Here is a 144,179-nt window from a genome sequence, read left to right on the forward strand (position 1 = left end):
GCCAGGGTGGTGTCAGCTGGTAACCTGCTCAGTCACGTAGGTCACACAATCCTGGGCATGAATACTGTGCAGCTCTATATGAAGGTGCCAGGGAGCAGGACACCAGGTATAGATCGACGCAGTGACCACAAATGTCTGTGCAGTCTTTTGTCTCACTCTGTCTTACTCTGAGTAATCGTGCTTTTTCATAGGTCACCAAGAAAACAACAATTTCTGCTCCGTCAATATTAATATTGGTCCTGGGGACTGTGAGTGGTTTGCTGTGCCTGAGCCATACTGGGGCGTCATCAATGAATTCTGTGAAAAGTACGTCGACAGAAAAGATCATTTGAAGTCTGTTAGGTGAAGCTCAAAGTAGTTCATTGTATCTGATGATATATTTCTTCATTTTACCTCCTTTTACAGGAACAACATTAACTACCTGATGGGCTCCTGGTGGCCCAACCTGGAGGACTTGTACGAGACCAATGTGCCTGTTTACCGCTTCATCCAGCGTCCCGGGGACTTGGTGTGGCTTAATACAGGCACAATTCATTGGGTTCAGGCCATCGGCTGGTGCAACAACATCGCGTGGAATGTCGGACCCCTTACAGGTTAGGAAAGGAAAGCTCCTTCTCCATCGGGGCCAGCTGTATGACTGAATCATGCACAGATGAACATAAATATGTGCTTTTGTCTTCAGCCCATCAGTACAAGCTGGCGGTGGAGCGCTACGAGTGGAACAAACTGCAGAGCGTCAAATCCATCGTTCCCATGATCCACCTCTCATGGAACATGGCCAGGAACATTAAAGTCTCAGACCACAAGCTTTATGAGATGATCAAGTAAATGCCTGTAGATTCGTCATCTCATTCTTGGTTTTGTGTGCATGTTACCTTGATCTTACCTCAGGTGTGTTTCTATTTCTTAGGTATTGTTTGTTGCGCACTCTGAAGCAGTGTCAGATGCAGAGGGAGCTGCTGCTGGCTGCCGGGAAGGAACTGGTGTGGCATGGGAGGACCCAGAACGAGCCGGCACACTACTGCAGCATCTGTGAAGTAAGCGCAGCCCTGCTCATTTGTATTTTCCTTCCTGCTGCAGGCATGCCATTTGATCGTCACTTTTCCCACTTTGGTAACGCTTGTGCACCTGCTATTTTGCACCTAGGTGGAAGTGTTTGACCTGCTGTTTGTAACCAGCGAGAGCAACAGCAGGAAAACATACGTGGTGCACTGCCAGGACTGTGCCCGTAGGGGGAGCGCTAACCTGGACAACTTTGTGGTGCTGGAGCAGTACAAGATAGAGGACCTCATGCAGGTTTATGACCAGTTCACACTTGTAAGTATCGGGCACAAATCCACCAGGGCGGGCCACAGAGAACCATGAAATGCTTCAGTGTGTGCTTCTTTGTCCCCACAGGCGAGTCCCCTGCCTTCCTCCTCTTGATGGTGATATTCTCTCGTTCTGAGGACTTTTAGAACCATAAATCAGAAACTCTCCGGAAACCTTGTTTTTTCTTTTCTCTCTCTCTCTCTATCTCTCTCTCTCTCTCTCTCTCTCTCCCTTTTTTTAAAGTTTGTTTCTTCTGATATTCAGGAATTAAACCGGCAGTCACCCAACTGCACCCTGTAGCTAATCCCATAAGGCAGCTGCCTGAAAGCTGTGTGTCTATGCAACCTGCCCAGAGTGGTGTGCCTGCACCCCCCCCCCCCCGCCCAAACAAGTGGACTAGAGGGGGCGAACGGTAGCTCCACCTGTCATCACGACCAGACTGTTCTACTGCTGGCTCAGCTGGACTTCACCCCAAAAAACACACAAAATCACAAAAGGAGAGGGAAAAAAAAGTCAAATTTTGTACATATTAAGTTTAAACTGGCAACATCATCACGCAAAGACTACTGACTCGATAGTTTTCCTTTTCCCCGCCATTTTTGTCTTCTGTTTGTGAGTTCACAAGAGCTTTGTTCCCTCCTTCCCCTCGATGACACAAGTACATTAGCATAGCGGGTCTTTTGTATGTTAGACACCTCCTCGGTCAGGAACATGAGTTAAAAACTGTTTTGTAATGCGAAACGTTGAGTGACAGATTCTTTGAGACATTTCCCTTTGTTTGTTTGTTTTGGATTTTTTGTAATCACATAAGTTTTTTTGGTTATGCTTGCAAGTATGATGAGACTTTGGTTCCTTTGGGTTGAGGGAGAGGAAATGAGTTGTAGGCCATGTCACAAAGAAAAAGGGTTGCACATAGTTGAAAGAGTGAACTTTAATTTGTGATGTTTTCTTTTTTTATTTGGTTGTAAATTACACTATTTATAAATGCCTATTTATTGCCTGAAAAATATTTGTTGATGGAATGCTGTACTTTTTTCCAGAGTACCTGCCATTAAATTTGAAGGAGCCTTGTGATTTTTAAAGCACGGCCCCTCATAACGTTTTCTATATGAATAAAACTGCTTAGTAAGCATTGTACAGAGACCTTACATTGAAATGGGTTTATTGTTTGAAGGATGTTTTATGCGTCAATAAACAAAACCGGTCTTTATTTACATCTGCAGCTGCGTTGTGTCTGTGCAAACAGTGCTGTCTGCTTGTTGGGTGGAAAGTTATCGGCGGTGCACAAAGTGAAAATATTCCATACATGCCAGAATTATCAGTATCATCATCCAGCAATATAAAATTAAATGCATTTAAATGTTTGAAGTTTATGTAACACAAGACGAGTGCAGAGCCTGCAATACAAAGGATGTAGATAAGATACAAAAATGTATTATTTTAAAAAAAATTTAAAGACTGTTTACTGAAAGGCTTCCATGTGGATGGGTGGAATGCTAATTTATCATTGCATCCAGAAAATGCAACATTCATTCACTTGTTCTGTACCGTTATTCTAAGATTAAATTTATTTTTCACCTCAAATTTCTACACACAATACTCCGTAACAACAAACTAAAAAAGGTTGGCTTTAAATTCTTTCAAATTTAGCCATCGTCCTGTCCTTATCAGTGCTGCTGGAACCCATCCCAGCTACCATAGGGCAAGAGGCTGTGCCAGTCTGACAGAGCGCTAACACAGTGAGACAGACAACCATTTGCACTCGTGGTCAATTCATGCACGTTCTTGGGAGGAAGCTGGAATACCGCAAACCACTGCACCACAGTGCTGCTCCAATTTATTAAATGTAAGATGCAAAAATTATAACATGTGCGCAAGAATCCAAGCCTTTCCCCAATACTTTGTTGAAGCACCTTTGGCAGCAATTACAGTCTCAAGTCTTTTGAGTATGATGCTACAATCTTGGCACATATATTTTTGGGCACTTTCTCCCATTCTTCTTTGATGGGGAGCTTCAGTGCACACCCATTTTCAAATCCCTCTCCAGAGATGGTCAGTCAGGTTCATCATCATCACCCATGGATTGGAGAAGAGCATGCTAAACGTCCCGTGGTGAATTTGGCTTTCAGGCTAACACATACTCTACAGCTCTTCAGCTTTCAGATGTATTTTATGTTTGATTTGCTATTTTCTCAAATTAGATGTGTTACCATAGCCAGCTTTGCATTGTACAAATGATGGAAATGCAGAGATCACAAGTTGCCACATGTGAGACTGCTTTCAGCTAGCCGCTGTCACAGCTGCCCTGAGTGTTTGTCATGGCAGGACTGTCATTACATGCCCTTGGGCTCATTGTTCCTCTAACCCAGATGTGCTCTGGTATGGAAACTTTGGTATGAATCGGTATTCAGTAGCACTGATGTAATTTAGTCGGCACCCAGCCTGTATTTTGTAGCAGGTGTAAAGTTGAAGATTTAACACTGGAGTCTCTGTGTGGATCGACTTCTTTTTGCAGACAGCCTCAAGTGAAACCTAAAGGAACTGCAGTTGTTATCAATCCTTCATTTTCCAGCTCTGGAAGTTGCCCTTTGGGTTTCATAGCCCGCTCCAGTAGACTAACATGGGTTCAAAGGAGGTCTATTATGCTCAGTCCAAAGTTAGAATTTTACAGGGCAAAATAACCCTTTAGTTAATCTTATACTGGCATTATAGTTTAACGGGCAGTTTTACTTAGAAAGCTTCCTAACTGAGTGAAGTGACCTGGACGTATCTGCACAGCAGCTTCAAAAAGACTGTGTTAAATTCTTTTACTAATGAAAGGTGTTTCAGTGCTTCCTCTATTACCTCCTTTATCAGATGATACTTGAGCATCCTTTCTAAAGAGAAAAGGAGATAATATCATCACACAGTTTAAAGCCACACACCATCTGACTGTCCAAAAACGTAAGTAACTCGACAACTAATGCTAGATAGACTGGTTCTTAAACACACCGTTTCTGCTCTACTTGAGGACTTTATAATAAAAAACGTCTCATTCATACAAGTGCTTTTTAAAAAAAATACATGTTGCTTTTGTGATTAACATTTTGCTTTAACCTTGGTTTTACCCCGCCCTGCCCACGTTTATTTAGCCTGCATAACAGAGAGCAGGGTATAGACATGAGGTGATGCGTCTAATATGCTATAATCTTTGGGATGTTGTAGTTTTAACTTCACCTTAACCTTAACTTCATCTGTCAGATTTAAGGATACTCATGGAAGGGTCGTTGGATTGTCCTCATGAATACTTCTTTTACATGCTTCCTTTTTCACTACAACAAGAAAAAGACTGAATATATTTTAGGCCGAATGTCTATATCAGCTACAAGCATTTATCTCATGCTACAGCCTCACAGTTCATCTCCTGTCTGAAACAAGCCATTTTGGATCTTCTCCCTTTCTTCTGATTGGCTTCTCCTCACAAGCAAAAACTAAACTAACATAACAATAAAGAGGAAATATACTTTGTACTTTTAGTCTTTAGTTATCGAAACTTGCCTGATGAGGCTTTGACAGACGTATTTATTGAGACTGTAAGTCAGCTGCTTTTCAGCTGTGTTTTTATTGTAATACCTGTAATGATTTTCCTAAATCTTGCCTCTGACATGTGTATTCCATACAGTAATAATTAATAAAGACTAAAACTAAACTAAGACTAAACCTTTTCAAAAAAACCAAACAAATCTGAAATGTGCAGACTCACTCTGGAAGCTAACTGAAACTAAACTGAATTAAAAGTAAAAAGTCAGAATTTAGAATAAAAATAAAAACTAATTAGAAAGTGTCAAACTATCATAACTCTGAAACAGCAGATGGGTGTAGATGTGGCCCTGAGAGGTCAAATAAGCTGCAACTTAAGAAAACGGGCTACAAAAAAACAAAACACAATGTAAAAAGAAAAAAACACAGATGAAGTGTTTCTTTGTGACAGTAAGACCAGCTGCACAAGTTACACGCTTACAGTAAAGAGCTAATGGCAAACATGCAACTACAGTATTGCATGAATTGTGATATAAACACACATTACCTGCATCCTTTTCTCCCTCACAACGCTAAAGAATCCTCCAGTTCTTTTAACTGTGTCTCCTTCACATGTTTTCATTTCTTTTGGTCACTTCTGCACTTTGTGCTTCTGCAGCATTTTTTTATTTGGGATTTCCTAAGTTGCATTGTACCTGACCCCTCAGGGCCACCATAATATTGACATCACACAGACTAAAACATAGAAGAAAAAAAGTGTCTTGAAACACTTTTGGGTTTTTGGCTCATAGTGATAACTTCTGTACACGCTGACCTAATTATTTGACACTATGGCCACATTTCGTGTGAACAACTAACAGACTGAAAAAACATTTTTATTTTTTGTTTATTATATATTTTATCCTACTAGAATGACAAATGTTCTTTTTTACGAACACAAAAGCTGACAATTATAAGACGGCTCGGTGTGTTCAGAGACAAACATATTCAGATTGGTGGGGCCTGACTGATGCAACAGTACAGATCAGCCTCCCACTACCAAAACTACAGGTGGCTGAAAACAGTTTGATAAGGTGCCAAACAGCAGTTGAGACAGCTGTCCTGTGTTTGTGGCTGTTTGGCCCATGCTCTGTGGGTGGTCATTTCCACCTTCACTGGAGCAAAGCAGGAAGTGAGGCAGTGTGACGGCCATCGCCTGTGTCTTTGAAATGAACAGTTTTTGGCTCTATCTCTGCCTGCACTTTTCGTTTGTTCACTCACCTTGCTGTTCCTTCTACTAATACGATCAATTTAAATACTGTACACTTCCCTTTAAAAGAGAATCCTTTAAAAAGGCTAAAGTCATGCTTGGCCTGCTACTCTCGCTCATTTCTTTTTGTAGCTGATGCACACATCAGAGGGAAAATAGATGAGCCTGTTTTTACAGGTGAATGCATAGGTTCTTATACAAAATGATGTATTTTAGTTGAAGCTCCTCATAGCACACATAAAGAAAAAGAAATCTGGAAATACCCCGGCTCTAGTTACCATTTTGGATTTTGTGATTTCTGCCAGCTCAGTGCATTTCTTCCTGTTAAACCCTAACTTCATATTAAAGATCCTTTAATAATACTACCTGCCTTCAGTCCTGCAGCGTCAGCAACTGGGTCCACGCTTGGCTGCTATTTGTCCATTCAGTTGGTTTTTCTACAGCAGGCTGCCAGTAAAAGTTTAACTTTGCCAAGTGGATCAGTAAGAGAGCAATTAAAATAGTTTTGCTCACAGGGCTTCAGTTTTCTTTAAATTATTTCACAGAGTTGTTGAGCTGTGCGGTATACTGCTTAGGGTAGCGCTTAAAATATTACATTCAGAATCACTGAAATATGCGTGCGTGTGTGAAAGCAGCTCCCCAAAAAGAAATAAAATATGAAACAGGCCACCTAATTTCTTGTTTGTTTTCTGGTGTAACCTGTTTGCTTGAACACAGCTGAGGTCTCCTTCAGTGCACGCTGGTTTTGTGCACAGAATTCACGAGGGAGCCTGTTATCCCTGTAAACCGTACCCTGAATTTGCACCATATTCAGTCCAGTGCAAGTGTGCCACAGTCAGACCGTGTGGCATAACAAAGTCATGATGCCTCATTAAATGTCCCCATGGTGCATCCAGTTTCAGTGTGGAACTGTTTCTTTATAAAATCTGGATGAAGTCTATAAGTACAGAAGTGGAAACAAAATAATGACCCAGAACAAAGCAGCTGAGAGAAATCAAAAGCTTTTCTGATGCTTCTGCCTACAATCAATATAAAGTTCTGTCTTTATCCTCTCCTCACTAGGTTGTCACATTTGGTAATTAAACAGTGTGGTTTTTTTAGAGGTGCTGTGCAAAACCTACTTTACAGCTTCCCCCTAAGAGAAGAACAGATGACTCCGTGATTTACAACTGAGGAAAAGAGGAACTTTGATAATTGTCGGTTTGTAAAAGAGGAACAGAAAGTGCCTTCCACCTCCGGGCTAATAATGGTTCAGAAATGATACAACCAGCTAAATAAATAATGAAATGACTGACTGGCTCCATTTGATTAAACTGTTTCTACATTTATGATCAGTTTAACAGCCTTGATTTAATCTGACTCTATGTAATGACAGCCCAAACCTCTAGTAAAAGAAAGAATAAAGATATCTGTTATATTCACAGTGTTTTAAAATGACACATGATAGCAATATAACTCCAGACTCAGTTATATTAATGTCTCAACATAAACCAAGTCACTGGCCTCCCATCTGGGATTAGAGTTTGAGATAGCTCAGTGAACGCTCCTTTTTCACCTACTTTTAGAACTCCCATGTGGGAAAGCTCATAACAGAAAAAGGGTTAAATAAATGTGCTCTGTGGCTAAAACAAAAAAACCCAGTCATACCCCTAACCTTAGATAAGTTGAGGTTGACTTGGACACAAGATCTGGCTACTTTGCTTTTATATATAGGAAGTTTACCAAAATACAACCTTATTGTAAAGTGCATTTATAAATCTGTCTGCAGTTATTTCGATTACACTCAGTCTGACCCTGACCACTATTGTGTGGAGACTGGTTGCCTCCCACCAGTCGACCTGTGCAATTAACTTGTCATGGAAAGTAGTTTCCCATTCTCAACCTCTGGGTGACCAATTTATTGCAATCACCGAGCAGCCACCATTTTTTCGTTGTCACACAGAGGTTGGTGCCTTATTTTGAGTCTACTGTGACTGAGCCATGAGTGCCGTAATTGGCTAGTGACCGGTCCAGTACCCAGCCTCTGATCATAGGTTCCAGCCCTCCTTCAACCCATCTTGATAAACAGCTGGAAATGGATTGATGTTTCCACTGCAGCTGGATGGATTGAAATGGATACATTTTCCAAAACTTGTTTGACTCTCTTTCTTTTCCATCTCATTAGAAGGAAATTGTTGAGAGAAATGGACAGATAATTTGCTGTGCACATCCATTTCCTGTTACGTTTGCAACGTGAACCAGCAGTATGTCTGCAAATGTCTTTTTTTTCAAACTACAAAGGTTATTTTTAAACAGATGTGACAGTACCCTGCAGTCCACCATTCTTTGTGGGCCTCACAAGCTGGATCAATCCAAATATTGATAGTATTGATACCAACCTCGGTATTGGTGTATCAATGGAAGCACGATTGGATCTACGCTTTAGTTTGTTTCTCTCCTCTAAGTTCAGAACGTAGCTGCTGTTCATCAGAAAATAGACACGTCTGTGCAAACACCACTCTTCTCATGCTGGAACTCTTTGCTCTGTCCTCTCCTCCCTGCAGTCACGTGACTCAGCGGCACTGAGCAGAGCCAGGCAGACTGACGTGAGTAAGAAAGAGGAACATGGTGTAGAGGTGCTTTGTGGCTGTAAATGAAAACATTGTAATCAGTGATGTGTGTTTGAAAGAAACTCAGTACTGCACCAGCTCATGTAAAGACAAGAAAGAGCACAAAAGAGAAAAACCTTGAACATGAACTGTGAAAAATGTCTGAACACATGATTGTCAAGTCTGTTTTATTTATGTGACACATTTAAGACAGAACTGATGCAAAGTGCTTTTGAGCACATTTACATTCCAGGTTTCCAAAAAACCCGGAATGTAAATGTACATGAAATACTGAAAGTTTTTTTTTTACTGTGTTACCTGGTTACTGTGGAAAGTAAAACTCTGTGATTTAGTGGTCTTTAAAATGTATTCAGCATGTGTAATTGATGGTGATTAATCTCATAAATCATGACACACTGCTCTCCGCTGCATATGCTTCCTTTATAAGTTAAAAGCATCAATATTGGCATTGGTATTGGCAATAACGGCCCTCTATGTACTTGGTATCATATCAATATCACAATTTGCAGTATTGCACAGTAAAGTGCATAAACCTGGCAACTGACCTCATCATTCTCTCACGTCATTCTTTATAGTGCTGGTTTAGTTCATTTTTTAAGGTATTCATTTGTGCACTGCTGTCTTCAGGTCCAGCTACAGGGCATTTTAATCAGGTCTGGGTTTTGACTTGGCCATTGCAACACCTCGATTCTTTTCTTGTAAAGTCATTATGTTGTAAATTTGCTGCTGTGATTGGAATCACTGTCCTGTTGCACGATCCAAATTTCAGGGCGAACACTTCAAAAGCTTGATCCAGTTGTTTTTTTGCAGTGGAGTCATCTCTCCACATTGGTAGCGTGCTTTGTCCAGATCGTTGCCTGTTAAACATACCTTAAAGTAAAAACAGAGGTTGTTAATAACCAGCAAAGAATGGCTGTCATGACAGAGCTCGTTGCTACATTTGAAGTGTTACCAAGTTTTGTAGAATTCCTACTGTATAGCTTTTTATTTATTTTTCAGCTTAAAATATCACCTGCTTTAACTTAAAGTAGTTGTACGGTGATATTAGTTTTTACCACTAGATAGCAGTAGAAGCTTTGGTCTCTTATTCAACCCCCAAAAATAACAAATACCCTGGATTTTCTGGATTTGATCCACATAGAAGCTTCAACAAATTAAAATAAAATGTTAAAGTTGGCTAGCTACTATTGTAATTTTTCAAGGAAAAGAATGCAGCAGGAGCTATTTACCACCAAAACTCCAGCGACCTCAGTACTGAATGTGTAAACTGCTGCTAGTATAGGACAAAACAAAACAAAATCCATCCATCAATCCATTACAGCTTACAAAAACAACATTTTTTTTCTTTACCTAAAAAATTAATCACAGAGAGGAATTTATGCCAAAACAGAAAGCCTACTTTGACTAATTTGTAACACAGCAGTCAGGTCAATCATTCCTTTTCACTTTAAAGGTCCTCTTTAATTGTGTTGCAGTTGGTTCACACATCATGTTATGACAGTGTTATCTCTGCTAAGCTGCAGCAGGAGTGTCAAACAAAAAGTATGGCTTTGGCACTAAAAAAGAACCTGTGAGGAAAAGAAACCTTAATCAGAGCTACTCATTTAATAACAAATATCATACTTGTTCTGTGGTTTCACCAAAATGTAATTTGCACTGAGGATCATCACTGGAAATCATTGGATCTCAACTAGATTTGATAAAGTTTGGCGCATTTGAATAATTTGGCAGCACATATATGACTATGAAATGGCTTGACGCTAAGTTTCAAGTCAATGTTGAAGAGGCGTTTTTCACAGAAGTTTTTCTGGCATGTGACACTGGGAGTTGGACAGGTGTAATGAATAGTTGGCTGAATGGCTGCATTCAACTTAGTTGCTTTAATTTCAGGCTCCTGAAACTGTACATGCTGTTTCACTGACACGCTGTGATTAATCACTGGGACATTTGAATAGTTTGGGAGCAGTGTCGATGTTGTTAAAACTTATTTTCTATAGTCAGAAATTCATGACTTGTGAAAAAAAGCCACTATATTATCTTTCTGTCTTTTATCTCGCCAGTCCTTTTTAAATGGTAAATGGCCTGTATTTGTATAGCACTTCACTTTGTCCCTATGGACCCCAAAGCACTTTACACTACATTCAGTCATCCACCCATTCACACACTGGTGATGGCAAGCTACATCGTAGCCACAGCTGCCCTGGGGCGCACTGACAGAGGCGAGGCTGCCGGACACTGGCGCCAATGGGCCCTCTGACCACCACCAGTAGGCAAAGGGGGAAGTGTCTTGCCCGAGGACACAACAACCAGGACTGTCGGAGCCGGGGCTCGAACCGGCAACCTTCCGATTACAAGGCGAACTGCCAACTCTTGAGCTACGATCGCTCTTTTTTATCAGTAAAAAGAAATATCCTGGTAGTGTGAGTATAGCATCAGTTCATGCAGGCAATACACTCAAGCTCAACCAGCAATCTTGACAAATTGGCAAATCTCAAATAGGGTACAGTATTTAAAAGCTGCTTCAGCCTGCCCACTATCGCTGCTTATCGGCAACCCGCATTGCAATCCACCTCCACTCAAGCTCCTCCTTTTCATGCTGTTTCTGTTCTATTTGTTGCCATATCTTCTTTTCTGTGCTAGAGGTTACACCTACTCTCTCCGCCTTTAGGCTTTTCATATTTCCACATGGAAGGCAGGGAGGTCCCGGCACAGAGGTAAAGTTCTGCAAGTGGAATAAGAATCCTATTTTGCCTAAAGTAGTCCTGACAGAACTGAGGTTTTGATATGTCATCTTTACACTTATCAAACACTTATCAAACTAAACAGATCACCCGCTGCACGGCAAGGCTGACACAGACAGACAGACACAACTTACACGCCCGCAGCTGTCGTTGGACTTTAGGGAATAAACCAGACCAGCTGGAGACAACCTACACCTGCTGTTTTACTTTTTTATTTGTAAAGCTTTTTATAACTACTCTACAAAGTACAAAAAGTGAGGCTAAGAGAAATGTATTATTATTTATCTATGTGCGAAAAGTGCTTTCCATTAAAGCTATTAATGTGTTACGCCCATCATTCAACTCAGCAGGAGGAAAGTGCTTTGTCCTAACTTCAAATCAGACATATTTCTTCGCTTTCTTCAACACCTGATGGCTGGATTCAGTTTATTCTTGGCAAAAGCTGTCACTGCTGTTACTTTGTATTCAGATCATTCCGGTTACAGCTTATTTTGTCCATTAGTTTTTCAGTTAGTCCAACAGAAGTTTAATACATTTTGTACTACATGGACCCATCAACACACACTGGTGCCCTCCACTGCAGTATTTGGGTGACCATTCTGACAAAATGGGCATTCAGTTTATTATGGATCATTGTAAGTGACCCTATCCTGCTGGTTAAAAGCTCATTAAAATGCTGTTTTAGAAAGATTTCAAATATAAAAACAAAAAACAAAAAACAAGGGAAGTTGCAAAGTGCTGAGAGATGGACTAATGCAATGTTGAAAATTTGTTGATTTGAACAACAACGACAGCAGAATGCATTAACATCCCGCTGTGATACTGCCATAGCGTTGGTTGGTTTGTTTGGCCTCTGAGTGGGCACCACTTTCCTTTTTGTCTTGGCTTAAGGGTAAAAAGGATCGAAGTATTCAAAAATCTGGCGAAGGCAGGTGCTCACTGAATTACTCTGACAACCTTTTACATGAACAGTCGGTGTGAAACATATGAATACAAGGCTTATAATAACACTAAAATTAGACTTTTTGGTCCTTTATGGTGCCTGAATCTTTAAACAATATATTCCTTACCTAAATCTTTGAAAATCTTTAGAAAGCATGTGATGGGGGACATTCATTGTGCTCACTGGATGACAATCATTGTGCTACTGTAATAAAATGAGTCATAAGTGCGAGTTCATTCATCTGTAACAAGGTCTGTAGGCACTGTGCTTGACAGTTACTTCATTATCACAACCACAGGTGGCTGTGTTGAACCGATGGACTGACAACCGCTTCAACCAAAACACTTTTAATTTATTCATGATCCCTTTTAAATTTTACGTTTAAAAAAACCCTGTACTGGCAGGCTATGTTTTTTCTCCACTCTTCACTTACCTTCAGAGTGAGGATGGGGTGGAGGCTGACATTTTAGAAAATATCAAAGATGGAAGCTGAAGTCTGGTTTTGTAGAGATTTCTGTTTTTGGTCTGTCAGGTATAAAAGGCAGTTATACACATTTATAAGTGCAGTTATGAACTTTATAATTACAATTATGAGGTTCAGTAACAAAGTGGATTCGTGGGTGTGTGCACACACATATTATGGATGGACAAGCTCGTGCACAGCATGCACCACGGGCAATGGCTGAGCACAAGATCAGTAGCGGCTGGGGTCTATCACACCATGGTCCCAGGTGCTGGCTGTGCAAAGATGCCCCTGAGACAATCCAGCACATAACAGCAGGGTGCAGGAAGAGAGAGGCAGGGGATGAGTGGAATGCCATAACCAAGTGGCTCGCATATTATACAGGAACATCTGTGCTGACTAAAGCCTGGAAGTCCAGAGGTCAAAACTGAAAAAAACGCCTCCTTGGGTGGTTGAGAATGACCAAACTAAGATCCTGTGGGACTTCCAGATACAGACAGACAAACTAGTGATGGCTAACCAACCAGACATAGTAGGGATGGATGAGCAGAGAAGGAATGCCGTAGTGAGACATATAGCTGTACCAAGTGATAGCAACATCAGAAAGAAGGTACATAAGATGTGGAGGGGTAAGAAAACAGTGTTCCCTATGCTAATCGAAGGACTGGGGCAGTGACCGCAAACTGGGCGAGTTGCTCCAGCAGATCCCAGGAACGGCATCTGAGATCTCCATCCAGAAGAGTGTAGTCCTAGGAAATATTGTGCAGGACCCTCAAGCTCCCAGGCCTCTGGTAGAGTACCGAAGCTTGAAGGATAAAGACTGCCCACAGGGCAAGTAGGGATGTTTTAACAGTAACATCAGTAAAAGACAGCTACTATGGAAGCTGACAATCCAGATCCTACAGTAGAGTGGAAACAATAGTGAGTAGAATGGAAATAATGAGCCATCCCTGGTAGTCCAGTAGCCACTGATAATGACAGATGACCTACTACTATTACTACTACTACTACTACTACTACTACAGCTACTGAGCTGAGGATAAAGAGTGTGACCAGGCTGAAGGCAGTCACGCAACAGCTCTCCTGGCTCTTCCATCGGATGAGATGCTTGCAGATGTGAACAGTGCTCTATTCACCATCCCTGCTACCAGTATCACTGAAACCAATGTCAAAGTAATCCTAAAGCACTTGACTATAAAATCAAGGATGCTTGTAGAGGAAGCCCCCTGTGGAAAAGAAGGTTAGAAGCCAAAGTCAGGGAAGACCAGAAGGATGTTAGTCAGTTAACTAAGATGCTACTGAGATAGAAACAAGGGTTCACAGCTCTGATCACTTGGCTCAAGAGATATGGAGTGGAATGACCATCAGACACCTCCTGTATATGGATGACATCAAGCTGTCAGTGTGTCAAAATGCTTGTAAAATGTATGTCATCACAGATCTCAGCATCATGGTGAGTGATAGCTAAGCTGTACTTGAAATGAAACCTCAATGTTTGCTGCCTAAAATGAACCAAACAGCGAGCAAAAAGAAAAGCAAGTGAAAGACTGATATCTACAGAGCTTGATGAATTAAAAAAAAAAAAAAGATTTATGGTCTTTTCTAGTGTGCAGACCTACATGTCATTTCAGGAATGCTTATATGGTTTGTTTTGAATAGCATAAATGAAGTACACTACCCTAGATTTTGCTAGCTCACCCACATTTAAAGTTTACAAGTTTGTTGTGTTTTTACTGGTGAGAGTTGCACCACACGGTTTGCAGTGCTAGTTGCCCCCCACTGAAAGAAATGTTCTTTGCTGTACTGTTTTTAACAGTCAGATTGGTCTAACCTTACTGTACTAGTAGTTTACATTTCATTGGATCACTTACAAAGTCGTACTGCCTTTCTACACAACTTAATTATTTCTGATTGGATCTCATATCTCCAGGACACATTTTTATTCTTTAATGAAAGTATCAGTCCATTTCATCATAGTTTTAGTTTTTGTGCATTAGTTTTTGTTTTTAAAATATAATGATTGTCTTGTTTTTGTCAGGAAAAAAAGGTTGTTGATAAAAACTAAGCAAAAATTATTGGTCAAAGAAATGAACATGGGAATAACTGGTAGGAGGCAGGTTGAAGATATGCAGCAGCTACTGTCAGGGTAAATCATATGAGCATCCTATATGAACAACAAAATCAGCTGTGCCATTAGCCGATGTTGTCTCGCAGTGAGATCAAAGGTCCTCTCTAAAGATGAACTTTTTTCTTATTAAAATTTCCTCCAAATCACACAAACTCCACTGCCTTCATTTAAAAATCAAGCTCTGTGATGTTAACAATATTTTTCATTTCAAAGAAAATGTAACTTTTGGAAACAAGATGGCTCTCACTCCAGGGAAAGTTCTGCTTCCAGTGAATCGCAGTTGTAGGTTTCAAGTATCCACACCACTTCAGCTCAGAGTGAAGATGAAACATCAAGATAAAGTAACAGGTTTTTGAACTGAGAGGATTTGAAAGCAGTCTTGCTGAGCAGCAGAGAAAGCCTAACACTTCGCATCAGTCTGATCAACCGATGACCCAACTTGCCATTAAAATCATTAAAACTGTGATCAGAGCCAGTTTAACACAAAGCCAGCAGATGTCACTATAGTTGTGAAAAAAATGGACACTAACTTAAGGGTGTGGAAAGCACCACACACACTCACACACATTACTAAACAGGATCAAAGCTGTTCCTAAATCCTTAAGGTGTATTCCAGATGCGTTAGTCACTCATGTGAGTCAACTTGTATTTGTTCCGTTTACTCCTAAACAGAGTGAGTCACACCAAAGTTGGCAAAGAAAACACATGCAAGTATTTTAGAACAGGAAATGGATGTACAGAAGGGCAGAAATTATATTTCTTGGACTGTGTGCATCAAGTACTTTCAGCAGCCAAGAGGAAATCATAGTCATTTGTGGAAGTGCTGGGTTTGTGAGGAATGTGTCTGTAAGAAGCACGGACTGCCGTTAATGCAGAGAGCAAAACATCTGAAGTCTGACAAGGCTGAGATGAGAACATAAAATAGCTTTCTGGTAGAGAATGCCACGAAAAGATAGTTTTCTTCTTCTTGTTCAAGAATGATTTATTGAAATATAGCAAAGGTTCCAGCTTGCATCCAGCTGCTTCAGTTAAACTTTGGTATGAAACTGGGATCAGAATAAATTGCAGTAATGCATTAGCTTTTATCAATGAAGAAAAGGGCTGAATGTAGCTGAAACATAGCACAAAGTAACAGTAATCAGTCTTTATAATAAGTATTATTCTTAATATTAATTATTAGGCATCGTTATGCACCATCATCAGCTTAGTCTGAAATGAGGTGTTAAAACATGTGATTTCCACACAGTTAACAATCTTATAATATTGTATAAAACACACAGACAATATCCATAAATCCATGCATGAAAACGTATCCATGTGAGCTTAATATCCATCAAATATAATCTTGAAAAGGAATTCCCATATCATGGGAATCCCAGTAATTTCTGTCTCTATTACTCTCTTTTCTAAAGGAGGTATCCACACCTGGTAACTAAATGGAACAGACACCATGAATCTAGCAAGTAAGAAAGAAAAATAGGTCTTATCATCTACATCACTATAGAAAAAGTCTTAATAAAATAGTGTTAAAAAAACAAAGAAGAAGAAAAGAATTCACTTGTTAATATCAATGGATAATAACATAGAAATAAAAGGCAGGATAAAAATCTGGAAAGGATTCAGCTTTAAAAGCATAGGTAAATGTGCTGGGTAGTATGTTTGTATGTAATATGTAATATGTGTGTAGCATTTCCGTTATTTCACTCCAAGTAAATTCACAGAAAGACTTTTGAAAAGATAGACGTAGAAGCACCGCGACGACCATCCACAGCTCTTATACAGGGAAGACTGGGCATTTTCTATTGCTTTTTATTGCTTTTATTTACTCAAAGGCACGCTAAAATACATAGGACATACCATCCACAAAATTTATTTGAATAAAAGAAGTATTTTTCATTAAAATAATGTTGTAGTAGTTAATAATTATACAAGAATGTTATGCTATTTGTACAGCTGTTTCGTACAGAAAGTAACCGCACTCTTGGTTGGTTATTCACTGTCGTTTTTGAACTCTTCCTCGTCTCGGCTGTTTCACACGTACACTCTGTATTGAGAACTGCGAGGTGCTCGGCATCAGCCCTGTTCGGTTTCTTTATATACAGACAGGCGGAGGCGGAGGGTCGGTGTGGTGCGGTCCAGTGACTCAGCCGAGAGTCAGAGCCGCCGCGGTGGGTCGCGTGCGTCTCCTGGGGCGCGAGGAAACCGCAAAGTACAGGGCTGGGACGAACAAACAGCCGCAAACTTCAAGCGACCTCACAAGGCAACAGAACCGCAAACTCTCCTGATAATGCAAACACAAGATAGTGACAGGAAAAACGCTTAAAACGAGGCGCAGGGTGACTGGCAACAGGCCAACAAACTGTAAGTCATCCATTCACAAGCCTTCTTTATTTGGGTGGGAAAAGTCCCTACACCTCCGGCAGCCATAACTCATGACTCATTTCCTATGGAAGTTGTTAGTTAGCTGTTTATGTAGTCAATGTGATAAAGACAAAAGTGGAAGAGTTAAATCTTATGATTAAAGTACAAAAAATGGGAAGGAAAAAAATAACACTTGCAGCAAAAGCAGCTGTTCCCTGCAGTGAAAAACCTGTGTCAAGCCAGCCTCCACTTTGTTTTGCGCTCCTATGTATTACGGCAAGAGACGCAGAAACCTAAAAAAAAAAAAAAAAGCTCTCGAAATCTGATTTCAAAATAAAAGCATTTGAAACCTTATTTCAAAATAATAGCCAACTTCGAGTGAATTTAGTTTTCACATTAACAGACACGTTAAGAACATAATAATAAATATCATTTAGTCTTGTTTCCACACTCTAATGTTAGATCCAACTGATTAGACCCTTGTACCCTGTCACTATCAAGGCCATCTTCTTGTGCATTTCAAAGTAAAAGCCCTCTGACTTTTCATTTTTGAACTACTCTTTCAATGACTTCAGAATTTTCTTCGAAGGACAATTCATGTTTCCACAGGATAATTGGAGTTTATATCGACAGTATACACCTTCACAGGGATGCCATGTCAATATCAAGACAGTCTGCCATTTAAAGATGCTGACTTATTGCAGAGTATTGGTGAACAAGATGAGGCCTGTTGTTTGTATTCCTAGAGTATTTAATTTATTTAATAAAATATCAGATTTGGTATTCCTATATCAATATAATATTGCCACGCAACATGCCATGAAACTATGGTGTATCATTTTTTCCCCCAACCCCTAAAATCTAAGATGAATGAAATCAAAGGCTCTCAGTAAACAGGTGGACTGGATGTACACACATATCACACTCCTCCTGTATCACTGGAGGGGACGCAGGAAGCTCAGCTGCTTTGCCTGCCAAGTGTGCAGACCGTTCAGCGTTGAGCAAGCTCACCATTATGTTTTCAGAAAGTATCCATTTTCCCACATGTGCCAAAGCAACAACAAGGTCTCCATGTGGTAGAAGTCCCCCAGATTCCGCTGGTAAGAGCTGGAGTATTTTGGAGCTGAGTCACAGGATGCATCGGGTTAACTTGATGAGCTTCTTGTGATTTTGTGCACACACACATACATAGTGAATTAAATGTGCATGCATAGTAAAAGTACTCATTACAATGACTCACCACCTTGCAAAGTGTTTTGATGCGAGAACAGCACTGTAGGTCCAGGTGGTGAAAGAAAAACTTCTGCATAGCCGGAGGATGTTCTGTGTAACAAGCACAAATAGAATCCAGCTATTTTAGCCAACAGAGCAATGTTTCTGTTGGTTTAGAAGAAAAATTGTCATACTTATCATCTAGTAATCTGTTATCCCACAAAGTTTTTTTTTCTTTTACTTAGGTCAACTTTATAGACAAAGACAGCTAAGTCTGAGATGGTTTGGACATGTGCAGAACAAGGAGCCTAGAGCTGCCAGGCAAGAGCAGTTGTAAATGGACTGGTGTACTCTTGTACTTTAACTGAGCACTCAAAGTGCTTTTCACTACAAGTCACATTCACCCATACACATACAGCTATATTTCTTGCCTTTAAACACTTTCTAACTACTACGCACATGCTCACACTCCAATGGATGCATTAGGGGCAATTTGTGCTTCAGGATTTTGCCCAAGGACAGTCTGACATGCAGACTGGAGGATGGACCTTCCAATAAGTAGACCACCCGCCTGAGCCACCGATGTGCGCAATACAGTAAGACAAGGAGAATTCACTGATGTAGTGACAGACGACATGCATAACAGATGGTCTGACAGAAGAAGATAGGATGGGATGGAGGCAGACGATCTGCTGTGGAGCAGTTGAAAGAAGAAAAAAAAAAGTCAAGGTAACTTTAGTTTACATAGCACACACCTAAATGTGGAATTTCTAATTAATTTGATCAGTAATAGATCATTACTATAAGTTATTCTCCTATTCTGGCTCCTACATGTGCTGCATAGATCTTTCTAAGAAATGTCTCACAATACTCATATTTTAATCCAAATTTTCCTGAAACTCTCCAAATGGTATGGACATCCACTTTGCAGATGCTGGAATACAACAGATCCACCTTCTTTGTATTTAAAAAATTGTGTTGTTCTGCAGATTTTCAATCAATAGGATCTTAAAATCAATAGGTTTTAGAAAAACCCTTTACAACACAACCTAACAGTTTAAAAATCTGTACTTAAAATAACTGTTCCAATCACCCTGTGGCTTTCACTGGGACTGGGCACTGGGAATAGCCAGTAAGGATTCTGGGTTTTGGCTTGCTCCTTATTCCTTAAGTTGGAAAGTGGTAGAGAGCAAGTTTGCAGCAGGGTTCCTTGCAGAGACTGAGGAAGTTAAGTAACTGGAAAAACTTCACAGAAACACAACTCAGCCTGAACTAGTCACCACTTTGATAGCTATAACAATCTGGCAGAAAGCAGGCGATGAGCTGTCCTTTGATGTGCAGGAGGTTGATGAGTGGATGAGAAGCAGGTGTGTCTGCCAGAATCCAGCCAGGTCTGTTTCGAGGACCTTCAGAGGGTCCTGACAGGCTGGTACGCCCTCACATCCCGGTGGGAGAACAAGTAGCGAGAGAGAAAGGGAGAGAAAGACAAGAGGAAGAAAGAAGGTAGGGGACACTGGAATGTGAGGAATCATAACCCATACAATTTGAAATGGTCAGGAAATGTTACATTGAGCACCATGATAAGATGACAGTCTTACTTAAAAAACTGCAGGGATTACATATATTTTAGGCCATTTTGGTCTTTAGTTTCACCTTGGTTCCCTTAACAAGAGTCCACTGGTATTTTTTTTTACAGGTCTTCTTTGGTTCTCGGTTTGAGTTCAGAGTCACTACCTCTAACCTCCTGGGTTTCGCTTTGATAATGTTGGACGCCTCTAGCTATGTCTTAGCCATTTGTTAGCTAAAACCTTCACTGAGATACACAAACACTTCAAAATTTTACATCTATATTTATGGATTTCTGAGATTGCTCAAGGACAGATTGATGGATGGATGGATAAGATGACTGCTACTGCAAAATCCAAAATCATTTCTGGTTTTCAGTACTATTTCCTGCCGCTCTGTATTCTGCAGAATGTATCACACTTTTTTAAAAAGGTATTTGCAGTTGTACTTTTTATTAACTTCCAGCACCTTTACGCTGTGCAGAGGTATAAACACAGTTTGACCATCTTGATATATTTGTTATGAAAGCAGTCCTGTGTTTTCACTTCCAGAAGCTCATCACCAGGAACTGCAAAGATAGTTCTTAGATTTGTCATCCAGCGATGTGGCAGACAATATATTATGCTGTCACTCATCAAGCTACTGCAAAAGTACACGGCACATTTTTGTGGAATGCTTTTTCCTGTTGTAAATTATTAACCATTATAACATGAATCAGTGGGTGTTGACCTCGGGACTGATTCATACTTTTAAAATGTGCAGGGGGAAAATATTTATCTGTTCATTCAGTAACACTGCTGGTTGGAGGTGATTTTCTCATTAAACTGTGTTAGCTGCACAGGCTAATCTCAATATTAATTCATTAATAGGTTGATTTTAGGATTTAAATGGAGAGCAATTACATAACTAAAACTGGCATTCTTGAATAGTAATTAATCAATTAGCCTTAATATTAATGCCAGTAAATTGTCGTGGGTTTGATGCATGACATGAAAAACCTGATTTGTTTTCACAGCAGTTTGACTTTGTGTCAATACTGCCTGTCCATAAATAAATGTGAATGAACTGATATTTCAGCTATGTCAAAAGGAATTACAAGAATATGCACTGTCCATTTAATCTCAGCTGTGGCGAATATAACTGGATCTATAATAAAAATCATTTGTGTGTGCACAGTTAGTGTTTGAATTGAATACCAGCACTCAATGCTACTTATCTGAATTGAAACCTGTATTTTTTTCACCTGCTAATATTGATACTATTTACTTATTATTTGCACTATATGTTGCCGATATTTGAGTTTGATCCTTTGCTGTGATGAACCTCAGTAGAATGGAAGGAGCCACATGGTGGCAGTGTCCACAAATGCTGTCAGCTTGTCTCCAGTGTTCACATGAAAACAACTCTTGCTTGTGGCTTCCCTGTTTACAAGGTGATTGCACCTCCAGCTAACAAGCCATATCCGCTGTGACAAAATTTAAAACAGGAGCGATCTCTGCAAAATACAGATGGCAACCCAACTGGCACCTGGCCAGTTTTCCAGAAATCTTGAAATTCCTTCCGCTGTTATGCTTGAGTCACCATGACTCTTCTGACAATCATCAATCAGCAGAGAGGTCACTTGAACAGCTATTTAATGGTTCACATTGCTAATTTGAAACAGTGGTTAAATCCTCCCACAGCGGTGGCTTTTAGTCATTTTTTATCGCATTTTGTTGCCAAGAATATCTGGAACATTAAACAAAATAAACTGAGGGAAAGATCAGCAGCCTGAATATGAGTGATAACGGCGATGAGTAATGATGACTTGATTGTAAAGCAGATGCAATAATAAAATGTATAAAAAAATATTTTGTTAACGGCAGGAAGAAAAGCATCAGTGTTCTGTTTGTTTAAATCATAAAGCAACGCTCTTGTAGACAGGTGCTCCGCTACCTGGGCAGCAAGGGAAACTCCACAGTTCCAACGGATGGGAATAAGAGACTCCTCTTTATCTGCTATGTTGACATAACTTAATCCAGTTCTTCTGTCTTGTCAAAATTCTGGCACTGCTTCAAACAGAACGGCTTTTTTTTTAATTTAGAGAGAAGTCATTGTGTTTTTTTTAGAGTATGACAAATACGTGTGTATGTGAAATAGTCCACATGCTTGTGTGTAACAACCAGAAACAGGAGAAACAGCTGAAGTTGGGATTGAGTTACTTCCTGTAAAAACAGACCACAATGTTTGGTCATCTGAAGTGCCTCCAAAAGTCATCAGATTATCTGGCTTTGCCAGATAGTACGGTGCTTTCCACCTACTAATGCAGTATAAGTCACTGGCCCTTGACTAACCAGAAGAACTACAGCGATGCCTCTGTGCCGCCTGCAGGCTCCACATGACAGATGTTGTTTAGAAGTTGGCCAGCCGGCTCCCAGCTATGACCTGCTGTTGTCCTGGTGCAGAATGACGCAGGTATTGCACAACATTTTCCTTGGTTATGACTGTGTGACATCACCAGTTCCTATTAATCCTCACTTTCCCAGTTGCCCTGACGCGTGACACGCACTCAAACGATTGCACTGTTATGTGTAAACACCACAAACAACTCAAAGAGCGCATGCATACACACACAGACCTTCGCTGCCTCAGGTCCTGCTGTATCTACAGAGGCACCTGTCGTACATGACGTCACGTGTGAGTCAGGTGAATGCATCCATGCATGCATATGGGTGTGAGTACAGGCTCCTACTGGCTGTGGGATGTTTGCATAATCAGCACAGCAGCACACCTTGGTCACAAGGTAAACTTTCCACTGTGTCAGAAAAAAAGACACTTTTTCACACTTGAGTAGTCCGGGAATGGCCTACTTTCAGAGAAAGGAGGTAAAAAGGAGGTAAAAGGTCACAAAGAGAGCTGGGAGGGTCTGACTGTACATGCTCTTTGCATATGCAGTGAGTAAAGGACTTATTGTTACTTTAAGAAAACTTTAAGAGTACTTTTTCACTGTATTACAGCAGTAGTTCTTAAACTGGGACTCTCCAGCTGGAGTATCATAGGGCGAAAGGCAGGGAGACTGATCCATTGCTTGGCTAATATAGAGGGACAGGCAAATATTCACACTCACATTTACACCTATGGCCAATTTAGCAAACTAACATTCATGTCTTTGGATCATTGGAAGCCAGAGTACCTGGACAGACATGCAAACTCCATACATAAAGACACTAGCCAGCTGGTGGATTTTCTCACTTTGATGCAGTGCTAACCACTGCACCAGTGTGCTGGGAACCATTTATATCAATAGACCAGTAATATTGTGTCCATAATTCTTTCCACCGTATATTTGGACCAATGCTCTGACATGGTTGTGATGCATTACAGTAAGCTGGGATCATGAAATCACTGCCTTCTCTTAGGATGTAGCAAACTGATCCCACTACTTAGCTTGGCTTATTAGCTGGCTAATATTTGAGTGAGTCCCATTCGATACTAAGCCTAAAACCAGATAAATCCATCATTTCATGTTGAAAATCTACAAGTTAGTTGTTTGTAATAAAAATTTCCTCAAGGAAACACATTTATTTGCTTTCTTGCTGAGATTTAGATGAAGTCTATAGAAACATGTAGTTAGCATAGCTTTTGTCTATGGAACCAACTTACCTAGTGACTGCTAGCATAGGCTCCAGCACCCCAAAGACCCTGAACTGAAGAAAATAGATGGAAAGAACTTTAATTATGTACTAATTGACACAAGTAAAGTAAACTTATCAACTGTTTTCTCTCTGTTTTTAGTACTTGTCCTAAGCTACAAATCTTAATAGTTGGTTGCAGCCATACTTTAAGGCCAGAAACATAAAGTGGAACATTTCATGCTTGGTTAGGATCCTATTACTTCCCATCACCTTTTCATACCCACGATTAACCTTCAAAGTAATTAAATTTAAAATAATTTCAATATGAACGAATTAACTATAAAGCCAAAAGTCTGTATTAGGAGGAACACAGAGGTGGTGATTGCATAAAACATTTGCAGTTCACCTCCCATGAAATCGTGTTAATTTTTGAATTTTTTTTTGTGTGTGTTCATTTCCAGTTGCTGTTTAGCTAGAATTATGCAACAAAACTACTTGGTTAGATTTAGAAAAATCTCATCTCCTCTCAGGATATTATGGGTAATTTTGTGAGAAGCCAAGGTAGCAGAGTTACACGCAAAGTATTTTATACCTGCGCTGCCTTGACACACTGGCTATGTGATTACTGAATACTGCCAACTAATTGTCCTGCTTGAAAATAGCAACTACATTTAAATCTGATGTGAGGAAGTCTGGAACATGCATCCATATATGACAAGTTTTGAGTAAGACCTGTCTGACAAGTGCCATAACCAACACCTTCGGATGCCTTGTGTACAACTGGAAGATGTCAGCATTTTTGGCCAAATGAGCGTTTGATGTTCTGAGATAAAGAATGGGATGTTTCACAGTGTTAACCACATGATAGAAGGCAAACTTTACCCACCAACAACAAACTCCCCTCTGCTTGCCACAATGAGCAGTCCATTGCAAGTGCCACGTCAACACGGTGTCATGGTGTCTATTTTAGACTGTAGGAGGACTTGTGAAAGGGTAGCCAGCACATTAAAATGTAACGCCAAGTGGTCCTGCCCAGGAATCAGTTTGTGGCAGCTAAATATCAAACTACAGGCACACAATACAAATTGCTTTAAGGATTTTTCTTTGAACGTCAAAAAAATCATAGAACAGTGACGTATTGGCCGGGCATGTTAATGTTGAAATGATTCCTGGATGCCGCACCAGCTGTGATCTGGACTCTTTTTAGCTAGTATTTATAGTGAGTCAAGTAAAGTAAACTTGAGACAGGAAATAGAAATCAACACACTTTACATGAATACACATCATTTCCTTTGCAAATACTGCAAATCATGCTTTTTTCTATTTCTGTATGTAGACTTACTTGGGTTTGACTTTGGCTTTACTTTCTTGAGCTGTAAATGAATGTTCAATTAGAAAATAAAAACAAAGAATAAATAAGTATATTTATAAATAAATAATAAACTCAAGGAACTTTTTTTTTAACCGACTATTTAAAAAAGAATTACTGAAGCTCTAATAAGGTGATTTTTTTAGTGCTAGCTGCAAAATGAGCATGAAGTTTAAAATTAAACTATTCTGTTTGCCAAATGCTAATTTTCTCAATGAGAATTTTTAAAAACTTTGGATGCCAGCTATCGTGTTACCCTGTGAGTGGGACTGTTGGGTGGTGCTTTCGCAAAACATTGCTAATGTTCTGACAGAAATTGCTGGCTCTGACCTTAATGTGCTAAAATGAAACTGAAGGGATGATTTATTTCTAATATCCTGAAGTCAAGGATATACACTTTAAATTCTAATGATGGCAAATGAGAGCTCTTGTCAAACCCCTTTTCATAAAGCCTCTTTTAACTTAATGGTCATTTCATGCAAAGTGATATCATCCTAAGGAGATTTTTTTTGGTTTTACTTGAAGAGGTTTTGATAAATCCACCTTTGTAAGTTCTGCTGCTTTCTCAATGGGATTTTGCTTGTTGTATTGAAAAGACCTGAAAAGTATTTACTCTTAAAAAGTATCAACACCGAAGAAATGCTGACTCAGCTGTTTTCAGTGTCTAGTGCTGTCACATGATGTCGAATAACCTGGATATTCCTCTTGAACATAGCTTGGCCATCATCTTTGATATCTATCCTTGACTTTCTAGCAAGGGGAAGTTTGTGTACAAGAAATATGATAATTTTTTCAATTAGAAATAAATGGCATAAGCAAAACATTTGTGGAAAAGAAGACTACGAAATGAATGAAAAGCTTTCTTCAGAGTGAGAATTGAATATATGACTTTTATCTCGGAATTTGTTTTCCCAATTGCAGTAATATGAAAGGACTCTGACAGGAGCACTACCATCTATGAAAACTGTTCCTATATCTATGTATGTATGCGTGTGCCATGTGTGGTGCACTTTTTTGCCATTGTAGCACATCTGCGTCTGATTGTGGCAATAGTAGTCTAATGTTTCAACCATGTTTGCTGGGTGTGGTTTTCAGACAGTGTGCTGAGGCTCAATGGTGTCCTTTGAGACAAGTAAAAGTGTCTCTAAAAATTCAAAAACGTTCTGTATGAACTTTCAACCAACTATATCAATACTTTGTACGAACTCCTTTCTTCTAAAATAAGTAAATAAATAAATTCTTAAAAAATTGTAGTCAAAGGTAAGACCAGTCTATGAATGCACTTGCTGGTGGTAATCAAAAAACTATCATTTATAACAGTAAGGAGGCTAAAAAGGGGGGAAATGGACCACTTTTCGACCACAACTACCCATCACTAGCGACCAAACGAAAAGAGCAAATGTGTTGCGAAAGGTACTTGTCTTTTGGCTTTGCCTTCATTAGACACATCACCAGTCCTCAATCTGAGGGCGTCATCTGTCGGGAGAAGCTGACTAACATGGTGCCACAAGCTAAGGAGGAACTAGAAAACCAAATGTCTTTTCTTAAAGAAACTTTGCCTATTTCGAAAGAGCACTGGATCTAAACCAGAGCCAGCAAGACCATGTTGGCCAAAGTGCCACGTTTCATGCTAGATGAGTGGTGATGCTAGCTTAAAAACATATTCCAGTTGTCATGCTTGGGCTTGGTGACCCCTTCAGTTCAGTTCAGTTCAGTTCAGTTCAGTTCAGTTCAGTTCATTTTTATTTCAAACATGTGCCTTCACAATCATTTCCAAATATCATTTCATTATTTGTTTGAAAAGGAGTAGGCAGAAGTAATTACTTATTTGTCCCTACCCCCTCAAGTTTTACCTCTCATTCTTTTAATTTTCTTTTAGTCTTAAATTAAACAAACAACATATGAAACAAAAGTACAGCAAAACAAAACAAAACATACATAAATAAAAAAAAAGAAATTAGCAAGCCCCACCACAGTATAGTTTCTTTTATATGAAAAATACAGAATGTGTATATTTGCATATTCATAAGTTATGGAAAAACAAACAAACCAAAAAAAACAACAACCAAGAACCACAATACCATTACCAGCCACATTACCGTCCTGGGTTAACCCCTTGAAAAAACACTGACAATGAAGCTACTCTGTGCAGATAAAAAACCAGGTATGGCATGAAATGCTCTTTCCTTTGATGTCATTTGCCACAAAAAAGTCAAAACTACTGGTCTAGTGGATCATATATTTAAATGGTGTAAATAACAAAATAAAATTCTAGGCAATGACAGTCTTACAATCTTAGAAAATAAAACCTAAACTGTTCAGTTGAGACAGTAACATGAAATTGAATTCCCCTTATCCTGTTGATAATAATCCTCCACACTCCAGCAGTTAATTGTTTTAATAAGAGTTGAACTGCAGTTGACTTGCCCAGGAGACCCTAATGGTGGACCTGTTGTTAGCCTGGACGATGCAACAGAGGCCCATCTGTTCTGCTCCTGAATGATCATAAGGCCAGGCTGAAGCATCTAAATATAGAAGGGCCAAATTAAATTCAAATGACTCAGATGCTTGATGACTGAGACGAGTGACTTATTCCTCCTCAGTGCCCTGCTTCAGTCAGTCGGTGCACTGCCTGCCTTTGAGCAAACATGCAAGCCCGGAGTCACTTATTCCACTCCGGGTCACCTCTCAAACCTTCAAGTGTTAGAGGAAGGAGGTTGGTGGTATGGGATGGTGGGGGTTGTGGGGGAGTGAAAGGAAGACGGGTGGAGGGAGGGACGACAGAAAGACTAAATCAGTTGGCCGAGGAGAGGAAGCTCTGTCATATCCAGGAGGAAGTGTGAGTCAGTCGTTGTACATTCTTCAAGGCTGATTCAGCGCTGTACAGGAAGTGGGAAATGCTTACTGCTGGGCTTTAACACCAGGAGGGAAAGAACCTCGTCTGGAGCGGTGTAACTGTAAAAATCGTCCCCAGTAAAAAAAATTTTAAAAAAAGGAAAAAAATTGAGAACACACACGCGTAATATTTTGTGCACGGAAATGACTGACTCATTGCTTACAAGTTCGAAGGAGGTGGCTGCCACTCAAAATAGATTTAACACAGACAACAGAAAGGAGAAGAAAGACTGTATCAACAGGGAGAGCGGCAAAGAGCTGTCAGAGAAGAGGAGGGCAAAGGGTAGCGCTCTGGGTCTTCCTCTTTTTCTTTGCTCCCCAGAAATCTCCCCTTCCCTCTCCCTCTCCCATCACTTCTCAGATTTCACAGTTCCCGCTATAGCAATTTAACTCCTTCTGTTCCAGTAAAAAATAAGCCTTCAGTTTCAGCTACATCCAAGTGCTGTAAGTCACTCAGAAGGAGGAAGTGAATGTCTGGCACAGAGAAAGGCTGAAAGCTTGCTTAATTGTGTCACTAATACGTCAGTCTACGTTTGTTCCAATCGAGTTTGAACTTTGGTGTCACTCAGCTGAGGTTTTCCAGGTTGTGACCTATATTTCAGTTCAAAGCCAAGGTTGATGACATCATGGTGGCCATGTGGGTGGCGGTGGTGGTGAAGGGGAAAGAGGTAGTTGTTTATAGGATGTCTTCCCCCATTTATACACCCATGGACAGTCTGTCCCACCCAGACTCTCATGGTCACTGCCCCCGTCCTCGTGATAAAACGCTAGCTTATCACCAGTTTCCATTCAGCTTCTTAGTCCTTATGTAACGTCAACCCAGGGAGGAAGTGCTGTCCGCTGTGAATGAAGAATGTATCTGTGTGTGTGTTTGTGCTGAAAGAGCAAGACGACGCGTGGAGTGGAACGAGTTTCCACATGACAGAAAAAGCCTCCAAACATGTATGACAGTGGAAAAAGTGTGCTCAGCTGATTAGTACACACACACACACACACACACACACACACACACACACACACACACACACACACACACACACACACACACACAGCTCAAATGGTTCCCAAACTCTCTCACACTTCTTACAAACACATACACACACACACATTACCCTCACACTGTGTCTCTGTCTCACACAAAACCATGTTGTATTGTACGGGTTGTTGCTAGGAGACAAATTCCAAACCTCTTGAAACAGAGGGACTTACTCCTCATTTCTAAGCCGGTATGTCGGGAGAGAAAAGGGAGAGTGAAGGAAAGGGGCAAAGAGGGATGGGGATGAGGAATGGGGGCTCTAAGAGACAAGAAAGCAAGTCTCCCACGCACAAAAGCTTTCGCTCTCAGCAGGAAGAAGTCCACAGACTCATCAGTCTCTTGCTTTGACATCAACTCTGCTTCTCAAAAGATCCTACAGGGAATGGCGATACGCATCCACAGTATCGTTGGTGCAAAATGGCTCTGCAGTACTCTTCTTCACCTTTTCAAAATGAAACTATTTCTAAGGAGGAACATGAGAGTGACAGCTGCGGCCAAAAAGACTTTTAGGATTCATAGAAGAAAATGTAATTGGGGTCTGTTGTATTTTGGAATCCATGTCTCAGGATAGAACTCAAACCTAAACCATTGTATTAAATCCCACCATCCGTTTGAAATGGCTATAGCTTTACTAAGGTTCATATACTAGTTGAGAGGAAAAAGCCATAATTTCAAAACTGTATAAATGCCAGATATTCATTCATGTTCCTGGGTGAAACTTTTTTTTTTTGCTTAGCTTAAAATACAAGCATAAATACAAGAATATTTTTAAAGAATGTTATTTTAAGAAATAAAATCAATATGTGGAGCATCCTCATTCTCATATTTTCTGAAGCAGATTGTGTGGGGTGTGAATAGTGGACCCAAATGCAGACACAATGGAACCTGGAACGTAACTTGAATTAACAAAAGGCGAGCAGTTTAATAAAGCTGATGAAAATGCACAAACAAAGGACAAGGCAAACTGATGCAAAACTAAACATTAACCTAAACTGGGTAAACTAAAATAGAACATGAAAAACCCTGACATGGACATGAACAAACCTGGAAACATGGCATTAAACAATAAATGACCAGACAATGAATAAAGGAAGACAGAGAACTTAAATACACAGAAGGGTTATGAGGGAAGTGAGAACACAAGGGGAACACAGCTAACACAAATGAACATGATGCCAAAGGCATAGCTGGACTGGCCATCGATGGTGATTTTTCATTTTTATGGGCCGATGATTTTTTTTTATTTCTATTTTTTTTTGTAACGGCATAAACAATGAAAGGTGGTGGATTGGCCAGATGCTGGTCGATGTGTAAAAATAACTCAGTTATTTGGTGGTGGCCTTGGCGGAGCTTCCACAGAGGCCAGCAGGTGGATGAGGGAAAGGGGAGGCAGGAGGAGGAGAGACCCGAGGCGGCTGCCGGTCCGAGTGTCAGGTGAACTGAACTTCAGGAAAGAAGCTATGACCTGCAGTCTGTCTGGGTCAGATATAAACCAAGTTTAGGTGTAGTTTATTTTCGTTGTGCCTACTTTTTACAGTCAGTTACAATAACTCGTACTGCATACTAGCTAGCATGACGGAGTTTCTATACAGCTGGGTGGGTGCTATGATGTTACTGATAGTAACTTTATTTTATTCATAAGGTTAGTTAGTAGAGTTGCCAACCGTCCCGTAAAAAATGGAATTGTCCCGTATTCAGAGAAAATATTACGCGTTTCGTATTGAGCTGAAAAGGAACACAGCTTGTCCCGTACTTCAGCTAGAATGGAAAAAGACACAAAGCTGGAGTTATTCTGTGTTTATGCCGCACAGCTGCTGCTTCTTCTGTCATTCTGTCCCCCTCCCTCTCCTGTTGATACTTCAATCATGAAACTGATCAATGATCAGCTGATCGGCTTTTCTGACGCAAGTCCGTCTCTCTTGTTTGTTTATCGCCCACTTTGCGCCAGAAAGAGGAAACCAGCGGATGTCGTGCTAAACAACAGCAGCACATTTAAGCTTGATCAGCTGTTGTTAGAATTTATTTAATATTTATTTCTAGTATCAGCTGATGTTTGCTGGAGCCACAGTTGTAAAAGCTGCTGGTCATGATATTGGTTTGGATATGTGGTGAGAGGGAAACATGAAGATGAAACCAGGAGATGTCCTTACTGAATCATCAGAGCTGAACAGGTGATGGAGAAACAGGTTTACCTTTTAGGTGACATGAATGAGTTGAAGGTAAGTTATAAACTGTTTCTGAGAGACAAATAACACCAGGATCCTTTTCTAAGTAGCGGACAGCTGGTAACTGTGCTGGGGCGGGTCTAGCAAGGTTTTGCCAGGGGGCAAGGTAGGGCATTAACAGGGAAAGGGGGGCACAAAGAAAATCTTTTCTTTGTTCTTCTCATTTAAAATGGCTAGTTTTTATTAAATAATTATCTGAATCTTACAACCAAATTTTTTATCTGACGTAAAATGTATAGAAATCATACATATATACCAACAAGACAGTGTACATCAGTGTCACAACAGCGTTTGTTTTCATTCAAAGGCTTTATGGCTTTTCCTATAATACCTGGTGGGCCGGTCTTTAGTCAAAATGCCCGGGCCGATTTTTTGTCCCAGTCCAGCCCTGGCCACAGGGCAAGTAAAACCAAACACACTGAACAAGGAAACACGAGACTATCAAAATAAAACAGGAAACAATGAGAAGAAGACTGTGGCAATACGACATGGAAAACGCAGACATGAAACACACAACAGACTGGGGAGACTGAATGATACGCAAGGGGAGGAACATGGAAACAGATAAGGGGAACAAGGCACAGACATAACTAAAAATCATACATAGAGGACAAGAGACTCACACAGGAAACAGAAAACGACACATAAACAAGGGAGCATGGATATTTTTCTTCATGCAGACACGATGATCCAATCAAACATAACTATGCAAACAGTAAATTATGCTATTTTAATGTGTCAGGGAGAAATCCCTCTTCCACTTAGAGCTACTTGTCCAGCTATGCTGCAAAGCAGCAGCACAAAATGTTGTCATATTTAAAAAAGAAAAAGTAAATATTCCATTACCACAAATTCTGTATGAAACAGTTTGCTTTGACTGACTTTTCCTGCTTTCCTGCAGTGTCATCCCCAGTAGGATTATTATAGGTAAATAAAACTAAAGTAAAAACTAAAACTAGATTCTAAAAAACATTTTAGTTAAAATAAAAACAAAAACGACACTTCTAAGAAAAAAAAAAAACAACCTAAAGCTAACTGAAAAGATTTTGTGAACTTGTAAAACTAAGATAAATGTTAAAAATTAAATAAAAAATAGAGGCAATATTTTTAGTTTTAGTATTTATTAGTTTGACTTGAAACACTGATTGACATGTTTATTGAGACTCTGAGTTGTTGCTTTCCAAAAGTTCAGTTTTTTTAATACTTGTACTGATTTTTCCCAAATTTTGCAAAAGAGTAACACTAACACTGAAACTTATAAAACTAAACTAAAACTAAACGTAAAACTAAATCTACCAAAACTAACCAAAATTAAAATGAATTGAAATCTAAAAGTCAAAATGAAATTAGAATAAAAAACAATTAGAAAACACAATTGAATAAGAATGACAGTGATAGATTTCCTGAACCTTTCTGCCACCTATGGGCAATTTAGAGTTTCCAATTAACCTATACCCACTAACTGCATGTCTTTGGACTGTAAGAGGAAGCCAGATACGGGGAAAACATGCAAACTTCACACAGAAAGACCCCAGCCTGATGGTGGAATTGAATTCAGGACCTTCTTGCTGTGAGGCAACAGTGCTAACTACCGTGTTGCCCATAATAATAGTAATGATAATAAAAAAACATAATGTACAGACTTATGCTAATAATTATTAATCACTTATTTGGGGATGTGTTGTGCTTGGACATCAGAGTTTACATTAGTGAATCAGTCATTTGTACCTGATATTTATTATTTTTATTTGAGATCTTTCACCAAATTCTTAGCTTAAGAATATAATTAGTATCACCATGAGCTGAGTGTGAATTTAAGATAAGTGGTAATTCATCTTTTTTCCAACAGATGTTTTATTTGTTACCAGTGGATCAAAAAAGGCAGTGAGATTCATCCTCTGGGGAACAGGAAAATCACAATTTTGGTCAACTCCATCCCAGAGATATGAAGATATTTCCCATGTATCTTCAAACATTCTTCTGCTGGTGTGTCTAGAGTAGGTAGGTGAGTCAAAATAGGAGCCTTTGGGCCTTAACGTGACCAACAAATGGTCCACCCTTGTTAACTGGAAGGTTCTGCAAAAGGTGAAAATGGCAGAGTTTGTGCATAGTTTAATTTTTTTTGCAAGTGCATTTACTGCAAGTCATCCAGAATGACTAATGCCATGGGACTGATTTATTCTTAATAATTTGAGTTTCATCCCAACCCTAGTCTGAATAATTGTCAGTTTTTTATCCTTCTCACTAACAAAGACGCTTCCATGGACTGCCACTCCACTTTGAAGAGAGGAGAGGTACTGAATGCAAAAGAGCCAAACCCTGTGTTTCTTTAATTTATGACAGGCACAAAGTAATGCCAATACACCGAACACGTGTTGAAATATTTAGTCTGGACCAGAAAGCTAAATGACCAAGATATATACTGAGCTTAAAACAGCATCCAAAACTGCTAAAAACAGACAACTTTCTTCAGTTATAAGAAACAGCTAAATGCTATTCAGTGAAGGCAGCAGTGATAATGATTCATAAGTATATTATTTGAGACTGTTTGTTGTACATATGGCATTGCAACACAGTCTCAAAGCAGTTCTTGAATTATTCATGAAACTGAATCTGTTGATTCATGTTTGTTTTTGATTCACATTTCCACCTGGTTTCTCTTGTTATCTGTTTGTGTCCATGCACTCAAACCAGGGTGTTTTTCCAGCTTTAACGAATAAAAAAAAATCAGGATTTACAGGTTGGCAAGGTGGCGCAAACTTTCACACAATGATCTGCAGTTGTTCAAATCCCACCTACCTATGATCTAGTGATTTTTCTTTCTTTGACTCCTGATATGTGTGTGTTTAGCTATTTTTGTTGCCATTCTTTGTTTGGTTAGGTTAGAAGTCTCGACAACATAGTGCATGCACAAAAAAATTTCCATTTGCAATGCAACAGATTTAAAGTCACGTGGACTGTAACGAAAACAAAACAAGACAGGACAGTCTATGTCTGTGTGGAAACAGATTTTTGCATTTTTTGTTACTATTTCACATAGATCACATTAGATCAGGTGGGCACTGACTGAAAGCTGTATATTTCGATTAAAAGTAGGTAAGGGTCAACAGTCTGAGTTCTCTCTTTTGATTATTAACATTTCTTATTTTTGATATTTAACCCTTCAGAAAGATTCTCCCGACACCTCCAGTGATAAGTCTAGGCCTGCAAACTGCTAGGATGACTAAAAGTATGCAGTGTAAAAGCTTCTAAAGTATTAACTGGAATGCAATTAAGGAGTTAAAAAAAGGATAGTAAACAACAGCACCTTGAACCCTCTCAGCACTAAAATCTGTTACTATGTGTCAATCATAGTGGCTGTCCATACTTATAATGTCATTACCTGAACAACAACTTCTGCATGTCAGCATGCACACACATACACACAATGAGAGAGAAAGACACCTTCAACGACCTGTCATGTGCTCTTCATTTCTATCGTACCATTTCAGCTGCTCTGCTATATACTCACTCCCCCTTTAGTGTTTGCATATTCTTAGCTGCCTGATCTTTACTTGTCTCTCGTGCTGTGAAAAGCAGACCTTTAGCCAAAAGATTGATCGTTGGAGAATTCACACCCTTATTTGACAATGCTGTCCCCTTGCTGTCAGGTCTCCCTCTGACACTAGCTGATCCTCTAGCCCATAACGTCACATACTGTGATGGTGCGAGGTCAGCTGCCTGCCTGTCCATCTGTCTGACACGACAGGGAGTGTGCCGCATGATTTGCAAGGTCAGGGTTTCCCGCAAGATGAAAACTAACCAGAATGCTATCACACATTTCCTTAGGGATTTGATGCGAGAGATATAAAGGCTTCTGACAGAATGTTATTCACTGACTCTCCACCTGTGACTTGTCGCACCCACAAACACCTAAAGGTCACCTACTGTGGCTACTGTGTTTGCCGTTGTGTCACCTGCATGATGAAGACTGATCAAGGGACTCCAATCTTTAGGAAGACTTCAGTGAACCACAGCTAATGCAATAACTAAACACATGACTGACTTAGCCTCAGTTTCCTATTCTTGCCCTGTAGTGGCATTAGCCTTTACCTGTGGTATCCAGCTACTGTAGCCCATCTGCTTCAAAGTTCAGTGTGTTGTGCATTCAGAGATGGCCTTCTGCGTACCTTGCTTGTAACAAATAATTTGAGTTACTGTTGCCTTCCTATCAGCTCAAAGGAGTCTGGCCATTCTTCTCTGACCGCTGCCATCAACAAGGGATTTTTAGCCAGAAAACTGCCACTCACTGCATATTTTCTCTTTTTCCAATGGCTCTTTGTATAGTAGTAACCAGCTATGAGGTCACAGAGGTCTGAACCACAGACAAGATAGTAAAATGACATGACTACATGTGTGATGCTCTAGGAGGCTTTTACTTTGAAAAGACTAAACAGGAATTCTATGAATTTATGCCCCTCCCTGCAGTAACTCTAACTGAGTTGTCTTTAGGGGATTAGGTTGACACATGAGTCATGAGAAATGATGATTGGTTGGTTTGAGGCACGACGTGTGAATCAGAGGTACAGTAGAACCAGAGCCGCGAGTAAGTAACTTTTTCCCTGGTGCTATTTTAATTTCAAGTGAAGAAAAATTCTATATTCTGTTGTTTTATATACAATACACACTCATTCCACATTTCTATATACACAGTTGCCCCTGGAAGAGGGAAACTGTGCAATATAAAGTCCTATAAAGTTTCCAGATTTTCTGTCTTTGGTTCTGTTGAGGCTTTTTCTCTTCAAAAGTGTGGCGTTTTCTATGAAATATGATATACAACCCCAATTCTGAAAAAGCTGGAACACAGTGCAAAATGTAAATAAAATCAGAATGCAACAATATGCAAATCTTAGAAATCCATATTTTATTCACAATGCAACACAGAAAACATACCAAATCTTTAAACAGAGAAAATGAAAATGTACCATTTTAAACTATTTTAAGAAAAAAGTAAAGCAATAAATTACAGTTACAGCTCATGAAAGTACATAGAAGTGGGTTTAAATTTGATGCTTTTTAAGTCACCTTATTTTAGAAGCACTGTTGTTGTTGTTCATGTTACGGCAAACGTTCAAGTCCTCCATGATTCAGTTCAGGTCATGCTCATGTTTCATGTTAATGTGTTTTCCCACAGTTTCCCGCATGCTCCTGCTCTGAATCATGTTCATGTCTTTTTCATAGTAATCATAATCTAGTTTTTCCCAGTTTAGGTTTTAGTTTTAGTTTTTGCCATTCATTTTGGCCTTTTTTTTTGTATTCATGTTTTTCGGCACAAACAAACGACTCACTTTTTGTTTAAACGTAGTTCCTTCTTCTCTTGTGTTCTGCATTTGGGTCCTCCTTCTCACTCCCACAGTCTGCGGAAGACTGTGACACCTGTTTCAAAACTGCAACTAAATTAAATTTTCAACCATTCCAAGAGTCACAATCAAAAGTTGGAGTTTTACTGTGCAAACTGTGATAAGAGTATAAAAATCAGCCTCATTTGTCTTCCTCGTTGATCAAAAGCACATTTAGGCTCAGTTCGGAAGATACCATCATCGTGCAGTACTAGCAGAACAATCTGAAATTATTAATGTAGTGTATTCATTGAGTAATTTTTTTTACTTCATTTCTGGAGGATCCCATAATGTACAGGAGAGATGACAGCCCTGAAATCCTATATGTTGCTGACTGACTACAGTATGTTTCTATTTTATAATTGCTTTGTAAAACTGCAAGTGATGTGGATATTTTTATACACACTGCAAAGTAGTAATAATGTCACAAGGATTTCCAGATTCTTTTCTCTAGCATTCACATTGGCACACAAATCAGAGTGGAGGATTCTTCACATAACTTTCCAGCTGTATGCCCTTTCAAAAATATGTAGTCAGAACAGAAGAAAACATCATTCATCAAGCTTCTTGATGGTCTTTAATCTAAAGAAGTGCAAACATAAGAAGATCTTCTATTAGGGATAACAAGACAGCAGCAATACAACAGCTACTTGTATGATTTTGTGTGCAGATTTTTTGTGTGTGAAGATGCGGCTGTGTACTGTGTCCTGTGTCTCCCAAGTCTGCTGAGATGCTTTCACGCCAGACTGAGTGGTAGGATTCACATCAGCCTGACTCACCAAGTTTGATATTTGATAACAGAGCGGTGAACATGTAGTTGTTTGCCTTACTCACCCACCTTTTGAATTTCTGGTGAGCTGTGGTCAAACCAAAGTAGCGAATGGCACAATATGTAAAGCCTACATTACGCTGCTGTAATTACTGGTCTCTTCAGCCCATGACCTGGACTATCATGTTGCAAGTGATGGTTAGTCACAGGTTTGGTTAAGGTTTTACGTAAATGTCATGATTCAGTGTGCGTCATTAAGAATCACAATCAAAGACACTGACCTGTTGTAGTGGTTGTCTAAGTGTATGTAAGATAGGTATTTAGATGCAGATGTGGCAGACCATGAGTTATTTTCATATTTGACTTTAAGCCTCCATTTTTGTCTGTACATCAAGCTATTTTCTTGTCACATTTGTTATTTTTTTTGTGGTGTTCAGGATTATATCACATAAACTGTTACCTTTACTGAACTCATCCATATGACTCCAAGGCTGCCAATTACTATAACCCTCTCAGAAAGCACATGTTATTTGAAATTCATGTTATTTATATACAATTCATTTGCACAAATGATGGTGAAAAGCATACTCTGTTTCATCATCTTTTTGGTTCCAATGGGAACCATAAATTACAAAATGAATACACGCGTCTTCCATATGACTGAATCTAATGATCGGGATCATGAACTCATCAGAAAGGTGTTTAATTGGGTCACAGATCAAGTGTCCTGATACCTAGCTTCACTTTTTCAGAGGTGGCAGTCCATCATTTATGTGTATTTTGGTGTATTTTTCCCTTTTGTTGTTAATCGACCGTCGACTGAAACAAGCAGAGAAATTTCTTTTTTTGAATAGCTGTAAAGGATAATGAGATTCCTGTCCTTGTACACATGCCTTTTCTGTGTTTGCAAATTCTTTTATAATAACCTCTTTCACAGACGCATGTTTTATGAATCATTTTAGAAATACGTGCGCTCTGTTGAAAAATTTGTTGCTTGTTTTAGGGAAAAACAGAGATAAATTGCTCCAATTAATTATTTACTAATTATTTGGTGGCTGGAAAAGACCCTTGAATACTGGGTGAGGACCTCTGTGAGAGCTCAGTGTATGACCACTGCAGCTATATGTTAAGCAGTGTTGGGCAAGTTACTTTGAAAAAGTAATTAATTATAGTTACTAGTTACTTCTTCAAAAAAGTAACTGAGTTAGTAACTGAGTTACAATATTCTAAAAGTAATTAATTACTTGAAAAGTAACTATTGCGTTACTTTAAAAAAACGTTTAACCGTCTGGGGTCCAGGGTATAATTGGCCATTTTTAACTATTGATTTTCCCTCCACATTTTACCTTTAAAAACTATTTACTTTGCCTTGTTTGGTATCATCCTTTTCAGCACAACCTCACGTGTCTGAATTTACAGTTATGTTTTCATTTTGACATACTGTATTAACACAATTGATCTAAAATCAGACAAAAAACATAAAATCAGAGTAGAAAAAGTTATATTTTTTACTGTAACAACCACAAACATGTTTAATGAATCATATTTCATAACTTTAAATGCAAATATAAATTGTCAAATTTTAAAATCCTATGCACAAGTTTTGCAAGCAACAAAGTTATTTGCATCCATTTACCTTTTACCTTGATTTTTTAAATAACCATTTCAAACTATTTACAGAACAATCAGCTGTTCTGCATTCAATAAGATGCCACACAAATTATTTGTGCCACTCCAAAAAAATTATTTCTGTCCACTATAAAGGAGAACATCACAGCCTGATACCTGCAGGTCTGACAGCAGCAGGTGTATCACTCCTGTTTCTACCTGGAGACAGCAGTCACCTTATTGTTCTGACACACAACACAAAACTATCCACAACACTTCACACTAACTACACAAGACAACACATTAACTACACACTCCAAACACGCTAAACGTCACAAATCTCTCACATCTCAAAACTCGCTCTCCCTCTTTTTCTGCTCTCTCTCTCTCTCTCTCTCTCTCGCCGTCACTCCTATAACTTCCCCTGTTTTTTTTTTGTTTGTTTGTTTTGCTCATAAGCAGAGTGCTTGCTAGCGCTGTCCTTAGACAGTAAACGTGACGAAACTATTGAGGAAAAAACGCCGCGTATATATTGTTTATCATGACTCTGGTTTTACGTGGCCTATCAGCACAATTTATAAACTGGTATATGTCACCTTGTTGCTTTGTCTTTAAGTGGTCGTGTGATTGGCTTACCACGACTACTTTATTCTTCCTCAGTCAAACAGCAGCACTCATGCGATTGTTTTGCCCCCTTAGCTCCAGGTGTTGTGCTAGAAAGTGATCGTGATTACCGTCTGCGGGAGCGCGCAGCTGCTTAAAGCTGTAGCGTCCAGATTACTTACAGCTACTTCCGTGCAACTGATACAAGATGCGGTAAGCTGAACACAGCTTCAACCGTCTGTTTGTTGAAAAATAGTAACGGACCGCGTTTCCTTGTTAGTAACTGTAACGGCGTTGTAACGATAGGAATAGTAATTAGTTAGATTACTCGTTACTGAAAAAAGTAACGCCATTAGTAACGCCGATACTTGTAACGCCGTTATTCCCATCACTGATGTTAAGGAGCCAGTTTAGGGTCTTCTGACTCTGAATCTGAATCTGATTAACTAGCAACTTTAACTGGCAATGAGGACATAGCCACTTACTTTATGTGGTCATTTTGCGTGTTTCTTCATTAAGGCATTCATTTCTTCATTCTTCATTAAGGCTGTCATTTAATATTTTACTTAAGTCAGGAAAGCTTGAGTAAAAGTCCAGAAGCTCTGTGTCTGTGCTACCTATGGATGCTCAAATGGAATGCAAAGTGTTAATTTTTCTAAATGTTTTTCTGTATTTTTATTGAATATCTTTATAAAACCAATTGGATAATGCAATATAAGCAATTTTACAGACCCTCTACCAGACATACTAAGAAGTAACTCTGTTCTATTGAGAGGTGGTGAACTGAAATGTCTCCTGATACTGTAACATTTACAAAAATTCAGCTCTGTCGTGGTTTTGAGTTTTTGTCTGGACTTGAAAGGAGGAAATAATAGTGTCTGGTTGCTGAATGCTATTTTCTAGGTTACCATGAGTTTTGTGATTGAGTCTCAGTCATTTGTTTGTGTTCTTTATTCCTAGTTTCTCTGTTCTCTCTGTTTCATTTCTTTGTCTCATCAGTCTGTCTTGTCCCCATGTCTGTTTCTCCCTAGTGTCAAGCCTGTGTGTTTTAGTCTTTGTCTCCGCAGTTATCTTACTTCCTGTTTTACTTTGATAGTTTCCTGCCTCGTGTGTAACATATTCACTTTTGCTTCCTTTATCTCATTTGCCTAGATTAGTGTCATCTGTGTTTCCACCTGTGGACCGTTCTCTCATTACCCCTTGTGTGTATTTATCTCCTCAGTTTCGCTCTGTTCCCTGTTGCCTTCCCCCCGTGGTTTAGTCCTCCTCCCTTGCAGTCTGTGTTTCTCACTGTGTCAAAGGTTTGATTTTCCTAGTTTTGTCATTCATGTTATTTTGCATTTCATTTTAGCTTTATTAAACCAGCTTTCAGTTTAATCCTCGTGTTTGCGCGTCCTGCATTTGGGTCTGCCAGCCACTGTGACACAGTTCAAGTGGAGTGTTGATTTATTATAGACAGTAAAACGGGAAAGGAAATTTAGGTTTTTTAATCTTTTAACCTTGCTTATAATTACATTACAATAAAATAAAGAGAGCCCGAATAAGACTCTGTGGCACTGGAAATGACTTTGCTGGAATGCATGTTCGAAGGAAATTGACCTCTTAAATATACGAGAAGTGTTTCTAGAATTACCTCTGTCTCCAAAGTTCAGTGCAGGGACAGCGCTTTTCCAGGGATGTGCATGAGGTTATGAGTTTATATCTCAAACTGTCACCTCTATCTGACAAAAATCCACTTATAGAACAATTTGCTTTAGTTCTTCTTCTGCTTCCTCTTATCTTTCCAGTTTCCTGGATCATAGCCATTCACCTTGATCACAAATAACAAAATAAACTTTTGAATGTGAAACCCATTTCCAGCTACTAGCTGCCAATTCCCGGGTAAGCTCTATTCCACGAGCTTCTGAATTTCTGTCATCAGTCTTTCTGGAAAAATAAATAAATCATGTACTGTACATATTCACATCCACTAAAAGGCTTTCTCTCTAAGGTAATGAAACCTTTGTCATCTTAAATAAAACAATATCTTTGTGAGTAGAAAAAAGAAAAAAACAAGACCTCCTTTAAGAACTTAGTTCATTTCAGCTTGAATTCATTTATATTCTTTAAACTCATAACCGGATAATCTCTGCTAAGAGTGTCCAGAAACCTGTTTTCCCAATTAGTCTGAATTAACTACAGACTCTTCTTTGTCAAACCTCAAAATCGACTCTGTGAATGTCTGTGGCTTATAGAAAATGATGCTTGGTTACTAAACAATATAAGATCATTTTTCAAACACATACAGTGAGTTTCGTGACGTAGTGCTCAGAAAGGCTCTGTTCCATTTGCATTGTTAAACCTGTCAGTGGCATTTTGAATGAAGTTTTCTCACTTCTGGAACAGAATCCAGAAGTTTTATTTTCACTTCACCTCTCTTTAGGGCACTGTTTTTTTTTAATTGAAGTGAAACTCACATGCACAATGTCAACAGGTGTTTCATTCATTGTACATAACAAAGAACCAAAGTGTGTCACTGTGACACGGTGTCCATTCAACAAAACAACAGTACGGGAAGGTCAGGTAGTAAGATGGGTTACCACACGTTAGATATAAACTTTTTGTTAGTGAAGATCCCATAACTGTTACACAATAACCATTAAGGAGTACTATTCGGATCCATTTTTGTAATAAGAAGCTCCTTTGAAACCCTAAAATGAACTTGGACTGTTCTTCATAACATATGTTATTACTATCTATCGGCTGCAGGGACATTTGTAAGTGATAACGTCTGTCCATAACTGACTGACTTTCCTGATACAAACCAACCAATCGAGACTCTTCTTATTGACTGTTGTTTTATCTAGAATGCTGCAGCAATGAGTCCTAAAACCCAGAAATGATGTAGCATTTTGCACCACCAGTTCACTTGTCTCAGTGTTTCTTTTTTTGAATGGGTGTTCATTAGATGTCTGCAATAAGGTCTGTGATTAGCACAAGTTTTAAGCATGTTTGCTTTCTTTTCTACAGCGTATAAAAATATCGATAAATACTTCACTTCTAAATTTTGATGTTTTTCCATGTCTCAGACAAGGCATTTGCTAAAAACCATGGTCCAAAGTTTTGTGGTGGTGACGCTAAAGAACTATGACCATGGTGTTGTTTGTTTATGGCACAACATTAATTTAGCTTTGGCAGTTGCATTTACACTTCAGAATTCAAAAATACATCAGTTTCTAAAGATTAACATATATGCTGTAGACTTATTTTTTGCAGACTTAATGAAAAAAGCATTTTTTAAATATCACATCAGGTTTTTGTTGAGGGATCTCAGGGCAATGCTAACTTGTGAGTTGGCCAAAAATATGTCATCCCTACAGCACTCTATTAGGGCCGTACCCTTCAAAACACTAAGAATACACATACTCCCTTACTTTGGTGTTTTTTCACTTCAGTTCATATCAGTTCAATTCAATTCAGTTTTATTTATATGGCGGCAAATCACAACAACTTGAGTAACCTCAAGAGGTTTTATATTGTCAGGTATTGAACCCACAATAAAAAGATGATTTTGCATCTAAACATATTGAACCATTGCTGCGGACTTGTAAAGAATTAAAATATTTCTTTATTTCTTGGAAGGTACAGAAAAATCATGGAACACTATCTGTAGGGTCTGTCCATCCCTTGTTTTGCAAGAAAGGGGCTTGCAAAAGGTGTCACAGGGCGAGGGGTGGGGTTCACTCTGGGCAGGTCGCTGGTCTGTCATAGTTATCACTATTAAAAAGCCTGAACATGAAACCCAGCGGCACCAATTTAATGACTGTTATTCAAGAGAAAAGCCAGTTAACTGTATCTTACGAAACCATAAACATCTTGTGACCACTGTAAACCGCGTCATGTAAATCCCCCTCTGAAGGCTTACTGATGGGGAAAGCCCTACTGTAGAGGTCACTGAGAAGGGCTCGGATGACTTATTACAGCAGTGACGCAAACAAGAGAGGGAGTGTACATTTAGCTCTGGGACGACATGGGCCGATTACATCAAAGATGCCACCTTCAGATAACAGCACCTTCACCTTTTACCCTGTCCTCCTTGAAAGTGTTTTAATGTGCGATGGAGGACGACAGATGGCCTCATCTCTCTTTCATTTTCCCACAGATTTTTTTCCCCTCCCCTTATCGCCATCATCATCAGTCATTTTTTCTCAGCATTCTGTTGTTTTGCATTCTGACTGTCCTCACACCACGCACGTCATCGACAGCTTATCAAAGCAACAATAAACCGCCCACGCACCCCTCCCATTACAGGCCATTAGCAACCACTTGCATTGTTGGGATTCTCATAGTGGGTCCCGATGGAGTCGCTCGGCTCGCTGTCACAAAAACAGAGTTGGTAAAGTTGAACTTGAGGGCTTGAGTAGCGAGAGACTGACAAGACCTGTATTGATGATGGAAATGAGACGAGTGATTCAGTGTGGGGGATGTAAATGCAAATCCATTATAATTACACCCGAAGGGGTTCCAGGTGTTATGTTTTTTTTGTCCTATAAGGCCACATTTATGAGGTCATATCTTTTGCATTAGCACGCTTGTTTCATCAACTGTCAGCTCGGCTTCTATTTCATAACAATCACTGTCTGAAAAATGTAATTTTCCACACGAATATATAATCACCATTTTCTCAACTCCTTTGTTTACTTGCACAGACTTTATGCAAATCTTTTCAAGCTGACACATGAATGGCACCGATTCACTTCTTTAAACCATTACCACTGAAAGGCTTTTACATAAAGAGTTCCTTCACGTTTTCCATTTTAACACAATGCTGACATGCCCGCCTGTGTGTACACTGAAAAATCTATTGTACAGCATGTACAGTCAGATCAGTAGAATGCCTTTCAAACAGTCTTTTGAGCACAGAATTTGCTCATTGTTGTTTCCCCAAAAGATGCGAGCGCTGCTTTCATGTAAAATCATAAATGGTGGGAGCGTTATTTACAAGCAGCAAATAAATCTTTGTGTCCTGTTGCACGGGGACAGGGTTTTGATTAGTGAAATATGCCAGACTCAGCTGGAGAGGTTCTTATCCTGTATTATGTATTGCAGCTCATGTGTTAGTTTGGTATAAATGAAACAGCATCACTCAGCTACCCCTTTTTTTAAAACTTGCAGTGATAGGAGGATCTAGTGTAGGTAATTCTACACTCAACAAATAATTTTGTCTGTAGAATTTATGAATTTAATATTTATTGATTTGTTCGAATGACAGCTGAAAACTCAGTTTATAAAGATAGAAAACACGCACACATACACAGAGAGGAAGGAGGCACATACGCTCATGGTCACTGTCAGTGCAGCTCATATAGAATATCCCTCACCAAAGCCCAGAGTCATATTCGATTAGCAAAAAAACAAACAAAATTGATAAATGACCGAATCATTTATATGATTTATATGATATGAGTGAGGCTAATCATTTCAGCCTCACTCATATCAGCTCTACTTGAACCTTGGAGCTGTGGATTTTACCCACAAAAAAAGTAAGGCACAAAACCTTCACTCTATATTTGTCTTTGATTTGATTATAAAAGAAATAACACTGTTATTCAAAAGACCCGCTGTTGCGAGGGAGCTTTGCCTCGGTTTCTTTTCTTAGCTGCGGAGACTTATTATATTTTCAACTGTATTGCCGGAGCGTTGCTGGAGGGCTGCAACAGGACAAAGATGCTGCTGCCGAATCCCTGCTGAACACACACATTAAAAGTAGAATCGTGCCCCCATCCCTTTTTTTTCGGTTTCTTGTAAGGCTCGGTGCCGTAACATGTGTTTTCAAAGCCGGCTGCCTGCTGCTTTATTCATGTAGGTATCAGTCTCGTTAGTGTGTGTGGAAAGGAGAAGTTGCCAGCAGAATTTGTCTGACAGACCCGAGCAAATTACAGTTTGACTGCATTTCTTCTGGTTTTGTTTTTTTCAAATTAAAACTGTTTGTGAAGTAAAAACATACTTTGGGATGTAGAAGTTGCTTTTGGGGTTTGCAGACTTTCACAGGTAGGGATGTCTTCTGAAAGCATTGTGTGAAGTTTTGGTATAATCCCAGGTGTGTGTGCGGGTGTGTGCTTTTTTTGTACTGTGTGTGTGTGTTGGCTGCAGGGGAGACAGTGCTGCCCCACTAATAAGGAGCCGGTCTGACAGCAGCCTGACAAGCTCCTGACAGACAACAGCCCAGCTTTGTGCTGAGTTACTAGAATATTCCTGGCATCTCTTGCTTGGGGTTAACTCCTGGGACACAAAAGCAACACTGAATCAATTTAGATTTAGTAGATTTGGAGATTTCTTTCTTTCTTCAAATGTGATTTTCAGCTTGACAAACGACAGTCACTCAGCAGTATTAATGTGAAATATTTTCTCTTTATTGAATTGTCAGGGTCAGGCATTTGAGCCACATTGACAGAACAGATGAATGCTTACCTTTTCGAGCGCCCGAGGGATTATATAAGAGCTGCTTATATTGCTTGCCAGAAACCCAGCAGACAATGTAGCTGTAGAATTGAACCACACAGAAATCTACATTGTATGCCAGGTTCAGGACGAAAGCAAAGGTCTCTCCGAGGGCTTTTCAAATACACGTTGCCGCTTTTCCTTTGGAAAAATATACTCCTTTAAATTTCTCTCACAGAACTTTAATATTTACAACCAAGGACATTTGATATTAAGAGAATCTTGCAGAGGCACAAGGAGAGAAGGCAAAATGAGTGAGAATTTAAAGAAGAATGACAGAGGAGGAAGGAGTGAAGAAAAAACAACAACACAAAAAAGCCTTGACAAGGGGCCCTTGTGGAGTTGTGACACAGAGAACATCCTGTCTGTGGGGTCACAGGATGGAGCCCCCCTGACATCGCAGCCAATGCGGGGACTGGAATGTGTCACTTAACCAATAGGAAGAGGAACGAGCAAGCTTGACTGGGAAGTAGGCAGAACTGTCAGAGACCCAGTAGCCAGATGTAGCTGCTGATTGCTACACAGGATCTACACTGCCTACTGAGCAACTGACAGCAGCTAGAGAGGTGTGAACTGCGAAGGCTGGCCGGTTTGGTCGTGCCTGGGTGGGGAGACTCTGGACCCCATCTGAAGAAAGAGTGAAGAGAAACAGAAAATAGGTCCGTTATGAACACATACAGATATCAGGGACAGACAAATTATGTAAAACAACAAAAGGAAAATAAGAAAGAAGGAGAAGGTGTGAGTGCAAGATGCAAATATGTAGAGGCAAAGGAAAGAGCACGGGGGGCAGCAAACTGCAGAGACGAGATCAAGCGGGAGAAAATGAGGAGCCCGAGGGAGGGGAAGGATATAGGAGATTATCTGCTGACGAACATCTCCAAGCATGGCATTATCAGTTGCAGATTCCTGTCATTCTTTCCCATTAGCCCTGAGGCATGACAGACAGAGGCCACCGCCATGCCGACCCAACGCTGAGCCCTACGCATAAAGAGAGCGCTAACTCAATCTTCATAAAACTGCAACCTAGATACATGTGATTGGAGGAGAAGGATAACCTGGAAGGAGACAGCAGGGCCGATCTTTCTCCCTTTATTTTGCTCTGCATACCTGAGGCCTCATGACTATATTGATCAAACATTCTCTGACCAGCTGATGGTCACTTGACTCCACTTTCTTTTTATTAAGGGAAATGTGCTGGCTTCTCTCTGCTCTGCCCCTCTTTCCTCCTCCTTCCTCGCATTCCAGCGTTCTGTCACCGTAAATGCTCTTTCTGTCATATGCGTCTTTACATTTCCCCCGTCTTACTTTTCCTTGTTTCAGCACCTCATTTTTTTTTTACCATGCCAACTATGTCATATCGTTTGTCTCATCTTACCGTATAAGAGAAATTTCTCTGACAGCTCCCCAACTGAACTTACCTGTGAACCTAAAGTTTAAAGTGCTAATACTGTTTGGGCTCCCTGCACTGAGGGATTTGAGGTAGGGAGAAGGGGAAGTGGCCTCGGGCTCTGTTCTTTTGCTGGATGACAATAGTGGCAAAGAAGCTGAGAGAGGAGGGGACAATGGCGAAGACAGTGTTTGATGCAGATTTTTTTTTAAAGAATGAATTTCTTACCTCTTGTGGGAATGGCTCGTGGTCATTTATCTGGGACAATCCATGCAAAATCAGCCAACCTGGGAAAAAAAAGGAAAGTGATACTTTAGACTTCAGATGCTAATTTTAAGATGTAAAAAAAACCAACAAATATAACAAAAGATGTTGTTTAGCATAAAATAAGGACAGGTGTGTGTTAAAGCTGTGCTAGTGCAGTGTCAGCAGGTCCAGAATGGTGAGGCTCAGTAAGTTCACTGGACTAAGAGGCAAAGTGATAAGGTCTATGTGTTATCGCTTCCCTTTTTTTCCACACTTTGGTGATGCTGCCACTGCCGCTAGGCAGAGAGGTCAAATGTACATAAGTCAATCAGCTTTTTCAATTTTTCCATCGAAAGCAACACATTGAGTTGGTGCGATATGGACATGCTTAGGAGGACAGAGGGTGAAGGCACACAGAGACAACAGAGGAAGTGAAACACCATCTCAGATAAGCCAGATTAACCGGGGTTTTCATCGAAGCGACACCAGCTCTCGGTTTTTAAACACACGTCTTGTGCATACTCAGATGCTATGGCGTTTGAGGAGCTAGACTGAAATAAAAGCAGCTGGACAATCTGGTGCCTAATACTAGCCAGCAAATCCAGGAAAGCGAGCATGCGTCTGTAGTTCTTCCTCTAGAGAGGAGTGAAATGAGCAGTGATGCGGAGCGCTACAAAACTGCAAGAAAAAGTGGGGAAACGCAAGCAACCCAAGCGACAAGGGCGATCTGGACTAGAGGAAGAGGGGGTGAGCGCTAGGAGGCCTGGGGATGGGTGAGGTGGTTCGAGGAGGGGCGAGGCCAGGCGTGCCATTCCATTCCTGCCTGCGCTGGCCTATTCTATTCCTAGAGTGTGGTATATGGCAGTTGATGTGGCTTTCGTCTTAGCTGCCTTGAAGATGACTGGGCCTTTACCACATCCACATTCACACACAGACACACACACATGCTCGAAACACATTCACAAAGTGGCAAATGTGTTCACATATACACCATGTAGTACACACAGATGTATACACACACACACACACACACACACACACACACACACACACACACACACACACACACACACACACACACAAAGAGGAACTGAATCATTACCCTGCTTTAGCCTCAAAGTAGGGGGTGACCACTGTACAAGTATGTGTGTGTATTTTGTGCAAGCACGAGAGTTGCAGTTCTACAGTGAGCGACACTGGTTCACTGGTAGTGTGCATGTGCTCGTGCTGTTGCTCAAGTATGTGTGGGCATGTGTGTGTGGGTGGGTGTGTAGGATGTGTGAGCTGGGTGTGGATGCATTCCCTCCCTCGCTCTCTCTCTTGCTCTTTCTGCGCGTGTGTGCGTGTGCAATACGTCCAGCACTCCATCTTTAAAGTCCCCTACTGTTCCAGCGCTGGGTTTATTATCTACAGTTGCTCTTCCAACAAAAACAAAAAAACAAATCCAGAAAAAAAACCAGCCTGGAACTGTATCAGTTTATTTTTGAATACTAAGATTTGGATAGAAAAATTGATGGTAGAGAAAATTGGACTTTAGAAGCGCAAGCACATATTTTACTTTTTCTCACTGAAGGCTATCAGCTGTCAGTGCAAGAAGAGAATTGGTGGACACTGTCTTCTTGCAGGAACTTTTGCACAGACTAAAATTCAAGAGTTTAGATTAAAATTTTAAAAAAGCAAAAAAACAAACAAAAACAGTCCACTTAATCTTTTAACGTCCACCAGGTCACCCGCAAACCATTGAGCATTAAGGGTTCTAGGCTGCTTTTAGTTGCACAGCAAATGCACACGATTTCAGAAACTAGTTTTTGTTAAGTTTTTGTTTTTCAAAAGTCTCCTACATGGATTTCAGCCCTCTACTCCATCTGTTATTATTCCATCTGCGTATGCCAAAATAGGTGAAAATCCATCATTCGAACTTAAGTGTAACTCTACCCCGAACAGACTGCTGACAACCTGGTGAGTGTGAAGAAGTTCATACTTAGCTTGTTCCCATACAGCCTCGGCAATTTCGTTGGGTTCACAAAGTGAACATTGCACCAATCACTTTGCTTTCACTTACACAAAGAGATGCTTAGACTACAAGATGAGACGAGCCTGAAATGCAGTGCTCACCAACTGCTTGCCACCAATTAAGCAGCCGTTCCATGAGGCCTGCTGCCAATCAGATATTAGTTCTCAGCTCCCCAGGTTCCAATAGACCCCAGCCTGAGAGTCTAATTGGTTATGATGGGGGAGTGAGAGCTTCCAACCAAAGAGAGGAAGCCAGTAGCTCAGATTCGGTGGCGACAGAGGTTATGGAAGCTCTGTCTTTGCTGCTACCTCTGTTCACCATCCAAAGTCATTCCCTGTTCCAGAATATTCTCCTGCTATCCTGTATCCACGCTGCTAAAGTCACTTTCCCCGCCACCCTTTCCTTTCCCTCCCTCTCACTTTCTATCCTTATTATAAATTGTAAAGATAAAACAGGCCTTTACTTGTAAAGCTATCCCAAATGGTTCCTTTGAGTGCTGCTAGGTGGCTGTCGGTCGAGTTACACACTGAATCCAGACCTTTAGACTGAACAGCCAAAGAACCTCTCCAGAGGGAGCCCCAGCCTCAAATATACAGCTTGTACCCCAAACCCAGGCTCAACCCCCCGGCCTACAGAGAGGGATGTCTGCAAGCTCTTCGAGGGGGCTGGACTGATGGGAAAGACCTGGCGAGATGACCAAGGAAAGCTAACTACCTCCTCGAGCTGCTTTATGAAGGTTTGGCAAATGTGCAGGGAGCACAGAAAGAAGGGAGCCGAAAGGAAAGGAAAGGAAGGGAAAAGGAAAAAAGTATAGAGAAGGAATGGAATGGATGAAAGGTGTCCCATTGTCCAAAATCAGTGTGAGGGTACTTTGCTTTGTCGGGTCACAGGGTTTAAGCAGGACCAGCGCTGAACCCTGGCAAACATAGCCATAAATCTGCTTCATTAGTGCCAATATAAGGCAAAGCAGAGGCTATAATGTAATAATGTAAGCTCTGTCTGCAAAAGGCACAACCCGGCTACTGATACCTTCACTACCTCCACCCTGAATACTAACGCACGTCTTGACAAATAGCCCAAAGAGACTGAAGGTAGATAAGTCAGTCGTGGAAAGTTTGATTTTTAGCAGATAATCAGAAAGTCTGGATGTTGTTGTTGGGAAAACTGTTGAGCCCACTGTGTGTCTTCTTTTAATCAAGAGTTTCACTCTTACTTTAATAATCCTGCTGATACACAGGGATTTCATTCTGCTCTCTTGAGTGTTGTATGCAGCTTGTCTAATAGCAACATGACCACAGTTCCTTCTTGACGTCGTCCTACTGAAGCCACTTTGAATAATCAGCCAAGCTGAGTCATTGTGCTAACTGATTACCTTTGGAAAACAAAAGGAACACCTTAAAAACGCAGCTCTGCGGGCCTTGCCCATTGATCCTGGTTTTCCATGACGTGCATCCGTCTCTACAGCCTCTTTCTCGCACGCGCACGCACGCATGCACGCACGCACACACACTCACATTGCAACTTATTGGAATTCAGTGAGGCCCAGGTAGGGGAAGCTTTGCCCATATATGTGCAAAGGAGGAAACAGGCCAGGTGTGTGTGGTTAGTACACGTTGGAACGTTCTTGAACACACACACACACACACAAAAGAAATGCACACAAGACGTATGCAAACACACAAAATCTCTAACGGGCTTTTTCTGTTGTGCATGCACACACAGTGCTTTGAGCCCTGCGACATCTAAGTTATCTAGCTAAGCTCTTAACGCTACAATCTGCCTGTGAATGACAGACTTGTGTAAGTGAGCTGTTGATGTATAAACAAAGACAAGTCATGCGAAAAGGAAAGTAGGGAAAAGAAAAAGGAGAAATGAGTCAAGTCATAGTTAAGATTGCTCTTGCGCCGCTTAACCCAGTTTCAGTTACATAACTCCTGTCAGCGTTGGAATAACTACGGTATGTCACAACGCCTCACTTCCCGACACCAGCCTCTATGAATGCAGTTCAAAGTAAAGCAGGTGACTTAAGTCCTAAGTTCCTCCAGCCATCTGCCACCTGTCATTATGCGGTCCACGTTTTCCCCCTCCACTCAACGTCACGAGCACATTGTTCATGACATTAAGTGTAGCCGTTATATCCTTTTGCTGTCAAACTGAGTGTGGTGGAATAAACAGAAAAACTGCTTTTATCACTACCATGTAGATATGTGACCATTCCACAGCAGTTTGTCAGGATGACACCTTTCTAATTAACCTAACCTGCTTGCTTGAGCTCCTTTTGAGTACATTAAAAACAAAATTCTTCCATTTAAAACTCACAAAGAATAAATATTTGGTATTAAAAAAATTCCTGCATGTTTATCTTTGACCATAAACCTTTATTTGTATATATTTTATTTCCACTAGTTAATAACCAAATAAAAGTAATATAAAAATAAACTAATTGGTATTAGCTCTGCATCTCTACATTATGTCAAATGTAGTTATGTCATTGAACAAAAAAAGTAACACATGTCAATATATTCATTTTTTATGGGTTAAATCTGCTCAGCCAGTCATGGCCTTTTAAAAAGATTTAAATCTATTTAAAAATTGAAAGTTTAACCATTCTGTTGAATAGTTCAGTTTAGTTAGATTGACTGAGCTTTATAATGCTGTATCACTGCCAAGGTTGAAATTAGGTTCAGTTTGACTAAAAAGTGAAAGGTTTGTAGATGACTCGCTGACACCTTGCTGTTTTTTCAAGCCACTTTTATTTGGTTGTTAAATGGTTGTAATCCAATAGCCCCTAAAATGTCTACTCATGCCAGTAATACAGTCAGCAAATAAATGTATGATGCAGATGTAGATTTCTCACCTTTTTTGTAACCAAATCTCAATGTTGCTTTGACATCTGGAAAATTATCTTAATCAACGTCTAAATAATCATAATAATAATCATAAAACTTAAGAAACTGCTACAACATGCCCTGGATTTGTATACGTGACAAAAAAAAAAGTGCTCTCCTTTTCTTATTATCCAAAAACCAAGTCATTTACGTTTGCCTATAGAAGCTGCAGAAAGGTGGCTGGCCTGAGATGGTTAGCTGCTTATTGCCAAGTAGCACAGAGCAGGGTTCACCGTGTAGGCAGGGTGATAAGACAAAAGGGCAGATTCCATGCTAATCTGGACTTGGGAATTTAATCTTCCTCATCAAGATACCTGCGATGCATCTCGCCGCCAATCTCTTTTCTATCGTGCACTCGCGCCGGAAACGCTGCCCCGATAAGTGCCGACAGATCCTCGCGCACCAACGTGACAATTCCTTATCACCACTCCTCACTCGTTTTCTCTCCGTCTCGCTATCACACCTCCTGATAAACCATAAACTAAAGTGGGGACAGGAGGAGTGTAGGAACTGCAGTAAGCTCAAGGAGTGGCCATTATTGTGTCGCAGTAAAACAAAGGGTGTGCATGTCCGTCTGTAGGGTTGGCTGTTGGCAGGCACCGGCATGGTAAGGTGGTTATGGTCCACACACATACACACACACACACACAGAGGTCACCCTGATAAATTATTTTCCTGTTTGTTTCCTGAGAACGGCCTCTTACATTATCTCATCATCTTGATGAGATCGACAGATTGATAGCATGACTTCCTTTTTTGTTGAAATTCTTTAAGCGGAAATCTAAAAGTGTAGACAGTCACAAAATAAACCTTCGTCCCCGAAAGTGAGTCATGAGGGAGCATTATTACGTGTTAATGCTGGAAACTTTCCCTCTTATTACATGACAAGTAAGAGTAATGATAGCTGGAAGGAGCATTATGTTAGTCAGAAAGAGTGGGAGACAATTTGAAGAACAACAGCTGGGCAGAGAGCCACAACTCTTTAAAAAAAAAAGAAGATGAAGAAAAGAAGAAAAAAAGCCCACTGCTTCAAGACACACACCCCTCTGTTCAGATTGTGACTAAGCCCGCTTAGGCAAACACATGTCACCCACAACCACTAGCACTGATTCACACGACTCCTTAAAACACTCTCTCTGTGTCTCGCACAGACCAATACATATACACACATGCGGCGGCAGCGCTTTAAGAGGTGGTAACCAGGAGGGACAGCGGCGACAGCGTAGGGGAGAATGACTCCAGAGTGCCGGCTCTGCAGTCATCAGACGTCACTCCTTTGCAGCCAATCATGTCAGCTGCCTGCCATGTCCATTCATAAAGAAGCCACATGCTCGCTGTCCATGCTGCATGATATTTTATCCACACCCCACCTCCCGCTCCACCACCAACGCCACTGCTTCCACCTCCACCCCACCCCAGTCGCTCAGTTCATTCATGCCTTCTGCTGCAGAGCAAAAGGACTGTGCTATCTGTGTCAGTTGAGGGGGGGGCACACACACACAGCGTGACTGAAACAGAGAGGAAGTGGTGCTTCTGTATTTAAAAATGGCCTATTGACCACAAAGACCTATTTTAATCACAAGACTTCATATCAGCGTTGCCTTCAACAGACTATGTCTGGTATATTACCGCAGCACTGATGATAGCGCACACCATACATTGTGCTTCCCATCTAATCCTGGCTGTGCGACTGTAAGTCAGCCTCAGAGCAGAGTCAAACAAATCGACTGTGTGACAGTGAATCAGCTCCTCTGTAACGCGATCGCAGCGCTGGGGACGCTCACGCCGCCGCTAGTGACCATTCAAACTCGGAGCAATTCGAGACAAGCTGAAGGTGACCAATCACCAGCTTCAAAACAAAACAAAATTGAACAGAAAGAAAAATCAGAGCACAACTTCACTACTTCAGGCTGTGTGAGAGTTTGCCGACAGCCTACAGACTGCTCTTCCTCTCCGCCTATTAAGGATCTGGGAGCAGTTTCTCAACCTTAACTTGTAACATATGATATCCATCAACAGCAGCAGCAGCTCCTCTACTTTCTGGGAATCTTTTCCCTTTCTTTTCTTTTTTCTTTCTTTTTTCACTTACCCGTCTGGGTGAGAGTAGTGTTTCCTCCCAGCGCTGAGTTTGGAATGAGGGAACCCCCCCACATACGCACACCCCTTCCCTCAACCTCCACTCGAATTTCTTCTTCTCTGGTGTCTTTTCTTTAAGTTTTTCCCAGTGTTTCTGGGCGTCCTCTTGCTCTGTCTCTGCTTCAAAGAGGGATTCCGGGTTCCCTTTCACTTTGACTTTGCTTGGTCCAACAGAGAGTGAAAGAGAGAGAGAGGGAGGGAGAGACAATGTTGGGTAACGGTGTCTCACCCACGTCACTGCCCAGGACCGTGAGGGCAAGTCACATAAAGCTCGCCATAGCTCAGCTTCTGAGAGATTTCATCCTTACATGTCTCCTCATCTGTTTCCCTGTCTTTTTAGCCTCCTCCCGTTGCATTCTTCTGAGTGTAATCAGTAACAGGCTTAAAGTGACAGCAGCAGCACTGAAAAACCGGCTCTCTCACTCACACACAGAAGCACACACTTTCACGTACGCACAAAAAGACACACACACACACACACACACACACACACACACACACACACACACACACACACACACACACACACACACACACACTCACAGACAGTTTGTGAGGCTCCCTCTGGGCTAAAGGTGCTTTCCCAGAGCTCTGGAGACACTACAGCCGTTAAACTCCCTCTAAGCCCCGCCAAAGTTGCACTATCACATGTTTCACAGCAGTCTATCTCTCTCTCTCTCTCTCTCTCTCTCTCTCTCTCTCTCTCTCTCTCTCTCTCTCACCTCCTTCCTTTTCTCTTACCCTTCACCCTCCCCTTCTCTCCCTCAACCCCTTGACTGACACTGTCGGACATACTCGCTCACACACACTCACAGGACTGCTGCTTCTCCCTCTCTTATACATAGCGTTTAGAGGGGGCTGAGCCTAAAGCAGTGTCCTGTTACAGCTCTCAATTGAGGTTAGGGAGAGGACATCCATTCAGAAAAAAGAGAGGAGGGAAGAAGGAGGGGGAGAGGGAGGAGGAAAAAAACTTAAGGGTAGCCTCTCTGTCTCTCTCTCTCTCTCGCTCTCTCTCTCTCTCTCTCTGTGTATGTGTGTGTGTGGTGGGGTCTTCAAAAGCAGGAAACTCCCCCGCTAGAGAGTTGAGACTTCTATAAAAAAAAAAAAAGGAAAAAAAGGACTGCTTCTCATATAGTGCTTTGTTACTCGAGCACTTTATACTACATGTATCAGTCAGTCATTCATACAAGCGCTTTTTACAATGCCAAAGTGCTCTCTATCTAACTTTCACACTGGAGGCCATTCAGGTGATCGAACCTCCCGCTCTACCTCCCGAGCCATAGCCACCCTGAAATGAATATGAAATAAGGCAACACACACAAAAACAACAGCTACAGTCTTTGTGACTTCCAGCCTACATTCTCCACCCATAAGGACATACACCCACATAAACAAATGCTATATATGTGCATCGTATCTCGACTGCTTCATAGATTTCATGCGCCACATTTGAAGATGGAACTAACAGATGGGCTGCTGATTGAGACCACAAAGAGAAAGTACCAGAGTTTACAGAACCGGACGGACTCATAAACAAGCGAGTAACCACATGTTGACCACAGCTACTAAGAAGAAAGTACCCAAGTTCACAGGTTAAAAAAAAAAAGAAAAAGAAAAAGAAAACGGGGCAGGAATGGATGATGACAGTTCCTGGGGAGACTGTGATATATTGATTTACAGGAGTCTTTGGCACCTTTTGTTCCCCTGATCTGAAACTTTTGACCTGAAGCTGCCCTCGACCTCAGTCAACCCCCCTTGGTTTCTACCTCCCTCCTTGGAGCTCGCTTTCTCACCTACATCCTGCTATTTTACCCCAACTTCTGCCAACCACACCTATGAACCATCGCCACCCTGCCCCACCCTCAGCTTCCATCCTCCTCCTCCCTGCTCGTGTGTATGGGGTAAGAGTGGGCTGAATGGGAGTCTCGAACTGAAGGAATCACATAGTTGGTTTGTTACTCACACAGGAGGCCATGTGACTCACCAAAGGCCATGCTGCACCCATGCTACGCTCCCGTTACACATATTGTGGTACGGAAACACGCACACACGTTTTAGTGGAGCCGGATAAATGCCTTTGTCAGACCTCATTCATAACTATTTAAATAACCTCTGTGAGTCACATAACAAGTAGGGTTAAGTAATATTTGACCTATATACACACATTTTGGCATTAAAGCCCTTAAATGCAATCTCAGGGCAACTTGCAACCTATTGTTTTTTTGTATGTACAAGAACGCCACTGATTACCTGACCTGACTGTCCTGAGGAGGTAAAGCTCTATCACGTTATAAAAGAAGCTTAGGAAAGTTTCTCACCTCAGTGATGACGTGAGTGGGATCCCAGCTTCCTGTGAGCTGCGACAGCATCAGTTGGCTCTCCTATTTGGGACACAATTTAACCTAGTATGAGGGGTTGTTTGTGTATGTCTTGTTGTTTCGGTGCGTTCTCTTGTACACACGTGTACACTGTATAATTTCATGCTACCTGCCCAGGGACTGTTGACGCAAGTCAGCATTAGTGCTTAAAAGATTTGGTTGTATATTTTTTTTAGAACAATGTCCATTAACACACTGAGATTCAGTCAAATAAAAAGGAAGTTTTAAAGGGCTTATAAATAAAGCCTTCATGAGAAATATTATATAAGATTTACAAACTACATTTCCATCCAGTGTCTTTGGACCTCATGAGCTAACATCAAAGACATCATCGCATATAGCTCTGCTTGTCGCGCAGAGAGAGTGAGTGGGTGAAGGCTGAATAACAGCTCTCTCCGTGTGTGAATGGGTATCTGTATGCGCTTCGCTGTGTTCAACGGGTGCCGCTGAGCCTCGGCATCAGGCTGCACTCAAGCCAGGGATGACTCAGGGTGAGAGCGGCTAAATGACTCCAGACCTGCCGACAAACTGCGGCATGAATGTGCACGGGTCGAGTCACTGGGGGGATTTAAATGGGAGCTCTGTGCGCTTGCCTGGTTTGTTTTTGTTTCGTTCTGTTTGAAATAGCTTTGTTAATTTTCTCTCGTGTATTCCTGTGTGGAGCTATTTCGGGTCGACCATTTGATATGGTGTGCACTGTTACCTGCCAAAAGCAGCGATCTGACAGATTATTCCTGATCTTGTTATTCAGATGCTCTGCAAGCCAGTGACAATGAGTCATTGATTTCTTTTTTTCCCTTTCTTTTTTCCCTAACAAGTGGGTAATTTATAGTTAAAATGAAAAGAGTTCAACGGTCTGTCTTTAGCAAATGATGAATCTGCAATTATTGATCCTAAAAACAATTTATAATAACACAAAACCAAAAAGGAGTCAGATAAACATGAGACTGAACATATTTTCTTCTAAATGATCTAATCAGAAAATATGAAGAAAACTGTTCTGTTTTGCGGTTAATTCACGTGTGAAAGACAGCAAATTAATTAGCGTGTGTGCTGATGAAATTCACATGATGTGAGTCTCAGTTTGACATTAAAGGGTTTCTCCTAAAGAGCAAAGTTTCTCAGTAACTAAGAGGTTTGCCATTTTAGAATGTGACTCAGTCTATTGTGGGCACAAAGTGAGCACCGCCTGCTCGCTTTCTCTGGGTGGATATAAGGGCGGAGATGTGTTTCAACACACATGCACAGCACAGGCGGGGGTCTTTCCTTCATGTAGTTACAGACACACACGTACCCCCCCCCACCCCCCCACCCCCCACCCCACGCGCACACACACACACACAATGGAGATTGCAGTGGAAAGGAAACTGGGGATTCCTAAGATTCCTGTGGACAAAAAGGTGTGAACTCAGGCGGCTGAGCAGCCTGGGAATTCTGCTGGGTTGACTTGAGAAGCAGTTAAATGGCTGACCAGAGTTAGTGGTGACACACAGACAGAGATAAAGAAGAGCTGGAGAGATAGAGCGAAGGAATTCAAACAGCAGGAGAGAGACGAGAATGTGGAGAGAATGCAAGAGAAAATATTGAAATGGTAAAATGGGTCAGCGGGGCTGTGTCTTTACAAGTAACTATACCAGTGCTTAATGATTTACATGAAAAACTAACGCTGTTCTTCTGCAGTCAGATGTGAAACAGAGTAGTCAGAGAATAATGGCACAAGCAACATACAGAATTTTGCCTATTTCAAGAAAATCAAACTGTGTGTGTTTGTGTTTTCAATGGTTTTAAATACTTTCTTATCCACCTTGTCTTAGCTGCAGTAGCGTTTTATTCATCCTACCCAAGTAAACAGGGTCAGAGAGATAGCAGTGATAGAGGTTGCGTGGGGGAGACACAAAGACCATCAGTGAGAAGACCTACAGTAAGTTTCCACGGTGCTGCTCAGAGTAGTTTTAAGACATGACAGTTCAAAAAAAAGTTCACTTGTGGAAGATTTTCTTTCAGCTGGGTTGGAGTGAATAAACAGATTGGCTGTCCATAAAAAAAAAAAAAAAACGCTTAAAAAGAAAAAGTGAGCAGCAAATAAAAGCAAACAAACCCAAACAAAACAGCTAGAAACTGTGTTTCACAGAAGTAGGGAAAAGGTCAGCAAGACAAATAGAACGTGCAGCTAGATATTTCCACAGACGTGTCAGAACATCTAGAGAATGTCTCCAATGCCCCAAATTCTTGTGAGCACTGAAAGTTCTTTCTCAAGTGACATTCCACATAGCCAGAGAAAGTTTGAATTATAAAAGCACAAACTCTCTCTCTCTCTCTCTCTCTCTCTCTCACACACACACGCACACGCTCACACACTATGTCACAGATGCACCTGTCTGTGCCAAGACAGAAACTCCCAGCCGTTGATAGACAAGAACAGACGTAACAGTGACGTCATCTCATTCACTAACCCGGCACACAAAGACACACCTCTGAAGAAACGCACGCTTGCAACCAACCAAGGACAGGAGATGGAAATATGGCAATCAGACTCCCTCCCCCACCAGCCTAGTGTAGCTGTGTGTGTGTTCTGCACTGACTATATTAGGCCCGTCAGTTTCTAGCATGGGGAGACGGCAAACACGCAGATACAACTGTGATGTCACGGTCACGCTGGAGAGGCATGACTCTACATCTTATCTCTCATCACGCTGCTTGTTCTGCATTGCTCTCCACTGCCCTGCAGTGACGCGCGTGTCTGTTTGTGTAAGCGTGCATGTGTCTGTGCGTGTGTGTGTGTGTGTGTGCACACTTATTACCCTGTGATAACCCTGGGCGTTAGTGACACGCAGGGATATCACAGCAACTCTAGTGTCACACGAGCACCTCTGAGCTCAGGTGAAACACGCGGAGCAAACATTTTGACAATACTTGAAGTTTCCATTACTAGTGCAAGTCTCTGTAATTGCATCATACACGCATGCTTCTATTGTGACACAATGCATAACTATTAGGTTGAGCTATATAAAGTAATAGCTGCCATAACGATAGTGTTAGTAACATAGTATTAAAAACATAATTTTTGCTTATTTTTTTTAAAACTTTAGATGATACTTTTTAAACATTTTATTTCCAAAGCAAATTCAGTTTTGAGCTCGTTGTATTTTACTTTGCATGTTTTACATTAGTTCAGCCTGACAACCCCCCCACCAAAAGAAAGTCTATTTAAATTATGTTTATTTACATGCACTGCTCACATAAATGTACTCCATTAATAGCTCAGTGCTCATTTTTGACAGTTAAGACAACTCGAAAAAGAAAACACAGCAATGTTACGTTTTATTAAGTCAAAGATACTCATTTTAAGCTCCGCAGTCCATAGCAGGCCCACCAGAGATGGTTCCACCTCTGTTTAATATTATACACACTCTTTCAAATACAACATTTGGAAGTACATGGAGCTAAAATCTAGTTGTGCCTATTGCACAGAATTAAATAATATTTACCTGTCTTATAGGCTTGTCCCTATTCTTGTATAAATTATTGTGGTTAATAGGTCAATTCATATGAAAACAAACAATCGTGCCCTCTGATGAATGAAGGCTGAGTATTTCTGCTTTGATTAAATGCAGTAATAACAGTTGCACTGACTGCAGTTTTCATGCTCTTGTAGTAAAATGCATAACGTGCCTGTGACAGCATGATCTGATTAGTGCAGAAATGCATTACTTACATATGCATGAATGTATGCCCGCCAGCATTGTGGTCCCTTTAACAGAACCCACCAATGCATAGCACTGACTCCCTCACTTACACTGCAAGACTTTCTCTCTCTATTCCACAACCGCACAGCGAGGCTATACGAAGGCTGGGACGGTGCTGCAGGCTGGCCCACTCCCAGGATATAAGAGCAGTGAGCTCTGCCAAGGCGGTGAGGGGTCACACTGTGGAGAATGTGCGCATGTGTGCGTGTCAGAGGATGGCTATGTCACACATGAGCTCCCTCGCTTGGCGGGTGGCTGTCTGAACAGTGACACCAACAGCGGACGCCCACATCTTGACGCTACAGTGCAGATAAAGCTCTTGTGAAACATTCCACCCCCCACTCCCACTGCTCCTACCAGCATTTCCTGCTCTCACTTCCGTGTCCTTCCCTCCCATTCCTCGCCTGCCTTCCTTTTTCGCCCGTCCACATCCCTCCAGCACTTCCCACCGCCTCATCGACTGCTGCTCCACACCCCTGGGCTGGTCCCATAGCTGGCCCACTTACTGGTCCTACACCCCAGACTGGTGGACTCCCTCTTGGCTTCCTGGAGAACCACCTTCTATTATCAGAACAACCGGCCCAGCCCAGAAACACCGCTGCTGAGTTCACTGGGACATTGTGGCCCTGAGAGTGGTGTCATGAAATCTCCTAAAATGGAACTACAACAATTTCAGGTGTGTTTTCTGATTAAGGTTGAGAAGGAGAGTTAATTTGATTTTAATCTTATCAATTACTGATGTCAAGTATGTATGTCAGTATGTATGTCAGTATGTGAAGCTAGCAATGACTCTTGCTTCAGCCTTTCTTAATAAACATAATATTGAGATGCAAGTTTCACATTTAGAAAGACAGTTTACAGAATAGTAGGGTGACAAACCTATTTCTTTTTATTCATTTCAGTTTTGTTCTTATAGCAAAACAACAGTCATCTCAAGGTGTTTCACACGGTACCGTAAAGACTCTACAATATTTATTGGAGAGAACTCCCCTATGTGCAAGCATTTGGCAACAGTGGGGCAGAATAACTGCCTTTTGACAGGATGAGACGCAGCTAGGCTGAGGGACACTCAGCCATCTGCTGTGACTGGGTTTTGGGGTGAAGGGAAAAAGATGACAGAAAATGAAAAATTCAGAGACAACTAACAAGTCCCCTTAAAGGTGAGTCATTAGTTCATTGACACAAAAGCATGATTTTGAAACTTTAAAAAAAAATTATGTATCTGATGAAGCATGAATACCAAACACTACTCTACATCTAGAAATATTTCCCACCCTATACAAGAATTTGTTCCATCAGATACAATATTTATTCTCATTCTTAGAGATATTGAGGATGACTGCAGTTTTCAGCTACCTGTATTAGGCTACTTAACCCCTAAAAAAGCATGAAGAATCTCCTCTAAGCTATTTTTTTTTACCACAGTATTTACAGGCTAATCATGCTCCTGTACACGTGAAGAAGATTTACACATCAAATCTCGCATTTTCCTTTAAACAGCAGCTCTACTTGCAGGATGAACGGAGAGCATTCATGAATGATTCTGCAGTGAGTAAATAACTTGTGATCTGCAATGCAGGCTACACTCCTGTGAGCTTCACACTAGAAAGTTTATTAACCTGGCAAAAAGCACCAGAGACAAACGCTTCTGACTAATGGACTATGCATATGCATAGTGTGGAATGGGAGTGTGTCATTCACAGAAGATTAAATGGACATGCAGCATGGAGCTCTGTTTTCTCAGCAGACAGAGTGAGAAAGAGCAAGTGGTTCCAGCAGATGGGGCTGGGCCTGATACCGCCATCTGTCTCAGAAGTGCAAGAAAATGCATAAGCAGGCTGAGACTGTGGTATTCAGAGCTGTTCTGTGGAAATACACGAAGGTCTAAAAGGTCTAAAAATACAGAAGTGGTCTGCAGAGCCACTCTTTGATCTAAGTTTAACATTAGAAATTCACATCAGTAAAATTAAGAACCAACAAAGATGCATGCAACATCTTTGTGTCCCCTGCCTTCTCCTGTAGCTCCTGACCATGTTTTGAGGAGCTGTCAGCCCCACTGAAATTGTAATTTACTCCATCTTCTCAATACCTTCAGAGCCTTCTCCCACCACTGCCTTCTGTCCTATGTGTAATCCCAGCAGTTACTTCTCCCGGGACTTGTAGACTCCTCGTAATAAACTTAACAGTTTCTTCAAAACGCTGGCAGGGAGAGGACTCTTGCCCGTGTGTTTCTTCCCTCAGCGCTCTCTTGTCTAGGGGCTCAGCAGCAGGCTGACTCACAGCCCCAGCCCACTCTTACCTCCCACTCTTCCCTCCCACTCAGCCCCAGCCGTACCCCAGCGTGGGAGGCAGTGCAGCCCAGGACCAGAGCCTCCGGCTGGGCACACACGCACACAAACACACACACATAGCCACCATGGGCCCACGGCTCTGGAGCTTTGGCTTTCATTCCCCATCACCCACACAGAAACAAAAACATGCACACACACAAAACCCACATGCAGTACCTACAGTGATTTTTCGATCACTTCTTTAATGATGTCATGTGCCTCACATCTGAAGAGAGCAAAGGCAGGGGAAACACGTGGGAGTGTGTGGGCCGTGCATGCTGCATGTGTGTGTTTGAATCTTTTGCCAGTTTTATATCAAATACACTACATTTAAAAAAATGTTGACATCTACTGTTGCCTACTGTACGTAAAGAGCTTTTAACACAGCTGAGCTCAGTAGGTTGTAGTTATTTATAAATTGCAGCTACAGGGGAGGATTTGGATTGTGAGAGTGATGAGGTCTCCTTAGATATAGTAGATGGATTGGGAAAGGTAAGATTTCAAGAGAAAAGACTGATGCAACATTTTGATCTAAAGCTCGCAACGATGCGTGCAGTGCAAGGTGCATTAACAAAAACTTCAAATGGAACCTGGTTTGCTGCCGCTCAGGTTCAACTTTTCCATTTGAGAAATGAATTCAAGCTATTTCTGCATCAGTGAAAAATCACAGAAAATGTGTGATTCTTACCAGCAGGACAGGAGCCATGGATTGCAGGTCTTTGCCGCCTTTTCACAGATGTGCATCGTGAAGAGCTCGAGCTGTGAAAAACGGGTGGCAGAGGAGCATGTCACTCACATCATACGGAGCCTTTTCAAATATTCTTATCACTGACACCTTTATCAAACAGAAGATTTTTGAGGAAGGAAAAAAAAGAAGATATTTGCACGAAATTGATAGACTCGCACAATGTCACACATCGTAGGATGCTTGTACTGTGAATAATATTCAGAAAGGGCCAGATTGCTCATTAGAATATCTCACATTTGTGTGTGGGCGAGCTTTTAGCAGTCCATCTCCCTCTAGTCCCCAGCACTGTTCCAGAAACACTGATTTGTGTCCAATACCAACCGGGATCCTAACCTCAGTCTGTCCATTAAAAAAGTAAATCGATGCACCAACTTCTGTCAAAGTTTCAAGTACAGTACATGGCATATGCTATCAGCTTTCAGATTATACACTCCGACTGTGTATAATCAGACAAAGCTCAGTCTCCTCTTATACTGTCACTAATGCTTATTTTCCCTTAAGGGTGAAGTCACATTTGTGGCATGTTATGTTTGATATGAGCAGGGTTGCAGAGGCAGTCTATGCACTTTGGTTCTCTACTTTCTGTACTGACTAAACAACAGATACAGCTGATGGAGGATCAGGAGGCAGGGACAACCTGTTGCGCATGACTGCGCTCCTCATGGCAAAATGAAAATCACTTAGACTACTGCAAAGCTCCCACGAAGTCCTAAATCTGATGGACTCCGAGTAGACTGAGGAGCAAGTTTTGATCAAAAGTATTTTTTTTTTTTAAAAAAAGCTTCTAATTCTGTAAACTCCTCTGAAATTCTGTTTAACGTGCTTATTATCAAGTCTGGTAAAAGAAAAACGACACTAAACGTGCAAAACAACATTAGGCTTTTAAAGAAAATACAAAATTTGGAATTGACATTAACGGCCAGAGTTAATACATTAATAACCACAGAGATCCAACTGCACGTGTCACAAGTGCCCCCTGTTGGATACAGCAACACTCTTTCTAAAACTAACGGAGCATGGTTTCAATTATAGTCCTCTAAAGAAAGAACAAAAAAATCAAAGAGAAAAATGTGAATAATTCGAACAGACAATCTAATTCACTTTAAAAAACTCAAGTCCCTTCACGCCCGATTACTGTGATATTCGCATTAACAAACACATCAAACACACCATTCAGAGATTTCTTAGAAAGCCAGTGCACTCACAATAGACCGCTCACTCTCTCTCCTCACGCCACATGCATCTCTCTCTCTCTCTCTCTCTGCGCCCCTCGTCTATCCCGAAGTCACGGGTCTCCCCCGGGGTAAACGCATTCCAAAACACAAGAATTTCCTCCAGCCCTCAACTCACGCCCCCCTCCTCTTTTCTTTTCTTTCTCCCTCTCTCACACGCGCGCGCACAAACACGTAAACGCCGGCGTGAAGTAATAGCGCTCGCACAAGAGGCCTTGCCAGAGAAGACCACACACTGTTGCAATGCCATGTTCAAGTCTCGCCGCATGTAAACAGTGCCAGCCCTAATAGAACTTCTACACCACACTGACAAAGTCAAAGCACACATTTTTTTTTTAAATATTTAAGTCTATGAATAAAATAGCCCTCTTCATTTTCTTATTCACTACTGTTTTTTGGCACTAATAATACTAATACTAATACTACTACTACTACTACTACTACTAATAATAATAATAATAACAATAATAACAATAATGATAACTGAAATTGTAAATTCTTATCATCAAACTGCGGTACCTGTGTGTAATCTTCTGTGTTGCAGATCAGCTGAAGCTAAAAAAGAAGAAAAGAAAAAAAAATCAGCCCAGTTTGCAGACACCTTCTTCGAGCGCAGCGCTCCGGGATCTATCCGTTGAGCGTACGAGAGCACGCGAGAGGCAGAAGCTGAAACAACACATCACCGAGGGCTGAGCGCAATAAAAAGAAAGAAAAGAAAGAAAAAGTGTTGGTGGAACAAGCGGAGACAACCGCAGATATATGCGGGAGGAAGGAGGAGGATCGATTTATCACGTCTCTCGCATTTTGTGCCGTGGTAATACACCGCTCTATTACTCATCTGACGTGAGAGTCCCTTCTCTCTCTCTCTTTCTCTCTCTGTTTTATCTGTGTGCCTGCCCGCCTGCCTGCGGGCCTTTACAGCGGATCGCTCGGAAATGCCACTGACTGGTTCTTGTTGCCTCGAACTGGAGGCTGGCTACCCCCCGAAAAAAAACCAATCAGTCACATCAGTCGGCCACAGCTCGGTCCCCGCATCGTCCTCAGCCCGCGAGAAATCCCCCCCTCCTCCCGTCGCCCTCCCCTTGAGCTCCGGGGACTGTCCCCTGCTCGACCGCGGAGACTAATATCAGGATAGTGATGCCACTGTCAGTGACACACCTAAGAGAGAGAAAAACACCTGCACACAGAGAACAGAAGTGAAAAACGAAGAGGGGAAGGCAGAGAAAATTTCTACATTTCTATGTGATTTCAGCACCTAATTTCAAACTCCAACAAACCAGTAAACGCCACTCAGCTGCAGATAGTAAAGAATTTCTTTTAAAAATCAAAAGCTCCAAAGCGATGAGGACATTCCTCCGGTTTTCCCTGCAACTAAATCAGGAGACGAGATGTTGCAAAATATGCTAAACAAACCTCAGCTTTCCAGTAATAAATTAGGAGCTCTAAACATTTCCATCAAGAGTAGATGCACATTTTTCCTCCTGCTGTGTGCAGTGGCTTTCCAGAGTCGGGTGGGGGGTCATCTAGGGAGAAAAAGGTCCTTTGCAAGCTGAGCGCACAAGGTGAATTTCACTTAAAACAGATTTCACTCCTCCGCACAAGCATACATGCAATGCTAATGTTTTTGTGGGAACCCCTGTGTTATTGTGCCAGGTCCAAATAGCTCTGCACAGACATTTAATGATGACTTTAAGAAATGTCACAGCTTAGCATCATCTTTTTAAAAAGAAAAAAATCTTTAAATATCAACTCTCTCCTGTTCAATTTTTAAAAAATCTTAACTACTCAAAAAAAAAAAAAAAAAAAAAAGACAGGCTGAACAGCAAGCAGTCACATTTAACAGTTTTACCAATGAGCTGAAGGATTCTTGCAGTTCTGCGACTGTTTCATTTAGCAGCTCAGCTCCCCACAAGCGCTCAGTCAGAGCGTGAAAACATTTCAGAGATAACAAGTTGACTGAGAGCTGTCTCTCTGTATCTTTCACTGGGGAAATACACCTGCAGTGGGATTGTACCTGCACTGTTTAATGTATGCGTCTGCATTTGTATAAATTTCCTATGAAATATGTGAGATGATGTGTTCTTGCTCACCTGCTCCCTCCCCCCGTTTTGCTCTTGCAGGCTGTCTCATCACTCTCACTTTGAGAGTGAGAGTGATTTCTTTTGTTTTGGTTTTTTTTGTGACAGCGATCTGGGAAATTAACAAATGTTTTTGCTGCTTGTTTCTCTTCAGTCCACCGGCGCATGGTTTTTGAGGAGCTATGAGGTCTCTGAACCACAATGACAATATCACCGCCGGTATGATGACGAGGGGTTCATATTGTGAAAATTCCCTGAATAAATTACTGTGCCCACTCTTTCTCTTATCTGGTTATGAGTGCAGTTATGACCTCAGTTTCTGGTATTTGGGATGGGTATTTCTTCAATGTAAACTTCCCAGAAATATTTCTGTGTTTGCAGGCTGTTGTTTTTTTCTGTAAGCCGTGTGACCAAATTAATTTAACCCTTTTGCGCTTGGCAGGTCACCTCACACGGCCAAGGAGGACTTCATCTAGGATTTCACCTGATTGACGGAGGCAAAGAGGCAGCTTTTTCATACCTGATGGAGCTTTTGATGAGCTCTGCACTGTTAACACTTCTGATTAACTGACTGAAACGATTATTTAGCAAACTAAGAAGGTGGGTAAAAATTGACTTGAAGCTTTTAAATTTTATTATTTCACAATCCGAATTACTAGGGAATGTTTGGCAGTCACAGTTAGGCTAGATAAGCATGAAATCTGAGGAATTTGAATTGGTTTTGCTCACAGAACAGATTCAGCAAATTAATGGTAAACAGTTAAATAAAGGTGCATTTTGCAGTGACCTCAAACTGCTATTGCAGGGTGTGCAAAGACTGCAGCGACTGGGGATAATCCCACACTTTCCCCCTTCATGTTTCTCAGCAAGAGGACCCGGGCTTTCGATTCTGCGTGTATACTGATCTGACTCGGAGTGAGCAATATTGATTCCAGTTCTGTACAAATGCGACCCCGTCACCTCGCCCTTCCCTTTCCTCCTCCCCGACACACGTCATATAACGTCTATAGTGCACCAGTACATCAGAGGCAGGAGGTGCGGGGGAAAGGAGGGGGTTGACCTGTAATGTTCATTGAACTCCAATCCCCTTTTTTCTGTCTGCCCAAACCTGAACAGCAAACACCTGATGAAATCTCAACTTGGGAGATACCGAGCCGACTTTGAAGTCGCAGATAAACACTTTCGCAAGGCATGTTTATGTGTCGCAGACTTTGATAATCTTTACTTCATGATGTCAACAGAACAAGTTGAAACCGCAGTGTCTCTGGAGACTCAAGAAACTGCAAAAAAAACACCCCTAAAACTTCTAATTGATATAATTGCTGGAAATGTCATAAAGTGTTGGCATTTTGGCGGAAATCTCTGCATTCTTTCCGTCGCTAATGTCCTTCACAAAGTGGCACATCAGAGTTAAAATGCCTTATCTCGATTGCTATAACGCTAATCCATTCTCAAGACTCGGCCAATTGGTGTTTTATGAGCCCATTCAACAGTTTAGTCCCGGGTTGATGTTTTACACACGAAGCCTTCAAAGAAGCGGTGTTGCTTTGTCATACTTGAAGAATTTGTCACTCACAGAACTCCCTTTGAGCTGTCGGCGGTTTTTAAAAGAATTCAATACAGCGTTACCATTGAAGTGACTGACATACTGCAGCTCCAGTACCTCCACCAGTGTGTTTCAGCACTGGTATTTTGGCTCCCAGGCCCATTGTGTATATGAAGGCAGAGGTGTGTTTTCACTGTCTCCTCCCTGGGAATTCCCCTCTGTTCCAGACTCTAACAGTCTGTTGGAGCCGCAGCTGTACATATGTGTATGTGTGTGTGTCAGGATGTATACACATTTTAGAGCTCAGTTATTCACATTTCAGTGTGCATAGGCATGCAATAATGTAAGTATGCATGCTTACAGTGTGTGCGTGCGTGTGTGTGTGTGTGTGTTTCCTCCCTGATTCCCAGGGTTCTGCCGAGTTAAACCCTCTTAAATGTCCCCCTGGCTTTTGTCCTCACGTTTCAGCTGAATTTCCCCGCATTCATCCCACCATTCAGACTCTGTGTGTTCGAGCGCTCTGGAATGCATTGGGTTTGACAGGCGCCTGAACTGTGTGTGTGTGTGTGTGTGTGTGTGTGCGCATGTGTGTAAATGAGCATACAACATAAAGAAAGGAAAGTTTTTTTTTTCTTTCCCCTTTTCTTTCCTCCACCTCTTTCTGCGAAGGTGACTCGGAAACACACAATCACCTCACCTTTTGCACACACACGCGCCCGCGCACGCACCACTTTTCATCTTTCTACACACACACACTCAACACCCACACACACACTTCGAGTCACATGTGCTCTCACTCAAAGAGAGCTCTGCACCCACTCACCCTGACACCCACACACCACCCACACACTCACGTGCACTGCCAAATAGCTCACTCTTTACCCTCCCACTCTATCCCCTCTACACCCACCCACCCACCCACCACCATCACCACCACTGAGCACACGCATGTATTTTACACACATAAACACACACACATAAACACACACACACACACACACACACACACACACACACACACACACACACACACACACACACACACACACACACACACACACACACACACAGTGCTGGGCATGCGCCTGATCTGGTTTCCTCTTTTGCTTTGCAAGCGACCCGCAGTGATAAAATAAACACAAATACGTGATAATCACATTCCAGGCATTTCTCTCCTGCCGGTGGGAAGTTTCAACTGGTTTTCTGCAAGAGTTGGTTTGTGTGAGAGTGTGTTGTGTGTGTGCAACCCCAGAGGAAAAAAAGGAGAAAGAAAATGAGAGAGAAAGAGAAGGAACAAAGAGATCTGGGGAGAAGTCTCACACATTCCTCACTCCTGCCAATATCCTACCAGTATTGTAGACCATCACACAGCTCAACATGCACACACACACACACACACACACACACACACACACACACACACACACACACACACACACACACACACACACACACACACACACACACGCAGACACTCGCACACACTCGCACACACACACACACACACTATGATACAGCCAGATCTGAATAAAATCTCCCAATTTGCACTGCATCTGTGGTATCAGTCCAACACGAGCAATTCTTTTTGCAAATCACAGCATGCAACACTGAAACAAAGGAAAAACTTGCACTGACAATGGCATCATCACATTAAAAAAAGAAGAAGAAAAAAAGCGGCACTGCATGGGATTCATAAAGGCAGAAAAAGAAGTGAAAACACACAAAATTCTTTTGAGCCCTGTGCCTCTGAATAGCAAGAAGAAAGCCATCCTACCTTGTGTTATTACTGATTTTTGTAGAAAGAGACAGAAGCAGAGAGGGAAAAAAGAGGTTGTAAACGTGAGAATGGAGGACCTCCGTTGGAAGTAGTAGATATAGATAGGACCTACCTGAGCACATGGCCCGCATGGCACGCACACTTCCTCAGTCAACATGCTTTGTTTCTCCTCCTCCTCCTCCTCCTCTCTGCTGCTACATGCTTCTCCTCCATCTGTCTGTCTCACTGAGCCTCTCTTCTTGTCTTTCTCCCCCTTCCCCTCTCTCTCTCTCGCTTTCTCGCTCTCTCTCACTGTCACTCTCACTCTCTCTCCCTCCCTCTCATGCTCCACAAACCCTCTCCTCTCACTGTGCTGCTCTCTTCAAACTTCTCCACTTCCCCCCCCCCCCCCCAAAACAGCAGCAGCAGCAGCAGCCCGTCCTTCGCTTTTCACCTTGCTCTTCTTCTCGGGCACCCAATAGAGTCATCCCTCTTTATGCGAGAAGTGAGAGTGATCCATGAAGGCAGGCTTAACTAGAATGTCACTCTCCTCCCCCCATTGCTGTTTGTGTGTGTTCGTATATACTGGATTTTATGTGTTGCTACCTTGCCAGTTATTCACCTCCACGCATATGTCTTCAAACATTTTTCTCACTTTCCTTATTAGTCCACCTTTCCTGTCTCATACTTTTGCATGGTTTACACGCAAACACACACACACACACACACACACACACACACACACACACACACACACACACACACACACACACACACACACACACACATATGGAGTAATATGTCAATTAACAAAGATGAATTACTGTGTGTCCGTGGTACTTTTTCTGCGAGTTCATTTCTTGCGCATATTCCTCTCAAAAGATAACACCTGCATGTGTAATTTATTCAAGCAAGAAAATCTCGGCTGCAGATTGCGAGTGAGCGTGATGGAGGAAGGACAAATGGAGATTGAAAGACAAGGGAATAAAATTGGTAATATAAGCCAACAGAACCAAAACCAAAAAAACCCCAAAAAACCCTGACATGCATATCCTTGTGAGACCTCTTTGGGTATCATATGAAATCGGTGCACACATGTCGCTAGACTATGCATTTGGTTACAGATCCATAGCCCTTCTTTTTGAAGCATGGAGTTCAGATTTTAAACTAAATGTAATGCAATATTTGTTTTTGCTTGCTAAATGAAATCACATCACAAAATAAATAAATAAATTGAACTGAACTGAAAGCAACACGTACATATTTATTTTTACGTGACTATGGATTTGGAGAAAACACAGGCAATAATTTTAATCAGAGGCAATGCTATAGTCTGGGAAGAGCTATGTCATGAGAGCTTATAGAACTGGGCATGTTGATTTGTGCACAAATTTAAGAGCAGATGTTAAAGATGCAAGTTTTAGAGCACATGACTACTCTGGGCTAACAGAGATTTAGGTTAAAAGACCTCCTTCCTTATGTTTAAATCTAGTTTTTCCATATTTATCCAATACACAGTCTTTGATTTGTGACGACAGAACGATAAATTTAAAAAAAGAACCTTGCTTTATCTGCTTTGCACCATGAATATTGTTAGAAAAACAGAGAAATTGCACTTCATTGTACATCTTTGCAGATAAACTGATTAGAAAGACATTTCAGACATAGCTCCTGTACAAGCTCAGTCATCTTCCAGAGCACTGAGCCACAACAGGCACAATGTAGCAGCACAGACTGTGTCGAGCGTTTTTCATTTTTTAGCTCGCTGTGTGTGTGAGTGAGTGAGTGAGTGAGTGAGTGAGTGAGTGAACATGCTTTGGATCAGTGGTCACAAGAAGCTTTAAAGGCGTTTGCTTTATAGAAAACTGCAATGCCTTGTCCACACAAAGATCTGTAATTACTGTATGTATCTTTGAACCAGCAATTAAAGACGATGTGGGCATTCCTGATGTGAGCTAGAATATCTTGTTTCATTACACTGGACAAAATTTTCAGCATTGATTTTTTTTTTTTTTAATCAAAACTGCGTAGCTGTGAAATACTCATATGTAAACAGCATTCTTAGAGCATATGTACATAATATCTTGTGCACTTACGTAATAAATAGACTGAAAATAAATAATTTTGCAATTATACAGTTGTAATTCTTTTTGGTTCTTAAACTACCTGATGTGATGGCTGACCTGACCCCACTTTATGCACACATATCACCAACTGCGTTGAATGTAAATTAGCATAATTACACACTTTTCTGAGTGACTGATTGTAACTCCATTATTTACTGGGCACATTAAACCAGTGCCACTGTGTTTTGTGTGTGTGTGTGTGTGTTTTTGTGTGTTTGACTGTTGGGTTTTCCTTTTGTTTTGAACTTCCATATTTCCATGAGTGTGTTTTCCAAATGCTATGAACATGACCTCCAAACAACTCCACAGTCTTGTCAAGGATGCTATGTTAACGCCGGGATGGAAAAGGTGCCCTTTGTGAGCGACAGCCACACAGTGGTGGGTGATATCCAGCAGCCATGAGAAAGTGAGAAAACACATAGTTATTTTGACGCCGCAATCAGAAATTCCAAATTTGCTTCAGTGGGATAGTGGGAATGCAAACACACCTCACTGGGCAGCGAGAGAAGGGGATGAATGTCCGTAATGTGCCGTTGTCTTTTCCATTCCCCTTTCAAATATTAGTCCGTGTTTCCACTGGCTCCATAATAATACGGAAGGGAAGCTGATGGGATATCTGGGTGCGTTTCCATGTGAAGGGACAGCAGTCACGGTCCAGCGCTAATGTGTATGGCTTTCTGATGAACAAGGGGAGCATTTGTCTGTCTTGTCAAACACGCTTTGTTGTTTTTCCTGCTTTTGACAGAAATTATGGCCAATGTGATGTCTCAACTGAGGGAACGTCTTCCAGCGTGCACCATAATGTCAAATAATAACACAGATACACCCGTCCGTCTGTCACCGTGGTATAAATTTTCTCCGTCTGCGATGAGAAATTAGACATGAAGGATAGAAAGTGAGTAACAAAGCAGGGCAGGTTGATTCGTAATGCTTGATTTACCCATGAGGCACGTTGCCGGCTGTCGGAGCCCACACCCGCCAATAATCAAGGCATAATAAGTGATTTCATCTTTTGCCTCTGCTTTTGTGCAGCAGATTAGAAACTCTACTGAATGACCATCCTTTGCCCACCTCTTCTTTGCATCCGCCCTCCTTTCCCTGGCCCAGCTGTGTACTGTATGTGCACGTACGAGTGTGTGTATATATGTGTGGGAGTGTGAGGGTGAAGGAGTACTCTGCGTGGGCTGAAAACAGTGCTTGGGCTTCATGTGCTGTGGTGTTAATAGGCCTTTTCTCCCCTCAGCGGGACACAGAGAGCTGTCATTTACATGGAGGTAATGGAGTGATGGAGAAGTGGATGGAATATATGTGTGGGCGATCGATGATGAGGGCCTAGCACCTAGCTCTTTCTCTCTGTCTCCCTCACTCATTTTTTCCCTACTCTTGCTTTTCTTTCTTAGCGTCTTTCTCTCCTTCCCTGTCTCGATGTAAGTCTCGTTCTCTGCTTTTCTTGCATTAGTCATCAAGCGGTTGTTATGATTGCTACCAAGAGAAGATATTCAAAGATGGGAAAGTAAACATTAAAGTCCTTGAAGATGTTGTGGATGCAAAGAATTTCTGTGTGAAGTTGAACAAAGAAAGGCAACAGTAACAGAAGCAGGTTAATATTTTTTAAATGTACCCGCTGGCTAATTGAATATTCTTCCACAAGACATTAACAATCATTTGGTGATCAAAGAATTTTTGCCTTGTTTGGCAGTTGCTCAGTGTCAGTGGCTGAGCTTGAGCGGTGTCCAAACACATGGGAGAATCAATTCACTCTGTGGGAGAGTAAAATAGCCTGTGTGGAAGGGAAGGCACCCGTCCAGCCAAGCTGCTATCTTGAATTTAGTTGTTCTGTTAAATGACACAAATTTCAGTGAAAGGATCCTCTTGCTGTGTCAGTTTTAATAAAATTCGTATCATTTAACTAGATTTTTTCCCCCACAATGGGGTGAATAGGATGGATGGAAAACAGTCTACTTTTAGCAGAAGTCTTGTGTTCTGGAGTTTTAAATCAGCTCAGTTTCTGGTTACGTCTTCCCGGCTATTGCTCTTATTTTATTTGTGTTTACTGTATTTTCAGATTCCTGTTCATTCCTTTAATTTTGGTAGTATTTTGGTAGTATTCTTTTGAATTATAGTTCTGGTAAACGTAAGCTACGTCCAAAGGTAACTTTGGATCTTACCCAAAGTTACCTTTGGACTGCTTTCAATCTGAACTAAGACTTGTATTTTTTATTTTTTGGTTATTTCTGTCTACCTCTTTGGGTCCAAGCATCTCAAAATTCTTGTGTGTATATGTAAAGATTTATTTTTGGCTATTTTTAGCCTTAATAATAAAGTTAGAGGAGACTAAGGAGACTAAAAAGGAAAGGAAGGAAAGAGTGAGAAGAAAAAGCTAAAAATGGTTTGTGGTACACTCCAACCCAAGCTTCTTCAGCACCTTTGGTACAGCTCAACCAGGTGAGCTATACCAATGCCCCCGTGTCCTCACTTTTTGACATTACACTTTAATCACAACAGGCTCTTTGGACAAGGAGGCATTTAATGGTGGCAATTTTTTTTTCATGAAACTCTTTGAAATTGTAGCCAATCTCATCCCTGAATATGGGCCCATTGTTACGAGGACTTAGCCCACTACGAGATCCCCCAACTGAAGGTGTGGTCCTGAAGGATGCCATGCCTGGTCTTGGGTGCCAATATTAGTCCACTCTCCGTCACAGCTGGGTGGTTCATTGTGCAGCTTGCAAGCCATCCACCTGCTGCTGCTCCTGCCAACTGCATGCCTAAGGCTGTTCCCTTGAATCCACTACCTTCTTCAAAGAGAAACTATGACTTTCAAGGTCACCATTCATTTCCAACATTCTCGTCCCCTGTGCTGCCAAGCTGTCATGATCATAACCACCTGGAATCCCAGTCTCCTCATTGCTAAGCTCAAGCCTTTCAGCGTCATCATTTACATCCAGCCCAGCATTCTTGACCCTGCCCAGCACCCCAGGTGGCTTTATGGTAGTCCCTGCACCCGGGTCAGGCCCAGTTGACACCAGGTCCATGCCTGTACCCATATCTGGGTTGATTGCTGCCAGGCCTAATCCCATCCCTGCTAAGAAGGCAGTCAATGTTAGACACAAGCATATCCCTGGTCCAAGGTCGGTTAGCCATAGATTTTGAATAATAGTCTAATCTAGTCTATATCAGTAAATCACATTACATTGTGTACATACAAGGAATGTATAAAAACATAAATATAATAATATTAACATTCTTTCCTTTGAGCAGCTGAGCAGCAAAAGGGGGAAAGAAGCAAAAAAATATATATCTCCATCTATCTCTATAGGTAGAAAACGGAAAAATAAAAAAAACTGCATTGTTTCTCCTTATGTCAACAAAACAAGTGATTTATAATTATAGAACTGTAGAGAAAACAGCTGAATGAAAGCAAAGTAATGTTATTTCTTTACCAGAGAAATCAGATATTGTTTGGGCGCATCATACTCTGAAGGCAGTGGGGGTTTTCGTCCAAGAAAGGTACTTTTGCTTTGCCTGTTAGCACCGAGGCGTGATACAGTTAAGAAGATGAAGGGATTGCCCATGGGAAAGTTTGGGATGGTTGTTTGTGTCATTTACTGTCACCAGAGAGTAAATGCATTTCCTTGAGTTTATTTCTATTATTACCATTTATGTTAATTAATCTTACCAGAGAAGATAAACTCGAGAATTTCCCAAAAGTGAAACGTGTTTTAAAAAAAAACAAAACCAAAAAAACCAACATTAATCAAATTAGAAAAACAAAAATTTTAACTTCTCAATTAAATCTTTTCCTTAAGTTTCTTCTAATATCGAAAACAAAATTCCGTTTGGTTGATCTAATATCCATAATTAGATATTAGATCAACTAAACCACTTATTGCAGCTTCTCATGAAAGCCAAATGTTTGCATCCAAAAGCATTTTAACACCTTTACATTTTTAACAACATAAATTTTAAATAATTAAAACCTTTTGCATGCAAATGTTCAGAGCAGCTTAAATAAATGTATTAATTGAGTTTGGAAACTTTGAGCATTTAAAAACATAATTTAAAGATAGATTTGTGTGGGTTTGCAGCGATGTACGTGGAGATAAAGCCACAGCTTGACAGAAAACATAACTCTGCAGGCTGTATTCTTGATAAGAGATAAACTGCTGCAGGTAATGATTCCACATGCTGAACTAACGGGAGGAAGCCGAGACAAGTTTAGTATCAGGAGATACACTGGGGGGACCAGGGGGGGCTCTCCCCACCTCTTCCGAGACATCGGTGGTCCTATTAACTTGTCACTGACAGGAAACACTCACCACAAACTAACGTCTTCTTCCACCCAGATCACACACACACACTCACACAGCTCATTGCCTTACAGGGACCACATGACTATAACAGCCATTAGTTTCTCACTTATTCATGTGCTATAACTGCCCATATAGTGACAGCATCGGGGAAATACTAATGTGAAAATGTGACAAAATAGGACTTAAGTGAGCACATGCATGTACGCATATATGTGTGTGTATGTGTGTGTGTGTGTGTGTGTGTGTGTGTGTGTGTGATTTCCCCATGCACCTCAAAGAGGGAATTCCCCATCAGCTTTTTGACTGCAAGGGGACTCTACTCGTGTCCCAGCAGAGAGCACACCTCTCACTCTGAGTGCTGGAAACTTTTCTGATGCTCTGCGCTCTACCTTTCAAAACTCCTTCTCATCTACATCTTTGATGACTTAATGGCCCAAACTAAACTTTTCAATTTCTCTGGGTAAACATATAGAAAAACATGTTATTACATCACTGGCCTCCAAGTTAGTTATTCTGACTAGGCAGAATACAATACCTTCATATCAAAGGAACAACATTTTAAATCTTTGCTTTTCTTTTCCTAAACCTTGAATACTTGAAAAAACTAAAGACTTAATTTGACCTTTGGTTCCTATACCTTGAAACTAACTTAAGTGCAGCAGTGTAGTACTGAACAATGAGTCTACTTCACTGTAAGTAATAGAACATGCAGTTTTTCTCTTTAAATCAACCTATAATTAAAATACTCTTAAAGAGTAGACTTTATCTTTTTCATTCCATTTTAACATTTCATTAAAAACACATTTGTTTTAATAATTTCCATAATTTGTGACCCATTATGACATGAATGGGTTTTATTTTTTTAAACTGCTTTACAATTTATTACTATGTACTATCACTTTTTACATTTTGCATTTACATTTTACATTTTTTTTAACTACAGCTAAGCTATTTAAAATAAATAAATAAATAACAGAGGGCTAGTATGATGTTAAGGGTGTCGTAATCACAGGCTGTAATCCCAAAGATTGTGGAATCAAAAGCAGGACACAGAGAGCCATGACCAGTATAGTGTTTTTGCTAAAAAAAAAAGGCAAGTTATTGCTTGTTCTTCTTTTACTGTTCACAAAAATAACATAAGCAACGAATTCCTTTCATTCCTTTGCATGTGATGACTTAATTGAGAGCAGTAGCTGAGTGTTTGTTGACAGTTGGAAGCATTTCCATGTTTTGCTGACTTACAGGTTGTTTGGGGGTTCAGTCATTGTCCAGACTAGACAGTTCACAAAAAGATAGATAAGAAAATATAGTCAAGGAACTGACTGAAACAGGAGCAAAGGGCTAACATTTAGAGAGCCTGAAAAGTGCCCTAAGGGGGACAGCAAATGGAGGTGTAACTGGTCCTTAAATCCAATGATGCAATAAGTTGATGAGATGGCATGTGATGGGTAAACAAGAGAGCCCTAGAAGAGGCTTTCTCTCTCTTTAACTTCTTTGTTTTAGCATGGCTATCCCTACAGCTTACTTACTTAGCTATTCCTTAAGTTTAACTGATAACCAGTATGTTTAGCAAACAATTTGGTGTTTACAGTTAGCTATGTACTGGAACTGCTTCTCCACACCTATTTCTTTCTTTTCACTGTAAATCAGTGCAATTAAAAATTTCATTTTTCAGTTATTTCTATATTTGTAGCTAGCTATTTCAAAGTGTTTACCATTACGTTTAGCAGTAATTTCAGTTCTCAATCAATTTAATCGTAATTAAAATCAGTTTCTATTTTCTTTTTTTCTGATTCCTTAAATCAGAATCAGATTTACGACATCTGGGATGAGACATCTGTAGTCTCGATTGGGAATCACTGCTGTAACAGACAAAGAATTCCAGTATTCCATTAGATTTACAGACTGTATCTACAGTAGACAAACAAACAAAAACTGATAGATACACAAAAAAATTCTATTCACTTTGAGCACTTTGAGTTTGTTATTTTTTTCCGCATAAGTTTTGACTGATTTATGAATATTTTGGGACAGGCCAGCTAGAAAGTTGTGTACCGTGTTACAGAGACTCAAGTGTCCTTGTCCCTGCTGATCCATAAGCACATTATGATGCAGCTAGTTGAACCTTCACCGCTCTGATGGGAAAAGCACTAGAGAAAAGTCAATGAGATGTTCTGTCATTTTAGGGCAGGATACAGAGAGGCATTACAGAGATGAGTGACATTTTAATTCACATAAGTGGATGTGAAGTTTTTGTAGATGTAAACACCTCAAAATTTTGATTCAGTGGGAGAAGCAGACAAGTGTTAATCTGTCAAACAAGCATTTTAGCTGTTTTCTTAAGGATTTCATGTTCAGTAAAATGCTTTTTAAAATCTGCTGTTATTTTTATGTATATTTAAGAAATTTTTCTTTTTATATTTGATGAAAAGAAAGTTATGGAAATAGATCAGAGATGGAGGGGGCTGGGAGGAAAGAAGGTGGATAGTTTAGACTGCTGTCACAATTTATCAGCCTCTTTCTGTTCTACCCTCAGATGAATGGAATCACAGGGCTACTGATTACTGTCATGCCAAGCCTTTCCATGTTGTCTGCAGTGAGTCTGGATCATTGTTGGGGAACCCTGCTTCTCCAATCACATTACTTGTCAGAGACACAGTTTACCCACGTGATTAACATGTATTTTGCATTTGTTTGTCTTAGTGCATGTGTGTGGGAGAGAGAATAACCATTACATAAATGCATAGGTGTGCAGGTGGACAGGTGTGAGTCTTACCATTGTGGGAATTCCCCAACCTGAATCCTGTCAGCTATTTGTGGGTCAACTGCTTTAGCCTGAAGCGAAGGAAAAACTGTGTTCTTCACCACAGTGGCATTTAGCTCACTTAGTTGTAAACAAAGCAACATGTTTGGAGCCACAAAAATGCTCTGGATTTCTAAATGCTTTGGACATAGTGTAAGAGCTTATTGAGAAAATCTGAGCTGAGTAAAGTAATGGGACACATCCTAGAGAAGTAAGCGTACATGAACGTGTATCTGCTGCACAAATATTGTATATTTTTTAATAACCTTCAATAGCCTACAAAGGTTATTCAGTGGTCAGTCCTATATGCTACTGTTTTAAACACAGAAGACAAAAGACTTCCACTTTATCCACAAGGTCGATGAATTAAAACTGAAATTAAAATTTCAGTATTTGTAACAGTAATATTTGTACTTCTACTTAAGTACAGGATGTCTGTACTTCTGCCAACTCTGTCTTTTTTTTACTTTTAGCATCTACTTTTTACATCACACTGTGCATTTCAGGACTATCAAATATGAAAAGTTTGTTTTGAGAGTCAAACAGTAACTGGTACTTACAGTTATATTGCTGCTGATCTTATGAAGTGACGATTTTCGCCCATATAATCTGACAAAAACGATCCTGTCAATAAATGAGAGAAGGAGAGTGCGTGCTGGTCACCAGTGTTTGGATTCTGTTTACTAACTTCTGGATCCCACCTGCCTTTTAATGTCCTGTGACGTCAGATGCTACCGTTCTAAAGATGCATCCCAGATAGCGACAACTTCGGGCCGATCCGCCTTCAGTTCAGTTCTGGCCGCTTATGAACAGCGTCATCAAACAGCGCGGGTTTTTTTTCACACTTAACCGACACAACAGCAGCTTCTCACACAGAAAACACTGGGCAAGTACTGTAAACTATCGTGTCAAATGTGCTTCTTTCATGGAGGTACCATTTCAGTGATATTATACTAATATTAGAAAATGAAGGTAACTGCTTTGTTTGCGTTTTTATTCAGAAATGTGAGTTGTGGTGATCAGAGTTAGCTTATAGCTCATGCTACTGGCATATTAGCTATAGAGTGAAGCTCTAAGAGGTACAACCTTTAAAAAGCCCCTCAGTGATTTATTTCCATGTGGCAAGTGATTCCGTTTTCTGTCCCGGTAGTTGTTACTCCAGGATTGAACACATGAAGGAATCCCCCCCCCCCCTCATTCAAGTACAAACTGCAGTAACGTTAAGCTAACAGCTCTAAGCTAGAGCACATCCATCAGATTAAAGTGAGTGATACTTAAGACTGATTTGACTGAGTTAGGAAATGTGCTACATTGGAAAGATAAATGATTTGTATTGCTCAGTTTCAGAAATACTCCAACCAGCCAGTACGCCACCTAAATCATACCAAAGGTCAAAGTAACTTAAAGCATGCTTTTCCCCATTCTGAAGCTCCTGATGTGTATCTGTGTATATGATGTGTGTATCTGTATGATCTGTGCATATGCTTGTACTGATGATTACATAAAACCCAAGGTTCTCTATAATGTTCTCACATTCTAGCCAGTGTGCCACAAAACAATTTATTTACTGACAACTGACACAAAATTCATAGTCAATAATTGTATTTTTTTTAACAACGTATATATAAGCAATATTTTTTTCTTTTTGTTCATTTCACTTCAAAGGATAAGGAAAAACAATCTTTATGTAGGATTTATTACTCATTGGCAATTGTTTAAGCTGTACAATGAGAAATGCCACTTTAGGGGGTAGTTCCTATTTTTACTCATCCACTTGTGCTAATCCAAATGCATATTAATGTGTGTTAGTTCATTCTTCCAAGGTCAGTCCAGCCTAAACAATGTTAACCCTCTCAGGCTCAAATTAAGTTTTAGTTGCTAATGCACAACCAAGTCCTGCAGTGGTACTTCTGAGTAAAAAAAACTCATAAAATATGTATGTGGGGTAATCAGGTTGTTAGTGTTTTAACTGTTGCAAATCTGCAACGCCTGCCTTGAGAGGGTTAAAACCTTAGTTGGGTTATTCTTGCTTTAGAGCAGGGGTGGGCAAACTACGGCCTGCGTGCCACCTCCGTTGGGCTTTTTATTCCGACCCGCTGAAGATAGGTGTGTCTCATCAATGTCTCGAGCCATGAAGTCGCGGTGTGAAGTTGCTCTAATTAAGTACACATTTGCGCTGTGAAAACTGAAAACTGTACCAGCCCGGGCTACTCTCTGTTGTTAACTCTGCTACTGCTCTGAACCTATCTGCAACAATGAGTGGGCCAAAGAAAAGAAAAGCCAACAGTGAGTGCCGAGTGTTTAACAAGGAATGGACAGTAAAGCGCTATACAAATACAGGCCATTTACCATTTACCAAATACTTTTTCACAGAAGTTTGGTCAAAGGCTATATGTCTTATTTGCCAAGAAACCGCGGTCACTTTTCCACCAAGCATCCTAATTATGCTAATAACCAGTCGACGCAAGAACGGACGACTATCGCTCAGAGATTAGCAGCTAATTTGCAGGCTCAGCAAAACACCTTTATCTGACAAACTACCATCCAAGAATCAAGCACAAAGGCAAGTTATTTACTGGCATTCAAATTAGCAAAGGCCAGCAAGCCATTGTCTAAAGGGTAGTTTCTCAAAGAGTGCATGGTAGAGACAGCAGGTATCTTGTGTCCCGAGAGCAAGAACAAATTTGAAAAAATTAGATTACCAGTGACTCGCCTTGTAGAGCTAATTGACGAAGACTTAGCTAGCAAGCTAAACAAAAAAGCGGAGTCATTTACATTATATTCCTTGGCACTGGACGAAAGTAATGACATAAAGGACACCGCTCAGCTTTTAATTTTTATCAGCGGTATTAATGACAATTTTGAGATAACAGAAGAGTTTTTGGCCATGGAATCCTTAAAGGGGAAAACACGGGGAGAGGACTTGTATGATTGCGTGTCGGAGGTCATCAAGAGGCACAAGCTACCATGGAGTACATTTGCCAACGTCACCACAGATGGATCGCCAAATCTGACTGGAAAAAAAGTCGGGTCGTTCAAAAGAATCCAGGAGAGGGTAAAAGAGGACAACCCTGAGCAGGAGGTAATTTTTTTACACTGCATAATCCACCAGGAAGGACTGTGTAAATCCATACTGCAGCTTGATCACGTAGTGAAGCCAGTTGTGAAATGCATTAACTTTATTAAAGCAAGGGGGCTTCAACATCATCAGTTTATCAAGTTTTTTGAAGAAATTGACGCTGATCACCAGGACTTCCTTTACCACTCCAATGTCCGCTGGTTAATTTTGGGGAAAGCATGTCAACGAGTGTGGGAGCTCAGAAAGGAGATCTCATTTTTGGAGCTACTTGAGAAAGATGGTGTTTTTCCTGAGCTGAGTGACACAAATTTAGCTTTTGCTGTGGACATACTGGCACACATGAATGAGCTGAACATGAAGCTGCAAGGTAAAGACCAGTTTGTGCATGAAATGTACACAAACGTCTGGGCCTTTAAAACCAAGCTGGTTTAATTCTAAAAGCAAATGTCAAATAAGTCGTTCGCTCATTTCCCCACACTGGCTATGCTGAAAGAGGCACCTCAACATGTGAAAAAATACAGGAAATCACTGGATGACCTGCATGAGGAATTCTGCCGTCGGTTCTCTGATTTTGGGAAAATTGAAAAGTCACTTCAGCTGGTGTCATGTCCCTTCACACAAGACCCTGAAACAGCACCACAGGAGTTGCAGTTGGAACTGAATGATCTCCAATGTGACACTGTCTTAAAGGAGAAGTTCAACTTTCTTAAACTGGATGAGTTTTATGCATCATTAAGCGCAGCCAAATTCCCAAACATCCAGAAGATGTCACAGAGGATGCTGGTGTTGTTTGGCTCTACATATGTATGTGAACAGACTTTTAGTGTGATGAACAACAACAAAGCATCCCACAGATCCAAGTTGAGTGTTGAAAACACCAGATTTCGATGCACTGACAAAAAAGGGTGATCAACAACACTGTTCCCACTAAAAGTGAATGTAAGCATTAACACTATAATGCCTTGTTAATGTTTTTATTTGATATGTATGCATCTGGTGCTGGCCTGGCCCACTTTTCAAATTTTAAAAGTCAGTGTGGCCCCTGAACCAAAAAGTGTGCCCACCCCTGCTTTAGAGAAAGATGTGTGAAACAATTCAAAACAGACAGCAGAGCACAAGTTGTTCCAATATCCAACTTTTATAATAAAAATTGAATGTTCATTCAATGTATATTAACATGTGTTAGATGTGGTAAAGATAAAGAAGACCAAAACAAAAAAGATAGCAATAATAAAGTAATTGTAATAAAAAAAAAATGCAATTTATATTTCCTTTTTCTAAAAATGATTTTTTTTTTTTTAAAGAAAAGGTTCAGGTAAACTGATCCTTTTTTGTTATATTGCTTTGCTTTCTTTTTACCACTACCAACAATCAATGCAAAAAAACACATGTATATATGGATATGTTTCCATATTAAATAAATACATTTTGTCTACAATTTAGACTAATCACAGCCTCTAATGATAACCAAATGTAATAGATAACTTTTTATCAAATAATTGATAAGCTTGATACGATAAATTATGACATTTGGTTAGTAATATTGTTTATAAGTGTGTAATTGTTTTTAAATAGTGTCCAGTAAATAAGTTGATAATGTGATACTGACTCACACTTAGCTTTATTGTTATTGCAACCATTTGACACAATGCGAGTGAAACAGTTTCGTAGGTCTTGGTATATGCAGCATGCTACTGAACAATTGATAAACAGTAGAAAATACCTAGAATAAATACTTAGAGTAAAATAGAGTAAAATATAGTGACAATATGTCACTAGTGTCACTAGTCACTATTACACTACACTAGTATTACACTAGTGTATTATTAACATAATACTTGTGTAAAAGTGGCAGAAACAAGTCTCTATAACAGTTAGGAATTTTATTCAATATGTAGGCTGATGGTTATGGATTTTTTAAATTGTTTTTTGTTATGTATTTTGTTTAGCTCTTCTTATCTAAATTTGACCGCGCACATCAAAACTTTTCAAAAGGTGAAGCGTTTATTTTGAAGGCAAACTGACCCTGTTTGCACCACTCTTGTTCAGTTCTCACAGTACAAGTTGGATAATGGAACAAGCTGATTCTTCACTGTATTGCATTGTTTCCATCCACAACAAAAGACAGTAAACAGCAGTCCTGTTTAAGCTCCTTAAGATGATGTGGATAAAACTGAACTGACAGCTCACTGCTCTCCAGAATGAGAAGAGCTTAAAGACCGAATGATAAATTTAAATTAGGGATGTTTTGCTTGTTACAGCTATAATATCAGAACTTTTTAATTTTTGCACTTGTAATTACTGAATCGACATACTGCATTTTTTTCACAACCATCATAATTTCTGATTCCTAATGATTCATTAGCTAATAGGTATCTAGTATTTATGACAGTACGATGAGTAAGTTTTGAAAAATTAAAGATCTATATATTATGATTGACTCATAAACTTTTTTACAATTATTGAATGACTCGAGTCATTAATTTCTTATAATGTTACCAGCGTTTGTTTTGGTGTGTAATAATGAGTTATAATTAGGAATGTATCACTACTTCAGAGTTATTTAACATTTTTGCATCCCTACACATAAGAAATTCCCCTCCCCAACTTTCTGACTTATTTAGCTTTAATTGGGAAATTACCATGACACAAAGACAGCACTTCCATTTTTTATTTGCATAAGTTTGATCCACTGACATTGTCAGTGTTGACTTCTAAAAATAGCATTCATGAAAACACTGACACAGTGAGCATAAAAATCAACAAAGATATCCTGTGAAGATGATTTTTTAAATTTTGTTTTGTTGCTTTACAAAATCCATTGTTACCATTAATTAAATACTGTTTATCTGTTAGATTCATAGATAGAAGTTAATCAGTTCTATAATCACAGAAAGTCTTTTTGGCCTTCAATGAACAGGGACAGTGAAGACTGACAGGAAGGCAGAGGAAGACATGTAACAAAGGGCAGCAGATCAGACTTGAACCTGGGACAACCACTCTCAGCCATGTGGCATATGGTTGCCTGCTCTTCCAAGTGAGCTGAACCAGCACCCTACAGAAGTCTTTTATTTTGACCAGGTGATCCTCTGAGGTGTGCCACAGAAAGAAATTCAAATGGAATTCAAAAAGTCCCATTCACTTCAAAAACTGCATTATTTGAACTTTTCTTTAAAGTTCCATTTTTTCCTCTTTTTTAAATTATTTTAATTTACTTTAAAACTACCTGAGAGTGGGCTGAGAACTTATTTTAACAATAGTCACATGCCATTTCCATTATTAATTCCAACAGAAGCCTTTTAAACCTCTCAAATGCTTGTATGATTGTTCTTTGCTGTATCAGGAAGCATGTGCATGTTGGGTGTAGAAATCCTACAACTGTGACACCAAAAGTTCACATAAAGAGTCCACTTTGTGGTTAGGTGGAGCTAACAAAAGCACTTCAAGTTTAGGGGGAAAATGAGGTTTGGTTTTGTAACATAGGTAAGGTGACACACGGGAACTTCAGTGAAGAGACCACAAAAATCAGTGTTGGTGTAAAAGATTTAGTAGATAAACAGGGAGCTGACTAGATTTTGTGAGAAATGTAATCATCATTAAATGTGTGCAAAAATCCCAAGCACAATGACATGACACATATGGAACCTGTGTCTCTCTAGTTTTTCTGACTGAAAAAAAAATGTCATAAAAAAATTTGTTATTTAAAGGGTTGTTGCAGGTCTATAGTCAGGGGTGCACATAAGTGGTCCGCAGGTGCGCATTCGCTGTCAAAATGAAAGACGCGCACCAGATAAGAAGCTGCAACGCGCGTTAGCGTACATATAAAAGGCACTGTTTTTGTCCGCTAGAGTGGGATTTTCACGGCATATTCTGCACCACATCTCTGTGCGTTCATCATTTGTTTGAAGCCAGCTCACCTCCTGCAACCACTTTTCCAAGAATACGCGCTTCTTTTGTGGTTCGGACTCCTTCTGACATTTCTTTGGAGGTGGAGGAACACCAAAGTAATTGCTTAAAGGAGCTTGCTTCTTCGACATCTTTAAGAGTTCTAAACAAATGTCTGTCCTCCTCCAGAAAATCTTATGTACGCAAACGCGCGTTGCAACTTCTTATCTGGTGCGCGTTTTTTATTTTGACAGCGAATGCGCACCTGCGGACCACTTATGTGCACCCCTGTCTATAGTACCCCCCAAATAAAAACAATGACATAAATATGAAACATAGTTAACCATAACAGAAAAAGCAACATATCAAACATTCTCAGCATCGTGTAGAGGACACATAAAGCACCATAGTTTAAATATATATGGGCAGCCTTTAGTCTCTGGTAAAGAACTTTAGTTTTTAGTGTGTGCTTCTTGCCTGATTGGTGGCTTAGTGTCCACACATAACCCTGAAAAAGTACAGATATTCTGTATACAGAAGACTGCAAATGTCTAGAAAAGAAACATATATATTTCCCATGAACACACTTATGATAGCTATAATTCTTTTTAGCCTTGACAAACATATACTCTGACAAGATGTAAATAGGAGCAGATACCTTACAAACATGTTTCATGTTTACTAATTTTCTTGGAGACAAGAAAAAGAAATAAGTAGTAGTGTCAATCAAGTGCTGCACCTGCCTTAGCAGTAACAACATTTGTTGGGAAAGTGTGGTGATATTTTGAGTCTACATTCTTTTCAAACGTCAGTGTTTCTGACGTGTCGCTCTGACAAGCACATCAAATGCAAATGGCACCATTTTATATAGCTGTGCCAGTTTTGAAGGAGCTCTGTGTCATTCATTCCAGCTCAGTGACAATAGCTTAGCAATAAAAAGCTAGACATCTGCAAAATTCTACAGAGAAAAGAGAACACACAAGTAAAGTGATCAATTTGTACAGTTCTCCTCTATAACATACAATCTACACTCGGCAGATGAGGCTGGCCCACAGAGGCAATTGCTCTTTGACATTTTAAAAAATTATATATATATGTATATATAATTTTTTTTCTTGTACCTTATCTTTCCATGTTTTTCTATTTTATTGTTTTCTAATAAATTTCTACTCCACTTTTTTTTCTGACCCTTGTGCTGCTGTAACAAGTAAATTTCCCTAGTGTCGAATTAATAAAGTATATATCTGTAATTGTATCTGTATTTATCTGTTCATATCAGTGTCAATGGGTTTTCTGTCTAAATGCCTCAGTAGTGACATCTGCAGGCAAGAGAGAACAGGGTTGTCTCTGTGAGTGTGGGGGGCAGAGAGAAGGACTGCATAGACTGTCCTCCTCAAGACGCAAACTTTCACATCACTTTCGTGGACTTTCCTTCAAGCTGAACTCTGATTGGCTACAACACATCTGGGAGAACATCTTCTCTAACCAATATCCAGAATACAATGACAATGCATTGTTTCTTTATCACGGTATGAAAGCGAGTAGCTTATTCAAATTTGGAAAATCAATTTTAGCGACTTTTAAAAGTAACTTTTATCTCGAACTTTTAAGCCGAATGCAAAAATTTATTTTCAGATTATGTATTGATTTTTTTTTTTTTTTAAATGAGATGATTTATTTACTTTATTTAAAAAAATAAATAAAAATAAAGTCCCGTTTGGCTCTTTTGCCATCAGAATTATTGTCTAAAGGCGAAGAAAGATGCCCAACGGATTTACTTTACCAAATGGACCATCCCAGCCTTGCCGTATTGGTCTATTTGATTCACCTTTGCTTTTATTGTTTATTTTATTTTATTTTCACTTGCTAAATATGGAACAGACTTGACTGGGGAAAAGAAAGGGGAGAAAGAAAGAGGGAAAGAAAAACAGCGCGGAAGAGGAACGGTGATAAAGGGCAAAAAACAAAAACCAACAAAATAAGCAGACAAAAAATACATATATCAATCACCTGGATCACCTGTTGAGAAAGAAAAAAGAGAAAACAAGCAGAAAAAAAAGAGCAATATAATAAACAACATCATCACGATGATCTATGTGAATATAACAGTAAATACTAAATATTAAACATTATTGTGCAGCAATAATGCAGGCTGCTCACCTTCAGCTCAAGCACTTGGGTCTTGATGAGTGAGAACCTACACAGACAGTAGTGTACTAATTAATTAATGGAGTTATATGTGATTTCTTGCTTATAAAACTAGGGCTGCCACAAACGATTATTTTGATAGTCGACTAGTCACCAATTATTTTTGCGATTAGTCGACTAATCAGATCATGCATCCACTGGACGTAAAACGTACAGCTTATTGCATCAGCACGCATCTGCTCTTATATAACTATCATTAGCTTACAGCTTGAAGTGTTTAAGGTATGTGCTAACTAAAAATAAAGACACGATGATAGTTTATTAAACTTTTAATGAAATTTGCAGATTGTCTCAGTGAAGTTTAATAAACTCAGCCATCTGCTCCTTGCTCACTAAAATATAACAGGACACTGAAGTAAATTCTCTACCATCTCACACTTCTGTGTAATTAGTTTTCTGTGTGACGTTTATTCAGCTGTGTGAAAACTATAACTTTAATCTCAGCCAAACCGATTTACTCAGGAACAAATAAAACACTGAAAAAGCCAAACAATAACATTTTTAGGTTATCTAAGTGACTTATATATCATGTTTAACCTGAGTAGCGAAAGACCAAGGGGATCTGAAAACGATGTGCCGGGAGTTCGGTGTTCTCGCCGGCTCTAGTGAGCCTTGAACCCAAGGGGGGACAAAAGGCAAAAGTGCTCCCATGTTTTCATCTGGTGGGAGCACTTTTGCAAATATGTGATGTCTTGATAAACCAAGCAGATCTTTGAACTTTACACAGCTACGTTCTCACCTGAAAAAATCTTGTTAAAAGTTTATTTTCTGACCCAGAAAGAGTAATATGACTACAAACTAAGTAGCTTAAAACTAAGTAGCTGCCGCCATTGTTTGAAACCGGAATTGGCCGGGCCGCGCTATGAATTCAGGGATAGGTTGGGCCATGAAGGATACACCCCACCCATCCTTCAAATCTGGGGAAATGAAGGACGCATTTGTCGGCCGCATTTGAAGGAGTCTTCGAATTTGGACAGCCTTCGTCGTGTCGCTGTAACGTAATCGGCCTACAAATGCGGCCTCCGAAGGATGCGCCCCCTGAATTTGTACACAGCTACGATACCGGAGACTGCTTCTTCTTCTTCTTCGGGGTTTACTGGCAGCTGGCATCCTTGTACATGCAGTGCTGGCACCTTCTGTTTCAGTCCGTTATTACACTCTTAAATCCTACTACTTAATCCTGCGTCTTTTGGGATCTTCTTACACAGCTTCAAACGACGCGTCGACTATTAAATTAGTCGTCAACGATTTTGATCGTGGCAGCCATATAAAACACACAGTGGTAGTTCTTCCATTTAAAGGGAAAGTTCATTCAAATCACTAAAGCTGATTATACACTGGATGCTGGCAAGTTTCTAGTAGTACATTATATGCCATAAACACAACTCAGGCAGGACTCAAATGCAGGACTCGACTTTCAAGCTTTATATCCATCTATTTGCAGTGCGGAATGTCCAGCAACAAGAATTCAAGCAGTAGTGATGCTCCCGGACTCCCCAGACACACACAGCTCTCTGGCAGTTTCCAGATGTTTCACTCCAGATTCCCAACTCAGGTAATTACCAAAAGATCAGAGCACAAATAGCGCCAGGTGAGTTTTGTTCAAGGGTTAGTAGGTAATACATAGAGTGCAGGAGGCTTCCCTAACTGTGGTAGCAGGAACTATCCAGCAAAGAATAGGAAGTCATCAGTTCCAGGTGCATGACTATCCACAGGTGTGCGGGAACCAGAAGGCTGGAACCTAGATCAGTCCCTACAAGACACAAAACCCAGCACACCCATACACACACACACAGTTACTGGGATAGGCGAGAGGTGAGGTGTGAGGACAAACCTGCCTATCCCCCAAGTGGTACCCCATGCTGTATTCACAATTTGGTAACAAATTGATACGAAGTGGGGAACCCCATTTTTTGGGGGGAATCCAGAGACTGTAGCCCTTGGTCAAATCCATTGCTGTGGAAAAACAAGCAGTACCTAACTTATCCAAGACCTTGTTAACCTAAGGCATGGAATAAGCATCGAATATTGAAACGTCATTCACCTTTGATGAAATATACACAAAGCCATATACAGCCATCTTTCATGATAAGAACTATGGGGCTACGCCATTTGCTGTGAGACTCTTTAATTACTCCTATTACCCGCATAGCAGGTTAGTCTTTCTGAAGTGCTTTTCTTTTGTGTTCATGTAACCTGTAGCACTGTGAGGGCACCATCACGCCCAGGCAAGTCTCAGCGTGGTGCTGTGTAATGGTGGTGTAAATCGACAGGATGAAAAACAACTGTTGCAATACATCAATATCTGCTCTTTGGGCTGGTGTGAGATCATCACAACAAAGGAGTGAGGCGGGAATGTTTGAATGTGGTACCTCAGGCACCAACTCATCTCTGTCTTTCACCAAGCTCACTAGCTAGCCTCTTAAGCCCAAAGGGTCTTTCTGAGGTTCCTGCTCGGAAATGACATGTCCAAAATGAATAGCGTATTTCTCTGCAATTAAAATTTCTCTGTAAAACGTCTTGGTATCAAAATAAAGCTAACACTTGTGAGATTTTATCAGAGGTGTAAATATTACAGGAGGCGTTACTGTGTCAAAGCTACTGGAGCTAGAAAATAGAAGTTGATTTTTTTCCATGCCTAAATTATTTTTGGATTTTATTGCATATAACCACTTTGAAAATATGCTTCAGTAGACAATAAACTCCAGAAAACCAGTTACCAACATATAAACATTATCTGTGAAAAGATTGATGCTGCTGAAGTGAAACAGAAATGTCACAGTGGGTTTTATAAACTCATAGTCAGGCGTTTTGCCATTTGGCACATTTTGGCACCATCTGTGAGTTGAAATTTCTTAGGTATTGAACAGCAGAAATGATATGACTTTATTTATATGCCTAAAAATGCCTGTTTTTTTGAACATTTTTAAATTACCCACACACTCACATACATTGGACCTTTTGTCCCTTTGTGTAATGGCCATTTGGAAATATCCCTTTTTCCTTTAAACTCTGAGGGCTCGTAACTTTGACTTCTATTGGCTGATTTGCATGATTGACCCCTCTTTTTAATCATTTGAGCCAATAGAATCACGGTAATGTCACAGTGTTTACATCAGTTCCACCAATCAGCAGCTGCAAGGCAGGAAATACATGTGATGCTAAATTTATGACATTCGCCCTTGTCCAATCAAATGTCTGTAACTGGGCAGAAAATGGCGATTTTTGACGGGAAATGGCTCTAAGGCATATTGAGAGATTGAGTTAATCAGGAAACGAGCTGTAGTCTCAAATGGATCTTTTTGTTTTGGAAGCAATAGAAAAGGTAAGTCTGATTTCATGTTATTGTTTTTGTGGTCTTCTTTTGTGGTTGGTTCAGTAAATTTTGGTCCAAGTATGACAAAACTTGCAGTTTTGGAATCTGTGAGATTTCAACTTTTAGGAAATGTATTGTTTGATTGGTTAGCCAGTGTTCCGTGCACATGAGGCTCCGCTGTTTGTGTTTACGGACATTTCGCAAAATGACATAACTGTTTTTTGAATTGTTTGTTGTTTCGCTGTGTTTGGTGGTTGTAGAAAAGGTTTAGATGAACATTTAGCAGAGATTCTTACATTTCTGTGGATATCACACATGCCGGTACTTGCATAACGACCTTGTGTTACAGCCGATGAAATGGAATCTCTACCCCTTTGTCCCCGGTACTGGGGTCCTGGGTCTCAACAGGCTAGAGAAACAGGGTCTGCTGGGATTCTGAAGAGAATGAAGGAATGTGAGGAGATTGTCATCAATTTAAACTACTATCGAGTAGATCTATTTAATACTATCGAGTACTTCACTTGGTAATAGTTAAACTTCCAGAGAAGAAAAACTGACAGGAAGGTTCACTCCATACTCCCCCTTATGCAAAAGAACAGCTCCAGCTACAGGTAGATGCTAGTAAGCTGCTCCCAATTTACTAGCATCTACCTGTAGTTTGAATGGCTCATCCATTCAAGCAGAAGCTAGAACAGGGGCAGGGGAAATCAGATCTTTTACTTCCTCAAATGCTTTCTGAGTAGCTGGCATCCACACATCCTGGAGCTCAGAGCTGAGAAGGTTCAAAAGCGATACAGCTACTGTGGAAAAAACTTTCAGAATTGTCTGTAGTAGCCAACCAATTACAAAAACCTCATGAGCTCTTTTCTAGTACACAGAAAATAGCTATTGCTTGAATTTTAACTTGTACTGAGCAGATATGCCCTTGACCCACCACTTTACCCAAGTAAGTGACTGTTGCCGTGGTAAACTCACACTTTTCCACTTCACAGTAAAATAGTTTTTTTGACCTGTGTTTGTGATCTTTTCACATAAACTTTCGCCTGCTTTCCAGCTTCATACAACCTCCTCCTAAAGCCATTAACATAGTCTGCAAGGTTTACAGGAGGTGCGAGTGTCTTCCAATCATCCTATAAAACTGCTAGAGAACCCCAAACAGTGTGACCAAAAACCAGTTCATTTGGGCTAAACCCAGTACTGGCCTGGTTAACTTCTTGAGCTGCTAGCATTAGCCAAGGCAGTCCCTCGTCCCAGTCACGGTCCAGGTTTGCACAATAAGCACACAACAAGAAATTCAGAGTTTGATGAAACCTTTCAATAGCTCCCTGACTTTTTGAACGGTAAGGAGTAGACCGGGCATTTTTCACCTGAAACAGCTTCCATATCTGTCCAAACATTTTTGATGTGAAATTTGTCCCTTGATCACTCTGAACAATCTTTAGGATGTCAAAAACAGAGATAAACTGAGGCAGTGCTTTAACCAGTGGGTAATGTTGCTTATCAGGTAAGCAGCCAGGTAATAAGTACTTAACTACATCACAGTTAATAAATACATACATACATACATACATACATACATACATAAATACATTTCCTGCTTTTGACATAGGTAATGGGGCCATGCAGTCAATAAGCAAATGCTCAAAAGGCGTGGAAATTGCTGGAACAGGACACAAAGGTGCAGGCTTAATTGCTTGAATGGGCTTTACAATCAACTGACAAATGTGGCATGTTCTAATGTATTTGGAAATGCTCTTTTGGCCCCCCAAAAAGGCGCAGAACTCTGTCATAGTAATGTAACTACTTCTTACATTACGTTTCTCCACAAAATGACCCTAAACGCATTGCCTGATAATTACCAGTTTACAGTATACAGTAAACCTAGGCTGCAGTCTCACACGCCAACACAAATACACAAATCTCTATTCTAATAAGGATAAACGTATGATTTTTCTCTTAGTATATACGTAGGAACACAAAGATAAAAACCAGCACAAAGAGACCACAGTGGTTCTGCTTGGACAGGTAGAAGTGGAGGCTGCAGCCTGACTGTTTATCAGTTTGTTACTCTTTAAGGTTGAGGAAAAAAAAGTTTAGGATGTGACTGCTGGTTGGCATTCACTCAGCTTTATTATCACTCTGGGCTCTTGGCTAGCTTAACTTTAGCTTGCTGTCTGTGCAGGTGCTTGAAAAGAACCAATTTTGTGTTGTTTTAGGGCAATAATACAGTCGCTTTTGTCCTGCATAATTTGCACTTTACCATTGGATCTGCATCCTTTTGTGCGATAAAAATAAAAGTAATATCCATATCCACGCTGTAGACTGCACTGCTATTGTCTTCCTCTGGCACACGAACTGTAACCAGCTGGTGGTAGCGCAAGTGCAAGTGGATCGAATAGCTGAATCAATAGGTAAGCAGACCAAAAAAGAAATTGAAGCAACTTCAAATCAATTTTATTTCTGTGTTGACAAATCACAACAACAGGTGCTTTATAAAAGATAAAGACCCTACAATAATAAAAAAACAAACAATCAGAGAAAACGGCAACAATTATATGACCCCCTATGAGCAACAGGGGAAAGGAAAAACTCCCTTTTAACAGGAAGAAACCTCCAGCAGAACCAGGTACAGGGAGGGGCAGCCATCTGTTTGGACCGGTTGGGGGCAGACTGACTCAGTATAACAAGCTCTTTAGAAGTCATTTGGCATCTTGATAAAAATCAAAGTAATATTTAATTTTATCTTTTAATTGTAAGTTCAGTTTTCAGTTTTTCTGTGTTTTAGGGCAATAATCAACACTGACATGCCGTACACAGGTTCTACAATAAACTTTTGAGAACATAGTAGCAACAGCAAAAAATAAATCATTCACTAAACATGACTCAAGTAGATTATATTTTGTGGTTTTAGATATTACACTAATATGTTAAAACTATAGGTATCTTATTACACTTTAAAGAGTAAGCTTCTTTTTTTTTTTTTAGCTAATGTCAGTGGTGTTCTTACAAGACACACATTGCAACCAGTGCTTGCCAGTCAAAAAACAGACATCAAATAAAACTAAAGTGAAAGTGATCCCTTTCCATTCATCTCAGGTTGAGTGCTGCCATGAACCTTCTCACTTGTTTGCATATTTCCTTTACTAACTTTTACTTTAATTTCTGGCATCTTCTGGCCACAAGTGACTATTGCTGGAGGAAGCAGGCTTGCCTTTGATTGCACTGAAATCTGTGTGTCTCAATTTCATGGGCACGTCTGTGTCCTGTTAACAATGGCTTGACTTTTCAAGCTGAGAGGTCAGCAGTGTTTTTTTCTGGTTGTTTGTCTGTGTATTGTGGATAAAACTCAGGTCTTTCACGGGAGAATGATGGGAGATTAGTGTGCTAAACAAGCTACCGCTGACTCTGTTTTTGCTACTCTGAGATCAGTTACAAGCTGATCAAGTGGACGAGCATCTGCATTTATCATCATATCATAATATTTCTCTTACTGACCACCTTAACCAGCATGTTTGAAGTAAAGGAGTTAGGGTGCAGTGTGAAGAAGGTTTTGTTAGCTCGTTCAGTATGTTACTAAATAAAGCCTTGATGATGGAGAGGAGGTGTCAGCTCCTAAACTCTCTGGTTCAATAAAACATGCAAATTGAACCGGTACAGCTTCAGCAAGCACTTTCAGATTAGCATCTCTGGTAAATCAATTGTCCACCTTCATTTGCTTGATTATTATGATTTTTTTTTGTGTATATATATTTGTAGATTCAGCTGAGTTTTTTTTTTATTAGATAGTAATATATTTAATATTTATAATAAATAAAGAGGTAGCCTTGTTTTCTTAACCTATTAACAGTTGGACGGGGGGTTGGGGGGGTAGAGCTATGTAGTCCACACAGGACAATGATGCTACAAACATAAAACATAATTTTAAAGAATGTGATGGATTACTGGAGATTAAACAGAATATAAAGTATTTAAAATTTTTAATGTTTATTAATGTTAATTAATTTATTAATGTTTATTGTTTAACTATAGAAGCATTACTATTTCAGAATTCTTCAGCCAGGAAGGGGAACAGAAAGATGAAGATGTCCAAAAAGAGTACGGCAAGCTGCAGGAGGCTGTCAGCATGTATAAAAGAAATGGAAAAAAGGCAAGCAGTAAAAAAAGAAAAAGCTCTAATCTGATTTGCTTTGTTCTGTTAAACACTGGAGGAAGTGGGGGTGTGGGGGGTGTCTTTGCTTGCCTTTCTGTAAAAATGTCACCAATGTTATGACATTAATATGTAGTGTGAAGAGCATTTCAGTGGTTCAGCAGGACAAATTCCGTTTAGAAGACTAATGTAACACTAAAAAAGGTTTAACCCAAAGCATCAGTTTCATGGAAATGAACATGGCACACAACCTTACATGGGTCTAACAACATTCTTTGTATTTTTCTATTTAAATCGCACAGATAAGATTCAAGTGGGATTTTTAGGGACAGATCTACATTATTGTTTATTATCAAAAAGAAAAAGGAAAACTGCTGATCTTCAAATCTGTCAAGAGTTTTCTCATTTTGTTAGAGTTCAGCATACCTCACATCTGACACACCACCATCGCTTTTACCACTCTCACACTTCTCCCACCACTTCCCCAGGGTTACATATTACGCAGTATAATGTCGGATCCTTATCCTCCTCCCCATGTACTTAACCTTGTATCTTACCTGTGTGTTTTCTGAGAGTCAACAAAGATAACAGCCAGAGAAATCCCTACCTCAGTGGCCACATGCTGCAGGGTTCGGCTGTTCTGTGGATGTACATGGAGGAGGCAGAGGACTCATGGGAGAACATCTCCCTGGAAATGAAACAACATCCACCTTTGTGTGTCAGTTCTGCCTCCTCTCCTCAGCTCCTTTTACACCTACATCGTCCTCCACTTTGTCCGCCCCAGTGCTGTTACTCTCTTCTGCCTCCCCCTAGTTTTCCACCCTCCTCTCTGCTTCACATCAAAGATGAGAAAACTCATAAATACAGTGGATGTTTCTTTTAGATTTGGTGCAAATTTAACAGAGAGTTAGAGGAGGGTTGTAGTTTCAAATCCCCTTTCGATTTTTAGATTATGTAACATTACGTAATTGCATGTGTAACTGCAAGAACGTTTGGGGAGGTGCTTGACCTTGTGCTCGCTACAGTATTCTTTGACAAAACTTCAATTTCAGCTCCCTTGACAATTTCACCAATAAAGATGGCATAAAGCCCTCTGGGTTGAAAATAATGACAGCTTTGAAGAAAAGGGGGTTAGGAGAAAACAGAGCACCTGATACTTGAAAATGTAACCCATGATGAAATCCTTTAGGATGTTAAATGGGCAAAAGAAAGAACCGGGATGACAGTTCTCTGATTTTCAGTGTAGGTCTGTTTTTGTATACTGAAGCTTCCCACAAAAGAATAAAGGATGCTCAGACCAGGAATCCCCTGTTGTCATGTCTATTCAACTGCCTTCTGCTTCTTGGCTGTATCTCCTTTTCTCCTCATCTTTATTAACCTCTTTTATGCTGCATGCACACATCTCTGTTCTTTGCCAACCACACCCAGTATTTTAGACTCGGAGCGAATGTTTGCCACAATCAGAACACAATTGTTGGAGAACTCCCCGTCATACCTGAATACCAGCAGACCAATTTGCCTGAAGAGTTCCACGCCGCTTCACTTAATAGCAAATCATAATGAAAATTGTAGGTTTACGAACCAGAAAGAAAGAAAGGGAGGAAAAAAGTAAGGAGCGCTGTTTGGTTTCTAAGCAACAGTTAACGCTGGGTGCAGCGAGAGCTGCAGGGTGGGTTCCCGAGTTCCCATGTTTCTGTCTTCGTCTCCACATTCTCTTCCTGAGGAATTTGACCTGCCTGACCTCACTGAATATGTCTGGATTTACTTCCCCTCTGATACACAATTATAGCACACTGCAATCGAAAACCTTTATGCGAGAAAATCTTACTCCCCGTTTAATCACCTCTTCATGTTACCCTTAGTCACAAAGCCATGTGTACTGCAGATCACATGCAGATTCCTTTTGACATTTTTTGGATTAAAAAAAATGCATCAAGTGTTTCCCAGTGTGTGCTGGCATGATTTGCTACATGTAAAGCTGTGGGACTTGCTGCAGGCAAACCTAAGGAACCCTGTTGCATTTTCACTTCAGTGTCAACGGATCAATGGGAATGAGTCTGTCACAATGCATACATACAAAGAAGCCATCATTGTGCACAAACAGAAATAATAATTAAGAAAAGCTCTACTGAGGATATGCAGAGAACTATAATCACATGACAAAAAGAAGGAGGAGATTCATCAGAACATAATGCTAATTTTAAGACAAAGTTGTTGTACTCCTGACAACTGGAAATGCTAATTATCAGTCACAGATTGAACTCAGCGGGACAAGAAAAACCTTCAATATGGTGTTGAAAATTGCTATAAGTATACTCTTGTAATGTGGAATCGTTCAGACTTTAACAACATGCTGTCCAAGATGATGCTCAGTGACTGATGGAAAGGAAGGCTCACTCAAGAAGCCCCTCATTAGAAACACCTGTACACTTGCCAATTCACGTATAATCAGTATAGTGTGAAACATAACTAAAGGTCAGGAGCCTTCACTGACGTTCACATCAAACATCACAAGAGAGAAAAGTTTTCTCAGGACTTAGGGACTTCATGCACAGCAGAAAGCCTAGTCTAGCCAGGGCATGTTCAAACTATGTTTTCTTTTTACACCTAACATCCACATTATACTGTTTACGACACCTAAAAAACTTAGGGGAAACGCTGATGTTTCCGCTTAAGTTTGACAGCTTTGCTTTTAGAGTAGAAAGTAGTACCCATTGTTTGGTTTTGTGGCCTAATAGCTCTTCCCTGACAATCTGTCATGGCTCTTTAACATGACCCTTTTCAAAAAGAAAATAAAGACATCTGCCTTGACTAGCAGTGGTTAATCCAACATGGACATAATGAATTAGAGGTGTTGCTGACCTTGTTGTTTATGCTAGCAGCTGTTCTGCAGCTAAATTTTGCATTTTAGTCATGCTACTACGCCTACATTCTTTGTTTTAATTATGTCTTTCTTTTGGTATTTTCACAGTTTTTCATTCTTGTTTAAATCTTAATGCAAAGCACTTTGCAACTTTTTCAGGAAAGTGCTTTATAGCATGTGCATTGCTTTGCACATACATTTCAAGCACAGGAAGCTTACTTAGGGTATGTAAATACCCATGCAATAGGCATTCTTGGGCACATTAGAAAGGAAACACAGTTTTAAAAATGAAAATGTATGAATGCATCCTTAGAAGGGTGTGAAAAATGAAAGCAGAGATTCAGTTATGCAGATAGAATTGCACTGTACAGTAGCAAGGTCAGCCTTCAGCCTCCTACAAGCTCACAGAAAGGTTATGGTTACTCTTCTTACAATTGTGGGCACATGATTACCAAAGTTGGACAGCTGGAGGCTTGTTTAATTCTTGCTAAAGCTGGAGAAGCTTAATTTGAGCCATAATTTCACATTAACAACATGAATCCATGGACCCAACCAGCAATGTGTCAACAGCAGTGTTGGTGTAATGGATTTCTTGGCCAACTGCACACTTTTTCACCAATCAATAGTTTGAATGCCACAGACTGTCTGAGTTTAACCCCTTCTAATTGTTAAAGTTGACTTTTGTGTTGTGACAACGTTGCTTTTTCAGTTGGAAGTGACTGGTTTCATAAACAGCACTGTTCAGTGGACTTACAGTTGTGGTGAGTTTACAAAGAATCATTGTGGGCATGGATGTCATGGTAATCTGGGGTGTCAAAATGTTAATTTTCTAATGTGGAATGATTGGGTGCACGAGTAGAATTTATTTTGGATTTTTATTAATTCATACATACATACATATGCTTCCACTAATATTTGGTTAAATGTCCCTTGGCAGGTTGTACGTCGACCTCAACCATATGCTTTTGGTAGCCATCAATAAGCTTCTGGCTGGATATTTGACCTGTCTTCCTGTCAGAATTGGTAGTGTTCATTTAAATTGGTTGTTTTCATGGCACGGATCCAGCTTTTAAACATAATCCACAAATTTTCAATAGGGTTCCGGTCAGTGCTTTAGGGAAGCTATTCCAGAAGCTTTATTCATTTCACAACCAGTTCGATGTGTGTTTGTCAACCCTGTCCCAAATGTGTCCAAATTTAAAATTTCTAGCTGTTGATTTGAGGTAAAGTTGAAGAATTAGGTGGTAGTCCTCCTTATTCATTATTTCACCCACTTTGTGCAATGTACCAGTACCACTGGCAGCAAAACAGAGCAGAGCATGATACTACCACCACCATGCTTGACAGTTGGTGTGGTGTTCTTAGGTTTGAAAACCTTTATTCCTCCAGTCATACCTCTAGTCATTGTGGCCATATAGGTTTATTTCTTACCATAAAACCCTTCTCCAGAAGGCATTTGGCTTTTCTAAAATGCCTACCAGTTGTAGACAGTCTTCACTAACAAGAAGTTGGTGTTGTCAGAGTACAAGATATTGTAAGCCCGTGATGGTCATATATGAACTTCTAACCATATCTGTAAGTGTACCCTGAGACAACCCCTTTGATTCAGTATAGTAAGAGGTTGACAGCATTTACAGCTAGCTGATGACTCCGCAGAAGTGATGTGAAGCATTCATGTTGTCATGAGGCTGAATTTTAAAGAAAGGTTTCCAACACCTTATGGAATCAGTGCCACTAAGAAGCAAGGTTGTCTGGAAATAAAGAGGGTCATATCCAGTTATTAATTTGCTTCTTATGAAGTTGTTGTGTGTTTGTGTGCGTCAGAGTAAAAAAAGAGAGATGGTGTGCTTTTGCTTGTGCCTGCCTGCAGTGGGGTGAAACATGGAGGTGTATGGGGGACGATCAGACAGAAGACCATCTGAGAGCAAGGCACACACTCCATCTGGACGCACATTCACTGTGAAAAAGAGTGTGAAACAAGAATAAAGAGATACACAGAAAGACAGACAGAGAGAGAGAGAGAAGGTGAGATTATAATCTTGAATTTAAAACCTGTAACATTTATATAAATATATCAATTAGATGATTATGATGTGAACATCATATATGATTTATAGAAGATAATCTACTATTTGATTAAAAAAAAGTGACTTGGAATAAAAATATTTTTAATGAATTTTGCCTGTAATACAACCCAAAATACATTTTTGTAGAGTGAAACATAGTTTGTATATCAGACATCTGTGAGGCTTTTACCTAGAATGAACCACTGTTGCTACAATTTTTATACTGGTTTTTAAAATCAATCCTATATATATTCAGCTTCTAATTCCTTTTTGTAACGGTACCTGCTCATTTTAAATCTGCCTTTACATAACAGACAGAACACAGTACGACAGCATAAAGGAGAACAGAGTTCAGGCAACTTCAGTATACCTGGTACGTGCCTTGAAAATTCATGCAAAATTTCTCTCCAGATTCGCAATATTTGAAAGGTAAAAGATGCTCACACTAAAATGTAATTTAATATAGACATTGCTATTTGCAGTAATAAAAAACATTATTCATTTATTATTTTTTTAAAGGCATGATCACTGTAAGTGGCCTTGTTGACAGTGGAGGGGATGTTTTGGTGTTCTATTTAAGATGAAAACGAAAGTTAATTTTGAAAAAGAAATATTAAAAAAACGTGTTTTTGTCTGCAATGTTTTTGTCATAATGCACAACTACACTAAATTATCTGAATGATGGGTGAAATTATCCAGCATATTGTCTCATGTACCCATGCACAAAAATCACTTGAACTCAGTTTAAGGGAAACGGGACAAAAATAGTGAAGCAATCTAACTTTTGAGAATGACAGATACTTTATTGCACAAAGGGACAAAAATGTGTTTGTAAAGAGAAAATTGTGTTCAATCTAGAAAAAAAATCCATCGCTGCTACCAAGACATCAAAGCCAAACAAGTACCGACAAACAATCTGTAATGCTAAAATAAAGCAAGCAACAACCCTAAGGCCCATATAATACTAAATATGAGTGTATCCTAGCAAACGAAGCCCAACCAAGCAGCTAAAGCTTCATTTACAACAGCTAACAAAGGCTTGTACCTGTTTCAACTGCAGAAATCAGCAGAAACTTGTGAATTGCTCAATTTTTCACTAACTTTTTTGACGACTTTGTGGTAATACTTAAACAGCCTGCTAAAAGAAAAAATCTGTGTATGCCCTTATCAGGATATAAATTTGTGCAGATATGCGGGCAAATAAAGACTTTAGTGTTATATTTTTAAATGGCGACTCTTTCAGACAAATAATGTGATGAAAAGTTTATTTTTTTTCAGGCAGTAAATGGGTAAAGTAAATAAAGCAATGACTCCAACATTGGTTGTAGAGACTCAAAAGCAGAAATGTCAAAGTAACAGTGCTTGAGTCAAACTCTGAGCATGAATCATGAATTCCAACAGTAAGTGGCATTTCCTTGAATTGTTGTAGATTCCATTATAGAACAAATTGGATGACTGGACTAAAAAACCAACAGTGCCTTCAAAAGCAAACAAAAACACAAATAATGAATAATTTGTCAGCAGAAGTATTTACAAGAACAGTATCATGGTAATATCACTGTATTACGATTATTATGGTCAAAGCAGGTGACAAGAGCATAAAGGAAACTTTCTGTCTTTTAAAAAGTTTTCTTTCTTCTATTTATTTGTTTTTTGAGTTTTCCCAAAGCTATTATGATAGCCTTACTAAGAGAAATGGATATAGTATTTTTGCTTCAGGGGATAGTCACATAGCTACATTTTGAACTGAAGATGAATGCACAATAAGAAGCACATTTGATCAATAGCATATTAGGATTCTGTAAAAATGCTGAGGTAATAAAGGTGAATACATTTTACAGTTTTGAAAATTAAAATAAAGATGAAAAAAAGATGAAATGATGGAAAAAAAAAAACCAACGTGGTGAACAAATGTTTTTATATTTTACGGTGTTTTGTTTTGTTTGTAGGTCAGTATGCATGCGCGATAGTTGTTTCCTTACCATCGGCCAGATTTAAATCTTGTAAACCCATGCACATGCACACAGATTATTGCAGAGGTGTTGAGAGAGCTGACCTGTGGCCTTATAATCAGTACTCAGTGTGCTCCAGTGCGTTATATAAGGGAGCAGCAAGTGCTAGTCAGCTCCTCCTACAGATGCCTGAGCAGTCACGACTAATGCGGATGCTCTCCATCCATCCACTACGCCTGGCTAACGCAGAATTCACCTTAGCCTCTGCTCCTTGGTCCCACACAGACACACACATCCACAGTATGTATACTTTGCATATGCATTTGTAAGTGTAAAAAGATTCCTTTGTGCATTCACAAGGTGCATATTTCCATTGTCCAAAAAAGAAAATACGACATGAAAATATTTTCGAAATTGGATTTAACAGCTTATGATGGCGAATATAAAGCAGGGGCATGAATGGTGGAGAGGAGTCAAAGTTTGGAAAAAGGGAAAGATCTAAAATCAGATCACTCATCTGTATCCTCCCAAACGTTAGCCGACAAACACCTACAGTGTTAAATGCTTCAGCTTATGAGCAGTCCATTCTACAAATCCCTCAAGTCCCATGTCTTTTTAGATGTATTTTTCCGGTCTCAAGGAAAGGGTTATTTCACCATGGACCTGCAAGCAGCCTTCGGGACCTCAATACCTCAGGCTGTGAGAAGCCTGTACCTGAGAATAGCAGGCAGATTCTACCCACCATCTGATGTTCTCATGCAGTGCTGTCTGCAGGGAGAGAGATGAACCCTGATGAATAAATATGAAGATAACCTGCACCTCTGCTGCACTTTTTCTTTTCCCATTCCCCATATGGTTCTACTGAAGAGAAGGCTAAAGAAAAAAATCAGCTCAGATTTTCAAAAGAAGCCTCTGGGCCATTGTGTTTGTCTGTGTGCATGTGCCGGTTTGTGTGTTCCAAGTGTGTGTGTGTGAAATTGTTTGTGCATGTGCGTATCTAACTGTCTTTCTTTGTGTGCCACCATCTAAATGCGTGCATAGCATTATTGTGTAGTGGCTGTGTGTGCGTGTGTGTGGGCGGCACTGTGTAGGAGTGTTCAGTAGCTTTTTGACAGAGCCTCCAGTAGCATGTATTTGTGAATCTTTTGTTTTATTCTCCATCTCCTATTCAGCTCTGCAGCAATCACACCTAGCAATGCTGCTCAAGTGCTGCTGCCCTTGAATGAAGTCAAACACAAAGGGCTCCTTAAAGACTTGTTTTCACCGGCCGTTCTGCCTCACTCAGTGCTAAAAGATAACTAATTAGCATCCATTAATCAATATCGCTTAAAAGTAGGGATGTGCCATATGGCCAAACATCGGTATCTACCTTGTTTACTGACGTCGTTATATCAGCAAATAGGATAACGTTCATTAATATTAATGGATGATATTTTCGATTATGCTACATCAGTCCTACTCTAGCTAAAAACTCCAGATGATGCCTGACAATTGGGGGTGTGTGAGTGGGCAGTCATCAGCGTCTCAGTGTCACAGGTTTTGTGGTCTTCAAAATATCAGATTTCCCCAACAAAACCAAAGTACAAACTTCTTCATCATATTTGTTAGATAATTCCATTAAAAAAGACCTGACAGTTCACCAACAGCACAAATGCTGGACATTAAAAAAGTCCAGTTCAGTAATTCGAATTGGCCATGTTGATCAAAGTGGCCACACCCCTAATTGTAAGATTTAACTGTATCCATTTAAATGAGTGTAAAAAAAAGAATGCAGTACACTATTGATGTGAATGGGACAGCAGTGCCAATAATGGTTTTTGTGACTATAAACAGACTTTTTAACATGGGATCGACAAGGTTTTGGAGTGAGCCTCAACAGGCCTCTAAAGGAACTGCAGTTTCTGATGTCGCAGCTTAGTAAGTACTCAACCTTCACTGCAATTCCAGCAAAATGGGGTGAATGCTGTAGGCATTCAACCTATTGAGCTCCTGTTTCTTTATTCTTTGCTGCTTAACTACTCCCACAATTTTTGTGCTATTTTCACCATTCAAATTTAAAACTGTTCTGCTATTTCTGCTAATGCCAGTTATATCTTTTGGTGCTCATAACTTTTATACTTTTTAAATTATTACATTTTTTAACTTTTAAACTCATCATAGCTCCTAAACTCTAACTGCAAGAGACATGAGCCTTGTGCCATATCTTCAGACAGTCCTAACGCTCACGTTGAAAGAATTTTTTTTTTTTACCATTTACCTTTTCCCATGAAATATGTTTGTTTCAGGGTACAAAATCTATCCTTTTCTCAGATTCCAAACTCTGGAAATTAAGCCCTTTTTTCTCTCGTCATATCTCTTTCTGGGACGAGTGCTGGTTTGGCTCGCTGAGATGAGCAGCCGCCCTGAGAGCGGGTGGTGCATGTTTGAATCTTACCTGTGGCTGGGCTGTTGCTGCATGTCTTCCCCGCTCATGCTACCTCTGCTTTCTTGACACGCTTCAGTGTACCCTTTCAAATAAAGTCGTCTTCAGCAGACAGTTCAGCTTAAGCTGTTTTCGGCACATGATTTCCGCTACACAGCATTCACCCTCCATTTTGCAGAAAATGCAACTTTTTCTGGTTATATCTTGACATCAAGGTTACGTTTTCACACAATATGTCTATATTGAAGCATTATACTTGCTATTTTGTTACAGTAGCAAATGTCCCACCAACAACTGATGTGAAAGTTACAGGATCCAAACTTGTGGCACTTTTTGAAATAGTCCCAGCCTTGAATCTACTGATTTGTGATGCTTAATGCAAATTAAAACATGTCTCTTTATGCCAGAGATCATTTATATAATTGTATTAATTATCAACTGTTTAAGCTGGTTAAAGATAGGCATTAAAAACCTCTGAGTTAGTGTAACAGGATTGTAAAGCCCCCTCCAATATATTCTATGATTACAGATAACTCTAAAAAGTTACTTTTTAAGTAAAGATTTTCCTTTTTAAAAATTTTCCTGGCACTAAAGACAGAAATAAATTACAGTAAAGTGAACAAAAAAACAACAACAATATGAGTCTCACACAAATAGTTATTTTTTACATTGATATCAACCCAGAATTTCACAGTCACTGCTTCCCTAAGCTGATGCAAAGGTTAAATGTGTTTTGGATCTTTTTTTTTTCTTTGAATATCAGCAGTGCTGTCACTGGGGTGGCTCATATTCTGGCTGAATAGGAAAGAGATGTGGGTGGGGGATTGAGACATTCAGGGCCAAATTGTACCACATTTTGACTATCAGCTAGACAAGTGACAAGGGGGATTCAGACAAAACAAAGTGCAGCCGAGTGTTTACGGGAAAGACAAAGAGAGAGACAAGATGTACAGAGCTTTGTCTTATTTGAAATTCCAGTTTATTATGAACACACAAGTTGATTTTATGGCATTTAGTATCATACTTTGTAAAAAAAAAAAAAAAAAAAAAATATGATCTACAATTCAAATAGAAACTGAGGTCTAGTGTTCTAAACTCGCCACTTGACTCCATTCTATTTCACAGGTATTACATTTGTCTTATCACTAAATGTTAGGAAATCTGCGTTCCCCTGCATTAACTGATGATCTCTCATGGCACAGATGACTTACACTCAACATTTAACAGCACAAATGCTGCCATGCATGCCTGTCATGTCCTTAACTCGAGTTCTCTCGCTTTTAGAACACATTTTTTTGTCCCTCTTCTAAATGGGCTCCTTGCTGAGATTCTTGAATGCTTGATGAACGTGCTAGATGAGCCTCTAAAATGTGCCTCCAAAGGTTTCATTGCAAAAATAGAACAGAAACACAGAAATACAAATCTTTTATTTTGAGAAACAAAAGAAAATGAGACAATAAAGCATGAAGAAGTGACGTATAAATGAGATATGACTTAAAATCACTTTGTTTGGATATTTTAGTTCATTAGTGTTTTGTTATCAGTTACTATGTTTTTACATTCCTCAAATCAGTACATCAGTCTGTTGGGTCTTTGATAGTGCAAAATGAGTACTGCTTAAGGTCCAATTTGAACTATACTTAACTATCAGCAGTACCTATTGTGCCATCACCCACCGATGCCACAGAATAGTGTTTTTGTCTAAAGCTGTGTGTTCAGTGACTGACAAGCCAATGAATGTCACATTGTGAGTTACACTTGACTGGTCAACAGGCAGTTAGCTTACCCTGAGTAATCCTCCTTTATTATGTATATTAAAGGAGTATATTATGACCAAAAAGAATATTAGAAAATATACAGGATGTACCAGAAATAATCATCAAATTTTAATTTATTTTTTTTTTAAAGTAACATACAAGCTTGTGGTAAAATTTTTAATTTAAAAAAAAGCTAGGGTTGGAATGCATTTAGTCACATACTTTAAAACCTTTATGCATTTTGGCCTCATGGATTTTTCTCTACAAAATTCCATTTGGGCATGCCAAATAGGTGAAATTCTACATAAACAGGTAGGTCTGAACGAGACACTAACTCTATGATTTACCCTAAGCTGCAACCTGGTGAAGTTGTTCTGGTCAGACATCAAATAGTCAAGTTTAATTTGACAGTGATTACATTACTTATCTCCTCCAAAGGTAGGCTACATGTTCTATCCCAAAGAGTTGATTCTGTTCACAAAGCGTTTTCAGTGGGAGAAGCGTTTCGTCACTCATCCAAGTGACTTCTTCAGTCTCAGCTGACTGCAGGTTTCCCCAACCTTATAAACAGTACATTGCACAATGACTGAAACCAGCCCACTGAATGAACAATGGGCTGGGAGGTCAGTTTCTTGATCATTAATATGCAAATTGTCATCACCATTGATCAACAACCACTGATCAAAGATCACTGATCATTGATCGATTTAGAGATGGTCTTTTCTTTTTCATGTAAATCAAAACAGTATTCCTCCCTGTCCAGGATGTATGCGCGATCGTCATTGAGAGCGTGTCCACTGGCCTGTAGGTGTTAATAGACTGGAGAGTCCTGGCCTGACGAGGTAGCTCTTCTGTGTTGTGCCATCCGCTTCGCCAGAGGTTGTTTGGTTTCCCCGATGTATAAATCATGGCAATCCCCCTGGCACTTAACAGCGTACACTATATTACTCTGTTTATGTTGGGGGACCCGATCCTTGGGGTGGACCAATTTTTGGCGCAGGGTGTTTTGGGGTTTAAAAGCCACAGAGACATTGTTTAGAAAAAATGTGTCTCAACTGTTCCGATACTCCTGACACATAAAGGATGACTAAGGGTTTTTGCCTAGTCAGCAGTTGACCTTCTCTCCTGGATCGCCTGCAGCTTTCTTTAGGCGCCTTCTCAGCTTTGACAAATGTTCAGCTGGGATAACCACATTTGCTCAGGGCCTTCTTGACGTGATGTTCTTCTGCTTCCCTGGTCGCTTTTTCTGTGGGGATGGTGTTCGCTCTGTGTTGTAGCGTCCTGATGACACCCAGTTTGTGCTCCAGTCACTTGGATGAGTGACGAAATGTTTTTCCCACTAAAAACACTACGTCCAGATGAATAGAATAAACTCTTTGGGATTTACTTACCTGGATGACTCACCATGCATCAAGATGCTACATGTTCTACTTTCTACATCTTTGACATCGCAACTTCTGAATAGAAAAAACATTGGCTAAATGTCCCCACACGAGGGAGCCACCACTCCCAAATCGTTAAACTCTTAGAGATAGCGGCGTAGTTGCATATTAAACATGTATAGCTTGGGACACTAGAAGATATTACATGCATTTTGGCTTCATAGCTTTGCTTTTATAAGACTCCTATATTTGTGTGTGAAATATGTAGAAATTCCATATAAAGAGGTAGTTCGAACCTAAGCTAAGCTCTCCCACTAGCCCCACTAACAAGTTACTGGAAACCTACTGAAACCTGGTAGATGTTAAGATGGTAAAGCTGGTTCAGCCCAAATACCTCAGATTGACATATTTTAAGAGGGCAAAATGGGGACATAGCAACTGGTGACATGCGACGCTGGCAATGACATTTGCCACTGTAAGCTACATCATAGGCTCTACATATATTCATTACAGTATAATTAAGCTTAAGGGAGAGTCCAGCCACACTTCAAAGGAAGCTCATTTCCAGTGTTTTCATGCTTCGGTCACTACCATAACTAATGGATATAAGAACGAAGATCGACTGCTAAATCAACAGCTTCACTTTCACACTTAGCTCTCTCTTCATCGTAGCATCTGCATCACTGCCAGTGCCAAATCAATCCATCTGTCAATCTCCCACTCCTTAATTCCCTCACTGAATAAGACCCCCAATACTGAAACTCCTCCGCTCGGGGCATTAACTCCTCCCCGTGGAGTGGGCACTCCAGCCCTTTTCTGGCTGAGAACTACAGTGTCAGACTTCCATCCACACATCCATCTTTTCCCTGCATCTTATCCAATTCAGGGTCTTGGGGGACTTGGAGCCTGTCCCAGCTGCAGTGCGCATGGTACATTCTGGACAGGTTGCCAGTCTGTTGCAGAGCTAGCACAGAAAGACAAGCAGCCATTCATACTTGCATTCATACCTACGGTCAATTCAGAATCACACTTAAGCTAACCCCATGCATGCTAAAGAGAAATTGCAAACTCCACACAAAAAAACGTTCCAGCTGCCTGGTGGATTCAAACCCAGGACCATCTTGCTGTGAGGTAATGGTACTAACTGCCGCACCACTCTTCCACCCGATTCATAAACTTGTCAATAATAAAAAGATAGTGAAAGTGAACAGTAGTCTGGTCTTGAGCATAAAATTCAGAGGCTGAAAATTGGCTCCTACTCCTGAAATATTAGCCTGAATACGATCTGACATTATGACATGCACTGCTAATTAACAAGTTTAATTGGCAATCCTGTTTAGATGAGCAACAGAGACTTCTCAAGTAAAAATTACAACTGTTTGTTGGATGGCCCCATGTTCTCAAATGCCTGTCTTTTTTGTGATTCACAGATTACCTGCACGTTTTTATAAATTATCCAAAAGCCTGCAATGATTCTCAGGATAAATATAGTTTAAACTTAATATTACTACCCAATGTTTATCATCAATACCAAGTTCACATTTCCTTTATTTTGAATAAATGTGGTGGCCTGCCATTATCCATTTCTATGAAAAAAAGGACACAAGGACAGCTGCAGTATGTGATGGGTACCCACATTACTATTCTTTTTTCTTTTTTTTTAAACATTGCAATCTGCCAGCAACAGCGTGTCTTCCTTTAATAGTGCGTAAAAGGCAGGTCTATCATCATCATGTTCGTCTGTGTGCGTTGACAAATCCCTTGATAACTGGCAGGAAATTTAGAGCAGGAACAGCATGAAGCATCTGACAGAAGACTGGCATCTGTGAAACCAAATTCACATAAAAGAAATACATTCTGTAACACAAATGTATATTTTCTTGCATTAAGGTTTGTGGATTTAGAAGTAAGATCAGGTCAAATCTTCCAGAGTCAGCCTTGCATCCAGCATAACCTCTCAGCTGGATTCACGCATTCAGCTGAAAAAGCAGCGTCATAAAATTACTTACATTTAAAAGAATTAAGTTGCTATAAGGTGCGCCTAGGTGAAGTCCCATGTCATGCTCATAAAAAAGGGTGTACATTTAGCTGTCTGCATGTTTACACTGCAGCACCTTGATGTCTCTGTTTTTGCAGTGGTTGCGGGGAGAAATACATTACATGAACACATAATTAATCATACAAATGTGTGCCTGCGTGTGCGACAGCGAATGCTACTGAGAGCGGTTTATGAATGCCAGCAAGATCAGAGAGACAAGGAGAGACACATGCATTGCCTCATGAAGAGAGATGAGAAGTCAATGATGTGTCATGCAATAATGGAAGCGTATTTCTGCCTCATTTGTGCTGCCAAAACTCCTAAGGATCTCTCAGCTTCCGTACCGAATACATGTGATCTGCACCGCACTGTAAAGCACTCATGCTACCTAACACCAAGACAATCACATATAGGCACATGTGTGTATGTGTGTGTATCTAGTCCTGCTTTTGCCTATAAGGCCCGTTCTATGTATCGCTGATGACGCTGAGGATGGAGAAGAACGCTGAGGAGGTCAGAGAAATATGCAGCCCTTGACAAAGGATGTTCAGGGAAAAGAAAAGTGACGCCTCGGAGATACTGTGGAAACATGCTCTTTTAAAGCCAGAGAACAGTGCAGCGAGCAGTGAGCTCAAGGCCTTCAATACAGAGAGGCCTTCTGACTGCGTAGGTGGCTGGGCAGAGCAGCAGCACTGCGTTGGTAGGCAGGGGAGAGATATATTAACAGTGGGAGAGCTGTAAGTCATCAATTACCAGGATTTTTGCAGTGACAGTTCTTTCTGCGGTGCTTAGTCAAAGGTCCACTGAGTTAATTTCACCTAGCTCTGTCACCTAGCTCTCCTCCCCCACACATCCCCATAATAATTTTCTCCATGGGTCAGAAGATGGGGAGTTTGGGGGAGGGCATCATATATTGGGTGCGCCACACAAGCAAAGAGAGATGCTTATTCGGAGCATCACACTGTCACCTGCCTTTGTCTCCGAGCAGGGCGAGCTGAGTAATGACCACACAGGGTGATTCAATTAATCAATACTTTATTTATATAGCAAGACCAGAGGTACACCAAAGTGCTTCTCAATAATAAAATATGAAATAAAATTAATTACATATGGGTACGATAGTAGAGTACAAATACATTTCCAGACAAAGCAAAGCACTAATTAACCCGTGAGTACTATGTTAAAAGAAATATTTCACTCCTAGTGTAAAAGTTAGGTAAAATCAACACAGAAATATCAACTGGAAAAACCCAGTAACACAATAGGTTAAAATTACATACAAATGCAATAAAAGTACAAAGTGCACATCTGATAAATCACTAACTAATCTAATATGCAAGATCAAATAAATAAATATATCAGCTGGAAGATTGTTCCAGAGATTAGGTGCAGCAATGGCAAAGGCACGATCACCTCTGGTTTTCAGCCGGGACCTAGGTTGCACCAAGAGCATTTGACTCAATGATTGAAGTGCTCTCCTAGGATTCGTCAGAGAGATGCACACAGAGTCAAATGATAACAAGATGAGATGAAAAGAAGCTTATCTGTGATACTGACTGCAACCGTTTCAGGTATTCCAACAGTAGCTTGGACAAAGTGAGGTAAGGAAAAGCATGTTCAAATTGTGTGTCTAAATAACCCATGTTCCCAGCAGGTTATTCAGCTGGCCCCACAGAGCCTTTTGCCGAATGTCCATCTATATAATAATTTTACAGACTTGACAAGGTCCCTTTGCCTTCTGGTCATCCATGGGCTAGAACAACACCGACCATGATAAGGGCGTTAGTATATTCCAGGCAAAATATTGGCAAAATTGTCTAGTAGCACCCTAGAACCACTTTGTGTCTGATAGATTATGTAAGTGAAACTCTGCGAAGCATGCCCACTTGAAGATGCGACACGACAAGGTAAGCTGATCAGTGGAAGTGTGAAAGTAGGAGTTTTTCTCTCAGGCTTCTTTTGGCATTTTGCCTTTATTAGACAGGAGAAGTAGAGACAGACAGGAAATATGGGGAAACAGATAGAAATGCAGTGAATGGTCCAACTGGTCAGCTGTCATGTCACCTGTCGAGCTCTCTTTTCTTATTCACACAGTTAGTCACTTCTCATGTGTTGCAATTTCACACTGTAACATTGTGACTGCCTCCAAAGCAAAGTTTTTCAAATGTGACATCAAGACCATAGACTGTATATAAAAGGTGGACATTGTTGTGCCACACATGCTGGTCTAGGGACCAAAGTCAGAACGAGTGTACAGAGAGTCTGTACACCTAATAAAATAATATATGTCATAATAAATGTAATTTAGTTTAGCCCATAAATGTTACATTTTGGGGATATCGTTAAACAGGTCTACATTTATTATCCTTGTTATTTTATCAGCACCACCTATGAAACAGGAAGTTTGGGAATTTTTTCCTCCCAAAGTTAAACAGAATTTAGAAATTCTTGTTGACCATTTTGAAACTTGGTTTGACAGTTTGGCTTCCACCATGAAACCATGTTGTTGTAATAGATGCAGCATGCACTTTTACACTGCCTTGTTGAAATGTGCAAGGCTTTCCTTGAAAAAGCTGTCTTCTGGTTGGAAGCATATGTTAGTCTAAAAACTGTACATGTTCAAGCTGCCAGATCCATAAGCACTAATACACCTCCATACCACCAGAGATGTAGGCTTTTGAAATGAGAGCTGATAACAAGCCAGATGTTCCCTCTTCTCTGTAGTCTGAAGTGTGCCGTGTCCATGTTTTCCAAAAAGCATGCACTACCCCTATTTTATTCTCTCTAAATTGGCTGCCAGTTGAATTTGTTTTAAAATTTTCACACTTGCATACAGAGCACTAAAGGGACGACTTATCTCAACTAGTGATATATAAATCAACTTAAAAGAATTTCACATTTAGATTTGTCTTTCACAGAATAGTTTTCCACTTTGTCTCAGTCCATTTTAAATGAGCTTTAGTGAATGGACTGCTGCACTGTTTCTGGAATCTTTTGATGATATTATGTATTGTAGATGAAAAGGTTTTTCAATGTCTTCAATGTTTTTATGCTTATTCTGGAGTGTTTCCACAATTTTGACAGCGGAGGAGCCAACAGATATATCACCTCAATCTCCTCAAAGCACGGCGAGAGCCTGAAACTGCTTCTCTGGTGACCCTGTATATGCGGCTGCCTAATTGGGTGAAGTCATCATCCATAGTGACACCTGGACAAAGCATGTGCAGCGGGTGGCCCGGTCCTGGAGTCCCTGAGACATACAGGGCTCACAGACAATCCGAAGAAGTGTGCATTTGGATGGAAGGAGGTACAGTATTTGGAGTACTGGGGCATGGGTGCCCTCAGATGGACAAAACATTGGCCATTACATCCTGCCCATGTCCCAAGACCAAGAAAGAAGTGAGGCAGTTCTTTCTGTGGGGATCCCCTGCTCCACATGCCTAACTTCTCCCTCCCTTTTGCTCTGCAGTTGGATGCCTCAAACAGAGGGCTGGGGGCAGAACCTGTCGGAGAGGGAGCCCAGGTACAGCATGGGAGTGTCTGGCAATCCAGTGGGCGGTTGCCTCTTCTTCTATTACCTCCTGGGACACTCATTCATCCTCTACTCAGACCACGGCCCGCTGCAATGGCTCCACCGCATGAAAGATGCCAACCTGGTGATATCTGGTCTTACAGCCATTTAAGTTCATGGTGGTCCATAGGGGACGCACATGGTTATGGCTGACTTTGGCTGTTCGCGTGGGGGGGAGTCGGCTTGGCCGGACGGCTCCTCTGCCTCAGTTGGGCGGGGAAGGTATGTGATGGGTTCTGCTGCAGAGGAGGGGTGGTGCAGTGGCAGGCTTACAGGGCAACTGAGCCTAATAGACTAATCACGCGCTCCTTATTTCAGTGACGTAAGGACCTGGAGCTGGTGTGTGTGTGTGTAACCAGTAGCAGACGCAGCCGGGAGAGTCAGCAAACAAGTCACAAATAAACAGGTTCCACTGCCCAAAACTGCGTGTCCTAGGTCCTTCCCGTTTACATTGGGTTTATTACATTAGAATTGACTGTGTGCACGTTAGCATATGCTACTTCCGGTGCGAAAACTCCTGTGGGGAGCTTTGTTTCCGGTGTCCTATTCGCGCCTTGTTTACGGTCCAAAACAAGTTAAGCAAATGAATGAATCAAGCAGCGATTTACATTTCTATAGATGTCTTGGGCATTTACCCAATATATCTGTAAATGATGTTCATCGACTTGTCGATATTTTTTCCCCCGCGCCTCAGAGCAAAAGAGAAAAGGGATTCAAATGTTATATTTCTCAGCGGTCCCTCGTTTATCGCGGGTGTTATGTTCTAAAAATAACCAGCGATAGGTGAAATCAAGTAGCCAATTTTATTTTTTGACAGTGCAAAACGTTTTGTGGACATCGTGGACATACAGTACTGCACTTCAGAGTCACACTGCTAGCGATTGTTGCAGAGATTCTGTACTGTACAGGAGAGACGTCACGGAGGAGATCGTCTGCAGCGATCAGGACGCAGAAAACAATGTGACGTAAAAAAAAAAGCATGCAAACTTGCACTAAAAAATCCGTGAAACAGCGAGGTGAAAGGTGAACCGCGTTATAGCGAGGGACCACTGTGATTTTGAAGGTAAGTCACAACATACCCTTCGTAAATACTAATGTATAGAAACCCTCACCAGCAATCGTTCATTTTTTGTGTGGCTTTTTTTCACGGTTTGTTAACATGCTGTGTAGGTGTGTACTTGACTAGCTGATATCGACATAACGGGGAAACGTGGTTTGACTATTCTTCACCTGTAGTTTGAATGCTGAACATTTGTTTAAATCACAAGACCAGTCACTATACAGAGATGTGCTTCTGAATGTGGACGATGTGTCTTCTGATTCTGTAATGCAGTTCTGCTGGTGTTGAGTGATGTAAACAACCGATCGATCTAAACTCTTTAAACGTCAAAATTGATCATTAGATTTTTTATGACACAACAGTGGTGAGTGTTCCCACCTTCTCCTCTTTGTAACTTAACGCGATCTTTCCGTTTTCGAGGTTTGGACATGATTTTGGAGTATATCTTCGCAGTAGCGTTTGACCGCAAAGTAAAACTACCGGAAACGTACAACCCCACATCCGGTCTCAAACCAGGAAGTTAGCATTTTCTCGTGCACAGGGTCAATTGGAGTTGTATTTGCTAGACTGTCTTTTTTCTACAGTTATTAAGCCATTTGATGCTCTGTTTTTGCTTTGTTAATTTTGATATATTTAACTTTAATATAGACTGGAGATGCACCACTCAATCAACCAGAGATTGGAGTGGTTTTATAAGACACTTAAATTAGTTTTGTTTCTTCGAAGCAAAAAAAAAAAAAGTATCGGTGGGTCACAATCAGAAATCAGTCTGGAAAATTGCAGTCAATGCATCTCCAGGGCTGGACTGGGACAAAAAATCAGCCCGGGCATTTTGACTCGAGACCGGCCCACCAGGTAAAAAATAAAATAAAAACAAATGCTGTTGTGACACTGATGTACACTGTCTTGTTGGTATATATGTATGATTTCTATACATTTTACATCAGATAAAAACTTTGGTCGTAAGATTCAGATAATTATTTGTTAAAAGCTAGACATTTTAAATGAAAATAAGAAAGAAAAGTATTTCTTTGTGCCCCCCTTTCCCTGTTAATGCCCTACCTGCCCCCTTGGCAAAACTTTTCTAGACCCGCCCCTGCACAGTTACTAGCTGTCAGCTACGTAAAAAAGGATCCTGGTGTTATCTGTCTCTCAGAAACAGTTCATAACTTCCCTTCAACTCATCCATGTCACCTAAAAGGTAAACTTGTTTCTCCATCACCTTTTCAGCTCTGATGATTCAGTAAGGACATCTCCTGGTTTCATCTTCATGTTTCCTTCTCACCACATATCATGACCAGCAGCTTTTACGGCTGTGGCTCCAGCAAACATCAGCTGATACTAGAAAGTAATATTTAATAAATTCTAACAACAGCTGATCAAGGTTAAAAGTGCTGCTGTTGTTTAGTGCGACCACTGCTGGTTTCCTCTTTCTGGCGCGAAGTGGGCGATAAACAAACAAGAGAGAAAAGCCTATCAGCTGATCATTGATCAGTTCCATGACTGAAGGAGCAACAGCAGAGAAAGGGAGAGAGAATGAGAGAAGAAGAGGCAGCTGTAAAGACACAGAATAACTCCAGCTTTGTGTCTTTTTTTCATTCTAGCTGAAGTACGGGACAGATCGCGTTCCTTTTCAGCCCAATACGAAACGCGGCCGGCCCGGCGGCCACCACGGGTCTCTCCTCCTCCTTCCTCCCCTTTCCCTCATCCACCTGTTGGCCTCTGTGGAAGCTCCGCCATAGCCACCACCAAACATGTTTTACAAAAACAACAACAACAAAAAAAACCCATCGGCCCATAAAAATGAAAAATCACCATCGGCCCACCAGGTGAATGCCCGGTATGCCCGATGGCCAGTCCAGCTATGTGCATCTCTGTAATATATTATTACATAACAGTCATATTTGTACTTATTTTACCTTTCTGATTAGAGTTTACCTTCTGATTCCTATTCAGTGATAATGTAGTCTATTTTATCAAGCTTTACACCATTCAACTTATTAATGCTATTTATTTATTCCAGATTGAAGTTAAACTCAACAATTATATAACAAAGTATGCCCAATCTTATTGAAATATTTAAATAATAAGAATTATTTACAAAATTTAAGTGGGGTGACCATGTTTTATGCCTGGAAGTGTGTTGAAACAAGAGATTTAGTCAATTGTAGTAAAATGCCTCTCTGTAAATATCACAGACATACCAGCATCAGAAACCACTTTTCAGCATCTGCTGCAGCAGCCTCTTGATAACAGTCACCTTCAGCCACCATAACCAGCTGTTTCTTATACACACAGTTGTCTCTGTTGTGGGTTGTGCTTCTAACTTCAGTTATCATTTGTAAAGCTGTGCCATCGACAGACAATCCATCCTCTTGTCTTAAATCCGTAATAAACCAATCGGCATGGAATAACAGAAGGGCAGTACTCCAGAACTGGCCTCCCAGTAAGAAAAACTAAAAGACTTGAGCCATTTTCCTTCAGTTCGGTTACATTATCTGCAAAATAAATTATATGGGGTTTTTTTCTTCCCAGAAGCATGTATAAATGTTTATTTTAGCTGTTTAGCTCCATTCACTACTACTCATTGCGGATTGGATTGTAAGCACCCCTCCTGTGCCTCTGGCTGAATTGCAACATATTTTAAACTAAAGTATATGGAAGTGGAATTGCTATCCTGGCTTTAATGGTACTTTGCAATATACGGCCTTTATGATTTAATAATTAGGCCCCTAGTTGGAATGGGAACAAGGTTTTGTCAGATTAGATTTGTTTCATTTCAATGTCCTGTGAAGCAGAGTTAACTGATAGTGCAAAAAGTGTTCAAAAATGTATACTTGCAAACACCTCGGATAATGCAGGTAAGTAAAGGTGCATTTTAATGTTAATGTTGTTTTCATTTTACGTTATTTTCCCTCTCTGTAGCTCTCTTAGTGTTTTTGAGGACAATCAGTTAACAAAGCTAGACTTAATGACTTTAAAGACTAAACACAAGTTAAGGCTTCTAAAACATCAGCATCCCTGGAGTCGCTGCATCCTTTCCATCACCTCCAGCAATTGGTGACACAAAGTAGTCAATGAAATATTTCAGGGGTGGACTAATTGGAAAAAATAGAACCTGGGAAAGTTTTACATGACAGATCAAGCAGAAAGTATTACAAAAAAAGGAAGCCAGAGCTACGGGAATGAGTCTGGGCTTGACGTAGCAGAGCTTCGGTGTGCTTGCTGTCGTTCAGAATGCCAAGTGATGATATCTCCAGTTCATTTGTGGTATGTATTAGGTATACCTGTGGGCGAGCAGTTTGGCCATAGGGTATGTCCCACATTTTTCTCATTGTGTGTTAGAAGTTTAAGTGTGTATAGAGCGTTGTGTGTGTGTGTCTTGCATATATCTGCATCCTTGAATTCCAGGTTTGCAGGTTGCATGTGGGAGCAGAGAAAGAGCACCTGGCTGAGGGGTGAGTCACAAATGCAGGTAATTGCTCTGACATTTAATTCTAATGAAGAACCGGGAAAGATAATGGTGCCTACTGGCATTAGCAGACATGCACATACACACACGGCTACATGCAAATAAAGACACACAAATATGCACACGTACGCATCACACACAAAGCCCTCCTCAACACTTACCACTGTACAACCTGTGCTTAAGACCCTGACTCATACACATTAAGGAAGAAAATGTGGAGGAGGGAGAAATGTATTGCGGCCCCAGACAAGATGACAGTCAAAAGGACACTTACACAGCCAAACAGTGCCAGCACTAACAGAAGGCAGACAGTGGGGATGAAGAAAGAGGGATGGAGAGGGTAAAGAGGTGACTAATGCAGGAGATGCTGATTAGCTTACTTGAAAACAGTCTGAGAGTTTAGAGAGAAATGGAAAGTGAGTTCATAGTTTGAGTACACTGAAAACTCTCCAATTAAGTATTTCACTCTGGAGGAAAAGGGGAATATTTTCGAGTAATATTGTAGTCAAACAAAGAGTGGGCAGTTTCACATGGTGAAACATTTCCAGTAGATCTTTGACCGCTATTGCACTTATTTGAAAAGGTGAAGGCTAAGATGCAGTAAATTAAACTGGGGTTTTCACAGATGTCTGGCTGCGTATTTGCATGTACAATAATAATAATACTGTCATGCATGTCTGTGTGTGTGCATGTGCGTGTGTGCGCGCTTGCATGCAGAGCTCGCTCATCAGCATGTTTAAGGTCACGTCTGATGTCACCGTGTTTTCCCTTTAGTTAAAGGGTTGAAAGCTGATTTGTAGCTTGTCCCTGACTCATCGTGGTTTCCTTTATCTTGATTGCAGCGTGCACATGTATGTGTGTGTGTGTGTTTGTGTGAGCATGAACAATGTTGAAAAATGCTGAAAGATGTGACTCACATATGTTGCAGTTGACTGCCGCAGTCGTGAACGTCAGGGTAAATGTTAGGACACCAGGTACAACCTTGACACCACAGAGATCACCGCTCTGTATCTTTCATTGTACTTCTTAGAATTTTTTAGGGTGTTTTTTTTCTTCTTGTTTTGTGCCCACACACACACACACACACACACACACATTAAATAACACATTGTACAAAAGCTCTCATTCATTTAACCTCTGTCAGAGATTTGATGTTTTTGACATACTGTGAAACGCCCATCTGGTTTTGGGAAATTCTGCTTTTCAACTTCTTGCTCTTTTGTTCTGTCTCTCCACCACAACCACCCCCAAACAACAGTGACTATTTGCTGATTGTCAGCTTGTGCGAGGACTACAATGACTTTATCAGTGACTTTGATTGTGTATTAAAGAGCCTGTGTTTTAGAGAGAGAGAGAGACGGGGAGAGAGAGAGGTCTGGGCTACCAGTGCAGTACAAGAGCCCTTGAAATTTTGCCTGTTGCTCGGGTAACAGCAAGGATACATTCAGGTGAGTATAAAAAAAAGGAAAAAAGTACACGCAAACTGTGCATGCGTTTGTCTTTTGTGTTTCTCTTCGAGCACAGTGAATTTCGCTTTAACAGCCGGACAAAATAGGTCTCAATCATCAGCGCTGTCAGTTAAATCACCGCGCTGCTCGCTTACATTTGTTTCTGCACACCATTCTGCTGCTCCTTTCACCACCTGAGTAGGCTCGCTCCTTTCATTAATTTAACAGAGGTTTGCCCTTGCTAATGTACGTCGCCCCTGCTCAACTTTTATTTTCACCATAATTCATCAAAGGCGGTGTGACATCAGTGGCCTTTATTAGCCTTTATTGCCGGCACATGTTCGCTGTATTCGGGGGACTTTCTTTGGATTGTGTATTCCCCCCCCCCCCCCCCAGTCACCCAACCGTTAGTGCATCCTCCATTAAATATGATGCTTTTCATTGGATTCAAAACCGACAGTCCTTTTCAGCAGGTTGGCACGCCCTCGTCATTGTGCTGCTATCTGTTGACAAATCCCACGGCTGCAAAAAAAAAAAAAAAAAAAAAAACCCTTAAAAACTGACAGTCACTTCTCGAGCGTGGATCTCTTTTAAACAATGTTTCAGTTTTACTTTCAAATTATTTATTTATTTTATTTTATTATTTGCCAAAGCCCGCGTTTGAGTGGTGGAGGTGAAACCCATTATAAGATGTGTCGGCGGAGAGAGAGAGAGCGCGAGAGAGCGCCAGAATAAGTGAGGGGGGACGAGCCGCTCAGCGGTGAGTGGGCTTTCGTGCATTCTTTTCGCCTTATTCACTGAGGAAAGCGTGGGCGGTTTACCTAAGGGGGAAATGTTTTATTATACGCTGTCTTTGAAATCGATGACTAATTGTGCTCCCGTTTTTCTCTCCCTCCTCATCCACGCAACTCATGTCCATCCATCTCCCTCAGCTCCATTTTCTTCCGATCCTTGCCTCTCTACAACCCCAAGTGTCTCCCAACTCTCTCTTTCTGGGCTTGGATCTGAGGCTTGCAGTGGTTTTTGGGGGGTGAGGGTCTAGCAAATGGGAAGAGGATGTGTGCTGCTACACTCTGTCAAGATGCACTGTAGTACTTGCTGTAGCATATGATGTGGCACTCTAAATCCATGAAAAAGGGTGTTTTAAGAAAGAAGCAGAAATGTCCTGAAATGAAAAGAGTACACTGAGACAAATGGAGAGTGAGTGTGATTGAAAGGCATTAATACATTTGAAAAAAAAAAAAAACCCAAAACAAACAAAAGACAAAAAATGAGAGACAGAAGTGCATTTTCTTGACATGAGTCACTACTGGCTGAAATCTTTGTAATTTAAGCCATACATGGTGAAGGATAAAGAGAGCAGGAGGGGTAGAGGCAAGCAAGGAAAAGAAGGCAGATGCTGACGTGACCCATCACAGAAATGACCGCCTTTAATCACAGCACAGTGGGTGGGTTCAGTTAAGTCTGTGGATGAACTTCATGTGGCAATACCTGCCTGGGTTCTGTCCATCTTAAGACAATTAGTGAAAGGAGTTAACAGACATAGCAGGTAAAAAAAAAAAGTGACACGCTACATATGCGATTTGCAGGGTGATAAATACTTTTCTTCCCTTTCTGTAGACAGGTTTAAAACACAGTCCCATCACAAACAAATAAAAACGGAAAGGGATTCTAGAAATTCCTATTTTTGTAATTCCTATTTTTGTTTCCTCTCATTCCTAACTTGAAACATGATATGTCAGAGGGTCTTCAGTCAGGCCTTAACAAATCCCACACTTAATCCTACATGCAGTGGTAGGATTAGCATGGTTTCCACCCATTGTGTCGTAGTAAAAAGAAACAAGGTGCAATAAATGTTCACTAAACATGGCACAACACTCCTAAAATAGAAGATGTGATCAAATGAAAATCCTTATCTCATTTAAATGAACTCAGACTTCCCTTAAAGAGCCTCCTCTCATGCACCTCTGGACTGCCTCCAGCACAGCTGCCTGTTGGTACCATGGTGACCTGGTTGGTACCAAGGAACACATTTATTGGAAATAACTCAAAGTGTGGTGATTCAACTCAGTCTCACGGCAGTTCGTGAAATAGCCATGACCTTTAGTCTATTTACGTGTGCTGCTGTTCCTCAGCACAAATTTCCCTACACTATTTTGTAAAAATGAGCACAACTTTCACTCTCATAAGTACTGATTTGTGTCCACATACACAAAATCAAAAGGCATTCAAAATGTTTAGAGTATGTTTAGAAAAAAGAAATTACAATTTTTCAATTGTAATTTAAATAAAGATGAAAACAATTTTGCTTTCGCTTTTTTCGCTGTGAGATGTGGTTCTGTACTTTCCACTGTGGTAGTGGCAGCACATAGTACATGTGCTTCTTGGCTACATAATTAAAATCTTTGCTTACAGATAGATGTTCCATCCGCTTACCAAAATTGTAATTCAAATTGAAATGTAAGGATTGCTGTTTGACACAATAGATAAGATCTGTCATGCATCACAGTGTCTGTGGAATGAACATACATGAGGCGATCTAAAATTAGCAGCAATATAAAAACATTCTGGAGGAGTTATTACAGTTCTGCATTTTTGAATTTGTCTTTAATTAGTCTTTATTTTATTTTGTATTATTTTGTAATTTAAATATTGTTTAGGTTCAATTCAAACTAAGAAATACTTCTTACAGCAGTTAATATAGTAATATAATTGCTATATTACTTTTCGATTACTAATATAGTAATCATAATAACAGTAATAACTAGTAGGATATTTATAAATTAAGAAAGCAAAACAGAATTGAATTTTTAAAAGAAAAGATTTTCTATTAGACACATTGCCCTGTACAGTAATTGGACGTAATATAAAAGATTTACTGTAGCTGAGCTGAATCAGTGTGATAGAGATTAAACTATGATGCCTGTCCAGTAAGTGATGCAGATTGTGGTCAGGATTATCCATGTGATTGGTTCAGTGATTTCTACATCACAGTGTCCAGTTTGCAGCCAATCACAGAACTAGCTTCACTAATGAGTTTTAAAACCTTCACACACTGGACACGTAAAATCTATCTTTTGTGAATTGAAAATATTTTTCAGACTCACCTATTGTTAAAACAGCCATTTACATTTGCGGCATTCCTTTTTTCAAACCAAATTTTTCGATTGTGAACAACAGATCTGACCAATCAGACTACAGCAGTTGTCGCTCAAAATGCTTACTGTTACTGAACGTACAATGATATGGAAATAGTAAAATAATACTACTATTTTTCAGACTTTTTCTCCTCATGCTGGTCACTATTTTACAGACTTTTTTTTTTTTTTTACCACTCTGCCTCCTAAGATGTGGTCCCAGCTCTGCCAACAAGAGTTCAAACTACCTCACTGACATCATGAAGTATGTACGAAAATACAGATACAGCTTCAACTTCTGGATCAAGCCCATTTCTTCCTTTTATTGTTTAGAAACTTCAGGATCAGCTTATTATCGCTTGATATTGACTTAAGTTTTTTCACATTGTATCCTTTGATGACGAAACGCTTTTGGCAGGTCTGTACTTTACATTACAAGTTCAAGTCCGAAAAATTCCAAATTTTGTGTCAATAAGGCAACACCTTATTTTGGTTTTTAATTTTTGTACATTCAGTGACCAGTACTTATATGTACTTGTAAGTCAGAGGTGTACCAGTTGAACAGGAATGGAGACAGGACAGTTCCTTGTTCGCCAAATCAGAGCACTGTCTAATCTCATATACTGCAGTCTGCCTGTTAGGTAGTCAGTAATCCATGAGAGACTGCGCATGTTTACTGACGTTTCCTGTAGCTTCTCTCTCAATAGCAGTGGCTGGTTCATGACATAAGCACTTGAGAAATCAGAGAGGGTAATACTGATTGTGCACTTGTTCCTTATATAAATGTGAGCAAACTATCTGCAGAGAGAGGTTAAGCTTTCTAAGTTCAAAAAGATCTTTTTGATTTTCATTTGTTCAGAAATATAATTATTATTTTTATTTCAGTTAGCTAAGATGCTTTAGAATACCTGAATGTTTTACTTGGTTTTGTGTTATTTAAATAACTTTGGTTTAACAACCTTGGACATTAGTATGAGGAAATGATCTTGAATGGGAGGTTGGCCAAATTTTAATCAGGTAAGGATTTGACTTTTAGCATCCTAAAATCTTCTGATCATCAGATAATTAATTAAATAACTTGTTTAGTGATTCAGGTATAAAGCAAAAATTAAAAAAAATGTTTTAAAAAAGTTTTTTTTAAAAGAGGCTCATGTAAAGTAACAACTTGTAACCTAGATTTATGATTTTCATGAAAGTCAGCATGAAAACTGTAATGCATGTTTAATCAGAAAGCGACTGTGTAATGTTTTCACTCTTGTATTCTGAAGCAGCACATTCCAAAAATAGATAACAGCTCAGCAGCAGTAAACTGCTGTCCTGGTGGCTGGAAACGGCTGATGTGGAAACATAAACAGTTGTACTCCAGGAAGAATTCCTGACCCATACTAGTAGACACTGGCCTAGGGTCTCCTGCACAGCATTATTACAACAGCTACATAGTGACTACAAAGACACCAAATGAACCATACACAGATGTGCAATGATCATAAGAGGGCAAAATGACTACAAAAACTGGCAAAAACCACCACAAAACTGATGCAAAACAGGATGACGCATATAACTGATAAGTGAATGCACCAGGACATAACAAAAAGCAACTACAAAAAGATGGAAAACCCCATTAAAAATAGATATTTTGGGGACTTTTATATGTCTGTTTTTTCTTTTTCAGCTGATAAATGCCTAAAAGATTTTCCTCTTTGTGGACTTTTCAGCTGTCTTTCCATAACAACATCTTTTGTTTGATATGGACTGTTTTATCAAGTTTATCTATCTGTCCAACAGAATTTTTGAAATATGGACTAAATAAGGTGTTTCTCTCATTATTAAGTCATGAAATCATTGGAAAAACACACCTACCCCATTTCATTTTGAATTTCAATATTCAAGTTTATTAGCTTTAGGAGCCATCCCCAAGAATCAGTATATATAGCATGTAAACCACCTTCATAAAGAGATTTCAGAGGTGTGCCAAGCAGTGTTGCGCTGTTACTCAAAAAAATGTCATGTATCACACATGATAGTCCATCAAGTGGAAATTTCAGATTTTTTCTAGATAATGCCAGAAAGAATTTGGAACCAACTATGGTTTAGCGATTGCCTTGCCAATATTATTACCCATCAGGCATCAAATTCCATTGGCCATTTATTCAGCACTTTATGATCCTCTTTTCTGTTAACTAAAAACTATTGTACATAAACAAAGGAGCAGCATCTGGAAAAAAAACAAAAAATTAAGTCAGCTTAGAAATGCCAAAACCTGCAGTTACAGTAGTGGCCACTTGAGGCTTGCTCCAAACATGCGTCGATCTCCATAGACTGGTATGTTAAAATGTCAGACTTCCCAGCATTAAAAAGATGTTTATAAAAGATGTTGTGAGAGGCCACATCATCTTCATACCTTGATACCTTTTTTATTTAGTCATGGATACTGGAGTTGCCGCTTTGACTGGTGACAGGTGTCCTGTAACAGGCAGCTGGAGCCGATTGGAGTCTGGTTAGCCTCACCCCTCCTAAGATCATTTGAAATCATAAAATCCAGGAAGGTGATTGGGGGATCAAACTATCATCACAGCCCACCATTTTCCACATTTTTAAGAATCAATATTAATATTAAAGTTCGTTGCTTCTTTGTACAGTATATATACATATGTCCTCCTGAGAACCAAGGAAAAAAGTACCTTTCAGTTTAACTTTTTTTGTGATTTCCCACCCAAGCACATGAGATATCATTGGAAAGTCCAGGATGTCTTCTATTGAGCATAAGCAAAAAATATAGACCAAAAACAAATGTCCATTACAGAGGACATAAATGAATAGGCTGGGTCTCAGGAGGACATGAGGTGAGATATATATGTGAGATGAGATTATGAAACTATGTCAGCTGAGCAGGTGCAAACAGTATCTGCCTGCAGCAAAAATCCTTGCCCTCTAATTTATAACACTGTATTCTGTTATTTCCCTTGAGGTTACAAGAAAATCATTTTCATCACTTGCTGTAAGTACAGTATGTGCTCTATATTATTAACTGTGAGACGTTATCTATTATTTTTTTGGTGCTCCATATCGACTGATGCTAGAACTCAAGCACCAAAGATCTGAAAACCAACATTTGGCACAACACGTCAAATCTGTTCAGTCCACATGGCCAACTGTACATGAGTCATATTGTATTTACCATAACCAGCCTCGAGTCCTGCCTCATCTCTGACCAGAAGCTACTGTTTCATTTACTGTGGTCTGGATGAAGACAGTGTCCTGGCTACACACACGCACACACACATGCACAAACCTGCACATGTTCTCAAATGCAGCACTTCTACTTGACAGCTGGTGTTTTCCAAGAAAAAAAATGGTTAGGAGGACTTTTGTGGTTCTTTTTTTCCTTCATATTAAAAGAACAAAAACAGAGACACATGTTGTGAGTCACCACAGTATGTCATGGTCATCCATCAGAGAAGAGGGTGTCCTGTGTCAGTGGGGAAGTCGCTCCACTAGTAGCAGATTTTTTATGACTAGCACTGGCCTAACAACTGCCTTAACAGTGGACATCTCAATGCCAGGTGTGGCCTGTTCCCTAGTTATTCCATGACAAAATAAGCTAATAAAATATTTAGAGTTGATTCCAACCATTTAATTTGGTAAGTATTCAGTGGAACTCTTAATATAAGGTCCAAACAAATATTGGTCAAAGTGAAGAAGGCCATTATTAGGTTAAAAAAAACAAAATAATTCTATTAAAGAGAGCAAAACTAGTGCACATGCTTTAAGAGCAAAACTTTAGGAGCAGCCATATCGACAACCTGTTACATTTTTAAAACAAATGAATGCAAAAGGCCTGAAAGACAACAGAGAAAAACCCGTCTGCAACATCTGGCAAAGTCAAGAACACTCCTGACGAAGCGGGCATATCATTGTCAAAGTCTAAAATCAAGGTGAAAACCAATGGTTACACTCAAGAACAAAAGTATGGAGAAGGAAATACCTGAAGCATACTACATTATCTTTCAAGTTTGGCAGAGGCAGCTATGGCATGGACACGTTATGGCCACCAGAGGAACTGGACCAATAGTGTTTATTGATAATGGGACTTTTGATTGAAGCAGCAGGATGGATTATGAAGTGTGTTGGCTATATTCTGCTCAGATTCAGTCAAATGTTCTACAGCTGCTTGGAGAGCACTGAAGAGTGCCAATGGATAACAACCCAAACCAATGTTCCCTCTAAGCTGCGCGCGTGCGCAATTGCGCACTGCTGGCACGGTCTCTGTGCACAGAAAATCTGCATTGCGCACAAAAAAAATCTAACCTGAATTGAAATTAAAATTAAAACTTTAACAATTCTGTTTTGCAGTGTTAGTCAGTAAGTGACTGGCTGCTCCCGTATGGGATTAGAACGATGCCACCTTATCCCATAGTCCAGCCATAGATGCGATTCACACTCGTATATACGCAGCTAATCAACGTCGTTGACAGGCTATGACAGCGTCCTTATGTGACGACACCGGTGTTTTAGCTAGCAAAGCGGCGTGGCTGATGTGGAGTGAAGCCACGTTAATGACAACGTGTACAACCATTGGAGATGTGAGCAGGACAGACGGAACAATTGACGGAAAAAGTGTGGACTTTATACCAGTTTTTAAATTGTGTTGATAGGCCACGTAAAACCAGAGTTATGATAAAAATATATGCAATGTTCGGTTTTCTTCCTGAATACTATCGTTGTTTATATTTACTGCGGGAAGAAACGGTAAAAACTGCGTTTTATAAGGAAAACGCTCGAAAGCACTCTCCGCCTGTGAGCAAAAACAAAACCAAAAAAACCCCCCAAAGAAACCTCACCCTTTCCTATTGGTGGAAAAAAGTACCATGTGGACCAATCAAAAAATGATATGGCAACATGGCATTTAGTTGTTTAGGAAGGGGGAAGTTTTAGGAGTGACGGCGGTGCTTTGGGATGTGAGAGATTTGCGATGTTTAGCGCAAATCTTGTGTAGTTAGTGTGTAGTGTAGTCAATAGTTTTGTTGTGTGTGTCAGAACAATGAGGCGACTGCTGAATGTTACAGATGTTACAGGAGTGATACATCTCCTGTTGTCAGGCCTGCAGGTATCAGGCTGTTGTTCTCCTTTATCTCACAGTGGACAGAAATTATTTTTTGGAGTGGCACAAATAATTTGTGTGGCATCAAATTTGATGCAGAACAGCTGATTGTTCTGTAAATAGTTTGAAATGTTTATTTAAAAAAACGCCTTGGCTGCATTTTTAGGTAAACAGCTGCAAAAAACTTTGTTGTTTGCATAACTCAGTTACTTTTTTTTTTTTTTTTTTTTTTTTTTAAACCTGTCCCGTTTGGTTCTTTTGCCATCAGAATTATTGTCTAAAGGCGAAGAAAGATGCCCAACGGATTTACTTTACCAAATGGACCATCCCAGCCAAGCCGTAATGGTCCATTTGATTTACCTTTTATTGTTTATTTTATTTTATTTTATTTTATTTTTTTTACTTGCTAGATACGGGACAGGGGAAAAGAAAAGAGAGAAAGAAAGAGGGGGGAAAAAACAAAACAAAACAAAAAAAAACAGCGGAGAAGAGGGACGGGGATAAAGGGCAAAAAACAAAAACCAACAAAATAAGCAGACAAAAAATACATATATCAATCACCTGGATCACCTGTTGAGAAAGAAAAAAGAAAACAAGCAGAAGAAAACGAGAGTAATAGAATAAACAACATCACAATGATATATGGGAATATAACACTAAATACTTAATATTAAACATTATTGTGCAGCACGTAAGATCGACAGCGCACAGTGTGCTTTGAGGTAGGAGCCAAAAAGGGTGTAGTTTGTGTGTGTGATCACCTGTGTGTACACCTGTGAGCATGAGCGCGCTTGTATTTAAAAGGTTCCTTAATGTAATGATCTGCTAGAGGGTGTGGGGGGCCACAGTCCCATCCTCCAGGGCATGAAGCAGGTATGGAGGAGATCAAAACTCCAGACATCCAGAGGCCCCCAGAACACAAGAGACCAAGGAAGACCAACAGAGGGGCAGCCGCGCCACTGTCCCAGAAAGAGCTGAGGAGAGTCCCAGATGAGGGATCACTCAGCAGCCGCGGAGCAGAAGCCAGGGGGGGTTGCAGTGACGTGCCCGTGAGCTCCGCCGGCAGCCAGCTGTGCCTGAGTGACCGAGCCCCAGGCCGAGAGGCCGAGGGCACCCCACCCCCGAAGTGGCCCGAGCGAGCCCCAGGTTCCAGGCCCCGATAAGCAGCCACCAAGGAGTGAGCCGGTGTGTACCCGGACGCCCACCCCCGGACACAAAGAACCACCAACGCATCGATGTCTGAGGGCGTCTGCCACCGGCAGGGGAAGTGGTGGGGGGAGATAGGCCTCCAAACCTTGGAGGGCCTGAGATGTCCCCAGAGAGGTGGCGTCTGATACCCAACCTGACATATAGACACAGACATACAGGCACACTCAAATACAAACATCCATTCCCACCCTCATGCTCTCATAGGCAATTACTCCACACTCAACCAACGTGGAGACAGACATAAAGAGACGCTGTACACACAATCACACTCCCCAAGCGTACTCTAAGAACCGGGTCTAGGTACCCTTGCCCCTGGAGGGGGAAACTGCACCCAGACCCAGGTGGTGTTACCCTTTTCCCTGCAGTGGGGAGAAGCAGACTGCCCCGACTCCGCAGCAGCAGGGAGGCCCCACACACCAGACCCCAGTCGGACGGCCAACTCCTCCTCCTAGCCCCCCCGCTCCAGCAGGCCGCAGAGACCGGGGGTGTGAGAAGACTCCAAACCTCCCTCTACCTGCTCATATGTAGTGTTGATGTATATGTGTTCTAAGGTGCAATTAAAACCCAGGAGGGCATGGAGCTACCTGCCAGAGAGCAGCAGGTAAGCGCATAGCCCCTCCTGATAGCCCTCAATGTCTACGTGTATTTAAAATTGAGAGGTGGGCAACGACGCCAGGGGTGAGGTGTACACCCTGATGGTAATTTGGAGTCCGTGTTGTGAGCCCACCCCCAAGATCCTATATGTATGTGTTATGAGAGTGTGAGTAATGTGAATGTCTAAGTTGTGAGATAAAATTGAGGCAGAGGCAGCCAGAAGGGGACAGAGGGGGGGGGATGCCTCCTCTGCACCCTGGTGACACACCCCTACCCCAAGGCCCTGCATGTGTGGGTGATTGTGGTGGAGCGGGAAGAGGGAGGCAGCTGGAGATGGGGAGGGAAGAAAGGGAGGGGCAAGTGACCCCTCCCTGGGGCCAGCTCCCCCGCTGACCCCAGTAGGCACCCCCATGCTCTGCAACCCGCCAGGGAAAGGGGGCCCAGGCCCATCCGGACCAGGGCCCAGTGCAGCAGCACCGCCCGGCCCCACAGAGCCCGGGACAGCCCACCCGACCCCACTACAGAGAAAACTGCACCCACCCCATCATCCACTCATCTTCCAGACTACACAAGACAATAGACGCCCAGGCTGAGATCTTCCTCCACCTCTCCTATATCTCCCCCTCCTGCAGAGAGAATTCCTGAGGAGAGGAAAGCTCCTGCAAGATGTGACAACCTCCCCCACCAGTTGAAGAGTCCCCCAGGTGGCTCGATGCACTGGCGGCGCCCTGCGCCAGGACTGGGCCCCCATATACCCACCCGCCCACAACCCCAGCAACACACCAACCAGGACCCGAGCCCCCGAGGCCCGGCCAGGGCCCCAGCCCAGAGACGGAGCGCCCCCAGAACCTCACGCCCGTCCCGGACCCACCCAGGGGCAGCCAGGCTACCAGGTCAGTAACCCACGTCCGTCAGCACAGACCCTCCCCTAGCCCCGCTGCACGCAGCCACGAGGAAACCGTCACCTAAGAGCCAACAAAACCCTTAATTGGCCATGACCGCTACCCCGGGTTGAGCCCCCCAAGGAAGATGCTCCTGGGGAACCCCCCGACGCCCTAAGCCTGTCCCTACCCCCACACCAATCACAACAGTGAAGGTGGGACCAAACTATGACCCCCCACCCCTACTAGGTGATGGAGCTGATCAAAGGAGCCCAGAGCAATTGATCTGATGTGGTGGCAGAGGCTGTATCAAGACTAATGTAATCTAATAGATAATTTCTATACTGGTTAGAATTAAGATTATTTTTATTTTTCCAGTTCATGAGGACTGTTTTCTTGGCTATGCATAGGGCAGTGAAAACCATGTGGGCTATATTCTTTTCTGAAGTGACATTATCTAAGCTGCCCAACAAACACACTAAAGGAGAAGTTGGAATGTTACATTTCAGACACTTCGATAAGTCTTCACATATCTCGCGCCAAAACTTCTGAACTGGTGGACAGAACCAAAGAGCGTGGATATAATTGTCCGGTGAATTGGTTTGGCAGTGTGAGCAGTTGTTGGTAGACGTAAAGCCCATCTTGAACATCCGATGACCTGTATAGTGCACTCTATGTAGTATTTTGTATTGAATTAATTGAAGACTGGGATTTCTAATTAGATGAAAGGTTTTTAAGCAAATCTGAGACCAGAAGTTTTGGTCTAAGTTAACTGATAAATCCGCTTCCCATTTCGCAATAGGAAGTAATATTGATTCATCTATTTTAGAAACCATTCTGTATATTTTGGATAGTAATTTGGGGGTTTTAAGAGTAAGAAATTGAACCACACTTGGTGGTGTTTGTAGTTCAACTTGACCCGGTTTAAATTTCTTTTTTACTATGGATTTAATTTGTTGATATTCTAAAAATCTTTTCTTGTTGATCCCATATTGTGTAACTAGTCTGTCAAATGAAATAAATTCTGTTCCTTCTAGTATATGTTCTAAATATTTGATTCCTTTACCACTCCAATCTGAAAAGTTTATCATATTATTGTTTTGTAATATGTCAGGGTTGTTCCAGATAGGTGTACGTTTGCATGGGATTAATGAAGACTCTGTCAACTTCAGAAACTCCCACCATGCTGTCAGAGAGGAGCTAATGTTGACGCTTTTGAAGCATTCATGTCGTTGAATGTTTGAGCTGATAAATGGTAGATCTGAAATCTCTAGATTATTGCAAAGTGCTTGTTCTACATCTAGCCAAGGTTCATCTAAGAGGGTATGTTTTAGTCATCCTGAGATAAATTGGAGCCTGTTGGCTAAGAAGTATTGTTGAAAGTTAGGTAGTTCTAATCCTCCTTTATCCTTGGTCTTTTGTAGTGTTTTTAAGCTTATACGTGGGGGCTTATTTTTCCAAAGGAATTTGGACATATATGAATCTAGAGATCTGAACCAATCTTGTGGCGGTTTAGTTGGGATCATTGAGAATAAATAATTTATTTTTGGTAAGACCATCATTTTTATAGCGGCAACCCTTCCCATGAGTGATATGGGTAGACATTTCCACCTAGCCAGATCGCCTTCTACTTTCTTTAAAAGTGGGATATAGTTTAATTTAGTTAGATCTGCAAGCTTGGGAGAAACATTAATACCTAAATATTTTATATTTCCCGATTGCAGTGGAGTAGAAGAGGAACTATGGAAGGAGCAATTAATCGGAAGGACTGTAGATTTTGACCAGTTAATTGAGTAATCTGATATTCTTGCAAAAGAGTTTATCAATTCAATCACCCCAGAGATATTGGTTTGTGAATTTTGGAGAAAGAGTAGCACATCATCCGCATAAAGGCTGATTTTATGTTCCACGTTCTTGCATTTTATGCCCTTAATTACTGAATTCTGTCTAATTGCTGCTGCTAGTGGTTCGATAAAAATTGCAAACAGTGAAGGGGAGAGTGGGCATCCCTGCCTGGTGCCCCTCAGGAGACAGAAGCTGGAGGATGTCTGGTCATTTGTTCTGACACAAGCTGTTGGGGAATTATATAATATTTTTAACCAGCTGATGAAAGAAGATCCAAAACCAAATTTGTGTAAAGTTGCAAATAGAAATTTCCAGTTAACTCTGTCAAACGCTTTTTCTGCATCTAAAGAAAATATTGTAGTCTCAAGGTTTTTACTGTATGAGTAGTCTATCAAATTAAGTAATCTACGTGTATTTGTTGATGAGTGCCTACCTTTTATGAAACCAGTTTGGTCAGGATGAATTAAGAGGGGGGTTATTTTCTCTAGTCTCTTCGAGAGAGCTTTGCAGATTATTTTAAGGTCTACATTTATAAGGGATATTGGACGATAGCTTGAGGGATATACAGGGTCTTTGCCTGGTTTTAGCAGGAGATTAATGTTTGCAGAATTCATATTTGATGGGAGTCTGCCATTTTCTTTGATTTCCAACAGCGTTCTGTAAAAAATTGGGGCTAAAATCGTCCAGAATTCTTTGTAGAATTCTGCAGGAAAGCCGTCTGGACCTGGAGCCTTATTATTGGGCATACTTATCAGGGCTTCCTGGAGTTCACCTGGTGTCAGTGGCGAATCCAATGCCATTGCTTGAGAGTCTAATAATTTTGGGAGAGTTATGTTGTCTAAAAACTGATCAATTTCCTTTTTAGATGGGTTTATTTGTGGTGAATACAACGTTTTATAGAAATCCCTGAAGATGTTGTTTATTTGTTTCGGGTCATATACTGTATTCCCAGATGAGTCTTGAACAGCACATAGAGTTGTTTTTTCTTTATTTATTTTTAGCTATTTTTAGCGTTACTTTTTTGAAGAAGTAACTATATAATTAATTGCCCAACATTGGTCATTATATTCTGTATTTTGCAGACAGAGAGTTACAGGACTCTCTCCCAGACCACAGACTCAGACTCATATATATATATAAAAAAAAAAAGAAAAAAAAAAAAAGAAAAGAAGAGAAAGAAAGTTGTGTTTTCAAAATTGGAGTTCAAGTTATTTTTTACTTCCAATAGTGTTAACATACTACACAGGTCATGAACAAGATTTTTTTTTAATTTTCATTGTAAGTGGGCTAAAGCAGTTAATTAAAAGTAGTCTAACATAAATGTAAATGCTGTAATTTGATTATTTTAATAAACCATGTAACTTGGATGGATTTGATGCTGGCGTGACCACAGTGCACACGTCTGCTGTTGCTCACAGTGGTCCAAGTGTCCACTCAGGGAGTTTGTGTGTTCACTCAGACACATGAAAAATTAGAGGGAACATTGACCCAAACCATATTGCAAAGGCAAGCCAAGAGTTACTCAAGGTAATGAAATGAGATATTGTTTAATGGCCAACTCAGTCACCAGGGCTCTAACCAGCAGAGCATGCTTTTCAGTTACTGAAGAACAACCTGGAGGAAGAGAGATCCACAAACAAGCAGCAACCAAAGGCGGGTGCAATAAAGGTCTAGCAGAGCAAGAGTCCATATATTTAAAATTCTGTCTGTTTGTCCAGTGAAGTAAGACCAGTAAGACTATGTATAAAAACAGCATCAGTTCCTAAACATATAACAGTACAACAGTTTTGTGGAAAACCCTTGAACTAAAGCTGAAAGTCTGCACTTGAATCACATCTTGATTGCTTTATTTTACAAATAAAATTACCAAAAAGATGTGCCATGAAATAAAAATGTGTTGTTGTAACTCTAAGTTTTGTTAAGCAATATGGTCAGGGGAGTCTTCACCCATGAAACGTTGATAATTCATTTTTCTGTTTAGATTACTCTTAATGCACCAATTTCTGCGTCAAATGCTTAAAATGTCTTTAAATAACAACAGTTACTGGTATATAATATCAAAGACTAAAAGATTTGGTCTGATATCACGCTAGTTTTCTGTATTTTGTTTGGGAACTTACCCCGGCTGTATGTGCGATCAGTAATAAACTATCAGTCCATTGATCTATCCAATATCCTCTGCCTAAAAACGAGTTGCAGTGGCAGCAGGCTGAGTAGGATATTCAAGACATCCTTTTTAATTCTTCCATAAATATCTCTCCAGCAGTTCTGGGTCTACTCCAGGGTGTGCTCCCAGTTGGGCGTGCCTAGAAAACCTCCAAGGGGAGCCACCCATGTGTCCTTTCAACACTCTCCTCCAGGTTTACGTGCTCCTCAAGCTGTCTCTAAGGCTAAGCCCAACCACCCTACGGCAGCAACTTATTTTGCCTACTTGTATTCACATGGCCTTAGCCTTTCAGTCAGGTGGTTGTTTGAACATAGATAGACGTAATCGAACGTTTTGACTCACTGCTAGCTCTGCACCAGTCTGATGATCCACCTCATGCTCACCTTCCCATCGCTCATAAAAAAGATCCCAAAAAATATTAAAATTCTCTTGCTTGACAACACCCCACCCCCCAAACCCAGAGGCAGTACTGTACCATTTTCTGACTGATATATTATTTTTAGGAATAATAAATCAGTTTATTTTTAATCATCCACCTGCTGAATTCAATAAAACAGATGTGTTTTAGCAAGATTTTCTGCCCACGCTCAAAACTTCCTGCATGTTCCGAACATGTTATGTATATCTGTGATTTTAAAGAACCACGATCATCTTAACTGTATTACTGATTCTCACTTGGAAACACAAGGTCGGGCAACATTTGATTACTTACTAAACTAGCAGCAACATTTATAAACTTGACAATAACTTGGTCTCAAATAAGGTATTTGGAAAAGAAAATCCTTGTGACTTCATCCTGCTTTTGCTTTCCTTATCAGCCTTGGCGCCAGAGAAGAGAAGGAGCCACTTGGCTGCTGCTAAGTAAGACACTGCCGTGTATGTCAGGAACAACTAAATTTACCACAAAAGATCTGGCGACTGTGTGAACTTATAGTCATATTCTGGAAATAAAAAGTCCGATTGCTGAAGAAAAAAGAATCTTATTGCAGGCTTTTCTATGTCTTCCTCTATTATTATTTCTATTATGGCTGAGCAGATCTATCTATCCATCCATCCATCCATCTATCTGTCTTTGCTCAGAAAACTTCTAACTTTTTCATTCTTTCTAAACAAATGTTCAAACAAATGGCACCACAGCTGATGCCATACTGAGGATTTGCTTGTCGGAAATGTGCACCAGAGGGATGAAAAGCAACAATTTCATTGTTTAAAATTTAACATTGTTTATTCTTTAACATAAACCTATAGACTGTACTGATGTTTAGGAACATTAAAGTTAGTTTTTTTAGCCCTAATTTGTGGTTTTCATAACTGTGTCTCACGAAGCAAATAGTATATGTTGTTGTAAATCATACATATATGAGTGCAGACACTCAAGTGTGCGTAGTTTTGCTAAGAGCCTGCTGTGCAAAGCATGCAGATATTACTGCCAGACAAAGAACAATGACCCTGAGGTGTAGGATAGATTTTCCTGGCTGTCGAAGGAAAGAAAACCGTCATTATCCCCTACCGGAACCTATTTCTATCTCTATAACTTAAACTGTCATAGAAACCAGCCTCGCAGGCATGGGAAGTGGACCTTTAAAAAAGGAGGAATGTTAAACCTGTGACAGGATAAACTAATCCACTAATTTGCAAGAAAACATCTTATGTTCTGTTTGCAGGGGGTTTCCAGTGAAATCCAAAATACGGAACACTGAACGAGAACAGAAAAGGATTCCGTTTCCAACTTTAGTCCCAACCAACAACTATAATGTTTAGAGGAGTTCATCTGTCAGAGGACAGACTGTGACCTGGTTTTTTAAACCGAGGTGAAAGTGAGGGAAATCCCAAATATGATAAATGGACACCTGTGCGAGAAAGAAATTCAGAAGCTAAGGTGAATAATGAAATTTTACCCGAGCATTCACACCACTCTCTCCACCTCCAGTTTTTGCCCTGTACAGTCATCATTACACAACCGTTAACAAGTCATTCCAAATTTGTGAAAGGGCAGAAGTGCGAGCTGCCGGCTCAAGTCCACAATCAGCCTACTGCCGCCGCAGTGCAGTCCCTGCAAGTCGGCAGGCGCCTTTAATCTGCCAGTAGTGAAACTATATCAAAGGACATGCCGCTGATAAAGCAAGTGCACTGTAATGTTCCTTCTTGTCTTCCCCTTATCAGTGTGGCCTACATCACGCAACATTCAGCTCATGTGCTGAGTGGACAAGCCCACGTGTGGGGGGTGCTTTAAAAATCAGCCTACTGTAGGAAGAGAGTGAATAAGCCCAGGACACCATTTAAAACCTCTCAGCTTTGTAGAATGTCCTTGAACTTGATGTTTATGTGTTGGTAAAATCACTCTATAAAAAATAGAACTACTTAGTCTTTGGTCTGAAAAATAAAATATGTGGCCCCTGCTGCACTTACACTCAATATAACTCATCATACCATCCACATCTAAAACCTTTCACATCCCTCACATCTAGCCTCTGCATTTATGAAGAATATCATGTTACAAGGCACTTTTAAGTGACATAAACGCAAGCAGCGTCTATTCGCTGTATGGCGCCCCTATCAGTCATAAGGATCGAGATATCAAATGTTTTTCATGGGGTAACTTAGCAACCTATGAGCCGGGAACAGTAGGCTGAGGATTTGAGGCTATCTAAAAGTTCAACCATCTAATTGCTGACATCAGTGAGGACATGTGACATCACCCTGTGGCATGCCGGTAACACGCAGATGGTATTGACCTAAGCTACATAACCTCCAAGCGCTTGAGGCCAAAATAACAGAGTAGCTTGCAAAGCAAGTTTAAGGCCAAAGCATGATGCGGCATTTTGGTGTGAAACTAAAGAAGGGAAATGATTTTGTGAGCTTACTTCCGTGTATACATCTGCATTCATTAATCAGAGATATATATATATATATATATATATATATATATATATATATATATATATATATATATATATACATATTTGATAAAGACAGTGAAAAGAGGAATTACAGTATGTTACAGAGAGAGGTAAAAATGTAACTTCAGCTTGATCTGGGTGGTGATTTTTATGTCTGTAGACCCACAGCCTTTCAAAGCAGGACCTTGAAAACACAAGTGTCTTGAAAGGCCTTTTTCAGAGGCACAAGGTCTCTCTCTGCCAGGGTTTTGTGTGGTGGAGAAAAGCAGTGATGGAAGAGGGAATGCTTCAGCTTTCTCCTTTAACAGAAGTCATATATTTCTAAATGAAAGGCCTTTCGCAACAAGGCTGCAATCATGTTTCTCTGAAAGGGCTGTCTGCCCTTTGGCCTCAGATATCTCTTATAGGCAAGCAGGGGAAGGGGAAAAGGAGGGAACAAATGAGAAACAGCACATTGACAACCTTCTCTCTCCTTTTTTTCCACACCTCACCTTTTCTTCCCATTATGGAGCCTCTATCCCTCTACGCTCCTTCTCTTTTCGAGGCCGTGTCAGCATTTATCAGTGTTTCCGTTATCCATCTATCCATCTTAAGTATTTGAGCAGGAATTAGCTGGCATAGCTAAAGCATTGTTTCCCACGCTGAACACTGAGGGGTTAACAGAGTAGCGTAGGAGTAGTTTCGATCCATCAGGTATGTCAGGTTTCTCTTAACATAACTGCATACCGGTGTGAAACTGTGTGTTTGTGTGTGTATGCATGTGCGTGCATGTATTTGCATGTTTCTACTGAAACACATAAAAAGAGGTCTGGAATCCAATAATTGTTTGAAATCCAAAGACAGCAAACATTATAGCCAATCAGATTTCTGGATTTGCTCCAGTGACATGAGTTAAAACCATATAGGATGCCACAGGTGTCTGGCAGACCACGAATTAAGTTCTTTGTCGTTGCAGAAAAACGAGGTAACAAACATACTAGTGCTCATACTTTTGTGCATTTTTGTTACTTATCGTGTCTTAGGCTGGAGCTCATTCTCACTCCCACTCTCACTTGTCACGGCATGAGCGAGAGCGGTCTCTATCCTATTGTATTTCAATCAAAACCATGATCTTGTCCTAAAGCAATAGGTTTTGGTGCCTAAACCTAATTAAAGAGCTAGATTAAGAAAACAAAAGTAAACTATGTGGAAAAGGGCAGTGTGAGTTTTCTTCAGGTACGTTTGCCACACAAAGATATGCTAGGTTAATGCTGCCTATGTTCACATTGAGACACTTGTGATTCTTCGTTTTGTGTTTCTTTGTTTCTACAGTAAACATCCATTACCCAGCCAGAGTTAATAGATTTATTGACACTGGATTTATTAACAATTTACACTTCGAACATAGTAAAGTGCCACTCCCGAGTCATTTGCCTGTCCAGCATCTCTCACCACTACCTGATCCAGCTCACCACTAGGTGATGATCAGTTTACCACTCTGCCCTTATCTTCACCCAAGACTTGTCCAAGACTTAAGGCCGCAGATCTGATAATATAATTACAAAATCTATTATCAACCTGCTACTTTCTGTTCATAGGGTTTGAAGTGCTCACTGTGCAAGTAACCAGTGGGGTAAAAATGTACTTACCCCTGCCTGCTGCCTCTCACCCATGGCAGCCCTTTTCAAGGAACTGGTTCCAGAGTCCAAGCTGTGTGTTGAGGCAAGCCCAACTACATCTCAATCATAAGGTGTTAATTCATGGAGGGGTTTGTGCACTGAAGTCTAATAGAATTCAAGGAGCTCTATCAGGGCAGTCTACTAGAGTTTCTCTAACTATACTAGACCCTTGATTGAATAAGCGCAAGTAAATGAATAGAAATATAGACCGATAGAAGGATGGATTTAATTAAGACAGTATTAAACTTTCATTGTGGTGCAAAAACATGATTATGCACAAAATGAAGTTCACAAAGAAATAGTTATTTGTGTTTCTTGAAGAAGAACTTGACTGAGCCCTGATCCTAGCCCCATCACCTCCCCATGTTTACGATGAACTGGTATTCGAACTGCAAATCAGGCCTCATCTTCTACATGAGTATGAAAATAATGTAACAAAAGGAATAGAGATGAATATTATTGTCGATATAATACTTCAGTGTCCATATGGGCATGGTTGAACAACCAGCAACAGTAATATCTCTACTGTAGACAAGAATGAGCCAAAGAGTTTTTTCTTTTTTCTTTTTTCAATTTTAACACACTCACTTTAGTGACAAGTGTTCATCCACACTGAGTCATATCTTGTTTGTGTTTTCATATCCTGCCGACAGAATGTCGAAGCTCTGAAAAGCACTGTGCGTTATAAAGCATCCTAGCTCTGTCACCATGCCTTGTGCAAGGACAGTTTGGGCACTTTAGATCAGCAAGACATGCCGAGTATCTGCTATGTTCTCCTACTCTCGCACAGACACCCAAATGCATACAAAGTGCAATTTATTACTAAATAAAAACAAAAATAAACATTTATACACATGGATCGAATACTTTGACCAAATACTGGATTAAATCAGTCATTATCACAGACATTTTTTTGCAGTGTATAAACCTATATGCACACACACACTCACATGCTCACACACCTTGTTTAATCCTTTTCATGGCGGGTGGCTATGCAGGCGGATGCTGTTTAAACAGAGCGGGCCCTTGATGTGGGGCCTCTAGGGGCCAGGGTTTGTGTGTGTGTGCGTGTGCGTGTGCGTGTGCGCGTGTGTGCGCGCGCGTGTGTGTGTGTGTGTGTGTGTGTGTGTGTGTGTGTGTGTGTGTGTGTGTGTGTGTGTGTGTGTGTGTGTGTGTGTGCGTGCCTCTCCCGAGTTTTCTAGCCATGGGAACAATGGCTCTTTAGAATGTGAGGTTACTGGTGCGCTGACCCCTGGCAAATAAGAGCCATGTTCTGGCATTCCAGTCCTGATTGGCACTTTGAGCCTGCAGAGAGCTCAAAGGAGACACAGGAAATGTGACCAGTGTAATTGGTTATATATTAGTGGAGCATTCTACCCTGTTTAAACGATGGCACTTAGGTGGATGGGCTGGGATTCCACCAGTTATAGAGGGAAGAGAGCGAGAAGGACAAAAAAGAGAGTAAAGAGAAGGGAGAAGAAGGAGCGAAGAAAAGCAACATGAGGGTGGGAATGAAGGAACAAAAGGTGAGGAAGAGTTATGCCAAACTTGTTCAAAGAAATGAGGGCATTAAAGAAGCAGTAGGAAATATTGAAGGGGAGGATTTGGGGGGGTCATGTCTCGAGCACCTTGTCAGGTCATGATATGTTCAGCACCCTCCCTCTGAAGCATGGCAAGAGGAGGGGGCTGGGTGGGGCAAATCAGTAGCTTGACCTTTGACTCAGGGTGCTTGGTCACAGTTCATGAAGGCTTCATCTTACACCCCTACATGTGTGCCAGGGCATATACGTGCAGATGTGCGCGTCTGAGCCCCATTTTGATTTAATGCTAAGCAGCCCACTCTACCTTAAAAACAATTTGCACATAACAGGTATCTGTCAGAATAAAAGCTCCCACAGTAACCTGTAGAAACTGCCTGAGGAGATACGTAGATCTGTAGCCTGGTGTCAGAGAAATGACTGATCATCCCCTGAGGCTTGAAGAAGCTTCTGAGACAGCTGACCCACACCACCACCCTGCATTCCTGCCTTATTCACTGACTACAAGGATGGAATGGTTGCCGATGGGTGCTAATGTATTCACCAAGGCGATCTTATCTAGCAGCTGCCTGTTCAAAATAAAATGCCTTTTGGGGTAGTTTAGATAACATTAGTCTGATAGAAACCCCCACAGCTCACAGGCATACAGGCACACACATATACACAGACACATACACACAACACACCTTGGTATGTGGCCTTAGGGTAAGTGCAAAACACACAGAGATCTTGTTGTAAACTAACTAGAGGTTGTCAGTTTCTGTCTGTCAGGCCATTAAATCCTATGGGAACCATGAGAATCTTGTCAAAATGGACCACCCACTCCCATCAACACAGCTTTGGGTGGGTCACAAAGCACTCTGTCCAAGGGGAGTCCATGGTTCAACTTCACTTTTGCAATGTTTGTTGACGAAAGATTGAAAATACAATTAAAGAATAAGTTGCCTGACGTTGTTCAGTTTTTGTTTCATTTTGTTTTTTTTAATGCTGTTGTTTCCAAAACTTGTTTTAAATGTGTTTTCTGTCAAAATCCAGGCAGAGTTGTTAAGATGGTGATAAATGTAATTTTTTGAAATCATTAAATGAAACAGAAAATTCTGAATTATTGCTCGTGACACTTTCCAAGTTGAACACTATGAGGCTGGCAGGAGATTTTTGAAAACACACACACACACACACACAAGGTGCAGTAATTGAATTACAATTGCAATCAGTGACACCACCTCCATCATCCTCTTGATTCTCAAGATGTGCAGCTGCATCTCAGTTTCAAACCCTCTTCTAGTTGTATTTGCCTAATGTGCACAGTATGCATGCACTGCCTGCACAAACAAGCTTATTTTAACTGTTCCACCACATATTTCTGCTATACTATAAACACTGTCCTTATTCAAACCATGACTCTCACCCCAAGAATTTTCTCATATCTGTTCACCAGACTGCACACATCCTCGTAAGTGCAAATATAAGGGAGGCGAGTTGATTCCTATCCTGGTTTGTTCGCCATAAGAATTGAAGAGCATTCCTTCACATTCCATGCTGAGGTGAAAACCAGGGTTGAGAGGAAGAGACAGGCATGTCTGTGGATGTCGGTGACTCACTGTCAGACCATTCTGATCATCTGTCTTTATTCAAAGGGGGCCGCCAGAGTTGGCACTGCTAGAAGCTTGGAATAGATTCAGGTTTTTCCCTAATTTTTCTTCTTCCTGTAAACCCTCCAGGGGGCTGTATTTCAACCAGGAAAAAAAGAAGAAACAAAACATTGGCTCAGTGGTTGATTTGTTGGGAGTATTGATCTGGCTGGGGGAAGCTGCCCCAGGGCTTTAGGAAAAGCTTGTTGGCGAATGATTTAAAGGATTATGCCCTGTCATCAGTCAGGTTGATCTGATGGACAGAGACAAGATGTCTCCTGAGTGGCTGACCAAAGGATTACGCACACGCACACATGGACATGGCGTTTGCGCAAAAACAGTGAATAAAAACACTCGCAAACACAGACGTGGGGATTACGCAGGCATTTAACAAACTCTTCGTGGAGGTCAAAGTTGACTGCAGGCCCCTCAGGAAAAAGGAGAGCGGGGGAACGCGGGGGTACAGGGGGAACACAGACACTGACCAAATCAAAGAAATCCTAAACAGACACAACGGCGTTGACTTCACTGCCACTCATAACTTCCCCTAATCATTTAAATACCCGACCGACTCACTGTGTCTGTGTATGCTTTTATTTGTAAAGTTAAAACTGATTTTCATTTTCTTTAAAGCGCCACAAACAAGTCTTTTAACCAAAACACACCAGAAATTGCTTTTCTATAAAATAGAATGTGTGTTTATCTGTAATTATAGATGGAGCCAAACCCTCCTGAACTGTGCCACAGGTTGTTAGAGGGCAGTAGGTCTCAATCAATAGACTGGGACCACCCAGAGACCCTAAATGCATACTGTATTATTTATGTATGATATTGCAGGACAGAATTATATAATAAATCAGACCCCCATTTTTGCATTCTCTTTCTACTCGACTGCAATATGGATGCGAACATTGTACTTACACTCCATACTTTTTTTTTTGTTTTTTAAAAAAAGCTTTAGCTACACGTTATTTTGCAGATTTTAAAATATAAGCGTACACCATCACAGTGATACACACATTAATGAATCAATAATAATTACC

At 40.5% G+C, this 144,179-nt stretch overlaps 1 protein-coding gene across 1 annotated transcript in view; it reads left to right on the forward strand.

Annotated features, from left to right (window-relative positions):
- Window positions 1-2,525, forward strand: part of kdm6a (lysine (K)-specific demethylase 6A) — a 46,087-nt gene extending 43,562 nt beyond the window's left edge. Inside the window, exons 24-30 of the mRNA XM_063498728.1 lie at window positions 1-106; window positions 192-306; window positions 406-593; window positions 683-824; window positions 911-1,037; window positions 1,147-1,317; window positions 1,399-2,525. The exon at window positions 1-106 is cut by the window's left edge and continues 43 nt beyond it. Coding sequence (XP_063354798.1) covers window positions 1-106; window positions 192-306; window positions 406-593; window positions 683-824; window positions 911-1,037; window positions 1,147-1,317; window positions 1,399-1,425 — 876 coding nt within the window. The 3' untranslated portion in view covers window positions 1,426-2,525. The remainder of the gene's footprint in view (window positions 107-191; window positions 307-405; window positions 594-682; window positions 825-910; window positions 1,038-1,146; window positions 1,318-1,398) is intronic.
- The last annotated feature ends 141,654 nt before the right edge of the window (window positions 2,526-144,179 follow it).

The sequence above is a fragment of the Pelmatolapia mariae genome, linkage group LG16_19 (genome assembly GCF_036321145.2).
Source record: "Pelmatolapia mariae isolate MD_Pm_ZW linkage group LG16_19, Pm_UMD_F_2, whole genome shotgun sequence".
Classification (NCBI taxonomy): domain Eukaryota; kingdom Metazoa; phylum Chordata; class Actinopteri; order Cichliformes; family Cichlidae; genus Pelmatolapia; species Pelmatolapia mariae.